This window comes from Oncorhynchus masou, chromosome 31 (genome assembly GCF_036934945.1).
Source record: "Oncorhynchus masou masou isolate Uvic2021 chromosome 31, UVic_Omas_1.1, whole genome shotgun sequence".
Taxonomy (NCBI): Eukaryota; Metazoa; Chordata; class Actinopteri; order Salmoniformes; family Salmonidae; genus Oncorhynchus; species Oncorhynchus masou.
In genome coordinates, this window is record NC_088242.1 from 65,177,441 (window position 1) to 65,321,619 (window position 144,179).

The 144,179-nt window shown below is 42.8% G+C and overlaps 2 protein-coding genes across 2 annotated transcripts in view; both read left to right on the plus strand.

Moving 5' to 3' along the window:
- Positions 1-13,355: 13,355 nt before the first annotated feature.
- pdhx (pyruvate dehydrogenase complex component X) lies at positions 13,356-82,902 on the plus strand. Its single transcript, XM_064951674.1, has 11 exons — positions 13,356-13,515; positions 21,149-21,232; positions 41,109-41,209; positions 48,089-48,267; positions 49,610-49,708; positions 60,103-60,274; positions 63,040-63,187; positions 71,461-71,519; positions 75,118-75,276; positions 78,420-78,484; positions 81,780-82,902. The coding sequence occupies exons 1-11, from the start codon at positions 13,380-13,382 to the stop codon at positions 82,033-82,035; spliced, it is 1,458 nt and encodes a 485-aa protein (XP_064807746.1). The 5' UTR covers positions 13,356-13,379; the 3' UTR covers positions 82,036-82,902.
- Positions 82,903-123,164: 40,262 nt separating this feature from the next.
- Positions 123,165-144,179, plus strand: part of LOC135524275 (CD44 antigen-like) — a 35,695-nt gene continuing 14,680 nt past the window's right edge. Inside the window, exon 1 of the mRNA XM_064951675.1 lies at positions 123,165-123,503. Within this exon, the coding sequence (XP_064807747.1) occupies positions 123,437-123,503 (67 nt within the window). The 5' untranslated portion in view covers positions 123,165-123,436. The remainder of the gene's footprint in view (positions 123,504-144,179) is intronic.

Here is a 144,179-nt window from a genome sequence, read left to right on the forward strand (position 1 = left end):
ACTCATGACGTTACTATCATGCATGAATCTGCAGGTGTCTAACCAACCAGGTCAATGTTAGCTATTTAACATTAGGCTATAGCCAGCAAAGCAAATTACTCTGAGATATGAAAAATAAGTCATACACGTAATGTTAGCTAGTGAGCTAGCGAGCTAGGTAAACAATGGATCATAATCACAAATCTTGACATTACTACCCTGCATGCATCTAAAGGTACCTAACCAACCAGGTTCAATGTTAGCTAGCTAACATTAGTCTATAGCTAGCCAAGCAAATGGCTCTTTCTGTCAAAATGTGAGACGTGTAAAATCTGAAAATGTAGCTAGCTAGACTATCTTACCCGTATGTATACATCATTCATGGTTAGACACATCTCCTGTCGGATGCCATGGTTGCCCTTAGTTTGAAGATGTAATCCGTCTCCATCTCCATCTCATTAGCTACCAGACTCGAATTCCACTGATTTCAAAACTCAGTCCTCCAGAAAGTGGAGAGCAACACAGTTTTAATACCCAATACATAAAAAAACTGCATTAGACAGGATTACCTAGACATACTGACCAGCACAAATAAACAGAAGCATGCTTTGTGGCGGACCAATCCAAACTCATCTCTTGGCATGTTCAGTACACTCATTATCTCAGCCAATCATGGTTGCTGTCTTTGGCTAAACAATCTAGACTTGTAATTTAACTTCTTATGGCTGGGGGCAGTATTGAGTAGCTTGGATGAATAAGGTGCCCAGAGTAAACTGCCGGCTACTCAGGCCCAGTTGCTAATATCCATATTATTAGTATATTTGGATAGAAAACACTCTGCAGTTTCTAAAACTGTTTGAGTGATGTCTGAGTATAACAGAACTCATATGGCAGGCAAAAATCTGAGAAGAAATCCAACCAGGAAGTGGGAAATCTGAGGTTTGTAGTTTTTCAAGTCGTTGCCTATCGAATATACTGTGTCATGGGGTCATATTGCACTCCCTAAGGCTTCCACTATATGTCAACGGTCCTTAGAACCCTGTTTGAGGCTTCTACTGTGAAGGAAGGGGGAATGAGAGCTGATTGAGTCAGGGGTCTGGCAGAGTGCCATGAGCTGATCACGTGCACTCACGTGAGAGTTAGTTGAATTCCATTGCATTTCTACAGACAAAGGAATTCTCTGGTTGAAACATTATTGAAGATTTATGATAAAAACATCCTACAGCTTCATTCTATACTTCGTTTGACATGTTTCTACGAACTGTAATATGAACTTCCGTTGGACTTGCCCGCGCCTCGTGAGTTTGGATTGTGTACTAAACGCGCAAACAAAAAGGATGTATTTGGACATAAATGATGGACATTATCGAACAAATCAAACATTTATTGTGGAACTGGGATTCCTGGGAGTGCATTCTGATGAAGATAAGTGAATATTTGTAATGCTATTTCTTTTGCTATGACTTCTGTTGACTCCACAACATGGCGGATATCTGTATGGCTTGTTTTGTTGTCTGAGTGTTATACTCAGATTATTGCATGGTGTGCTTTTTCGGTAAACCTTTTTTGAAATCTGATATAGCGATTGCATTAAGGAGATGTTTATCTAAAGTTCCTTGCATAACACTTGTATTTTCATCAACATTTATGATGAGTATCTTTGTAAATTGATGTGGCTCTGCAAAATCACTGGGTGTTTTGGAAGCAAAACATTACTGAACGTAACGCGCCAATGTAAACTGAGATTTTGGGATATAAATATGAACTTTATCGAACAAAACACACATGTATTGTGTAACATGAAGTCCTACGAGTGTCATCTGATGAAGATCATCAAAGGTTAGTGATTAATTTTCTCTATTTCTGATTTTTGTGACTCCTCTCTTTGGCTGGAAAAATGGCTGGGTTTTTCTGTGACTAGGTGCAGACCCAACATAATCGTTTGTTGTGCTTTCGTCGTAAAGCCTTTTTGAAATCGGAGACAGTGGTGGGATTAACAACAAGTTTATCTTTAAAATGGTGTGAAATGCTTGTATGTTTGAGTCATTTTCATTATAAGATTTGTTGTTTTTAATTTGGCGCCCTGCACTTTCACTGGATTTTGTCATATCGATCCCATTAGCGCGATCTGATCCATAAGAAGTTTAACAATTTTGTTCGTATTTACAGATTTTTACAAGTTATTCTTATTTCCGTATTTACAAGTTTGTTACTCACACTTACTTCCGGTATAGGTACCAACAACAGGAGACAGCCTACAGGGAGGTGAGGGCACTCGGAGTGTGGTGTCAAGAAAAAAAACTCACTCAACGTCAACAAAACTAGGAAGATGACTTCAGATGGACTTCAGGAAACAGCAGAGGGAGCACCCTCTCATCCACATTGAAGGGACAGCAGTGGAGAAGGTGGAAAGTTTTAAATTTCTCGGCATAGACATCACAGACAAACTGAAATGGTCCTTCCTGTGGTGAAGAAGGCGCAACAGCGCAACGCATCGCCGGGGGCAAACTACCTACCCTCCACAACACCTACAGCACCCGATGTCACAGGAAGGCCAAAAAGATCATCAAGGATATCAACCACCCGAGCCACTGCCTATTCACACCGCTACCATCCAGAAGGCGAGGTCAGTACTAGTGCATCAAAGCTGGAACCAAGAGACTATCTGAAGGCTTTCAGACTGCTAAACAGCAATCACTAACTCAGAGAAGCTGCTGCCTATATTGAGACACAATCACTGGCCACTTGAATAAGTCTAGTCATTTAAACTAGTAATTTAAACAATGCGTTAAATAATACCACTTTAATAATGTTTACATATCTTACATTACTCATGTCACATGTATATACTGTATTTTATACCATCTATTGCACCTTGCCTATGCCACTCGGCCATCCCTCATCCATATACTGTACTTACATGTACATATTCTCATTCACCCCTTTTGATGTGTATTAGGTAGTTGTTGGGGAATTGTTAGATATTACTGCACTTTCGGAACTAGAAGCACAAGCATTTCGCTACTCTCGCATTAACATCTGCTAATCATGTGTATGTGACAATTAACATTTGACTTGATTAGGAGTTTTTGGTTATATGGGCCGGGCGGCTGCTGCACCAGCATCCTCCTCCTGAATCCTCCTCACGATGGCTCAGAAGCTGGGATCCTTGGGATATGTTGCCTCCTCTGCATTTGAGGTCTTACCAATGCCTTGCCCAGCTCCTCATGAAAGAGCCTTCTCCTCTGGGCTTCCCTCTGTTCCCATCTGGGTTCAATACCATCCAGATAACAAAAGTGTTGTACGCCGAGATGTCCAAGATGTTGAAGAATATCACAAGTGGCCAGCGAAGGCTTCTTCTTTTGCAGCTGTAGCCAGTCACCAGTTTGTCGGAATTGTCCACCCCTCCAATTTTGTTTCATTGTAATCCATTATGATTTCTGTTTTTTGATGTTTCTGGCCACAGATTCTCCCATCCCTATGCAGTGTAGCACATTTTTGTCTTTCTTTGGCATGTAGGACACTAGGGATGTGTCGGCCATGAACACAACCTTAGAAATAATAGGCCTGTTCCATGTATTCAACAGCTGAGGTGGGAGCTCTGGCTTGTTTTTTCGTACTGTTCCTACCATCGTCAACTTCCTCTTAAGGAGCTCGTGTTCCAGCTTGTGTGAAGTAAAAAAGTAATTGCTTGTGATGCTGTGGTCACAGAGTCCCTGTGTCATGTCCAGGACAAATCTGGCTTCCCCTTATACACTTGCAAGTTCCACGCATATGATGGAAAACAGCATCACAGGCAGCCCAGATCTTGATTCAACTTTTTGCGGGTATAGACGGCACGTACTGTCTGAAGTGGCAGCAGCCCCTAAATGGCATAAGCTGCTAATCAACAGAAATCTTGGGCCCAGGGTTATAAAACAGGGGAACGTGGTCCACCCACTTGTCCCACACTGACATGATTGCAGCAAACTTATCTCTCTGCCACCGAGCTGGTCTGGTGTCACGGTTAATGTAGGAGATAATCCTTGAAATAATGTGACAGTTACACAGAAATGTTCTGACAGTTTCTGCATCCCACAGGGATGGAGTGGATTCCCCATTTGATCTGAAAACACCAGCAATGACAAGAACCCCAAAGTATACATGTAAATGAGTTTGGTCTATCTCCTTCCATCTCTTACCAAAAACATGCCTTCCCTCCTAATTAGTGCAGTCCACAATTATTTTCTGGATGTTGTTTGGGATGAATAGTTAAAAATAATACTTTATGTCCTGCTTATGAGTAACCGCAATCCGCGTCGGCCCTGGTTGCATCCTTATCACATTGGCCGCCATGCTGGGTGGCTCATTCCTTGGGCAAGAAGACCATTCAATTTCACTTTTTTTTACATCCATATCTCTTCCTGCAGGCTGCTGATGAGCTGGTTGCTGACGGGCTGGTCCTGGGGCTGGCTGCTGACGGGCTGGTCCTGGGGCTGGCTGAGGGTCAATCTCATCCTCTTTTTCCAACTCACTGTCAGACTCGAAATTGACAGAGGCATTGACAGATCCTCATATACGGACAATTCTTCATCTTCCAAAGTGGAAGATGCTCCTTCCACACAAGCTTTTCTCTCTGCAAAAATGATTTGAGCAGAGATTATTTTTGTATACTGATTGATTTTGGTAAGGAGCCCCATACAAAGCTATTTATTTGTTTTGTTCCTCCTCCAATTTGCACCTGGCTGGGGTAGAGTTGGGGAAAATACTGAATTTTTAGCAACACATCAAAATAATTTATCGAAATAATGTATTTAAATAACATTGTGCAGGTTCCCGCAAGACATTGTGTAGTTTCACACACTACAAAGGGTAAAGAGATTACGAGAAAAGCAGGACACAGGCAGACAGGCAGGGAGACAGGCAGGTTCTTGGTGCTATGTTGAAAGAGCAGACCCAGGGAGGAGGAAGACAGAGTGAAGGCATTCCGCATACCTTTGTTAAATCTTCACTTGTTTTCACTTCCACACACACTCTTCCACACTTGTATTACCCTCGGGTCCAGTCAACCCGAACACCACATATTTAATACAAATTATGTGTAGGGGGGTGCACAGTGTGCAGTGTCCCTAATGAAAATGTGTTATTTTACATGTTCCCCACAGAAAATGAGCCAAGGCAATTGAGTCTGAGGTTGAAAAAATAATTTATTATAAAAAATGTATTTTAGTAAACATTGAAAATGGGTCCCACAGATCTGAACACCACTCCACCATACCAAGGGTTAAACTGGAAGGTAGCCTAGTGGTTAGAGCGTTGGACTAGTAACTGAAATGTTTCAAGATTGAATCCCCAAGCTGACAAGGTCAAAATCTGTTGTTCTGCACCTGAACAAGGCAGTTAGCCCAATGTTCCTAGGCCCTCATTGAAAATAAGAATATGTTTAACTGACTTGCCTAGATAAATAAATAAAGGTAAACAATACCCCCCTTTATTTATGTTGCTGTAGGCAATCTGCTGCCGCGTGCACGTGTAGAGCGCAAAGGAACAATGCTTATTTGTGGAAAATGTTATATTTTGAACTAAAGCTTAACTATTAATAAATTTGATATTTGGCAAAGGTGGGTGTTTTGGAAACCTCACCTCTTTCTGATACAATGTAGTAATGTCGCGCAGCGGTCTAATGCACTGCATCACAGTGTTACGGTGTCACCACAGCTTGGGGTTCGAGCCCAGGCTGTGTCACAACCGGCCATGACCGGGAGTCCCATAGGGGCGGTGCACAGCCGGCCCAGCGTCGTCCGGGTTAGGGGAGGGTTAGACAGAGGCGGCTTTACTTGGATCCAGCAACTCCTTGTGCCAGGCTGGGTGCCTGAAGGCTGACATCAGTCGTCAGTTGAACTGTGTTTCCTCCGACACATTTGTGCGGCTAGATTCCGGGTTAAGTGAGCGGGTGTTAAGAAGCGTGGCTTGACAGGTCATGTTTCGTATGATGCATGACTCGACCTTTGCCTCTCCAGAGCCCGTTGGGGAGTTGCAGCGGTGAGACAAGATCGTAGTTGGATATCAAGAAAAAGTGGGTAAAATTTATTTTTTAATTCTAACATCGTGTGTGTGTCAAACTGACTTCCTCGGCACTTCTACCGTTAAGTAGTAATTCAAACCATTTTTAGTAAGACCCATGTGTTATTCAGAAAGTGTCTGGTTTCTGCTAGTTTGTGTACTTAAAGAGATCATTTTCACTGTCTCATGAATGGTATGTTGAAACACCTTCTCATGTGATGGTGTTCAGGATCTGGTTTTCAAACAAACACATTTGTATTGATGAAACTGTTACAGGGATACTTTGTTTTAATCCAATGTTGAATAACTTTTAGCATATCTGGTTAGATTGACTAGATGGATACCCTATCCACATTATTTCATTGGAGGCCAGGAATCTCTGACAAAAGGGTACAGTATGCATAACCCATGCAATCACTTATCTGGCTCCTCGTATCCTTTGTCACATTGGAAAGATTAGATCCCAATTTGAATGAGCCGTGCTGGATATTTTTTTATTTCAAAGCGAAGACATTTATGCAATCAGATAGACTGCGGAGGAAGAATAAGGAAGTGATGACAGAACCACAGGCATAAAGACAAACCAGCAATCAGCAAACTGACACTTTTGTATAGTATATCCTTTGGGGATATATCATACCATCCCAAAAAACGCACTGATAATAAGTAGCCTATGACTCCATCTGGAAAGGAGCAATGTGTGTTTGGAAACACTGTCTCCTCTACCGGAAGATACACTTTAACTTTTTGTTACCACAGAAACAAGTGAGAGGTTCCTTTGGATAGCCAGAGTGATAGAATACGTAAGCAACTTTTAACATGTCTGACTATCTTCCTAAGACACCATCCAGAGAGGGAAAAACTAAATATAGCTAGCAAGCTTGACAACTTCAGCCAGTTAGCTTAGGTGTTTGACTGCCAGTGAGGGATTTGATAAATACCCCGGGCGAATCAGATTAGCGTTGATTGCATTCATTTTGGAACCAGGCCGTCTCCCAGGTTTGGGCCAGGTGTCCTGTTTTGGCCGATGAAGAAGTCGGATCAAAACAGAAGTGACGTAGGTTAAGCAAGTGGCATAATGAGTAGGATTCTTTCACATGCAAAAGTAATTGCTTTAAAAAGTATATCTATAAAAGACTTTATCTGCCTTAAAATATATTGAAAAGAGATGTGTGTTTCCAAACGATGCATGTTGCTAGCTTGTGGACAACATGATCGAGCGGCACAGATTACTGTTTGATTTGAGAAAGGCTTCATCCTCATCGCTTTTGCCCATTCATGTTTCCCTGTTCAGCCCAGTACACTTAATCAAATTTTCTTATTGTGAGATCAGATAAGTTAGCTGGACAGCTGGTGTCCGCTCAGAGTGGTTTGAGAGATACTTTATAAGCTAACACCCCATGTTAGTGGGCATTACTTGAAATCAAACCCCACCCAATCAAACCCCACCCAGCTAACAACAAACATTCTCACAACTTTAGAGAACATTCACTTAAGAGTCTCATTTGGTAATTTCCTAACATTTCCTTAGGAATGTTCCAGTGACATGCAAGGTCTGTTTCCAAGATGCCATTCCCTTAATGTCAAACGGAACATAGAAGATTATTCCGTCAACTTCCCACCAAACTTACACAGAACATGGTTGCCATGTTCTCAGAATATAAGATACTAATGTTCTAGACATATTTCATAGGAATGTTGCAAGAACATTCCTGTGTCCAGTTTTCTGAAGGTTAGGAGAATATTCCAGCCCACTGATCCCACTTACACAGAGCTACCTTACGCCTTGACCTCTTGCTCCCCTCTCTGTTCAGATGAAATCCTGCGACTAGTCATGTCCAGCCGCCCAACAACCTGCCCACTTGAACCCATCCCCTCCTCCCTTATCTAGACCATCTCTGGAGACCTCCCATTCCTCATCAACTCATCCCTGACCACTGGCTGACTTCAAGAGAACCCAAGCCTTTACTCCTATGATGTCAACTACAGACCGGTATCCTTTCTTTCTTTCTTTCTTTTCTTTTCAAAACACTTGAGCAGCTGTCTAACCAACTCTCTTAAAATGATCTTCTTGACCCTAACCAGTCAAGATTCAAGGCGGCTCACTCAACTGACATTGCGCTCCTCTGTCACAGAGGCTCTCTGCTCTGCCAAAGCAGACTCTCTCTCTTCTGTCCTCATCCTCCTAGGTCTATCCACTGCCTTTAACAATGTGAACCATCAGATCCTCCTCTCCAACCTTTCAGGGTTGGGCATCTCAGGCTCTGCACACGTCTTGATTGCATCCAACCTAGCAGGTCGCTCCTGAATTGACTAATTGTAAGTTGCTTTGGATAAGAGTGTTTGCTAAATGACCAACATGTAAAAAAAGTAAAGGTATTGGAGTGGCCATCACAAAGGCCTGACCTCAATCCAATAGAAAATGTGTGGGAAGAAATGAAAAAGCGTGTGCGAGCAAGGAGGCCTACAAACCTGACTCAGTTACACCATCTCTGTCAGAGGAATGGGTCAAAATGCATCCAACTTACTGTGGGAAGCTTGTGGAAGGCTACCTGAAACATTTGACCTAGGTTAAGCAATTTAAAGGCAATGCTACCAAATCCTAATTGAGTGTATGTAAACTTCTGACCCATTGGGAATGAGATGAAAGAAAGAAAAGCTGAAATAAACACTTCTCTACTATTATTCTGACATTTCACATTCTTAAAATAAAGTGGTGATCCTAACTGACCTAAGACATGGAATTTTTACTCTGATTAAATGTCAGGAATTGTGAAAAACTGAGTTTAAATGTAGTTGGCTAAGGTGTGTAAGCTTCCAACTTTAATTGTATATACAAATTATATGACAAATCAAAAACAGGTTTAGAAATTTTTGCAAATGTATAAAAAAATAAAATATCAAATTTACATAAGTTGTGACCCTTTCCTCAGTAATTTGTTGAAGCTCCTTTGGCTGCGATTACAGCTTCGATAATTCTTGGGTATGACACTACAAGCTTGGCACACCTGTATTTGGGGAGTTTCTCCCATTCTTCTCTGCAGATCCTTTCAAACTCTGTCAGGTTAGATGGGGAGCGTTGCTGCACAGCTATTTTCAGGTCTCTCGAGAGATGTTCGATCGGGTTCAAGTCCGGGCTTTGGCTTGGCCACTCAACAACATTTAGAGACTTGTCCCGAAGCCACCACTGTGTTGTCTTGGCTGTGTGCTTAGGGATGTTGTACTGTTGGAAGGTGAACCTTAGCCCCAGTTTGAGGTCATGATCTCTCTGGAGCAGGTTTTCATCAAGGATCCCCCTGTACTTTGCTGCATTCATATTTTCCTTGATCTTGACTTGTCTCTCAGTCCCTGCCACTGAAAAACATCCCGACAGCATGATGCTGCCACCTCCATGCTTCACCGTAGGGATGGTGCCAGGTTTCCTCCAGACGTGACGCTTAGCATTCAGGCCAAAGACTTCAATCTTGATTTCATCAGACCAGAGAAACTTCTTTCTCATGGTCTGAGAGTCTTTAGGTGTATTTTGGCAAACTCCAAGCGGTCTGTCATGTGCCTTTTACTGAGGAGTGGCTTCCGTCTGGCCACTCTACCATGAAGGCCTAATTGGTGGGGTGCTGCAGAGATGTTTGTATGTCTGGAAGGTTCTGACATCTCCGCACAGGAACCAGGCAGGAACCATCAGGTTCTTTCTTGGTCTCCTCCCTGACCAAGGCCCTTCTCCCCCGATTGTTCAGTTTGTTCGACTAGCTGTAGGAAGAGTCTTGGTGGTTCAAAACGACATTTAAGAATGATGGAGGCCATTGTGTTGCAGAAATCTTTTGCTACCCTTCCCCAGATCTGTGCCTCGACACAATCCTGTCTCGGAGCTCTACAGAAAAATCCTTCGAACTCATGTCTTGGTTTTTGCTCTGACATGCACTGTCTACAATGGGCCTTTCCAAATCATGTCCAATCAATTGAATTTACCACAGATGGCCTCCAATCAAGTTGTAAACATTTCTCAAGTATTATCAATGGAAACAAGATGCATCAGAGCTCAGATCTGTCTCATACTAATGAGTCTGAAAACTTGATATTAAAACATATATTTATATATATTTTTTTTGTTTTATATACATTTGCTAATTAAAAGAAAACTGTTTTCACTTCGTCATTATGGGATATTGTGTAGATTGATGTATGTATTTAATCAATTTTAGAATAATGCTGTAATGTAACAAAATGTAGAAACATTCAAGTGGTCTGAATACTTTCAAAAGGCACTGTACCAGTCAAAGTTTGGACAACACCTACTCATTCAAGGGTTTTTCATTTTTTTTTTTTTTACAATTTTCTACATTGTAATATGATAGCGAAGTCATCAAAACTATGAAATAACACATAATGAAGGATTAGTGGAATCTGTGTGGGTAGCTGGACAGGTCGGATGATTGACAGTGAATGTGAACAGGTGGTCACGTGTCAGGTGACTGTGGAATGGATGAGACTGAGGCAGGAATTCCTTTAACCAAAAAGGGGTATATTTACTGAGTAGTCTGTGCTGCATCACAAAGGAAACAAATAACATGTATCCGATCAAATTCGTCATCCCTAAGATCATATCATAAAAATCATTCATGATTAACATAATTAGGGAAGTCAACAATCCAGTTCATTGAGAAGTCAATAGTAATCACCCGTGAGTCATTTAAGCTCGTAACTATTTATCATAAATCATGAAAGAATACAAACAGTGAATTCAATCTATAATCTCCATTAGTTTGGTATCAAAGTCGATCAGTTAACAAACAACGACGTTTCTCATTTCACCCTTTCAATTGTCTTCATGTGTACATATAATTAATTTCATGACATATTAACCATATCGATTGCATAATTGGCCTATGAGGATCCATGGGGCCATGATCATTGACAATTCACATTACACTATATGTTTGAAGCGTGCGCTCCAAGCCGCGCTCCGCGGTAATAACGATAAGCAATAACTGATGGCCCACACCCCCGATCGCCACAGATAGTTCAGATGAAAGGTAACAGAGTCGGTGGACGTGGATTCATGGACGCACAGAACTTCTGGATCAGACGGAGGGCGTTGGCAATTTCTTTCTTTTATGGAGTTGATCTGTCGGACATTTCCACCTGACCTAATTAAAGCGCCCCTGGCCCAGCTGAGTAAGTGGCAATTATTCCACCAACTCCATGGGCCTTTTCTACACATATGGAATCATGTATCAACCAAAAACGTGTTAAACAAAGCTAAATATATTTTATATTTGAGATTCTTCAAAGTAGCTACCTTTTGCCTTGATGACAGCTTTGCACACTCTTGGCATTCCTTCAACTCGCTCCATGAGATAGTCACCTGGAATGCATTTCAATTAACAGGTGTGCCTTGTTAAAAGTTCATTTGTGGAATTTCTTTCCTTCTGAATGCGTTAATGCTACAAGGTAGGGGTGTTATACCCTATTAGGGAAAAGACCAAGTCCATATTATGCCAAGAATAGTTCAAATACGCAAAGAGAAACGACAGTCCGTCATTACCTTAAGACTTGAAGATCAGTCAATTCAGAAATGCTCAAGAACTTTGAACGTTTTTTCAAGTGCAGTTGCAAAAAAACACCAAGAGCTATGAAACTGGCTCTCATGAGGACCGCCACAGGAAAGAAAGACCCAGAGTTACCTCTGCTTCAAAGGATAAGTTCATTGGAGTTACCAGCCTCAGAAATTTCAGCCCAAATAAATACTACACAGAGTTCAAGTAACAGACACATCTCAACATCAACTGTTCAGAGGCGACTGCGTGAATCAGGACTTCGTGGTCCAACTGCTGCAAAGAAACAACTACTAAAGGACACAAAGAAGAGAAGAGACTTGCTTGGGACAAGAAACACAAGCAATGGACATTAGACCGGTGGAAATCTGTCCTTTGGTCGAACGAGTCCAAATTTGAGATTTTTGGTTCCAACCGCTGTGTCGTTGAGATGCAGAGTAGGTAAATGGAGGGTCTCTGCATGTGTGGTTCCCACCATGAAGCATGGAGGAGGAGGTGTGATGGTGCTTTGCCGGTGACACTGTCAGTGAGTTATTTAGAATTCAAGGCACACTTAAACAGCATGACTACCACAGCATTCTGCAGCGATACGCTATCCCATCTGGTTTGCACTTAGTGGGACTATCATTTGTTTTTCAACAGGACAATGACCCAACACACCTCCAGGTGGGTAAGGGCTATTTGACCAAGAAGGACAGATGACCTGGCCTCCACAATCACCCAACCTCAACCCAATTGAGGTTTGCGATGAGTTGGACCACAGAGTGAAGGAAAAGCAGTGAACAAGTGCTCAGAATTTGTGGGAACTCCTCCAAGACAGTTGGAAAAGCATTCCAGGTGAAGCTGGTTGAGAGAATGCCAAGTGTGTGCAAAGCTGACATCAAGGCAAAGGGTGGCGACTTTGAAGAATCTCAAATATAAACTATATATCTTGATTTATTTGGTTACTACATGATTCTATATATGTTATTTCATAGTCTGTACAATTAGTCTACAATGTAGAAAATAGTAAAAAAAAAATGAAAAACCCTCGAATGAGTAGGTGTGTCCAAACCTTTGACTGGTACTGTGTATATATATGAATATATATATTTCCAAAATGTGTATATATATGGCGGATTGGAAATGATGCAAAGAATTACATTGCAATATATTTGCAAAATTAAAGCTGATCTTTTTAAATCAAAGATGTGTTTTGTGCTGCATGAGACAAATGGTTGTCACGCCCCTACATTCTCTAGTATCCTGACCACCATATATGTGACCAACAGATACATATCTGTATTCCCAGTCATGTGAAATATGTAGATTAGGGTCAAATTATATTATTTAAAATGACAGATTTTCTTATATTAAACTGTAACTCAGAATAATCTTTGAAATTGTTGCATGTTGCATTTATATTTTTGTTCAGTATATAATACATCGTTAAATATAAAACAAGTATAAGAAGGAATATATATATTTCAATTGTGCTGTGCTAGCCCTTTAACTGTGAAAAAATACTTGAATTGACATGTTCATCAGGTTGCAGCTGAACTACAAGTTCATGACAGAGGAAGACTACAAAGAAGGACCTCAAAGCTCCAAGAAGGGCGTCTTTGGCATTTCGTTTTATAGGAGAGTTGCAGTCAAATCTTAATCTTGATGAATGTATATCTGTCTAGTCACATGGCTCATTTTACACCGTCTATAAACTATTCCACGTAATGGCTTTGTGTTGTACCACTTTACAGTTTATTTTCTTTACTCATATCACCTGTCAGGCATAAACTTGGGCAGCTCTTACCGACTGAGGACGAAAACATGGCGGCCTCCTTGCGTTTGGGTCGTCAAGGAATTCTATTTGGCCTGAGATTTGCAAAGCTTAAAAAGAAATCATGGACTTCATATTCGTTTCAGGACAATGTCAGGCAGTTCTTTCAATCGCCATATTTCTTTGGTAAGCGTTGACACTTCATTTATTGTACTAACGTTCGTTGCGGATGACGGCCGCTAGCAAACTTGCTAGCTAACCTCTTATTTTTTACATCACCCTCTTCTAATGAAAAATACGTTTCAGCCGAATGTCACTGCATCTATGGGTTTTATTGAAGTAATATGGGTTTTATGTTTCCTTGGCTTTGCTGAACATTATCAGACGCTCGCTATCCGTTAGCTCTTCTCGTAGATGTTACAGCCGAGCTGTCAAGGTTGCGCAGATTAGGTAGCTAGCCAGTTAGCTAACGCTACTCATAACAAGTCTTGTTTTTTATTTTTCTAGCTAGCCAGTTGGGTCATTCCTACGATTTGCCATAGTTTTGGACCTCAAACATTTATAAATGTTTTTATTATATATTGTTTTGTATTTCATCAGAAAAGGACGTTTGACTTTCAGGAAAACATTTGTTAACCTCAAGCACTTTCATTTTTTTTCTTCAACCTGTTAGTTGCAGGTTGGAAATGTGGAGCCTAAATTTGTTATAGCTCTGTGAGTGAGCAAAATTGAGCTACCATAATGGTGAAGACTTGAACAGGATTTTATCTTCTCTATCAAACATATTTAACATTTATAACTGTGCTTAATTTTCTCTAGAATTAACCTAATAGGGTGGACATTTATGGGTGGGACATAGACTAACAAGGTAAAATAGATTAAACTGAGTGTTTGTTTATTTATTTAGCTTTGTTTCTCACCGAAGACATTACACTTCCTGAATTTGTTATTTTCTGAAATTGATAATTACAACAAACAGGGTTTGTGAATGTGATTTTAATAAAATAATCATTAAAAATACATTATTGATGAGAGAAAGTTGAACTAGGCCCTGATTTGACCAACCTGAAAATCATGTTGGTTTTTCTGTATGCTGCTCAGTGTCTCTCTACATAGCTCACTCTGTCTTCCTGCTAAAGCTGACAAAACATAGTAGCTATGTTGTAACTAAGTCAGTGATACACTGACGTAAGGTTGATCAGTTACTCTATTTTAACCAATTCACTCATTCTACCTGGACCTTGTGCTAGGTCAGTTGAGTCATGGACATGGGGCCAGCTTTTACAAATGTGGGGTAATTAGATTTAAAGTAATTTGTGTTAAATTCTGCTCCCCACTTCAGATTGTGGCTGTCTTTTGCTGGATCATTGCCATCGCTGCTCATAAAAATGCCCCCTGCCCAACGATTTGTCAATTCACAAAGGTTTCCAGCAGAGGGCAGCATTGTACCATTTGTGTGTGTGTGCAGTACCAGTCAAGTTCGGACACACCTACTCATTCCATGGTTTCTTTATTTTTATTATTTTCTACATTGTAGAATAAGAGTGATGACATCAACAATGAAGTAACACATTTGGAATCATGTAGTGGTGCAGCGGTCTAAGGAACTCCATCTCAGTGCTAGCAGTGTCACTACAGACCCTGGTTCAATTCCAAGCTGTATCACAACCAGCTGTGATTGGGAGTCCCATAGGGTGGCTCACAATTGGCCCAGCATCGTCCGGGCTAGGTTTTGGCTGGGGTAGGCTGTCCATAGTAAAAAATTATTGGATCTTAATCAAAATAGTAACCAACAAAGTGTAAAACAAATCAAAATATATTTCATATTTAAGTTTCTTCAAAGTAGCCACCCTTTGCCTTGATGACAGCTTTGCACACTCTTGACATTCTCTCAACCAGCTTCACCTGGAATGCTTTCCCAACATATGCTGAGCACTTGTTGGCTGATTTTCCTTAACTCTGTGGTCCAATTCATCCCAAACCATTTCAATTGGGTTGAGGTCGGGTGATTGTGGAAGCCAGGTCATCTGATGGAGTACTCCATCACTCTCCTTCTTTGCCAAATAGCCCTTACACCGCCTGAAGGTGTGTTGGGTTGTTGTCCTGTTGAAAAACTAATTATAGTCGATAGGATGTGTATCGCTGCAGAATGCTGCAGTAGCCATGCTGGTTAAGTGTGCCTTGAATAGTAAATAAATCATTGTCACCAGCAAAGCAATGCTTCACAGTAGGGTTGGTGCCATGTTTCCTCCAGACGTGACGCTTGGCATTCAGGCCAATGAGTTTAATCTTGTTTTCATCAGACCAGAGAATCTTGTTTCTCATCATCTGATAGTCTTTAGGTGCCTTTTTGCAAATTCCATGCAGGCTCTCATGTGCCTTTAACTTCTGTCTGACCACTCTACTGTAAAGGCCTGATTGGTGGAGTGCTGCAGAGATGGTTGTCCTTCTGGAAGGTTATCCCATCTCTACAAACTCTGGAGCTCTCTAAGAGTAGCCATCAGGTTCTTGGTCACCTCCTTGACCAAGGCCCTTCTCCTGATTACCAAAAAATTTCTGCATTGTTGAAGGTTCCCAAGATCACAGTGGCCTCCATCATTCTTAAATGTAAGAAGTTTGGAACCACCGAGATTCTTCCTAGATCTGGCCAAACTGCTCCATCGGGGGAGAGGGGCCTTGGTCAGGGAGCGGACCAAGAACCCGATGAGCTCTGTAAGAGTGACCCAGAGTTCCTCTGTAGAGATTGGGTAACATTCCAGAAGGACAACCATCTCATAAAAGGCACATGACATTGCGCTTGGAGTTTGCATTAAAGGTACATAAAGGACCGTGAGAGACAAGATTCTCTGGTCTGATGAAACCAAAATGGAGCTCTTTGGCTTGAATGCTAAGTGTCATGTCTGGAGGAAACCTGGCACCATCCCTACGGTGAAGCATGGTTGTGGCAGCATCATGCTGTGGGGATTTTTCTGCGGCAGGGGCTGGGAGACGAGTCAGGATCGAGGGGGAAAAATGAACAGAGCAATTGTACAGAGGTCCTTGATGAAACCCTGCTCCAGAGCTAACATGACCTCAGACTGTGGCAAAGGTTCACCTACCAACAGGACAATGACCCTAAGCACAGCCAAGACAATGCAGGTATGGCTTCGGGACAAGTCTGAATGTCCGTGAGTGGCCCAGCCTAAGCCCAGGAGAGACCCGAAAATAGTTGTGCAGCGATGCTCCCCATCCAACCTGACCGAGTTTGAGAGGATCTGCAGAGAAGAATGGGAGAAACTCCCAAAATAACAGGTTTGCCAAGCTTGAAGCATTATTCTCAAGAAGACTCGAGGCTGTAATCGCTGCCAAAGGTGCTTCAACAAAGTACTGAGTAAAGGGTCTGAATACTTATGTAAATGTAGTATTTCATTTTTTTAATACATTTGCTAAAATGTATTAACCTGTTTTTGCTTTGTCATTTTGTGGCATTGTGTATTGATTGAGGGGGAAAACTATACATTTTAGAATAAGGCTGTAACTACAAAATGTAGAAATAATTCAAGGGGTCTGAATACTTTCTGAATGCACTTATATATGTGTATGTATATACTGTATGAGGAAATCAAGTCACTGTCAAGTTTTTCATTTACTCAATCTTATCTCTACTAACCTCCTTTACAAAGCGCATTGGATGAGAAGATCCATGTGATTCAATGCGTTTTGAGAACGAGGAATGGAATGAATAAAGAGCCACTGTTCCTGCCTTCCTGGGTGATTTGACCTGCTAAGATTGAATCAGTGTAGACCTATTTGCAGACCTTAATTGGAACTGCCTAATCAGCTGGTTTGTTGCCATGGTCAATTTGAAGTCACAGATACCATCATCTTTGCTCTCAGCTAATGAGTAGTTCAGTGATGTATTTCTATGTTGGGGCCTATTTCATCTGATTTTTTTTTAATGAAAATGAGACTTACATAGCCTACACCTAGCCTACTGAATGGGAAACATTGAGGCCTACTGGCTGCTAGGCTCTGCATGCCTCAGTTTTCTCAATGAATTAAGAGAGCAGACTGTTAGCAGTCCTCAGGTCAGTGGTGAGTCAGATGCATGACCCAAAGCATTCTGTAATGGTGAGCATGATGGGGCCTTGGGCTTCAGTCGTGCATGCTGCCCTGAAAATGCTTGACGTAAGAAAGTATTGCATGTAGTTCATTACCTCTCCTCCTCAGGTCTTTGACAGTTTAAATCGGGGTCAGAATACAGAGAGGATGACCAAAAATGGTCTCGAGAAAGATGCCCCGGAAATGAGGATGATGTGACCTGTGTGTCTTGATGGGCCCTTCTGGACATGCGTCCTCTGTCACCTCTGATCCAATACCCTCGCTAACATTACCCCGTCAAAGAAGAAAATCCCCCCCCAAATAAGAAACAAACAGCCTATGCCAGGGGACTCCATCCCTGTTCTTTGAGTGCTAACCCTCCTGTAGGTTTTCGCCTCAACCCAAGTTGTTCTTCTATGATAAAATGGAGCTCTGCAATCAAATTAATGGTGGATGCCGCCACCTACTGTGCTGGAGTGTGGTCTATCGCGCTTTACAACGTTAGCTCCACATTTCTAAATCCTCCTACCTAATTCAGTAATTCCGAGAAGAAAATTAACCCTTCTAACTTCTAATATACCCTCCTCCATCCCTCAAATTCCTTCCTGACATCCGTCTAACCTCAACGACCCCACACTGCAATATTTCCCTCTCTTCAACATGCTTACAACAATATAACACATTCTCCACCAGTTCATCCACCATACCCTCCAGACACAAACGATTCACATGGTTACCAACCAGATGTAGTGACAAGTAGCGCAATTGAACAAACACCACTCTTCCTTCTTAATCTGGTCTTTGAATCTTGGTCCACTGACCTTTTCTTTGGAGGGCATATAAATGTAATCGCTGCCAAAGGGCTCAGTCCCATCTCATCTGCCACACATCTATCAAAATGGCTCTTCTCTTACATTTGGCCTCACCTGTACCCAGTGCAACAATAATATTTAAGTATATCTAGTTTGCAAGCTCTTTTGGCTCTGGTCTACAATTTCATTCCCCTCCACACCTCAATAGGCTGGGGTTATTCAGTCTCTCAATTCTCAATAGGAACATTTACAACCCCAGTTGTAACTATTTTTTTTATTTTATAAATTGAACCTTTATTTATCTAGGCAAGTCCGTTTTAAGAACAAATTGTTATTTACAATAAAGGCCAAACACGGACGACGCTTGGCCAATTGTGCGCTGCCCTATGGGACTCCCAATCAAGGCCGGATGTGATACAGCCTGGAACGAACATGGTTTAGCTTATCAACCAGCTAATTATTAGAGTCAGGTGTGCTAGATAAGTGTTGGAGTGAACCTACAGGACGGTACAGGAACAAGGTTGGAGAGCCCTAGCCTAAGCCTAGCCAAAATGAAAAAAGAAGCCAGACAAATTGGCTTATAATTAAGGTTAATTTGAACTAGTGATCTTTCTGCTGTGGATCTGATTATGATACTAGGTTTTTTGTAAGGCTGGGATAAAAATCGAGCCTGTGATGAAAAATTACTTCAGTTGACGACGACAGGCGTGGCAGAGCAATGTTTTACAGACAGGAATTGGTCTGCAAGCTCCTGTCATGGCGGTCACGGCCCTTACATTCTCTCTCTCTGCCTCTCTCTCTCTCTGTGTGTCTCAACAAACGCACACACTCAATTGCACATTGGCTTCCCCTGCCTGTTCGGATTAAGAGAGCGAGGGTTATGAATGGGAGGTTTCAGCGGGTGTGCTTTCAGGGCATTGTTGTGCAGATATGTGCTCATCCAGGCCTGAGTTCTTCACACATGACATGCAGAGCAGAAGGAGACCTTCGTACATGAACGGCAAAAACAACACATGAACAACAACGCGAGCACCAGAACATGAGGTTCCCTCTGTTCACACACAGCCATGGCTCATCACCATGTATCATTCAGGCCTTGCAAGCCATTTTTAATCCGCTAGTTCTATCTAAAGGTCTGTATTCTAGCATTTGTCATTCTAAGGCAGCATAACATTGTAATACTCAGTATTACAAGGAGGTGACTTTGTTGGGCATTAGCATGGCCAGCCCAATGCCTACATGATCCTGAGCCAGCTGAACTGTTGCCTTCTGAGTGGCTCTAGCTGCTGTGGATGGCTAGGTCCCAGGCTGTGGTGGCCCAGTGGGTGACAGGGCTACCGGCCCGAGGCAAGTATGTCAGCCACCATCGCAGCCTACTGTTGATCTGCCTGCACTGCTCTCTCTTCTGTCGCCAGTGTGCTGTCCACTTCTTGTGGCCTGATGGCTTTCATATCTCCCTGTCAGTGGATGAGTGTTGAGGCACGAGCCCCACAGCTCTCACCCCCTCTCCTATTGCCTCTTACTGTACCACTTCTTTCTTCTTCGTAAGCACCTATGCATTTCTAGGCTCCTAACTTTCTGCTCCTCTTCCATCTCAAAAGACTGACTGAATATAGCCTAGCTTGCCTTTTTAATGGACTTATTTCATGTCACACAGACCCAATCAGAATAGGATATACACTACGTGACCAACAGTATGTGGACACTTGCTCTTAGAACACCCCCACCCTCCCTTTTGCTGTTACAACAGCCTCCACTCCTTTCCACTAGATGTTGGAACATTGCTGCAGGGACTTGCTTCCATTCAGCTACGAGCAATAGTGAGGTTGGGCACTGATGCTCGGCGAATAGGCCTGGCTCACAGTCGGCATTCCAATTAATCTCATGGGGTTGAGGTCAGGGCTCTATGCAGGCCAGTCAAGTTCTTCCACTCCGATCTTGACAAACCATCTCCGCATGGACCTTGCTTTGTGCACAGGGTATTGTCATGCTGAAACTCATTGTATGCTGTAGCGTTAAGATTTCCCTTCACTGGAACTAAGGGCCCTAGCCCGAACCATGTAAAACAGCCCCAGACCATTATTCCTCCCCCACCAAACTTTACAGTTGGCACTATGCATTGGGCCAGGTAGTGTTCTCCTGGCATCCGCCAAATCCAGATTTGTCTGTCGGACTGCCAGATGATGTAGTGTGATTCTTCACTCCAGAGAACGTGTTTCCAGTGCTCCAGAGTTCAATGGCGGCGAGCTTTACACCACTCCAACCGAGGCTTGGCATTGCGCATGATGAGATTAGGCTTGTGTGTGGCTGCTCGGCCATGGAAACCCATTTTCATGAAGCTCACGACGAACAGTTATTGTGCTGATGTTGCTTCCAGAGGCAGTTTGGAACTCTGTATTGTGTGTGTTAAGACCGAGGATATACTTTTATTACTCTGGGGGTCCCGTTCTGTGAGCTTGTGTGGCCTGCCACTTCGCAACTGAGCCGTTGTTGTTCCTAGACGTTTCCACTTCACAATAACAGCACTTACAGTTCACGGGAAGCTCTAGCAGGCCCGAAATTTGACTTACTGACTTGTTGGGAAGGTGGCATCCCATGACGGTGACTTGTTGAAAGTCACTAAGCTCTTCAGTAAGGCCATTCTACTGCAAATGTTTGTCTTTGGAGATTGCATGGCTGTTTGCTTGATTTAAAAAAAAATATATCTGTCAGCAACGGGTGTGGCTGAAATAGCCAAATCCACTAATTTGAAGACGTGTCCACATACTTTTGTGTATATATGGTGTTGCATAGGCCTATTAATGCATTTATGTTCAATAGACTTCTAGTTATGTAGACTAGGGTGAAAATGTCCCTCCTGTTTATAGATGAGCATGTATTGCTACTTGTGATCTGACTGGTGTTGATGTGTTCTCTCTTTCCTCTAGGTGCTGCACCAGTCAAAGTGGAGATGCCTGCTCTCTCTCCCACCATGGAGGAGGGAAACATCGTCAAATGGTTGAAGAAAGAAGGTAAGAGAGCCGTGCCTCCATTTGCCAATGTTCACAACATACTCAGCTTTTCTTTTGCATGCAGACTACAATGCTACATAATATAATCGAGCCTACAAAACAAATCCAATATGGTTGATTTTAATTTTACATCTCCATCCATATACCTTCATAAAGACACATCACCCTACACACATTCTACATTTTGAGATGTTAATAATGACTGGATATTCCATGGTGCAGTTTAGTGTTTGTCAGATTAGCCAGCTCTCCTAATTTATTGAGGAGGAGAAAAGCAGTGCCCTGTTTCTCCCTTTCTCAAATCAAATCAAATGTATTTATAAGCCCTTCGTACATCAGCTGATATCTCAAAGTGCTGTACAGAAACCCAGCCTAAAACCCCAAACAGCAAGCAATGCCGGTGTAGAAGCACGGAGTGATAGGGGTCCATTGTTAATGTTTGACCATGTGACATCACATCCTTCTACACAGCAGTCAGAGCCCAGGCATGCGGAGAAAGTAAGGCACCTGAGGACTGCTGCCAGTTAATTGGCCCAGAGAAAGTTGGCGCTGTCTATGTCATCGGGTTGCAACGCTGTTTTCCCCTCGCCGCCATAGCCACATAGCCTTGGGTCTTTGGCCTGGTTTTCTATCTAACTCTCCGAGTGCAGTGTATAAAGCAACTGCCTGTCACCACAGGCATATCCCACAGCTCGATCCTAGGCCCCACCCTCTTAGGCCTCATCCCCCCCCCTATCTGAGATCTACTGCAGCCCTCAACCTCCAAATACAACACCTGTTCTGCCAGTCACATTCTGTTAAAGGTCCCCAAAGCACACACATCCCTGGGTCGTTCCTCTTTTCAGTTCACTGCAGCTAGTGACTGGAACGAGCTGCATCAAACACTCAAACGGGACAGTTTTATCTCAATCTCTTCATTCAAAGACTCAATCATAGACACTTACTGACAGTTGTTGCTGCTTTGTGTGGTGTATTCTTGTTTCTACCTTCTTGCCCTTTGTGCTGTTGTCTGTGCCCATGTGTTTTGCTGCTGCCATGTTGTGTTGCTACCATGCTGTGTTGTCGTCTTAAGTCTCTCTTTATGTAGTGTTGTGGTAAGTGATGCACCAATATTACATTTTTGGCCGATACCGATATCCAATATTTTCCTTCCCAAAAAAAACGAACATACCGATATTTAACATTTTAGCGGCCTTTTAAGCATTCTAGTACAGTTAAATAGTTAACACACACACATGGACGCAGCGGTCTAAGTTAGAGGTCGACCAATTAATCGGCATGGCCTATTAATTAGGGCCGATTTCAAGTTTTCATAACAATCGGTAATCTGCATTTTTGGACACTGATTTTGGTCGATTACATTGCATTCCACGAGGAAACTGCATGGCAGGCTGACCACCTGTTACGCGAGTGCAGCAAGGAGCCAAGGTATGTTGCTAGCTAGCATTAAATGTGATTGTTTTTTATAAAGATAATCTTCACATAACCTAGTAATATTGTCAACCATGTGTAGTTAACTAGCTTGACCTGCATATTTAGTTAAAAGTATTAAAAATATCATGTTCGGCAATATTAACTAGAGAAATTGTGTCACTTCTCTTGCATTCATTGCACGCAGAGTCAGGGTATATGCAACAGTTTGGGCCTCCTGGCTCGTTGCAAACTCATTTTCCAGAATTTGACATAATTATGACATAACATTGAAGGTTCTGCAATATAACAGCAATATTTAGACTTAGGGTTGCCACCCGTTCGATAAAATACAGAATGGTTCTGTATTTCGCTGAAAGAATAAACATTTTGTTTTCGAAATGATAGTTTCTGGATTTTACCATATTAATGACCAAAGGCTCCTATTTCTGTGTTTTATTATAATTAAGTCTATGATTTGATAGACTGCTCTAACTGAGCAGTGGTAGGCCGCAGCAGGCTCGTAAGCATTAATTCAAACTTTAACTTGTTTTCCAGCAGCTCTCAGCAATGTTTGAAGCACAGCGCCGTTTATGACTTCAAGTTGATCAACTCCTGAGATTAGGCTGGCAATACTAAAGTGCCTATTAGAACATCCAATAGTCAAAGTTATATGAAATACAAATAGTATAGAGAGAAATAGTCGATGTGTCATAGTTCCTATAATAACTACAACCTAAAACTTCTTAACTGGGAATATTGAAGAACTGGAATATTGAACTTTCATATGTCCTCAGCAATGAACTTAAACATGAGCTTTTTTACATGGCACATATTGTACTTTTACTTTCTTCTCTAACTGTGTTTTTGCATTATTTAAACCAAATTTGCATGTTTCATTATTTATTTGAGGCTAAATAAAAAAAAAAAAATTTTTAAATGAAAGTGTTCATTGTTCATTCAGTATTTATGAACAATGATCGGTATCAGTGTTTTTTGGTCCTCCAATTATCGGTATCGGCGTTGAAAAAATCATCATCGGTCGACCTCTAGTCTAAGGCACATCATCTCAGTGGAAGAGGCATCACTACAGTCCCTGGTTCGAATCCAGGCTGTATCACATTCGGCCGTGATTGGGAGTCCCATAGGGCGGAGCACAATTGGCCCAGTGTCGTCCGGGTGTGGCTGGGGTAGGCCGTCATTGTAAATAGAATTTGTTCTTAACTGACTTGCCTAGGTAAATAAAGGTTACACACACACTACACTGACCAAAAAGTTATTTTGTTGGCATTTATGTATGTCCCCATTTCCAGTAAAACATAATCAAAACCAATTTATTTCACTTATTTGCTGTGCTGTTTCGTTGTTCATTTGTTCAGTCTCAACCAGGATTTCATCATACATGTCAAGCAGTGAAGTTTCAGCTGTCTGTGGCCTCTTCCTCGGTGTGCACTGTCACTGTGTCCGTTTCTGTCTTGTCCAGCTGTGTAGGTAAAATGCACTTAAACCCTGTTTCTTGTCTGCATCGAAGTAGCGGTCCTTGTACCAAGCATCAAGCATGGTGGCGACACAGTAGAGAATGCCACCAAATTGCTTCTTCACAACCTCTAGTAGAAATTTTTGTTGAGCAGGTGTTTCAATGCAATGACGTATCATGTCTGCTGCAGATGCAGTTGAGATTATTTCTCGAGTAAGTTGTTCGAATGGAGCTAGGGGTGTTCATGTGCAGTGACGCCCATAGTAAGTGTCTGTGCGTTTCAACAATACTGTGTAACTCTGGTAGGGAAACATCAGAAAAATAGCACCTACTTGGTAATGTGTTACGTACCAGTGCTCGACCAGTCGCTCGATTGGATTCCGCCGTTGCGTTGTCTCACTGAAATGTTCTTACTCTTAAAAATGACTGCTCGACTTGTTGACTGCTCGATCCACACAGCAGACATTGTGGGCTAGGTTAGGAATGCTGTGTTGACGTGTCGCGCTATTTTTTTCGTGGCATTATTGCGTCATCTACCTACGTTTTATATAGGTATGCACGTCAGCTTTGATATCGTTTTTGCACATCGCCGTTAAACTACACATCGGGCCGATGCTAATATCCGATAAGCTTACCTATATTGTGCATCACTATTTGTGTAACAATTTTTGCTGTTGAAAATCACAATGAAAGTGCCCATTTGAGGCCCTTAGACCTATACATGCCCCCTGTAAGACCCAATTATCAATGATACAGGCAACATCTTGGTGTCATTATACTCCATAGTGTGCTCTAAAATATTTAGTATTGCTACTTTCTGAAATACAATTTTACAGAAATGTATTTGACATTTAAAACTATTAATATCTCAAGTCCCCTTTTTGTATTTTTTTTTTTACATTGTTTGAAGTAATATACTCTACAAGTCCAGTAAATATCCAGAGTGGGCTCTCTGCTGCTGTTATATTTTATGAACACCACCAACACATTCAGTGGGGAAATTAATTCAAAGTGAACTCTCTGCTGGTGATTTGATGAATATGTAATCCTACAGAAGGGCTATGATTGGTTAAAGACCTATAATGTCAATTTCCACTCTGGATATTTGATGTTTGAATAGTATATTCTTCCAAACAATATATGAGTAATTCCACACGAAGGTCATCCTGAGCATCCCAAATTAAATTAATAATTTCCTATGGAAAACATGTTTCTTACTATTCTGAAGGTCTATATTTTGGAGGACACTGTATGAATTCTGACTGTAGATGACCAAGTCTCTAAGGCATTTCAGTCAATCATATTTCATGGCTTTTAGAAAGGGCTCATAGAGCTTGTTTTTCCACTCACAGCTGTTCCCCAGTGTTAGAAATGAAGATGAGATGTTAAAAGGAATACAGACTAAATTTTAAAGTGTTTTGAGTTTTGTTTGTGTGTTCTTCAGTCTTGTACAGCTGGGGGTGCGCAAAGTTTTTGTGGAACCATGCAACAGGCAAAGCATCAATACAAGATTGAATCCTACTACACCGCCTCGGATGCTCGGATGTGGCAGGGCTTGCAAACTATCACGGATTACAAAGGGAAACCCAACCACAAGCCGCAAAATGACATGATCCTACTAGATGAGCTAAATGACTTCTTCGCTCGCGTCGAGGGACGCAACAATGAACCATGCATGAGAGCACCAGCTAATGGAAAAAGCAAAAACAGGTTTTTAGAAATGTTGTCCAATCAATTTAATTTACCACAGGTGGATTCCAATCAAGTTGTAGAAACATCTAAATGATGATCAATGGAAACAGAATGTACCTGAGGTCAATTTCGAGTCTCATAGCAAATGTCAAGGTATTTCTGCTTTTCATTTTTAGTAAATTTGCAAAAAATTCAAAACCTTTTTTTTTTTTTTTTGCTTTGTCATGGGGTAGATTGAGGATAAATGTATTTAGTACATTTTAGAACAAGGCTGTAATGTAACACTGTGGAGTAAGTCAAGTGGTCTGGATACTTTCTGAATGCACTGTACATGTTTCAAGCAGACCACCATAGTCCCTTTGCACAAGAACCTAAGGTAACATCTTGAAATGACTATCGTGCCTGCTTAATCCCCTCCTGTGCTCCCTATTTCACCGACAACTGCGTGGCAACACACACAACTCCGATACCATCATTAGGTTTGCTGACGACACAACAGTGGTAGGCCTGATCCCAGATTACGATGAGACAGCCTATAGGGAGGAGCTTCACAGACCTGGCAGTGGTGCCCGGACAACAACCTTTCCCTCAGTTAAACAAAGTAGTGGAATAAGAGAGCCAAGCACACCCACATTCACATCGTCGGGGCTGTAGTGGAGCTGGTCGAGAACTTCAACTTCCTCGACGTCAAAATCTATCGTGGTCCAGACACACCGTCACAGTCGTGAAGAGGGCACAATAATGTCTCTTCCCCCTCAGGAGGCTGAAAAGAATTGTCATGGGCCAGCATATTCTCAAAGTTTTACAGCTGCACCATCGAGAGCAACTTGACTGGCTGCGTCACCGCCTGGTATGGTAACTTCTTGGCATCTACAAAGCGCTACTGAGGGTAGAGCATACGACCCAGTACATCACTGGGGCCAAGCTCCCTGCCATCCAGAACCCCCAAAAATTGTCAGACTCAAACTAACCTAGCAACGGACTGTTCTCTCTGCTACTGCACAGCAAGCGGTACAAAAGTCTGGAACCAACAGGACACTTGAACAGCTTCTTCCCCTAAACCATAAGACTTCTAAACAAGACTGCTAAATAGCTAATCAAATGGCCATCTGCATTGACCTATTTTTGCACTAACTCTCGACACCATCACAGTACTCAATACCAAAACTATACCCAAATGATTCCATGGCAACAAAAAAGGCAGATTAGCTAGTCAAAGTCATAGAATGCTCTGTTCAATTGTTGGACATCTTTTTAGTTCAACATACATTAGCTTTTTTCCAGAGATCCATGTATGCAGTAATGAATCAATTGCACAATCATACAATCAATTTGACTTTGGAAAAAAAAGATCTATCTACATAATGAGTATCATTTATTCAATGGTAAATCTTTATTGATAAACTGGTAAATCAAGTTGTAGCTTAGGCCTATCCATAATACAGGTGAATGCGTTTTCAATAGGAGTGTGTGCATGCATTTAGTTATTGAGCTTGTTTTTGTTTATACCCTCCTTCTCCCTTAAACCCGCAAGGTAGAGACAATGCATTCGTTTTACCTACATTTTCAGTCCTAGTTTAACCAAAAACCTATACATTTCATACCACAACATTATAATATTAAAATTAATGGTTCTAATTTAAATGTATACATAATTAATCATTTCAACTATAATTTCCTCCAACAGTTACTAATGACAATCTGTTTCCCATTCCATTTGGGACTTATGTTTTATTATGCTGATGAACAACATTTGCATAGAAGTAGTGTCTTTTATGAAAATGTGTGCTGTCTATTTAACCGGTAATGACGTCATTCACGAGAGAGTTCTCTAAGGCAGTAGATCATCTTTGTGAGAGAGATCGAATAAGTGAATGATTAAAGTTTTTGTTGCAATCGGCTTTGAAATCAGCATTTTGCATTTTTAAGGTTTTCATATCACAAACAAAGTACTAAGGTGGTACATTTATGTTAGCTTTAGCTGTCAGCTAGCAAGGAATGTTGGCCTACAAAGCTGAAAGCTACCGGAATCATCTTCCATTGTAAAGTGTTCTAGAAGGTATGGATATTGTTTTGCAATATTGTATTATTCAACTGTTATCATCTGTGCTTCAGCGTGAGTGGGAAACTTACAGAATGTGTTCCGGATTGCCTCTGAGAATAACATTGACGAATACACGGATGCGGTGACTGAGTTTATCAGGAAGTGTATGGATGTTGTACCCACTGTGACTTAAAACCTACCCTAACCAGAAACTGTGGATAGATGGTAGCATTCGGACAAAACTGAAATCACGAAACCCTGCATTTAACCATGGCAAGGTGACTCGGAATATGTCAGAATACAAACAGTGTAGTTATTCACTCCGTAAGGCAATCACGGGCAAAATGTCAATATAGAGATTAAGTGGAGTCGCAATTCAAAGTTTCAGACACGAGACTCGTGGCAGGGTTTACAGGCAATCATGGACAACAGGGAAAACCAGCCACAATGCTGACACCGGCATCTTGCTTCCAGACATGCTAAACACCTTCTTCGTCTGCTTTGAGAATAACACAGTGCCACTGATGCGATCCGCTTCCAAGGACTGTGGGCTCTCCGTGGCTGACGTAAGTAAGACATTTAAGAGGGTTAACCCTCGCAAGGCTGTCGGCCCAGATGGCATCCCTAACCGCGTCAGAGCATGCGCAGACCAGCTGGCTGGAGTGTTTACGTACATATTCAATCTCTCCCTATCCCAGTCTTCTGTCCCCACTTGTTTCAAGATATCCACTATTGTTCCTGTAACCAAGAAAGCAAAGGTAACTGAACTAAAGGATTATCGCCTCGTAGCACTCACTTCTGTCGTCAGTGCTTTGAGAGGCTAGTTAAGGATCATATCACCTCTTCCTTACCTCTCACTCTTCAATTTGCTTAGCACCCCAATAGATGCACAGAAAATGCCATCGCACTGCCCTATCCCATCTGGATAAGAGGAATACCTATGTAAGAATGCTGTTCATTGACGATAGCTCAGCGTTCAACACCGTAGTACCATCCAAGCTCATCATTAAGCTCGGAGCCCTGGACCCCTCCCTGTTCAACTGGGTCCTGGATTTCCTGACGGGCCACCCCCCCCCCAGATGGTGAAGGTAGGAAACAACACCTCCACTTGGCTGATCCTCATCACAGGGGTCCCACAACGGTGTGTGCTCAGCCCCCTCCTGTTCACCCATGACTGCGTGGCCACGCACGCCGCCGCCTCAAATCAAATTTGATTTGCCACATACACATGTTTAGCGGATGTTAATGCGAGTGTAGCGAAATGCAGTAATATCTAACAAGTAATCTTTCACAACTACCTTATACACTCAAGTGTAAAGGAATGAATAATAATAATATGTACATACAAATATATGGAGAGGTGTGAGGGTGTGTAATGAATGTGTGTATATATATATTACACTCAATCATCAAGTTTGCAGACGACACAACAGTAGTAGGCCTGATTACCAACAATGACGAGAGAGCCTACGGTGAGGGCCCTGGGAGTGTGGTGCCAGGAAAGTAACCTCACACTCAATGTCAACAAAACAAAGGAGATGATCATGGACTTCAGGAAACAGAAGACGGAGCACCCCCCCTATCCACATCAACGGGACCGCAGAGGAGCAGGTGGAAAGCATCATGTTCCTCGGCGTACACATCACTGACGTTCTGAAATGGTCCACCCACACAGCCTGTGTGGTGAAGAAGGCGCAAAAGCGCCTCTAACATCAGGAGGCTGAATAAATTTGGCTTGTCACCTAAAACCCTCACAAATTTGTATCTCACCACCTGGTACGGCAACTGCACCGCCCGCAACCGCAGGGCTCTCCAGAGGGTGGTGCGGTCTGCCCAACGCATCACCAGGGGCAGACTACCTGCCCTCCAGGACACCTACAGCACCTGATGTCACAGGAAGGCCAAAATAGATCAGCAAGGACTACAAACACCTGAGCCACTGCCTGTTCACCCCGCTATCATCCAGAAGGCAAGGTCAGCACAGGTGCATCAAAGCTGACCAAGAGACTGAAAAACAGCGTCGATCTCAAGGCCATCGGACTGTGAAATAGCCATCAATAAGCGGCTTCCTTCCGGTTATGTAACCCTGCACCTTAGAGGCTGCTGCCCCATATACAGTGCCTTGCGAAAGTATTCGGCCCCCTTGAACTTTGCAGCAAACTCTCTCCAGAAGTTCAGTGAGGATCTCTGAATGATCCAATGTTGACCTAAATGACTAATGATGATAAATACAATCCACCTGTGTGTAATCAAGTTTCTGTATAAATGCACCTGCACTGTGATAGTCTCAGAGGTCCGTTAAGCGCAGAGAGCATCATGAAGAACAAGGAACACACCAGGCAGGTCCGAGATACTGTTGTGAAGAAGTTTAAAGCCGGATTTGGATACAAAAATATTTCCCAAGCTTTAAACATCCCAAGGAGCACTGTGCAAGCGATAATATTGAAATGGAAGGAATATCAGACCACTGCAAATCTACCAAGACCTGGCCGTCCCGCTAAACTTTCAGCTCATACAAGGAGAAGACTGATCAGAGATGCAGCCAAGAGGCCCATGATCACTCTGGATGAACTGCAGAGATCTACAGCTGAGGTGGGAGACTCTGTCCATAGGACAACAATCAGTCGTATATTGCACAAATCTGGCCTTTATGGAAGAGTGGCAAGAAGAAAGCCATTTCTTAAAGATATCCATAAAAAGTGTCGTTTAAAGTTTGCCACAAGCCACCTGGGAGACACACCAAACATGTGGAAGAAGGTGCTCTGGTCAGATTAAACCAAAATTGAACTATTTGGCAACAATGCAAAACGTTATGTTTGGTGTAAAAGCAACACAGCTCATCACCCTGAACATACCATCCCCACTGTCAAACATGGCGGTGGCAGCATCATGGTTTGGGCCTGCTTTTCTTCAGCAGGGACAGGGAAGATGGTTAAAATTGATGGGAAGATGGATGGAGCCAAATACAGGACCATTCTGGAAGAGAACCTGATGGAGTCTGCAAAAGACCTGAGACTGGGACGGAGATTTGTCTTCCAACAAGACAATGATCCAAAACAGAAAGCAAAATCTACAATGGAATGGTTCAAAAATAAACATATCCAGGTGTTAGAATGGCCAAGTCAAAGTCCAGACCTGAATCCAATCGAGAATCTGTGGAAAGAACTGAAAACTGCTGTTCACAAATGCTCTCCATCCAACCTCACTGAGCTCGAGCTGTTTTGCAAAGAGGAATGGGAAACAATTTCAGTCTCTTGATGTGCAAAACTGATAGAGACATACCCCAAGAGACTTACAGCTGTAATCGCAGCAAAAGGTGGCGCTACAAAGTATTAACTTAAGGGGGCTGAATAATTTTGCACGCCCAATTTTTCAGTTTTTGATTTGTTAAAAAAGTTTGAAATATCCAATAAATGTCGTTCCACTTCATGATTGTGTCCCACTTGTTGTTGATTCTTCACAAAAAAATACAGTTTTATATCTTTATGTTTGAAGCTTGAAATGTGGCAAAAGGTCGCAAAGTTCAAGGGGGCCGAATACTTTCGCAAGGCACTGTACATAGACTTTAAATCACTGGCCACTTTAATTTTGGAACACTAGTCACTCTGTTTGCATATTTATGCTTTACTCATCTCGTGTGTGTGTATTTATAGAGTATTATATTCTACTGTATAATTTAATTTATTAATTCCATTATTTTACTTTTAGGTTGTGTGTATTGTTGTGAATTGTCAGATTACTGCAATGTTGAAGCTAGAAACACAAGCATTTCACTACACCCGCAATATCTGCTAAACATGTATATGAATAACATTTGATTTTGATTTGAAGCAGCCCAGACTTCCAGTGCAGGCTAGCATTAAGTAGAGCAGGTACGGTGCATACTATAATAAGGGGTGAGCTGCGCTGATAGACAGCCTTGATCCGTGAGAGACATTTGACAGAAGTATCGAAAGTAACAAATTCTAGTAACGAACCGTTCTAGTATCAAGAAAGTATGGGACTTCCGGTATACCATGCAACACTAATATTCACACACTACAAAAGCCCCCCACACACACACACACACACACACACACAACATGCACACGTGCATACTGACCGTACACACATACTGATGCCACACACACTTTCACACTCTCACACCACCCTCTGCTGCTACTGTATCCTGTTACCTAGTCACTTTACCCATACCTATATGTACAGTACATAGACTCCTCAATTACCACTTACCCCTGCGCATCGACTCAGGACAGGTATCTCCATGTACACTATATAGGTATGCTATTTTTAAGAGTTATTCTGTGTACGTGTCACTATTTTGTGTGTGTGTGTATATATCTGTTGGAAATGCACTGTAAGTAAGCATTTCACTGTTGGAAGCACAGAATCGTCGACAAAGTCATTGCATTCCCAGACCATTATTCCTCTTACACCAAACTTTACAGTTGACACTATGCAAGGTAGCATTCTCCATGCACCACACTCCTTCTTGGTCAAGTAGCCCTTAAACAGCCTGAAGGTGTTTTGGATAATTTTCCTGTTGAAAAACAAATGATAGTCCCATTAACACAAATCAGATGAGATGGTGTATTACTGCAGAATGCTGTGCTAGCCATGCTGGTTAAGTGTGCCTTGAATTCTAAATAAATTGCTGACAGTGTCACCAGCAAAGCACTGTCACCCCATCACCTCCATGCTTCATGGTGGGAACTACACATGCAGAGATCATCCATTCACCTACTCGGCGTCTCACAAAGACACGGCGGTTGGAACCAATAATCAAAAATATGGACTCATCAGACAAAAGGACAGAATTCCACTAGTGTTTCTTGGCCCAAGCAAGTCTCTTCTTATTGGTGTCCATTTAGTAGTGGTTTCTTTGCAGCAATTCGACCATAAAGGCCTGATTCACGTCGTCTCCTCTGAACTGTTGATGTTGAGATGTCTGTTACTTGAGCATTTATTTGGGCTGCAATTTCTGAGGTTGTAACTCTGGGTCTTCCTTTCCTGTGGCAGTCCTCGTGAGAGACAGTTTCATAATTGCGCTTGATGGTTTTTGCGACTGCACTTAAACATAAAAAAATGTGTTTTTGACTTTCTGAGTTGACTGAGCTTCATATCTGAAAGTAATGATGGACTGTCTTTTCTCTCTTACTTATTTGAGCTGTTCTTGCTATCTTACAACACAACTGATTGGCTCAAACACATTAAGAAGGAAAGAAATTCCACAAATTAACTTTTAACAAGGCACACCTGTTAATTGAAATGCATTCCATGTGACTACTTCATGAATCTGGTTGAGAGAATGCCAAGAGTGTGCAAAGCTGTCAAGGCAAAGGGTGGCTACTGAAGTATCTCAAATATAAAATATATTTTTATTTGTTTAGCACCTTTTTGGTTACTACATGATTCTGTATGTTATTTCATAGTTTTGATGTCTTCACTATTATTCTAAAACTTAGAAAATAGTAAAAACGTAGAAAATCCCTTGAATGAGTAGGTGTGTCGAATTTTGACTGGTACTGTTTATTTTTGAATGGTGGAATTGCATTTGATATGATTGCATTTAGGAACCCAATCCCCCGTTGCCGCAAGATGTAATAGTTTTTACCACGCTCCACTGCTATGATTGGTGCAGCTAGAAATCATAATGTCTATCCTATTCTGAAAAGGCACCCGCAAAATTAAATTCCACAAAGTTGTTTATCCATTTTGTGCTGTTTAGATTTGTATTTGGTTTCTTGTCCAATGCCCTCAGGATGTTGTTAGATATTATAGGGCCCTATTAAAAACTGAATCCAGACATTAAAACGGAATTCAACAATATTGAATTGTATTGAATATAGTATTAAATCTACTCATTATACTGAATTTAGTATTAAATCAACTTATTGTATTGAACTTATTATAACATTAATATGGCCAAGATTATCCAGCAGCCTACCAAAGGTTGCACCGTGTCCATTACAATGTAGATAAATGTGTCTAGTCCAAACTTCCGATAGTTTGGCTATCCGTATTACCAGAGCTTCATTTTATTATTTTTATTTTTCTATGGCGGATTCACAATATTTTTATTTTTTTAATAGATTTTCACCTAAAATGACATACCCAAATCTAACACCCTGTAGCTCAACCTATAGCAAGGGTATGCATGTTCTTCATACCATTTGAAAGGAAACACTTTGACGTTTGTGGAAATGTGAAATTAATGTAGGAGAATATAACACATGAGATCTGGTAAAGGATAATACAAAGAAAAAGCATGTGTTTAAAAAAAGTTGTACCATTTATTTTTAAATGCAAGAGAGAGGCCAAAATGTATTATTCTCGCCCAGGTGCAATTTAGATTTTGGCCACTAGATGGTAGCAGTGTATGCAAAGTTTTAGACTGATCCAAATAACCATTGGATATCTGTCATTAAAATGTATTAAGACTGCCCAAATGTGCCTAATTTGGGTTTTTAATAAATGTTCAAGTTCGCAATTGTGCACTCTCAAACAATAGCATGGTATACTTTCACTGTAATAGCTACTGTAAATTGGACAGTGCAGTTAGATTAACAAGAAATTAAGCTTCCTGCCCATATGAGATATGTCTATGTCCTGGGAAGTGTTAGTGTTACTTACAACCTCATGCTAATCACCTTAGCCTACGTTAGCTCAACCGTCCCGCGGGTGGACACCGATCCCGTAGAGGTTGTTCTTAACTGACTTGCCTAGTTAAATAAGAAATCTTGCTACACTTAACCTTTTTGGGCTAGGGGGCAGTTTTTTTATGTCCGGATGAAAAGAGTGCCCAAAGTAAACTGCCTGTTAGCCTCTCTAGGGTAGGTGAGATGGTAGCGTCCCACCTCTTCAACAGGAAGTGAAACTGCAGGGCGCAAAATTCAAAACAACAGAAATCCCATGTTAGGATTCCCATTTTAAAATGTATTTTACACCATTTTAAATATATACTTTTAGTTGCACTTCTCCTTAATTCAACTGCTGTGTCAGATTTCAAAAAAGCTTCACGGAAAAAGCAAACCATGCAATAATCTGAGTTAGTGCTCAGAGCCCAATCAAGACACACATATATCCGCCATATTATGCAGTCAACAAAAGTCATAAATAGCATTATAAATCTTCACTTATCTTTGCTGATCTTCGTCAGAATGCACTCCCAGGACTAGAGATCGACCGATTATGATTTTACAACACCGATGCCGATTTATTGGAGGACCAAAAAAAGCCGATACCGATTTAATCGGCTTTTATTTATTTATTTATTTTTTTTCATTTATTTGTAATAATGACAATTACTACAATACTGAATGGACACATATTTTAACTTTAATTTAATACATCAATAAAATCAATTTAGCCTCAAGTAAATAATGAAACATGTTCAATTTGGTTTAAATAATGCAAAAACAAAGTGTGAAGAAATTAAAAGTGCAATATGTGCTATGTAAGAAAGCTAACGTTTCAGTTCCTTGCTCAGAACATGAGAACATATGAAAGCTGGTGGTTCCTTTTAACATGAGTCTTCAATATTACCAGGTACGAAGTTTTAGGTTGTAGTTATTATAGGAATTATCTGACTATTTCTCTCTACCATTTTGTATTGCATTAACCTTGATTATTGGATGTTCTTATAGGCACTTTAGTATTGCCAGTGTAACAGTAAGGCTTCCGTCCCTCTCCTCGCTCCTCCCTGGGCTCGAACCAGGAACACATCGACAACAGCCACCCTTGAAGCCGCATTACCCATGCAGAGCAAGAGCAAGGCTCAGAGCGAGTGACGTTTGAAACGCTATTAGCGCGCTAACTAGCTAGCCATTTCACTTCGGTTACACCAGCCTCATCTCGGGAGTTGATAGGCTTGAAGGCATAAACAGCGCAATGCTTGACGCACAACGAAGAGCTGCTGGCAAAACGCACAAAAGTGCTGTTTGAATTAATGTTTACGCGCCTGCTTCTGCTTTTGCCTACCACCGCTCCGTCAGATACTTGTAGATACTTGTATGCTCAGTCAGATTATATGCAACACAGGACACGCTAGATAATATCTAGTAATATCATCAACCATGTGTAGTTAACTAGTGATTATGATTGATTGTTTTTTATAAGAGAAGTTCAATGCTAGCTAGCAACTTACCTTGGCTTACTGCATTCGCGTAACAGGCAGTCTCCTTTGTGGAGTGCAACGAGAGAGATGCAGGTCGTTATTGCGTTGGACTAGTTAACCTTAAAACCTCTTGGAACTCCCCATCCCGGATCCGGGATCGTGACTAAAGCCTCAGGCTCATTAGCATAACGCAACGTTAACGATTTCTGAAAATCGCAAATAAAATGAAAATAATGCGTCTGCTCTCAAGCTTAGCCTTTTCTTAACAACACTGTCATCTCAGATTTTCAAAATATGCTTTTGAACCATAGAAATTGACTAATTTGTGTAAGAGTATGCAAAGCTAGCATAGCATTTTGAGTAGCATTTAGCACGCAACATTTTCACAAAAACCAGATAACCAAATAAATAAAATAATTTACCTTTGAAGAGCTTCTGATGTTTTCAATGAGGAGACTCCCAGCCACATACCAGATGCGCAGTGTTTCCTGAAAGCGTCTGTGTGTAGGAGAAATCGTTCCGTTTTCTACATTGCGTCTGGCTACCGAAACGAACCGAAAATTCAGTCACCTACAACGTAAAACTTTTTCCGAATTAACTACATAATATCGACCGAAACATGGCAAACGTTGTTTGGAATCAATCCTCAAGGTGTTTTTTCACATCTCTTCATTGATATGCAGTTCGTGGAAGCTTGCTTTCCTCTCTGTATCCCATGGAAAAATACTGGCAGCTGCCTTTTGCGCACCAATTTCGGCGCAGGACACCGGGCGGACACCTGGGAAATGTGGTCTCTTATGGTCAATCTTCCAATGATCTGCCTACAAATACGTCACAATGCTGCAGACACCTTGGGGAAACGACAGAAAGGGCAGGCTCATTCCTCTCGCATTCACAGCCATATAAGGAGACAATGGAAAACAGAGCCTCAAAAATCCTGCTCATTTCCTGGATGCCGTCTCATCTTGGTTTTGCCTGAAGCTCACGTTCTAGGGCACGCACAGAAAATATCTTGGTAGTTCTGGACACGTCAGAGTGTTTTCTTTCGAAAGCTATCAATTATATGCATAGTCGAGCATCTTTTTGTGACAAAATATCTTGTTTAAAACGGGAACGTTTTTCATCCAAAAATGAAATAGCGCCCCCAGAGCATCATCAGGTTAAGGTTGCAAGATTGGATCCCCCGAGCTGACAAGGTGAAAATCTGTCGTTAACCCACCGTTCCTAGGCCATCATTGAAAATAAGAATTGTTCTTAACTGACTTGCCTAGTTAAATAAAGGTGTAATAAAGGTGTCCAAATCGGCATCCGAAAATACCAATTTCCGATTGTTATGAAAACTTGAAATCGGCCCTAATTAATCGGCCATTCCGATTAATCAGTCGACCTCTACATGGTACAGACAACATCTTGGTGTCATTATACTACATTATGTTCTAAAATATGGAGTACCTCTGTCGGTATCGGCGTTGAAAAATCATTATCGGTCGACCTCTAGTTCACGGATCAAAGGGTCTCATTTTCACTTGCAAATCAGTTTCATGGGAATATGCTTTAAGATCTTGAATTAGTGCTTTGTGAGTGAATTAAAGCAGATGGTGTTAACAAACTGGCCTTTCTCGTCGACCTATTTTGTTTTAATCAAAGCATACAGTGTGTTCCTTGACTTTTTGCACATTTTGTTACGTTACAGCCTTATTCTAAAATTGATTAAATAAATAAAAATCCTCATCAATCTACAAGCAATACCCCATAATGACAAAACAGAACGTTTACATTTTTTTTAGCAAATTTATACAAATAGTAAAAACTATTACATTTACATAAGTATTCAGACCCTTTACTCAGTACTTTGTTGAAGCACCTTTTGGCAATTACAGCCTCGTCGTCTTGAGTATGACGCTACAACCTTGGCACACCTGTATTTGGAGTTTCTAACATTTTTCTCTGCAGATCCTCAAGTGTCAAAGCCCCTCCTGCTTTGTCTTTTGCTGTGTGCTATGGTTGTTGTCTTGTTGAAAGGTGAACCTTTGCCACAGTCTGAGGTCCTTAAGGATTGCTCTGTACATTGCGCCGTTCATCTTTCACTCGATCCTGACTCGTCTCCCAGTCCCTGCTGCTGAAAAACATTCCCAAAGCATGATGCTGCCACCATGGTTTACCTTCGGGATGGTGCCAGTTTTCCTCCAAACGTGATGCTTGCATTCAGGCCAAAGAGTTCAATCTTGGTTTCATCAGGCCAGAGAATATTTTTTCTCATGGTCTTGAGTCCTTTAGGGGCCTTTTTGGCACACACCAAGCGGCTATAATGTGCCTTTTACAGAGGAGTGGCTTCTGCCTGGCCACTCTACCATAAAGGCCTGATTGGTGGAGTGCTGCAGAGATGGTTGTCCTTCTGGTAGGTTCTCCCGTCTCCACAGAGGAACTCTGGAGCTCTGACAGTGACCATCAGTTTCTTGGGAACCTACCTTACCATGGCCCTTCCCCGATTGCTCAGTTTGGCCAGCTCTAGGAAGAGTCTTGGTGGTTCCAAAACTCTTCCATTTGACAATGATTCTTGAGAATCTTCTCTCTCGGGACCCTTTCCCAGATCTGTGCCTCAACACAATCCAGTCTGAGCTCTCCAGACAATTCCTTACACCTCATGGCTTGATTTTTGCTCTGACATGCACTGTCAACTGTGGGATCTTTTTATATAGACAGGTGCCTTTCCAAATCATGTCCAATCAATTTAATTTACCACAGGTGGACTCCAAGTTGTAGAAATATCTCAAGGATGACCAATGGAAGCAGGATGCATCTCAGCTCAATTTCAAGTCTCATAGCAAAAGGTCTGAATATTTATGTAAATAAGGTATTTGTTTTTTATTTGTAATAAATTAGCTAAAATAATAACCTGTTTTTTGCTTTCTCATTATGGGGTGTTGTGCGTAGATGGTTGAGTATTTTATCTATTGTGGAATAAGGCTGTAAAGTAACAACATTTGGAAAATGTCATAGGGTCTAAATACTTTCCGAAGCCATATTTTCCTATTCAGCTTTGAATATTAAATAACTAAGTTGTTTTTGGTGTGACATATTATAGGCCTACTATGCTATAGGATATGCTATTAAATTCCAATCAATGTTTAAGTGATCTTGCGAGACATTGATTAAGCTTTGATCTAAATTCACTAAATGAGCTCCATGGTGAGAAGTGATTATCTTCTATTTGTATAGTACTTCTATAGTACTGATTAGGCAACCGATCTTGATGAGGGCTATTTTAAGCGTTTTGAAGGCCCTTCGTATCGTTTTGCTGAAAGGACAGCACTATAAACGTAAGTGGCCACACATCGTTCTGTGTTCCACTGCGCAAGAGCGGGTCCAAGGCAGGCGTGGTGAATTTGGATCCTAGATCTCATCGGTGTGTTAAGGTTCATGTGGTGGATCAGTTTGTCTGCATACGCAATCTAGGTGGTACGTTTCTGTAAGCTAAGCACTCGGACAGTAGGTCGAGTTCAGGTGCGTTGTACATGAGCCCTTAGTCCATAACAAACTGGAGGACAGCCGTTTCAGCAACTCCTGGTAAAGTTTTATGTCTGTTCATGTCACGTCAGATTTGGCCCGCTCAAAGTGGTCAAGCCTCCGCCGACGGGCCTCTGCACACACGCCAACAGTTATTCATTATTCACACGACTGCCAGAAAGAGAGAAGACGGGGAAGAAACCATAATTTACCTTACCTACCTATAAGCTTTAGCGTACATATTTGTTTAGTTTTTCATTCTAATGTTTTTATGGAATGTTAGTGGTCATTTAAATCAAATTGATTTAGAACAACTTTTCCATAAATATTTTTGCCAGCTCTGTGTATTCTCAAATTGAAAAAAGTGAGGGAGCCTGCTCACCTGAGGAACAGCAGCACTACATCCCTGCCCATCCCCTTGTATTGTACGTTTGTGTCACCGTGTAGCTTAATCCTATTGCCATTCCAGCGGAGAAGAGTTGAAAGGGGCAGGTGGTTGACTGTTTAACTTTTAATATCGCTCATCACTGGCTAACCCCTTGGGTCATCTGTTGTTAAAACCACACACACATCCAATCTCGTCCTCCCTTCTCCCGGCTCTCTGGAGCTTCTGAGGTCAATACTCACTCCCACCCCTGCCCACTTCTTCCCTCACATCCTCGAGGATCCTCCCACTACCCTCTCTCCCACAATTCTCCCTTTCGCTCATCATCTTTTACTAGGCAGGATATTGGAGCTGAGGATGGTGTTTTCCTGTATGGATGTGTACCTTCTCTCTCCCTGTGTTATTGTGCTGGCCTGAAGTGACCTTCCTGCCCTAGGATCACCTGTTGAAAATAAAGACTGACTTAATGTGACCCCTGCCCAATAGGCCCCAGCATCAATCTTCCTCTTCTGCCTCGTCTTCACTCAATAACAAATGGCCTCTTTTTAATAAAACATATTGAATCACCCCTCTCCTGTTTTAGACTTGCTTCCCTAGCCCCATAGGGAAATGTAGATGCATGAGAAATATTATGAAGAACATATAAATCCACCAGAACCCCTTCCTTTACACCCAGTACTGCTACTGTTTAAATTGAAGGGCAGTCCATAAGCGCAGATGAAGGATATCAAGGATATGAAAAGATTCTGTATGGAGGAATGACCTTCTCCGATCTCATAAAACATTTGAGAAAAAGCCTATGTCGTTATCCTTGCAAGGGCAGGGTGCTGGAGAACTGAAAACGGGTGCCAATAATTTTGACCCATATCTTTTTGAGATTTTGTTTTTATTACTTTTTAAACTAAATCTATTTTCTCTGAGCAGTTGTATTAGTATATACTGTATAATAATAATAAATTGTCCCACTTTTTTTTCTCATACAGTATACAGTAGCTCAGTTGTATTATTGTACACTATTTTTTTGCTCATCTTTATCAAGGGTGACTTTATGTACCCCACTGTATAGCCTAATGATCAGAGTGTTGCCACCATAGCAAAATAGCAGTTCTATATCTATGGTTTCATCATCCCTTAGAAATGGACTTTCTACACTCTCGACAAAAAAAATTTCATGTCACTTTTTCCTTTTCCCAATTATTGGTCTTTGACATTCTAAGCGGTCTGACTGTTGCTGGTGTCCTGCAGGTGATGCGGTAGCGGCTGGCGATGCGCTCTGTGAGATTGAGACGGACAAGGCCGTGGTTACCCTGGAGTCCAGTGACGACGGCGTCCTGGCCAAGATACTGGTGAGTGAACTGTTGTGTGTGTCAGTTCTTAGGACTTCCCTCTTCTCCTTAATTGGCGGAACATCAGTGATGAGGTGTGCTTTGTGACCTCTGTCTCTGTGTGTGTTGTGTGAATATTAATGACTCTGCCAAAGACAGACTGATCACTTGTCTTTCATCAACGCTGCACCACATGTTTGTCCCTCAGAACAGAGGGATGAAAGCAGTTTATCCTCCGCTGTCAGATCGATCTGGCAATGGGAGAAAGCCTCCAATTACGTCCTAACGAGAGAGAGTGAGAGGATATTGATGGAAACTCTGTGGTACAGCTTTGCCTGTAAACCATCCTTTCCTCCGTTAATTATCAGAGGTAAATGATCCAGCAGTCATAATGACATACTTTTGTATATATTGTGTATGTGGACACACCTTCAAATTAGTGGATTCGGCTATTTCAGCCACACCCGTTGCTGGCAGGTGTATAAAATTGAGCACAGAGCCATGCAATCTCCATAGGATAACATTGACAATAGAATGGCCTTACTGAAGAGCTCAGTGACTTAATGTGGCACTGTCATAGTCAGTTCATCAACTTTTTGCCCTGCTAGAGCTTCCTCGGTCAACTGTAAGTGCTCTTATTGTGAGGTGGAAACATCTAGGAGCAACAACGGCTCAGCTGTGAAGTGGTAGCCTAGGCCACACAAGCTCACAGAACGGGACCACTGAAGCACGTAGCGTGTAAAAATATTCTGTCCTCAGTTGCAATACTCACTACCGAGTTCAAAACTGCCTCTGGAAGCAACGTCAGCACAATAACTGTTCGTTGGGAGCTTCATGAAATGGATTTCCATGGCCGAGCAGCCACACACAAGCCTAAGATCACCATGCGCATTGCCAAGCGTCGGCTGGAGTGGTGTACAGCTCGCCGCCATTGAACTCTGGAAACACGTTCTCTGGAGTGATGAATCACGCTTCACCATCTGGCAGTCAGACAGTCGAATCTGGTTTTGGTGGATGCCAGTAGAACACTACCTGCCTGAATGCGTAGTGCCAACTGTGAAGTTTGGTGGAGGAGGAATAATGGTCTGGGGCTGTTTTTTTTCATGGTTCGTGCTTGTCCCCTTAATTCCAGTGAAAGGAAATCTTAACGCTACAGCATACAATGACATTCTAGATGATTCTGTGCTTCCAACTTTGTGGCAACAGTTTGGGGAAAACTATTTTCATATTTCAGCATGACATGACAGCACACAGTGAGGTCCATACAGAAATGGTTTGTCGAAATCGGTGTGGAAGAACTTGACTGACCTGCTCCGAGCCCTGACCTCAACCCCATCGAACATCTTTGGGGTGAATTGAAAGTGCCCGACCTCGCTAATGTTCTCGTGGCTGAATGGAAGCAAGTCCCCGCAGCAATGGTACAACATCGAGCGGAAAGCCTTCCCAGAAGAGTAGAGGCTGTTATAGCAGCAAAGGTGGAACCAACTCTATATTAATGCCCATGATTCTGGATTGTGTCCACATACTTCCGGTCATGTAATGTGTTTTTTTTTTTGTATTTTCAACCCAACATTCATTAACTAGCTAAGTGACACACACACACACACACACACACACACACACACACACACACACACAGACCCTGTCCCACAGCTGATGCCATGGTTCCCTCAAGTCTGTCATCCGATCAGTGAGTGTCACATCGTTCAGAACAGTGTCCTAGTGGCAATTAGCCGTGTAAACCAGGCCACATAGCATAGTTCAGCGAAGCATACCCATGTTGTTCTAGTGCTGTGGTTCAGGTGGTGTCTGAGTGTACCCTGAATAAAGAGCTGATATGGAGTAATTACTTAGACAGATAGCAACACGTGTGCATAAACAAGAGTGTTGCTCTGGAAATATAACATTTCTATGAGATCACTATCAGCAGGCGAAGTGTCTCTCTCATTGTTGTGTGTTTTCAATTATTATAATTTCTCTCTGCCTTTTTTAGCCCTTGCTCCATTCTCATTCTCTTCTTCATGTTTTCTTTCTCTTTTACTTTCTCTTCCCTCTCCCTCCTTCCGATCCATGTCTCGGCTGCCATGGGGATAAGGTAGTTTCCATGGCAACGGCTCAGGGGTTGGAGGAAGGGGCTTAGGAAGGCTTGGAGCTGGCAGAAAGAGGGAGAGCGATAATCCCCCCCCCAGGTTCAGCTAGCATCCAGACCAACACTCCCACCCCTGAATACCCCATACCCAGTCTCTACTGGGGGTATTAGAGAGGAAGCGTGCCAGTCTCTGTGTGGATGTGTGTCTGCGTCCTGGTGTGTATCGTGTGTGTGGTGTTACTAGTATGAGCGATGTTTTTCCTGGCTGTGTGTGGAAGGAGCTTGATGGCGTCTGCTCTCTGTAGATCACAGCACAGATTAGCATGTACCCACTAGGATTCTAGTTTAGCAGCCAGTGTTACATCCGTGAACACACAAAAGGCTGATATTTTATTATTATTATTCTTTTTTTTTCCACCTTTATTTAACCAGGTAGGCAAGTTGAGAACAAGTTCTCATTTACAATTGCGACCTGGCCAAGATAAAGCAAAGCAGTTCGACACATACAACGACACAGAGTTACACATGGAGTAAAACAAACATACAGTCAATAATACAGTAGAAACAAGTCTATATACGATGTGAGCAAATGAGGTGAGATAAGGGAGGTAAAGGCAAGATATGGCATATGTAGAGATCCCCTACACATTGAGGGATCGGTGGGTTTGCAGGGATTTTTGAGATGGATTGATACGGTGGACAGAATGTATGTCAACATTTAACGGTCGAGATGATAACTAGTGGCAAGATGGATGGATGTTTAGATGGATGGAAGAAGGAAAGGCTAGATGAAGATGGTCTGACATGGTCCACAGTGCTAACCTGAGAGCATTTATTATGTAATTTATCACTCTGCTTCCCTCCCTCCATTCCTACATACTTTCTCATCAGGATGCTGTCATTTTAAGATAGATGAATCATCCAAGGGGGAGTTTGTTGGCTGGTCTCTGCTCAACTGACATCTTCCCTGCACTACAACTAGCCAAACCATGACTGTAAAAATAATGGACAAAGCCATCCATCACGTGACATCATTAATTTCTATGTGAAGCCTAATGAAGTGAGTTAAGATGGCGTCTCATGGAGGCATAACGTGTAGTTAGAGCTACTCGAGGAAGTGACGTTACAGGCCAGCTCGGTGCTGCCCCCTCAAATTCAGTAATGCTGCGTTTACCTGGTACGAGGTAGACGTCATTCCGGATGTCATTGTTGTCAATGAGAGCTCAACAGTAAATGCTGTTGAAGCTGGCAGTGAATGCCATCAGCCACCATGAAAGATGGAACGTGCCGCCAGAGTTCAAATATTTAAACTTTTGCTGTCTGCCGAATCATTGTTTTCTACCGGATGTTGATTTGCTCTGAAATCACCATAGCAATGCATCCTGGCTTGCTTTTGCCATCTTTCTTGCTTTCTTTCCCGCAATGTCGACCGGTATGCCAGTGTTTGCATCCCTTGTCTAAACGCAGCATAACTCAAGTTGATGGCCGGCCGGAATACTGCATGCTGCCATTAGCAACTCAATTAGCAACTCAACTTCTCTGTACAATTTTAAAATGATTGGTTCAAGGACATACATCTGGTGTATCAGAAGCAATTATTGGTACCATGATTGTCTTCGAAAGTGTTTATTTACATGAAGATTGACCATGAAGATTGCCATTTCCCCATTCACTATAATGGAGGATCATGCTTTCTGCCAATAATACCTGCAGGAGCGGTGGGCCTTCTGTGGCATTAATGAGAAGGGCCAGTCGTTCTCCCCTGGGCCGGAAGCCTTATGAAGAGAAGAACAGAAAGGCCCGCACGTTGAATATGCTCCCAATTCACCACCTTTTATAGGCAACGTTTCAATCCAACACAGATCTTTGTCTGGTCTTTGAAATTATACAAAATGCAAAGGTTAACCTCATAAATGGTGTTTCGTTTTATATAATTTATGAACTAGTTGATATATTCAGGATAGACCCCATAGGAACACTATACTCACTGATCTCCCTCGTGTGCTTTAATTTATCAGATTGAGAATGCAGATGAATCAAAAGCCCTGGGAGAGAGAGGGCTGCTGTGGAAAATCCCTCCTCTGGACTCTAATTAGACTAGTCCGCCCAGTAACAAGTTGCAGGATATAGGATTCAATCATATCGCCTCAAATCCCTCTTTCTGTCTCTCTCTCCTGGCAGATCAATACACTCACACGGAGGCACATACACCAAATCAATACAGTATATTTTTATTCTAAGAGTCTCCAAATAAGCCAACCTCTTCCCCACCGCTTCCTTTCTCTTTGATCTGGAGGCGAGGGACTACTTGTGTACTGTTTACAAGTCACAGGTGTCAAGCCTATCCTTGTTGAGGGTGCAAGTCTGGGTGTGTGAGTCTTGAATTGTGTCAGAGATCACAAGAGTATCTAATCAATGGTAATTTTCTGTAATCCGTGCATAGCCCGCTAAAAATGGTGTCGTCCTCATCCACCTCTTGACTTATTGTTCTTTACTGAAACCAGCCAGGTCTTCTCATGCATGTGAGTCAGATTGAACCTGTTCCATTTCACTGTCTGCTGAGGTCGGAGGTGCTGCTCAGGTATTTGGCTAAGTGCCTGTGTTTGCTATGATGTGGCGGAATGGTTCAGGACCGGCACTCTCCTTTTGCAACCAGATGGCAGTGTTGAGCCCCACACTAGCAGTGTGTTACACTCTTCTCCCTTTTCTCTCTCTGTGTGCCTATGTGCTCTTGCTTCTTTGATGGAGACATTCACATAAGACGGCACCCCATCTGTGAATAAGTGGAAAGAAAGGGACGATGATGATGTGTGTGCGTGCGTGTGTAAAGGCTGTGAATGACACAGCCCCCAGCTGCAGCTTCTTCGAGAGCTGTGTTAAACGTCTATAAATACTTGCTTGTCTAACTGGTGTTTATAGAGAGCCTAATGGTAGGGAGAGAGCATCGCTGGTCACTCACTCACTCACTCTCACACACACCAGTTACATGCATTGTGTGGCACAGTATTGTGCAAGACTGTGGTTGTATGTTTTCTTGTTCATTGCAGCCCCACAGTCACATTGGAATTTAATGGGTTTGTTTTGTAGCACAATAGAGTTGTGTGCCTATTGGGATGGTGGTTGTCAGAGGCAGTTTGAAATACTGCAGTGTCGCACTGGTCCAATCAAATGAAGATATGTGGATTATGATGGGGATATACTAACCTGTCATGCCCTTCAGACAGCTGTATGACCCGGCTAGGGTCAGGGGTCACAGCCAGGGCTGAAGTTCAGTGTCATGTCACATCCAACTGTTCTGGTAATCCTGTCATTTCTCATTGTGGTGAATGTAACCAACATAGCCACATAGTCCTACTGTATGTGGTAATGGCATTTCTAAAGCAATGAGGCCCTGCCATTTATTGATCACCTCACACTGGGCCAGAGGGCCATGGAGAGACACACACACACACACACACACACACACACACACACACACACACACACACTACCTGTAGCACCTAGCACATGGACAGGAAGCCACATATATATATATATATATATATATATATATATATTTCACACAACAAACAGACCGGGTAGTCTTGGTAGTTTAATGCGTCAGGGATGTTGTGCCACTAGCTATTTTGCAGTAAACAAAACTGTTTTTTTCCTTCTTCTCACTGCCAAAGCAGTCACATCCTCCCTAGCTACCTACTATCCAATGGACAATAGAAATTAGCCTACCTTTTTGCTTTTAGGAATCCCTTGCCTTTACTCAGTGAGACATGGTAGTAAAGTGTTTTTGACTGTTGTACTGAGGGGAATATCCTGGGTGAAACTGGAGCTGTGGCTGGCTGGCTGGCCTGGTCAGCCTGGGAGCGCAGGTGGTCTTATCCTGCTGTTGTTTCTGGTTAGGTGGAGTCCGTGGTCTTATTGGAGCACATCTATTGTTTAGATGCCACTGGGGAGAAGGTGACTGGGTGAACTGCTTGATTCAAAGCCAGTTACAAGGGCTTGTGTTCTGATCTAATGCAGAAACCAATTGCCTGATCAATTTTATTGTCGCCATGATTGAATGGGACTGCTTTCCCTGTCGGCAACAGCGGGTGTTATTTGTGTTGTTTTTCTCTTCTTTTCTGGCGAGCGGAGCTACGCCCTTTAGAAGGAATGACAGCTCCGTAAGTGGATACCATTTGGAAATAGATGGAGTGTTACAGCCCTGCCTCATCCATTGTGCCTGGCCTTTCATTTAGAACTAATCAATATTGACCGGGGAAAAACGCCTTTCTGACTATGAGGGGGTGAAGACATCCACGCTGTGCCTTAATGACGCTGTTAGAGACCGAGATGAAGAGAAAGATGGATATTGAGAGCGAATCGATGTGCGACCGGGGGGGGAACAGTGAAGGAACAGTAAGCATTCATTCCTGCCTCCATTAGAGTCCTTGGCGTTGTGTGTTTTGTCGGAACAGAGGTGAGGGGAAATGAAGTGAATTGAGTAGGCAGTGTGGACAGACACACAGTGGATGGAAAGGTCTGCCTATAGTCCCTCTGGTAGCAGTAACATATTATGTCAAGAGGTAATGATCTTTTGAAAATCCTCCTCCTGGTGGTTCTTTACATTCTTCCTATCATGTGTTCTCTCCCTCTCTAGTTGCTCTCTTCTTCTCCCTTCCTTCTTCCCCCAAATGCTCTTTCTTTCTCGTTCTTATGTGCTTTCTTCCCCTCTCTATTTCTCCACCTCTCCTCAGTCTTTTTGCGCATTCTGAGTCAAATTCAAATGCAGCTTGATAGTGACTATTATTATAAGTGTCTCTGCGTGTCCTCAGATGGAGGAGGGCAGTCGTGCCGTGCGTCTGGGGACTCTCATTGCCCTCATGGTGGAGGAAGGGGAGGACTGGAAGACAGTGGAGATCCCGCCACCTGTGGCAGCCACCCAAGCAACTCCTGCTCCGGCAGCCCCCACTGCACCCCCACCACATCCCCCCAGAGCAGCCTCCACAGGACCGTGAGTCTCACCTCTCTCCTCTTCTTCCTCTCTCCCACTTACATCACTCTACTGTCATGCTCTACTCTGCCATTTTAATCAACTAATCATTAAATTAATCAGTAAATCAATTGGTATTTGTGTAGTGCTTTTCACAAATACACAAACATTTGTCAAAAGTGCTTGATAACAACCTTGGCATGACCCTGTAAAGAGCAAATAGATGCTTCAGTGGTAAGGAAGAAACTCCCAAGGAAGGAAGAAACCTTGAGAGGAACTAGACTACAGCTGAAGCCCATCCTCTTTTGCCTGGCCAGATAAACATTCAGAGTACATACAATGAAATACAAATGGTATAGAGGGAAATAGTCCTATAATTCCTATAATAACTACAACCTAAAACTTTGTACCTGGGAATATTGAAGACTCATGTTAAAAGGAACCACCAGCTTTCATATGTTCTCATGTTCTGAGCAAGGAACTAAAATGGCACATATTACACTTTTACTTTCTTCTCCAACACTTTGTTTTTGCATTATTTAAATCAAATTGAACATGTTTCATTATTTACTTGAGGCTAAATTGATTTTATTGATGTATTATATTAAGTTACAACAATACTGAATGAACACTTATTTTAATTGTCATTATTACAAATATATATATTTTTTAAATCAGCCGATTAATCGGTATCGGCTTTTTTGGTCCTCCAATAATCGGTATCGATATCGGCGTTGAAAAATCATAATCGGTCGACCTCTAAAATGGACTCTGAAAGTCACTTGACTTCAATAAGTGTTTGCTAATTTGAGCAGTACCACTGTCATTATCCTCAGTCTAAATTGAAAAAGCTTAAGAGCAGTGTCATGTCAATGTTTTTAGGATTGAAGTGGGTGTTAAGGCCCAACGGCAGAGACATTAAATCGGTCCTTTAGAACAGTTTAATTGCTCCTCTATTAAAATGTCACAGGTCGAAGCATTTACGCTCATAGCTGCTTTTTTTTTAGCCTTTTTAGGTGAAAGTGAATCTAATCAAATAAAATTGTATTTGTCACATACTTCGTAAAACAACTAGTTCAAACAAACAGTGAAATGCTTACTTACGGTAGTGAATGGTAATGCAGGTGCATGTTCTGAACTGTCTAGAATGTACACAAGCTGAGTGCATTGACAGCTTAATGGGCTGAAGCCTGGTCTACATAAGCCGAAAAATAACACATTCTGAAAAAATATTTGTTTACATTTAATGTTGACTATTCATGTTCTCTGACCAATCAGGACATGCTTATGGTCAGATTAATTTTGTGTCTGTGTGTCTCTCTGTCCCTGTCTCTGTGTGTCCTGTCCTTTCCTCTCCCCCCAGGTTGCGGTTGAGCCCGGCAGCCAGACACATCCTGGACACACACGGTCTGGACCCCCAGCTGGCCACCCCCACCGGACACAGGGGCATCATCACCAAGGAGTGAGTTCACGCACGAGATGTGTTCAGCATGGTGAAGTGTAATGAATAGAGCGGACATGATTCCCCTCTTCTAATCTAGCTATAGACTGTCAAGTGTTTTGTGACTTTAGACTCAGAGTGTGGGTACTAGGTGGTTTATGTGTGTTATACACTACTGAGCATGTTAAAATAGTGCAAATCTCTCTGAGGAAGAAATGACAATCTAACTGACAAAAACTAGTGCGAGAGATGTTGTGAATGAAAGGGGAGAGAGGAGAGTACGGTGTAAAGTGACAGAAATTCACTGAGTGAAAAAGTTATCAAGTTGCCAGGTGCTTTAACCCTGGTATGCGGGTGTGCTCACACCAGAGGAAGCTGTGAAACTGTGAGCGCAAACAACACACACACACACACACACACACACACACAACTTTAATGGCCACCTGCTGTCACGCAAGGTTTGATGGAACGTTCTAGTTACCCAACTCGCACCCTGCTGGGGAATCTCATTAAGACACAGCTGTCTCCATGGCAACCCAGTCTCCAGGGCCGACTGGTGGCCATAGAAACACAGGCCATATGTTTTAGGAGACGTATCTGTCGATGTTGCTGTGTGTCTGTTTGTTATTCACACGAGTTTGTGCACGTGTATGTCTGTTAAAGAGCGAGTGTAAGGGGACGTAAGGAACCACACTCGACACGGGAAGATCACCTAAAGGCCTTCCCACACTGTACGTTGGATTCAGTCTTTTGCGATCATTATATGTCACATTGTGTGATGTTACCAAATTTAAATCTTAATATCAACATGGTCAGATTGTATGATTTGCTTCAGTTCTGTCGTCACATTCTGCGATTGTCTTGTGAGGCTTCGTCAGCCGATGTAGGGTATTTCAACTGCAGTGGTGTATTTGGTCTGTGCATGTTCCAGCAGCGCAAGCCTTCCTCTATACTATAGTAAAGGAAGTATGGAAGAACTGAAAGTATGCATCTTAGAAATAGTTTTCACCTGCTTTTCGTCATGTGGTGTACAAGGTTATATGTGGACACCTGCTCATCGAAAATCATGGGCATTAATATGGAGTTTGACCCCCCCCCCCCCTTGCTGCTATCACAGCCTTTCCTCTTCTGGGAATGCTTTCCACTTGATGTTGGCGCATTGCTGAGGGGACTTGCATTCGTGAGGTTGGGCGATTTAGACCTTGATCGCAGTCGGTGTTCCAATTCATCCCAAAGGTGTTAGATGGAATTGAGGTCAGGGCTCTGTGCAGGCCAGGCAAATTCTTCCACACTGAACTTGACAAACCATTTCTGTATGGACCTTGCTTTTTGTACAGGGGCATTGTCATTCTGAAACAGGAAAGGGCCTTCCCCAAACTGTTGCCACAGTTGGAAGCACAGAATCGTCTAGAATGCTGTAGTTCCAGTGAATGGAAATCTTAATGCTAAGGGGCCTTAACCATGCAAAACAGCCCCAGACCATTATTCCTCCTCCACCAAACTCTACAGTTGGCACTATGCTTTGGGGCAGGTATCGTTCTCCTGGCATCCGCCAAACCCAGATTTGTCTGTCGGACTGTCACATGTGGAAGCGTGATTCATCACAGAGGCAGGTTGGAACATGGTCGTTGTGGTAAAACAATGCACAGAAAGTGGTAGGCGATTTTTTTAAGGATTTTTCAAAATCCCATCAGGTAGCCTGATTTCAGATGTCATGTAAACACGATTATTAGGGAAGTCGTTCTTCTTCCAAAGCATGAACATGTTTAAATTGAACTATTATATTAATCTGACTATTCACAATAATAATTTGACCCTATTGTGTGCATGCTCAGTTCCGGCCGTGTTCCTGTTAGTCATTGGGATCTGCTCGTAACACCAGCCACACTACACAATAAAGGCTCCAGATTTCTGACACTGCCAGAACTTTGTTGGAGTCTACGATCGCACGAAGTGGTACTTAATCGGCAGACTTAGACCTGAACGAGGCAAGGCGTCTGGCAATTGTTTACTACCTGAAGATTTGCCCATGGCCATGAGGTGTACATTCTGTCTGGGATGACAAAATTGTGGCATAAGAAGGCTAAAATTGTACAGTCTGTGCGGACCTTACTGTAGACATTGCAGAAAAGTATGTACACTTCTTTGGTGAGGGTAGATTGCCAGCAATGTTTCCCCTATATGCATTTTACTGCAGCGCACTCAGATAGCATAAGAACGAGGCTTAAGCTACGTAAACATGTGTAGAATTGTAGGAAACTAGCTTTAAAACTAACATTTTCTCTCTGCCCTGGCGCACAATGAGTAGAATTGCAGAAAATGTGCTTTAAAACAGCAACATTTTGTCTCTTCCGGCCAAGAGAAGTGGCCTCCTGTGTGGGTCCACTATAGAACAACAACACAGACAACAAAACAACAAAACATATAGCCCATTGATGAGACCATAGTGGTAACGCAAATCCACAGGAAGGGTTCATTTAGTAGTGGAAGGGGATGAGGATGTTGGGTTTTTCTATCACTAGTTATTCAATGCTTGATTTATCATGCCAATATCCCTCATACACAATGGCGCATGGAAGTTGAAAAAAAATTGAGGCCACTCCCACTTTAGTGTAGCCAACTGCTCATCTATTTTCTGGTGCATCAGTGAGTTTCCTAACTAATGTAAACGCATGTTACGTGGTGCGGTGATATGACAGCTCTGACACCAAAACAAACTAACTCCACTGTCTCTCAAATCATTAGTCTTTATCTCTCTCTCTCTTCCTCTATTCATTGGCTGTTGATGTTGAAAAGGAGGCCCTGTGTTTCTGGAGAACATTGTGTACTGTTAACTCTACAGAGGAGTGAATTGGGGGATATGGGGGATTCAACACAGTGTCAAATAACAATGGCAGGCATGTGGCTGTCCTCTTTCCTTCTCTGTCTCTAAGGCCTACAGCTACAGCATGTACAGAGAACACACATGACTGGCTAGCTACAGATAGATAATGCACCACTACCTATCTCTACCATGCTTCACTTCACCTCAATGGCTTAGAAAACACTTTCTCATTTGCTGGATGTGTTCCAACAAAATATATGGTTAATTGAATGGATTTATACAATTATCATGCATGCCTTGTAAGGATCTGACGGCGAGTGGGTAATCTGTCTCAACCATCAGTCAACGTATAATCATTGGATAACAAAATAGACGAGCTACGATCACGAATATCCTACCAACGGGACATTAAAAAACTGTAATATCTCATGTTTCACCAAGTCGTGGCTAAACAAAGACACAGATAACATACAGCTGGCGGGGTTCACGCTGCATCGGCAAGACAGAACAGCTGCCTCCGGTAAGACAAGGGCTGGTGGTCTGTGTATGTTTATAAACAATAGCTGGTGCACAAAATCTAATATTAAGGAAGTCTCAAGGTTTTGCTCGCCTGAGGTAGAGTACACTATTTACCAAGAGTTTATATTTTTCATAGCAGTCTATTTACCAAGACCGCACTCAATGAGCTGTAAGCCATAAGCAAACAGGAAAACGCTCATCCAGAGGCAGAGCTCCTAGTGGCCGGGGACTTTAATGCAGGGAAACTTAAATCCACTTTACCTCATTTCTACCAGCATGTTAAATGCTGTACTCCCTCCTGTACTCTCTGTTCACCCATGATTGCATGGCCAGGCACGATTCCAACACCATCATTAAGTTTACAAAGAAACACAGACAGGAGGAAGGGGAGTGAAAAAAGATGGCTAATTAAAATCATACTTTATTTTTATAATATCTGTAGTAATGCCTATTTCCCAAAGTCTGTGATTAGATAATTGGGCATTTACCCTCTGTCAGGACATGTCTTATATAAGCTTCCAGTAATTGAACAAAGTTACAGGAATCTTCAGTAATTTTGGTAATGAACTTAATCAATGGCAATCTATCGTAGCTCTGGTAATTTATACTTAAATAACTTCTAATACATTAAGACTATATATTAATATATTTTATCTGTGTCCATGAGTTTCTAGTAGAGGGGAAAAGGGATACCTACTCAGTTGCACAATTTAATGCAATCAACCAAAATGTGTCTTCCGCAATTAACCCAAAACGTCTGAATAAGAGCAGGGCTGCCTTAATTGAACATCGCCTGGGGAGCAGTTGTTGTTGGGAGATAACTGCCTTGCTCAGACCATATGGTTCAAGAGGAAAATGGTATAATAATGAAAAAAATAATCTAATCAAACAATGGCATTATTTTCAATTAACTCTGCAACTCTTCCAGCTATTGACTTTTTTTCACAACTGCCACCAGTTTGGCGACAAAACATTTTCAACAAATGCATATTGACATAGCAAAATAAATATGTTCGTAAAAAAAAAAAAGATTTTTAATGCTGAAACCCTCATTAAACACCAATGGTATGCATTTATTAAGTTGGTTTATATTTAGGATGTTTTACAGCTTTGTCCTTAAATATATTTTAAAATTATCGTATACCATTCTTTCATGTGTTGTACATGTGATAAGGCCATGCAGAGGGCCAGAGATTATTAGTCTCCTGTGAGAATCTGAAAGTACCCAAAAGGGCCACTAGAATTCTGGTGATAAATGTCATAAAATTCTTAAGTTTCCAGTGATAAACCCTCCTTTGGCAACCCTAATAAGAATGAAGTGGGCTTTGGCTTAAAATAAACTAACATTTACATTAAGTCTGCCTCAGAGAGACGTGTGTCTAAGCCAGCCATATTGTCTCCATACGAAGGGCTATTATCGTCAAGTACATCCCCTGTTGTTAACATCAATACCATTTTAAAGGCACTTCCACCATTTCAGTGTGCTGCATGTTTGTCTGCCGGAGGAGAGAGGAATGGAGTAGAGTTTTTTTTTTTTTTGTACTTCGGGCTGATTGTGTTTTTATGGGAAGGGTTGTTTCAGAAATGTAACATTTGTCAAGGAAGTCTGTGGTCGTGACTTATTTCAAGGTACACTGTACGTTTATTTTTGGTGGACGTTAGGGTTATGCAAAACATGTCCGCAGCATTAATTTTCTAGATTTCTTATCGCCCTCTGACAAGCGATCTGAAAAGCCTGCCTCAGTTTGACCCAGTGACTTTAGATATTATCCTTATCATCATTACTGATAATAGTAGAATTACAGTATCATTATATCGTATCATTACTTTATAAGGCAGTGGTTCCCAACCTTTATTGGTTACTGTACCACCAAGTATATTTTTCTCTGCCCAGATTATCATTGGAAGTAACCCATCTGCATTTTACCAGTAGGCCTATGGGCTCATGAGTTTTCTCAAGTACCCCGTGTGGATAGGCCATGTACCTCCAGGGGTCCTTCTACCTCTGGTTGGGTAACACTGGTTTACGGTATACCTTCACAGTATTCTTTAATAGCTAGAAACTGCAAGAGATCAGGACAAAAATCGAACCCAGCTGCACCAGGTTTCTGGACTTGTATTTTATGTTGAGAGACTCAGATCTTTCCCTCTGTGGCAATATAAGGCTTTTCTCCACTGGAGTGAAGGGGTTTTCATGACCATCATTCCCTCTGTCGTGTCCCAGATGGCAGTGTAGAGTCTGGGTTTCACTCAGACAGTCAGGGGGAGGTGTGTGTGTCTGTTTTATCTGTGGTGTTTGTGTCTGTGTCTGTGGTGTGTATGCATCTTTAATATTCCAGTCACCTCTTCACAGGCTTTGAGGCTCTTTGGCCTTGTCTGTCAGTGGGTGTAAATGACCTGTGTGAAAAGCAGATGTCTTGTGTGAGGAAGGATCAGCCAGCCAGGGAGCCAGCTAGCAGCACATGCAGTAGCCTATTCGTGAGTGATGTCATCGCCACACACTGGGGGCTCTGGGCTGACGATGTATGAGCTAAATTGATGTGCTCTTCATCGTATAGAAAGGACACTCTTCATGTTGCATTGGGATTCATGGATAATGTGTAACACACTCCATCATACAAAGAAATAGGATGAATTTTGTACATGGTATATATATATATATATATATATATATATATATATATATATATATATATATATATATATATATATATATTATGTGTGTATATATATATATATATATATGTGTGTGTATATATTATGTGTGTATATATATATATATATATTATGTGTGTGTGTATATATGTGTGTGTATATATGTGTATATGTATGTATATATGTATATATGTATATATGTATGTATATATGTATATATATGTATGTATATATGTATATATAAGTATATATAAGTATGTATATGTATGTATATGTATATATATGTATATATATATATATATATATATATATATATATATGTATGTATGTATATTATGTGTATGTATGTGTGTGTGTGTATATATATATATATATATATATATATTATGTGTGTGTGTGTATATATATATATATATATATATATTGTGTGTGTGTGTGTATATATATATATATATATATATTGTGGTGTTGTAATGAGAAGCTCTACATGCAGCCCCCCATCCCTTTTGAAAGAAACTGACAGGGAGGTAATGACATCGTCAATGTTTAATCTAAATCTCACATCCTCCTCTTGTTCACTGGCTGGGCTCTCTTTGTTCTCTTAGCAGGAGTAGGAGCAGTCATGCAAATTCAGATGCACATGTACAGTTGAAGTCGGATGTTGACATACACCTTAGCCAAATACATTTAAACTCAGTTTTTCACAATTCCTGACATTTAATCCAAGTAAAAAATTCCCTGTTTTAGGTCAGTTAGGATCACCACTCTTATTTTAAGAATGTGAAATGTCAGAATAATAGTGTAGTCAGTGATTTATTTCAGCTTTTATTTCTTTTATCACATTCCCAGTGGGTTAGAAGTGTATATACACTCAATTAGTATTTGGTAACTTTGCTTTTAAAATGTTTAACTTGGGTCAAAAGTTTTGGTTAGCCTTCCACAAGCTTCCCACAATAAGTTGGATGAATTTTGGCCCATTCCTCCTGAGAGAGCTGGTGTAACTGAGTCAGGTTTGTAAGCCTCCTTGCTCGCGCACACTTTTTCAGTTCTGCCCTCAAATGTTCTATATGATTGAGGTCAGGGCTTTGTGATGGCCACTCCGATACCTTTACTTTGTTGCCATTTTGCCACAACTTTGGAAGTATGCTTGGGGTCATTGTCCATTTGGAAGACCCAATTGTAAACAAGCTTTAACTTCCTGACTGATGTCTTAAGATGTTACTTCAATATTTCCAGATAATTTTCCTTTCCTCATGATGCCATCTATTTTGTGAAGTGCACCATTCCCTCCTGCAGCAAAGCACCCCCACAACATGATGCTGCCACCTCCGTGTTTCACGGTTGGGATGCTGTTCTTCAGCTTGCAAGCCTCCCCCTTTTTCCTCCTCACATAACGTTTGTCATTATTGCCAAACAGTTCTATTTTTGTTTCATCAGACCATAGGACATTTCTCCAAAAGTACGATCTTTGTCCCCATGTGCAGTTGCAAACCGGTCTGGCTTTTTTATGGCGGTTTTGGAGCGTCGGCTTCTTCCTTTCTGAGCGGCCTTTCAGGTTGTCGACATAGGACTCGTTTTACTGTGGATATAGATACTTTTATGCATGTTTCCTCCAGCATCTTCACAAGGTCCATTGCTGTTCTGGGATTGATTTGCACTTTTTGTACCGAAGTAAGTTAATCTCTAGGAGACAGAATGCGTCTCTTTCCTGAGCGGTATGACAGCTGCATGGTCCCATGGTCTTTATACCTGCGTACTATTGTTTGTATAGATGAACGTGGTACCTTTAGGCGTTTGGAAATTGCTCCCAAGGATGAACCAGACTTGTGGAGGTCTTTGCTGATTTTATTTAGATTTTCCCATGATGTCGAGCAAAGAGGCACTGAGTTTGAAGGTAGGACTTGAAATACATCCAAAGGTACACCTCCAATTGACTCAAATTATGCTTCTAAAGCCATGACATCATTTTCTGGCATTTTTCATGCTCTTTAAAGGCACAGTGAACTTCTGACCCCCTGGAATTGTGATACAGTGAATTATAATTGAAATAATCTATCTGTAAACGATTGTTGGAAAAATGACTTGTCATGCACTAAGTAGATGTCCTAACCGACTTGCCAAAACTATAGTTTGTTAACAAGACATTTGTGGAGTGGTTGAAAAATGAGTTTTAATGACTCCAACCTGTGTATGTAAACTTCAGACTTCAACTGTATCAGCAGAATGGGTAGGAAAAATGGAGTAGCAGGTAGTGATTGGGCCACCCATGCAAAGTGGCTCAGGTCTTTCAGAGGGCATGTAGCTTCCTGTCGCTAAACTAACCTGGAGGAACCTGCCTCTACTGCCTGCATGCCTGCCTACCTACACTGCTCTTCAATTATATATGTGTGTGTGCCTGCAAATTGGTTTGTGTGGGTGGGGAATTCCAACCTGCCAAGGACCCCAAAAACAACAACCAAGAACAATGAGAGAAAGGAAGTGAGGGATTGCGAGAGAGACATCATGGAAATGGAAGACGAGAGTCAGGGACCCAGCCGTGTCCCTGTTGTATTGACGAGGGTAGCAGGAGTAGCTGGTTCAGACAAAGATGTGGGGTAGGAAGGCCTCAGTGCACTGTTGAGGAACCAGGGTGCTGGAGCAGATACCCAAAAAGGTAATACCAGTCGCCTTAAATTATTTTAACTCAATGTACTAACACTTACTGTAGATTGCAGCTGCCAATAATGTAAGCCGTGAGAAAAGTGTCTTCAGTGTGAAGCGGAAGCAACGTACAACAATGTTTCATGACTAACGACAAAGCCATGCAGGTGTTAATATTTATACCGAAAGAACATGTCTGATCCTTATATCTGCCTGTGCTCTGGGCTGGAGAAAGGGCAAGGCTGTTACCTGAAAGCACTTTACTGCTCTGTTCTGTTTGATAAGCAGAGAATTCAGCCCTCATCAAAGATGGCTGCCACCTTTGAACTGCCGATCCAGGTGCCTGCCTGACAAACCACATTAATTACGCTTCAGGGACACTTGATGAAACTAATGATAATCAGTCAGGTTTTTTTGTTTTCCTAGGCAGTTATCATATAGATAATGATTTGTAGAGCGATGTTTAGTTGATGTGATTTATTGCTCATAGTAGTTTTGTTGGCCTTTTAGTTCCCTGCATCTCCTGACTTGTTCAGCCTGCCCAGTGTGCCCATGCGATATGCATGCTCTGTTTGTCCGATGAGAGAGTGAATGCATCTGACACCTGATCCTGGCTTCCATTGTGGCGAGGTATTTGTTTGTGAATGGTGAGCGCTTCTCTTCTCACATCACCGTCCCTGTGCTAGCCCTGGAATGATTTAATAAGAGTTAGCTCTCTCTCTCTTGCTCTCTCGCTCGCTTGATCACTGTCTTTCTCCCCTTGTCCTCTTTCTATACCTGGCCCTCCACTTTTTGTTCTCTCACACTCTCTGTCTCTCTGCCTGTGACATTACACACGAAATGAGCAATGGGGTCATTTTCAGACAGTCTCCTCCAGCCTTGGGTCACACAGTGGAAAGTGTGGTGGAAGTCGTAGTGCTTGACCTGACTACACCAAGCCCTCTCCTGGATGGGGCAAACTTCTCCAGCTAGATAGACATTCTATTCCTGTCTGCCTGCCTGGGAATTTCCATTGAAAAGCTTTCAGCTAAACAAACGCTCTCCTCTGAAGATGGTGAGAGGATTCATTTGCTTGCATAAATGTTTATGCGAGTAGTGAGTACTAGGCCAGCCTCTACCTAACCTGGGTTTTGAAAGCATGTTGCTTATCCCTGGGAAATATTTACATTCCCCAGGTGTTGGTGCCATTTTTTTTCTCAAATGTTTATTTTTGATCATATTGGGCAACGTTGGAGTAGGGGATGTGTCGACTCCGGTTGAGACGATGAGTGCTTTTCCTCTCCGAACCAAGCAGGGTCAATATTAATAGGCCCATTCACTGACAGAAGGCCAGAAATTGGATGTTTGCGCTTGGATCGAAAGTACATTATGTATGCTTTCCTCAGGCTTTCAATAACATGACGATAAATGGCTTCCTAGTGCCTCGCTACCTACCTACACACTGGTGTTCCCGTATCTGCTGCAATACTCCGTACAGGTGTGTGTAAAAGCAGTTTTTATTTGCATTATTAGTTTGTTTGCCCATATTCATGTTGGGACGGTCAAGGAGTCAGAGGCCCAGTGTTAAGTATTTTCATACGGTTTCAAAGCCCTGGTCTCAGATCCACCCTCCCTGAGTCATACTGTAGGCATAGTGTACATTTGCTTGGTCTTGTTGAAATCGTAGGCTACTTGTTTGTATTGATCTGTGTAATAGTGGTGGGGATTGTCCTTTTTTACATCCTGCTTTTTGCTTAATCTATTCTCAACCACCTTGTGCCATTATTTTCCTCTACAGAGATGCCCTTAATCTCCTGAAGAAGTTCCCTGATTCCAAGACAACTCCAGTTACAGCAGCCCCAGTGGCAGCAGCCCCCAGTCCAGTCGGCACCCCAGCAGCTGCCCCACTTCCCCCAGGCAGCAGGCCCATGTACCCCCCTCAATCCATACCTGGCAAGCCTGGAGCTCCGGTGAGTACACACACACACACTCTATCAGTAAACACATTAAAATGTCCAAATCGAGATCAACACCAAGTGCTCAAGGGGCTTGAAGCATTTTCAGAAAGTATATGGCTTAATGACTTATGCACCTCAACACAGTGGATTATATCATAAGGAAAGCAAGTCGTGGTTAGGGAAGTATAATTTTAAGGCTCTTCAAGGCTCACTGGTGTGTGAAGAGATGGAGGGAGGCAGGGACCACCTCGACGTTGGTATGAGTCACTATGGCTGCCACCTACCCTCCCCCACTTTCTATACAGACTCACACTCTCGTTCTCTCTCTACCTCACCTTCTCTCAGTGCTGTTATTCACTAAAGGTGATGGGCACAACACACAATTTATCAAGATCTATAAATAGTGGAGTTGAGGGCACGTTTTCACGGATTTAATTTTCTCATGACTTCACATGAATAATTTGCCTGTAAGTGTTGGAGCTTTCGTTCTAGCCTTATGTAACATCTTATAACATTATAAAGGGGAGGAACAGCATTTTCCAGTAGATAATTCCCTCATTCAGAAAGCCAAGTTTATGCTAATATATACTACTACTATCAGTAGTTGAATGGTGTGACTTTCATGTCCTTCATTTCCTCCTGTTTGTTCCTGTTGTGCAGATCGGTGATTGGACACAGTTAGCTTGATTTCCAGCAGGGTTTGGAAGAACTTCTGAGAAAGTATTGAAACAACACTGCTCCAAAGCGTATGAAAAGCGTCTAAGCAGACATTAGCAGTATCTTAATAGTCTCTGGAGGCCCCCATGCTATGGAACAGATCCCGATCGTTGTTTGCACACAGCCCCTATGCTCCCATGCAAAATGAGCATGACGACATATCATCTTACTCCCTCTCCCGCACAGATTGAGCCATCAAACAGACAGAGGCCTGGGGTTGTGCAGGGGGTAACCAGACTTTATCATCTGGTCAGTGGAAACCCTGGAGAGAGCTGAGGACGTGGGTCTTGACTTGACAGTTAATGCAGTTTTTGTATTATGATCATGGAATTCCGAGCACATCATGTGTGTACACTTACATTTCAATGTGTCCAGATTCCCTTTGTCTGCGCTATATTCAAATGCCTAAATGCATTCTATAAACGGTAAAATAGACTAAATGTGATAACACAACAAAAACTTGGTGGTAGTGGCTATCTTCTGTAGCTAACTAGCAAGCTAGCAAGCAAAGCTAAAGTGATTGCAAATGAGCTACCATAACTAAATATTAGCTAGCTGGCTAGCATTTATAAGGTCAGCAAGCATTTCCTCACATGCTAGGAATGTATTTCCTCCAAAGTTATAATGAAAAGTTGCCTCTCGCTCCCATAACACATGTTTTTTGGAGACTTGTAGGTGGAGTGCTGATGACTTTGCCCACTGTATTTACTTTTGGTAGCCTGATTGTGTCCAGACTGAGGAGAAATTAGCACACAGTGTATCGCTGACCACCTCCTGATGTGGTCAGCCAGATCTGAACACAATGTGACTTTTGTCTTTTCAATGTGATCTTCGTATTCTCACAGCAAAGTTGCACGTAAGTGTAGACACAGCCACTTTCTCTCTCTGAAAACACCCCTGCTGATCAGTGACTACTGGGACTCCAAATGAGACCTCAGTATCACCTCTGTTTCCCCTGACAGACGACTGGTGGGGAGGCATGTAAGGCTCCTGGGTCTCTTGAGGAGTTACGGTAATTGTGTCAGGGCGCCGAGCATCGTTCTGCGGAACAAAAGGCCACCTCCAGTGACAACACTTTATCCTATTTCTTAGTAGTGAGGTGATTTGTTTGCTGTATTCTGATATGAGGGAATAGCATTCTGTGGTATGATGACACACACACTACTCTGGCTTTTCAGTCTGTAACGACCAAAAAAAACAGCACCTTGACTTTCTCTTACGTTTTATATGATCACAGTCATTGCTGTTTTTTGATGTGTTTTGTACTTTTTATTTGATAGCTTTTTTCTTTTATTTTAGCTTGACTTGATGCCCTTGTAAAGAGTATTGTGTTTATTGGACAACTCTATACTATGGGTTGAATAGAAGGCTCCTCCTGTCCTGAGATAGAGCCCAGACCCTGGTCAAGCTTTAGAGCCAGGCCTGTCCAAACACTCCAAACAGCAGCCTCGTAAAGACGACCCAGACTGGTTGGGGTAGTCTGCTTTCCATCCCTGCCTCTTTTTCACTGTAATGGGGATTTAAAGAGAACCTGTTGAGTTTTGACTGTTGAATACTAATTGTAGCATTACTGCAGAAGTGTTTACAGCAATTAAGATCTACACAAGAGGTTACTATTCTTTATATATTTGTGTGTGTGTGTGTGTGTTAGGCATGGTGGATTTAGTTGTAATGGCAAAAATGTCATATCTTGTTTGCCATAATGGAGTTTATTGGGTTTGAACTACCTAGTATAGTGTCTAGCATGTCAAGTGCTAATTGTATTTTCAAGACGATTACGTCGCCTGGTCACAATAAATGACCCAATATACCACCTTAAGAGTTGGTCCTATTTTTAGTTGAACAAAATCGATCCCAATCAATCTTTTGTAACGAGCTTGCCAACAGCATTGCCATGGGTTCTGTAGCCTCATCAAAGCCTCTAACTTTAGGTGAAAGGGAATACGTCTGCAATGGCGTTATTGATGGGAGCAGAGTCATAAAGTCGTCCAGAAATATAAATCTGCACAGTGACTGACCGTTCTCTGTTCTGTCCTCTCTTTCTTCCTGTCCTGTTTCAGGGCACCTACACAGAGGTCCCGGCCTCTAATGTGCGGCGTGTTATCGCCCAGAGGCTGACGCAGTCCAAGACCTCCATCCCTCACGCCTACGCCACCATCGACTGTGACCTGGGCGCTGTCATGCAGCTCCGCAAGGAGATGGCCAAAGGTGAGGCCACATCACATCAGAACATAACAGGTCACAACACATCACATCAGAACTAGAGGTCGACTGATTATGATTTTAATGCCAATACCGATTTATTGGAGGACCAAAAAAGCCGATACCGATTTAATCGGCAGATTTTTTAAAATTATTTTTTTATTTGTAATTGTGACAATTACAACAATACTGAATGAACACTTATTTTAACTTAATATAATACATCAATAAAAATCGATTTAGCCTCAAATAAATAATGAAACATGTTCAATTTGGTTTAAATAATGCAAAAACAAAGTGTTGGAGAAGAAAGTTAAAGTGCAATATGTGCCATGTAAAAAAAAAAAGCTCAAGTTTAAGTTCCTTGCTCAGAACATGAGAACATATGAACATATGGTGGTTCCTTTTTAATGAGACTTCAATATTCCAAGGCAAGAGGTTTTAGGTTGTAGTTAATATAGTATTTATCTGACTATTTCTCTCTCTACCATTTGTATTCTATATTCCTTTGACTATTGGATGTTCTTATAGGCACTTTAGTATTGCCAGTGTAACAGTATAGCTTCCGTCCCTCTCCTCGCTCCTCCCTGGGCTTGAACCAGGAGCACATCGACAACAGCCACACTCGAAGCAGCATTACCCATGCAGAGCAAGAGCAAGTCTCAGAGCTAGTGACGTTTGAAACGCTGTTAGCGCGCACCCCGCTAACTAGCTAGCCATTTCACTTCGGTGACACCAGCCTAATCTTGGTAGTTGATAGGCTTGAAGTCATAAACAGCGCAATGCTTGAAGCACAACGAAGAGCTGCTGGCAAAACGCACGAAAGTGCTGTTTGAATGAATGCTTATGAGTCTGCTGCTGCCTACCATCACTCATTCAGACTGCTAAATAAAATATCAAATCATAGACTTTAAATTTTAATAATAACACAAAGAAATACGAGCCTTTGGTCATTAATATGGTCGAATTCAGAAACTATAATTTAGAACACAAAACATTTATTATTATCGTGTATACCCTGACTCTGCATGCAATGAACGCAAGAGAAGTGACACAATTTCACCTGGTTAATATTGCCTGCTAACCTGGATTTCTTTTAGCCAAATATGCAGGTTTAAAAATATATACTTCTGTGTATGGATTTTAAGAAAGGCATTGATGTTTATGGTTAGGTACACGTTGGAGCAACGACGGTCCTTTTTCCGCGAATGCGCACTGTATCGCTTGTATGCAACGCAGGAAACGCTAGATAAACTAGTAATATCATCAACCATGTGTAGTTAACTAGTGATTATGATGAATTTTTATTATAAGATACGTTTAATGCGAGCTAGCAACTTACCTTGGCTTCTTACTGCATTCGTGTAACAAGTAGGCTCCTCGTGGAGTGCAATGAGAGGCAGGTGGTTAGAGCGTTGGACTAGTTAACTGTAAGGTTGCAAGATTGAATCACGAGTTACAAGTTAAAAATCTGTCGTTCTGCCCCTGAACAAGGCAGTTAACCCACGGTTCCTAGGCCGTCATTGAAAATAAGAACGTGCTCTTAACTGACTTGCCTAGTTAAATAAAGATATATAAAAAAATATATATATTTTTAACCGATTTCAAATTGTTATGAGAACTTAAAATCGGCCCTAATTAATCAGCCATTCCGATTTAATCGGTCGACCTCTAATCAGAACACAACATAACAGGGAACAACACATCAGAACACAACATAACATGCACAGCACAACACAAAGCTGGTCAAGATGAAGGCTGTTTGTGTTCAAGTAAATAGTAGCGCAACATCACACAACCCAGCTGAACACTGAGGGATATAGGTAGCCTAGCCTCCTTATCGCTAAACATTGCATCATTATTGCTAAGCAGGGAGCTGAGTGACATGAGCCTTCAACGGTTTCTCACCTTATCAGTACTGCCACATGTGATCGTGTTCCCTGCACTCAGCCCCTCCACAGCTTCATTATGGCACCCCTCATGTCTCTTTTGTAACTGTTCTTATACTTCTGAGTATAACAATGTTCAAAGTTTCACCCAGAATTCAACACCTTCGTATGTATTTGGACAGTGAAGCTGCATTTGTTTTATTCGGCTCTATACTCCAGCATTTTAGATTTGAGAGATGTTTCATATTAGACGACAGTACAGAATGACAGCTTTTGTTTGAGGGTGTTTTCATACCAATCTGTTATACCATTTAGAAAGAAACGTGTGTTGAATTATGATGAGTGAGAAGGTCACAGAGGCACAGATACCATACCCCCCCCCCCCCCCCAAAAAAAAAAAAACTCCCGGTATGGTATTAATGAGTGGGAAGCATGTTTTTTGTAGGCATCTCAATCATCATTATTCACGATTCATTCATGATTTTTCTTATTATTGGCATTATCAGGATTAATTTAGAAGTGCTCAGAAACATCTTATCTACTCACTTAGAAAGAAAATTACTCCAGTCATCATTCACCATTCAGTTACTATTGTGCAGAACATAACCCAAAGCAAACAGCAAATGCATCCGAGTTTGTAGTCACAAGCTTGATGTAGTCTTTGCGTGCAAGGAATATGAGACCAAATACTACACTTTTGACTACTTTAAAACCCCCCAATGTCCACGCCCCTGTGGAAATGTAATTAGCATAATAAAGAAATCTGCTTAAAAAAAACAACAATTTAATTGGATGCCGCCGATGTCGCACTTCCGCATCTGCGGTGAAAGGTGACAGCTAGAACGGTGTTTGTCAGACCATGAGACAAATGTCTAAAAACATTTGTCATTATGGGGTGTTGTGTGTAGATTGATTAGGAAAAAACGATTTAATCCATTTTAGAATATGGCTGTAATGTAACAAAATGTGAATGGGTCTAAATACTTCCGAATGCACTGTATGTACTGTGTACCCTGCATGGCATTGTCATGTCATTTACACAAAGTCCCATGGGGGGGGGTATTCGGTGGTCATTTCCTTTTTAAATTAGGGTAAGATGCATATATTGTTGGGTGTCTTCATTTGAAGTGTTCCACAGGCAAAGGAGAGACTTTTATTTGCAGGACACTCTGAACTCAAACATCTCCAGTCAGCCAGGATAATCATGTATTCCGGGTTCAAAGCATGTCACATTGATGTGCCCTGTGATTATATCACCGCAGCAGGGAAAAGGTGTCTGCTGAACGCCTAAGGGAGTGATGGGGGAGAGATGGAGAGAAGAAAAGGAGGAGGGTGAAGGAAAGGGGGAGGGGGAGGGGGAGAGAGAGAAACTGAAGGGATATGGAGAGAGGGGAGAGCTGGTGTTTCTTTAGTGATATGATATGAAGTGATTATGCAGGGCTGGCAGTGCCTAACCCATTCAGTCCTGCAGGGGATTCCTTGCATGTTCTCCTTTCACTCCCTCACCTCTTCTCTCATCCCATTTCTCTCCACCAATCAAATTAGCCAAGGCATTGTGCACAACATATGTTCCATGTTTCTTCTGCTTCATGGCTTCTCAGTTAAGGGAGGTACAGGTAGACTACTCTACAAGAAGAGAGAACATTGTTTACACGTGTCATATCTACCACCCAATGGTGTTTTTTATTTTTTATACTTGGACCCGAGCCCGTCCAGAAACTCCATACTGTTTTGGTGGGGTGGCACCACGGCCCAGAGTTGTTCCTTCTCATTTTACATGGTCAGGAAATACTCCTGGTTCAGCTCATTATTCCTTTTAAGAGATGAGAGATTAATGCAATGCAACGCTGCCTTATTAAATCTAAACCTGACAGTTAAGCCCAACTTTATTTATATGCTCTTCAAGATGACTGTGACAATACATGTAATACATTTCCATTTCCAAGGAATGAAATAATGATTCCTATAATTTTATAAACGCGGAGTGAGTGGCCATTCCAGGCTTATTAGCTTCAGTGTTGTGTGTGTTGAGGTACTCTCTATCCTCTGTCCGTACGGTTGTTTTCCCTTGTTCTCTTTGTTCAGGAGCACAGCGAATTTCACAGTTAGATCATTAGTGATACTGCTAACAGCATTCATAACAGTCTGCCACTAATGGGCACTCTTAAACAGCCCAGCACTAACGCCAGGCCCTGCCCACTCCACCCCGGGTACTATATTGAGGACAGGAGAGACAGTGAGGTATATAGGTGAAAGGGAAAGCGAGACAGAGGAAACCTGGAGGACAGAGAATGAGACAGATGGTAAAGGCAGGACAGAAGTTCAGGGATGTATAAAACATTTGCCTGTTGTTGCTAGAACATTATAATGGTTCCCAGAATGTTTAAATAAGTTGTGGGAACAGTCTAGTGCAAACATTGTGGGGACATCACAATAGATATGTTCGAAAAAACACAAGCTGTCCAGTTGTGCGGATTATTATACAATGTTTATTTTAGGGTGCAAAATTAATTAATTTGATGCTACAAGAATGTTCCCAGAACGCATTTTTTATGTTGACACTAAAGCTGTCAAATTGTGCTGACATTCAGATAATGTATGTATTAGGGTGCACAAAACATTCCTTTGATGTTGCAAGAATTTTGACATAACAGCCTTTGAGTTTTGTAAAGGTTCCCAGAACATTTAATGTGTTTGTGGGAACAGTGTGGATACAGTGCCTTGCGAAAGTATTCGGCCCCCTTGAACTTTGCGACCTTTTGCCACATTTCAGGCTTCAAACATAAAGATATTAAACTGTATTTTTTTGAAGAATCAACAACAAGTGGGACACAATCATGAAGTGGAACGACATTTATTGGATATTTCAAACTTTTTTAACAAATCAAAAACTGAAAAATTGGGCGTGCAAAATTATTCAGCCCCCTTAAGTTAATACTTTGTAGCGCCACCTTTTGCTGCGATTACAGCTGTAAGTCGCTTGGGGTATGTCTCTATCAGTTTTGCACATCGAGAGACTGAAATGTTTTCCCATTCCTCCATTCCTCCAAAACAGCTCGAGCTCAGTGAGGTTGGATGGAGAGCATTTGTGAACAGCAGTTTTCAGTTCTTTCCACAGATTCTCGATTGTCCTACCTGACAGGTCGCTCCTACCAGGTGGCGTGGCGAGAATCTGTCTCCTCGCCACGCGCTCTCACCACTGGTGTCCCCCAGGGCTCTGTTCTAGGCCCTCTCCTATTCTCGCTATACACCAAGTCACTTGGCTCTGTCATAACCTCACATGGTCTCTCCTATCATTGCTATGCAGACGACACACAATTAATCTTCTCCTTTCCCCCTTCTGATGACCAGGTGGCGAATCGCATCTCTGCATGTCTGGCAGACATATCAGTGTGGATGACGGATCACCACCTCAAGCTGAACCTCGGCAAGACGGAGCTGCTCTTCCTCCCGGGGAAGGACTGCCGTTCCATGATCTCGCCATCACGGTTGACAACTCCATTGTGTCCTCCTCCCAGAGCGCTAAGAACCTTGGCGTGATCCTGGACAACACCCTGTCGTTCTCAACCAACATCATGGCGGTGGCCCGTTCCTGTAGGTTCATGCTCTACAACATCCGCAGAGTCGACCCTGCCTCACACAGGAAGCGGCGCAGGTCCTAATCCAGGCACTTGTCATCTCCCGTCTGCATTACTGCAACTCGCTGTTGGCTGGGCTCCCTGCCTGTGCCATTAAACCTCTACAACTCATCCAGAACGCCGCAGCCCGTCTGGTGTTCAACCTTCCCAAGTTCTCTCATCACCCCGCTCCTCCGCTCTCTCCACTGGCTTCCAGTTGAAGCTCGCATCCACTACAAGACCATGGTGCTTGCCTACGGAGCTGTGAGGGGAACGGCACCGCAGTACCTCCAGGCTCTGATCAGGCCCTACACCCAAACAAGGGCACTGCGTTCATCCACCTCTGGCCTGCTCGCCTCCCTACCACTGAGGAAGTACAGTTCCCGCTGAGCCCAGTCAAAACTGTTCGCTGCTCTGGCCCCCAATGGTGGAACAAACTCCCTCACGACGCCAGGACAGCGGAGTCAATCACCACCTTCCGGAGACACCTGAAACCCCACCTCTTCAAGGAATACCTAGGATAGGATAAGTAATCCTTCTCACCCCCCTTAAATGATTTAGATGCACTATTGTAAAGTGGCTGTTCCACTGGATGTCAGAAGGTGAATTCACCAATTTGTAAGTCGCTCTGGATAAGAGCATCTGCTAAATGACTTAAATGTAAATGTAAATGATTGGATTCAGGTCTGGACTTTGACTTGGCCATTCTAACACCTGGATATATTTATTTTTGAACCATTCCATTGTAGATTTTGCTTTATGTTTTGGATCATTGTCTTGTTGGAAGACAAATCTCCGTCCCAGTCTCAGGTCTTTTGCAGACTCCATCAGGTTTTCTTCCAGAATGGTCCTGTATTTGGCTCCATCCATCTTCCCATCAATTTTAACCATCTTCCCTGTCCCTGCTGAAGAAAAGCAGGCCCAAACCATGATGCTGCCACCACCATGTTTGACAGTGGGTATGGTGTGTTCAGGGTGATGAGCTGTGTTGCTTTTACGCCAAACATAACGTTTTGCATTGTTGCCAAAATGTTCAATTTTGGTTTCATCTGACCAGAGCACCTTCTTTCACATGTTTGGTGTGTCTCCCAGGTGGCTTGTGGCAAACTTTAAACGACACTTTTTATGGATATCTTTAAGAAATGGCTTTTTTCTTGCCACTCTTCCATAAAGTCCAGATTTGTGCAATATACGACTGATTGTTGTCCTATGGACAGAGTCTCCCACCTCAGCTGTAGATCTCTGCAGTTCATCCAGAGTGATCATGGGCCTCTTGGCTGCATCTCTGATCAGTCTTCTCCTTGTATGAGCTGAAAGTTTAGAGGGACGGCCAGGTCTTGGTAGATTTGCAGTGGTCTGATACTCCTTCCATTTCAATATTATCGCTTGCACAGTGCTCCTTGGGATGTTTAAAGCTTGGGAAATCTTTTTGTATCCAAGTCCGGATTTAAACTTCTTCACAACAGTATCTCGGACCTGCCTGGTGTGTTCCTTGTTCTTCATGATGCTCTCTGCGCTTTTAACGGACCTCTGAGACTATCACAGTGCAGGTGCATTTATACAGAGACTTGATTACACACAGGTGGATTGTATTTCTCATCATTAGTCATTTAGGTCAACATTGGATCATTCAAAGATCCTCACTGAACTTCTGGAGAGTTTGCTGCACTGAAAGTAAAGGGGCTGAATAATTTTGCACGCCCAATTTTTCAGTTTTTGATTTGTTAAAAAAGTTTGAAATATTCAATAAATGTCATTCCACTTCATCATTGTGTCCCACTTGTTGTTGATTCTTCACAAAAAAATACAGTTTTATATCTTTATGTTTGAAGCCTGAAATGTGGCAAAAGGTTGCAAAGTTCAAGGGGGCCGAATACTTTCGCCAGGCACTGTACATCACAAGAGAGGTTCCCAGAACACAAAATATGCTCAATTGTGATAACATTGAAGTTAGGTAGCACAGGACATCCCTTTAATGTTGCAAGAATGTTGACAGAGCACTTGGTCTAAGTTCTTTATTAAAGGTTCCCAGAACATTGAATTAAGTTATAGCAGTTGTCTGGGATGTTGCAAGAATATTCTTGTGATATTCACATAGGTTAGAACATTCCCACAATGTTCCATTATTTCCCAAAAAACAGTGTTTTTATGACGTTCATAACATATTTGTTTTAGGTTTAACATATTTCATTCTGGGAACCTTTTAAAGAACAGACAATGTGTTCTAGGAATGTTCTTGTTACATCAGGGGAATGTCTTTTCACCCTAAAATAAACATTGTAGAATAAATTGCTCATCTGGACAGTTTTTGTTTTTTGGGAACATATATTTTGGGACGTCCCCACAATGTTCTCACCAGACTGTTCCCACAGCCTAATCATACATTCTTGGAACCTTTTTAAAGGGCGGTTTAATCTTGTTCTAGGAACGTTCAACATCTGGAAAATGTTTTATAATGTACAAACACTCTATAATCATCATCACGACCGGACATTTTGTGTTATGAGAATATTTGCCGCGACCTTACGAATGTTCTGGTAACTTTAGCTGAACCAATTTTTTGTTTGCTGGGAGGCCTCTATTTGTCCTAAACACACATGATTAATAAGTCTGATTCTTCACATCATCCTATAGCTTGCATACCAGATGTCACCTGCCATGGTCTTTGGAGCAGTTGGTATTTGGATAATTAACTTACCTGACTCGCAGCTCTTGAATTATAGATCTGGAGTGTTTGACAACTGTTGTCTTTTTTTTCTCTTTTCTTTTTCAGCGGAAATCAAAGTGTCCGTCAATGATTTTATCATCAAGGCCGCTGCTGCTACGCTTAGAGTAAGTACCACGACTGTTTCAGTCATTCTGTCAATGTTAATTTCCATATAAATGTTTTTGATATATCAACAGTGCCCATAGAAAGTGCACAGCCCTTTGCAAAATGTGTGTTGCTTCACACCCTGGAATTTATTTGGTTTTAGTTTACTGAGCAACAAAGCCACGTCACTTTCACCATTGCAGATCCCCTGAAGCCATTCCTCCCCATCTGTCCCTAGTTCAGACATCCCCCTTTATATTTATCGACTGACTGGTGGTAGGCTAAGGCAGGCACAGAGCTTACTATTGTCTGGATGATGGGCAGACTTATAAATAGACACCAATGCCCAGTTAATTCTAGCATGTCTTTCGGCCAGTTGATGGGAATTCTGAGAGGTGAATACTCCTTTTTGGAAAGTTTTTCTAAATTAATTTAGTACATTTTTCATGGCAAGGAAAGAGAGAGAAGGAAAACATTTCTGTATTAGGGAAAATGTCTAGATTTTGCATTTCCTGCGCTCTGTCTGAAGACTGGGCATGTAATCAGCAAACAAAATCTGTAGGATTCAGCTGGGTGCCTTAGCTAGTACAATTTGTGGAGAGGGTAAGCTTTGATTTTCATAATGTGCATTTTGAATATGAATATAGCTCCTTTGTGTGACTGACTGTATCCATGGAGACAGGGACAGAGGTGAATAAAAGATGAGAACGTGGCTCACCACTTTGTTAGGACCTGCGGCCGTGCCTTTTGTCTGAGCGGTGAATCTACTATCACACTGGCCCATTCACCTTTCACCCTGGCCCATCCCTACTGCTGTGGAAACATCTTATTGTATCTTATCAATCGTGGTGATAGGACAGGGTATAGTTTCAAGTTTTATTGTCACATGCAAAGGATATGGCAGGTGTAGAACAGTACAGTGAAATGCTTAACCTATCATTTATCTGCATGTCCAGCCCTTATACGCAGAGTGTACAAAACATTGAGAAAACATTCCACACTCAATTTGTTGGGGCATGAGCTCTACAAGGTGTTGAAAGTGCTCAACAGGGATGCTGGCCCATGTTGACTCCAATGCTTCCCACAGTTGTGTCAAGTTGTCTGAATGTCCTTTGAGTGGTGGATCATTCTTGATACACAGAGTAAACTGTTGAGCATAGAAAACCCAGCAGCGTTGCCGTTCTTGACACAAACCGGTGCGCCTGGCAGCTACTACCATACCCGGTTCAAAGTCACTTAAATCTTTTGTCTTTCCCATTCACCCTCTGAATGGCACTCATACACAATCCATGTCTCAATTGTCTTAAAGCTTAAACATCCTTCTTTAAACTGTCTCATCCCCTTCATCTACACTGATTTTGAAGTGGATTTATCTGTGGTCACTAAAGATCCCATGGTATTTATTGTAAGAGTAGAGGTCTTAAACCTGGTGTCCTGTCTACATTTCCAATCTGGCCCTTATACCATCATGGCCACCTAATCATCCCCAACTTCCAATTGACTCATTCACCCCCCCCTTCTCCCATGTAACTATTCGCCAGGTCATTGCTGTAAATAAGAATGCCGTCTCAGTTAAATTACTTGGTAAAGTAAGGGTTAAAAAATGTCGTGCCAAGAGCTGTTAATGTTTCATTGTATTTTGCCCCACAATTGAGTGTGTTCAAATTTTCCTATTCATGACAACGAGACAAAATTGACAAACCGTTGCATTCATGTGATATGTCAATAAAATAAACCTGATACAAACTAATTTATGTGAGTGCTGTAAGTACATAAATTGTTAGCTCAGTGGGAAATTAATATCCAACTAGTCAGTGACAACTGTTTTGGAGTTTGTGAAAGCACCAATGTAAGCTTATTACGGCACCCCCACAACATGATGCTGCCAACCTCGTTCTTTACAGTTGGGATGGTGTTTCTCCAAGAAGTGGGATCTTTTTCCCCATCTGCAGTTGCAAACCGGAGGCTAGCTTTTTTATGGTGGTTTTGGAGCAGTGGCTTCTTCCTTGCTGAGCGGCCTTTCAGGTTATGTTGATATAGGACTTGTTTTACCTTGGATATAGATAGTTTTGTTCCTGTTTTCTCCAGCACCTTCACAAGGTCCTTTGCTGTTGTTCTGGGATTGATTTGCACCAAAGTACGTTCATCTCCAGGAGGAAGAACACATCTCCTTCCTGAGCGGTATGACAGTCCCATGGCGTTTATGCTGGCGTACTATTGTTTGTACAGATGAACGTGGTACCTTCAGGCATTTGGAAATTGCTTCCAAGGATGAACCAGACTTGTGGAGGTCTTGACTGATTAATTTCGATTTTCCCATTATGTCAAGCGAGTTTGAAGGTAGGCCTTGAAATACATCCACGGGTACACCTCCAATTGACTCAAATTATGTCAATTAGCCTATCAGAAGCTTCTAAACATCATTCATGACATCATTTTCTGGAATTTTCCAAGCGGTTTAAAGGCACCGTCAAGTTAGTGTATGCGAACTTCTGACCCCCTGGAGTTGTGGTACAGTGAATTATAAGTGAAATCTATCTGTAAACAATTGTTGGAAAAATGACGTGTCATGCACTCAGATGTCCTAACTGGCTTGCCAAAGCTATAGTTTGTTAACAAGAAATTTATGGAGTGGTTGAAAAACGAGTTTTAATGACTCCAACATCCGAATACAACTGTTATGTAAGTAAAGTATTTCATTTTTTTCGCTTTGTCATTATGGGGTAATGTGTGTAGATTGAGGATTTTTTAAATATATAATATATATATATAATCCATTTTAGAATAAAGTTGTAACGTATCAAAATGTTGATAAGTCAAGGGGTCTGAATACTTTCCGAATGCAGTGGGAAACCCTTTGGGTAAGGGGGAAATATCCTCATTGGCAACCTGGCTGTTATCAAATGTTGAAATCCGATGTCAATTATGTATATGGAGGCTTTTACATTTACATTTTTGTCATTTAGAAGATCTTATTCATTTCCTTCAGCAAAGTCAGTGCTAGCAGAAAATAGTTCTTTCACAGTGCAGTTGTGATTTCACCTCCAGAAAAGGGCCTTCAGAGCTCTAGGAATAGTACATATATTCATTTTCTGAGGAAGTTTGTAAAGATAGTCAGAATAAAATCGATAGAATTATTAGATCAATATGTCTATGCAAAAGCATGTACATCATGAGCACACACTCACATAGGATAAAATGGAAGAATGGTGTCGCATACCTCCTATAGAGTACCAGACACTTGTAGCGTCTCTGCCAAGGTGCATTGAAACTGTGGCCCTATTGTTGGCGTTTCCTTTATTTTGTCAGGTACCTGTATTTTCCCACTGTAATCAGCCTATACTCCAGAGTTTTATGTTTACTGTTCTGTTATTGTATATTCTGTATGATGTCTATGTGGACTGTGCATTTTGTTTGGATATTGTCCATTGCTGGCAGCACCGTCTCACTATGGCAAGTTGTGGGTATGTGTAAATGTAGGCGATTCTGAGAGTCATTGAGTCGGTCTTCCTTTATCCCCTTCTCTTCCACCCTTCCACTATCTCTCCCCCTCAGTCCTCTTCTCGTCCTCAGTGTCTAATCTCCTCTGACAAAATCTGACCTGACCTTTGCCTTCAGGAGCTGCCGGAGGTCAACGTGACCTGGTCGGGGGAGGGGCCTCAGGCGCTGGACTCCATTAGCATCTCCATCGCTGTGGCGACCCCAAAGGGCCTCATCACCCCCATCATCACGAACGCTGCTGACAAGGGGGTGCAGGAGATCTCAGCTAATGCCAAGGTAGGGTTGAACACCGCTCTACCGATACCCGGGCACTGTTGAGCTCACAGTTCAGAATGGTGGCCTTATGTACTGTTGGAGAGATACATGCCAGTGAGCTGCTAACTATCCCGGCCGGAGGGGATTACAATCATTAAATGTTACAGTATCTGAAATGGAATTAGCTGAATTAGCTGTCTCCATTATTTAATAGTAGTTACTAAACACTCAAATTAAAGTTCCACTAAAATTAGTGTAGGACTGTACTATCACCAGCAGCCCTTTGCTCTGAAACTGACTGAGACTGCATTCCTCAGGAGCTTTCTTTAGAAAGGTCAGGCTGGGTAATGACTTGTAGTGTGGAGGCTCGTTCTGAATCACTCTCTAGGTAAACACATTAGCAGGGTTGGTGGCATTTACCTTCTTGGACATGGACCAGGGAGTATTGCAGATCTGGGTTCAAATACATGTCTTACCGGAGGCAGCTGGTTTATCTTGTCGATGCAGCATAAACCCCGCCAGCTGTATGTTATCCATGTTGTCGTTCAGCCACGACTCGGTGAAACATAAGATATTACAGTTTTGAATGTCCTGTTGATAGGATAGTCTTGATTGGGGCTCATCCAGTTTTTATTATCCAATGATTGCACGTTGACTAATAGGACGGATGGTAGAGGCAGGTTACCCACTCGCTGTCGGATTCTTATAATGCACCCTCAACCTACGGCCCCTATATCTCCCCCTCTTCTTCATGCGAATTACAGGGATTAGGGCCTTGTCCAGTGTCTGAAGTAAAACCTTTGCGTCCGATTAATCTTTGTGCAAGATTTAAGAACTGCAAAGAATAATGCAGATAATGCTGTGGTAGAGGCCTGAAGTACAACCCTCCAGACCTGGGTTCACCTGTTTTATTTATTTTTTACTTCAGTTTATTTTAGTAAATACTTCCTTAACACATATTTTTCTTCACTGCATTGTTGATAAGACTTTCACTGTAAGGTCTACCTACACCTGTTGTATTTGGCGCATGTGACAAATAAAATGTGATTTTTGATTTGTCTTGAGTTATTGGACATTTTTAAGACTCAAGTTCCCTCCATCTCCATTTCAGCATCCAGCTATCAACTGAACGTGCCATAATTATACCTAAATATACATACAGATATGATGAGAAAAGATCACCATGCTAGATCAGTAGAAGGTATATAAAGAGGTTTATAGTGGGGGTAGGTTTACATAGGCCTCAGCTGCCATAGGCCACTAATGGAGTCTACAGAACCACGAGTCAGTCCTTACCCTCAGGTGACTGCCTGCAGCTGGGGAGAGCGGGAGGGAGAGCTCAAACCCATTTGTACATGCACATTCATTCTTGCTCGCTCTCACACACACACACAACACACCGGTGTGCCAGCTTAAGAAATAGACTTCTGTCTCAAGAGGCTAGTGATTAGGCTGTGTGGCCAGCAGCGACAATGTAAATCCCTTCAAATGATGCGGTGGACATGTGCTCCCGATTTTTGTGGCCCGCCACAACTCATTACTGTTCTCTAATATTGACTCTCCCCAGAGTGCACACAATCGCTAACAAGACACACACACAACCATGTATATACACTCAGACAGTTCTCTTTCTCATGCACATTTACTACACATGACATGTGAGTCAGAAGCCTGGTTTGAGTTAGGGCAGAATGTAAACCCCTTATCAGCAGCTAATTGAATACAACATGTGGTCTGGAAAATGCACAGAGCGCTCACTGGCTACCATGCCTGAATCCACTGAAAACATGATTGCTTCTCCTTTCAGTGCTTTTATCGCAAATGGATCCCTGTGTGTTCTATTGCGCCTCTGGGTCTTTTGACATAGTGTTTTAGATAAAAGCAGCTTCACTGCAATATCTATAAAGCATATTTCCATTTGAATGAGCATGACGTACATGAGAGCTGTATGTAGGATTATGATGCGTCATATTGATTTTTTTTACTTTTGATTGAAGAAGGGAATGTGTGTTTTCATGTTATTGTTTGTAAAGCACCATTACATTAGAGAACTGCTCTTCTGTCTTCTCTGCTCACTTAGTCATGTCAACTCCCTTACTCAGTCTAGTCGATTCAGGTCAATAGGGAGGATGACGCACTTAATACATTTGGTGAAGCAGCAACTTGGGCTCTCACTCCACTGTAGCCAATAAAGGGAAAATGTATAGTATACAAAAGTACTACTGTGTTTGAAGTTTACCCATGACTTGTAATCAACAATGGTGTCAACTGATTGTTTACACACAACGTTCATTTACCAATGTTAATTTAGCAGAATATTGTTGTCATTAGTCTAGTGCCGTCACATTTCACCCCAGATGACCTGCTTAGGCTCCTTCCAAAGACTAATAGCTGATTTATGCTCGATCCTGCAATGCTGTCCCGAGGCGCCGTATGGAGGGTGTGACGCAATTGCGGCGCCTGCGGAGGCCAAATCGATCTCCATGTGGCTATGCCATGCACCTCCTAATTTGGTTTAACAATGCAGAGATCCGCAAAGCATAAGTAGTATGAATGACTTGACTACAGAGGCCGTATCGCAGTAAATGCTGTATGGCCACTGCAAATGACAGATTGACCTTGCAGAGCCTTTAACTCTAAATTAGTGGGATTTTTCATTAAAAGCAATAGCCTGCAGTGTTTCCTCCCGCTCAGCCAATTTAGCTCTCATTGTGTTAATGAAAAAGCAATGTGTTGACTTCGATGGGGTTCAACAGAGTAGTATTGGACAGCGCTCTGTGTGTGTTGATGCCTAGGTTTATCTAAGTGATGCTAACAGAAGCTCTGGTGTGAAGCCCTTTTAGTAAAGCAGTTGGGGTGTTGAAAGTATGAACTCTGTGTGAGGATTGCCTTTAGAATGTTAACCATGTCATGTTGGAGGGAGGTTGTCAGCATTTCAACATTACAGTATGGACTTCATGGTTCAACGATATCACTGGAACTGCTTGAAACCTGATTTGATAGATATGGTTGAACCAGCATCACCTCTAGACAGTAGATCATTGATTTGAGTTAGGGCAGAATGTAAACCAGTTTATCCCTGACAATCTCATTTTAGAGTAAGTCCCCAGAGGTTCATCTGACTACATTAGATGACTGACTAAATGCTGATCTCTTCTCTCCAGGCACTGGCCCAGAAGGCTCGAAATGGGAAGCTGCTTCCTCATGAGTACCAGGGAGGTTCCTTCAGGTAAACACAACAAGCCCTTGCTATTGGGCTAGGAATTGCCAGGGGCATCACGATACGATGATATCGTGATATTTAGGTGCCAATACGAAATGTATTGCGATTCTCACGAATCTATATGTATTGCGATGGGATACTGTGATTTTTATAGTGACTTGACATTCCAAACATATTGCTCACAATACATTGCCTTCATAAAGTATTCATACCCCTTGCTTAGTCCACATTTTGTTGTTGCAGCCTTAATTCAAAATGGATTAAGTATTTTTTTCTTCTTCAACCATTTACACACACAATGCCCCATAATGAAAACATGTTTTTAGACCTGTTTGCAAATGTATTGAAAGTGAAATACAGATATCTAATTTACCACCAAGACTCTTTCTAGAGCTGGCCGGGGGAGAAGGGCCTTCGTCAGGGAGATGACCAAGAACCCAATGGTCACTCTGACAGAGCTCCAGAGTTCCTCTGTGGAGATGGTTGTCCTTCTGGACAGACGGAAGCCACTCTTCAGTAAAAGGCACATGACAGCCTGCTTATAGTTACCAAAAAAGTCACCTAAGGGACTGGGACCATGAGAAACAAATTTCTCTGGCCTGATAAACCACAATTGAACTCTTTGGCCTGAATGCCTTGCATCATGTTAGTAGGAAACCTGGCACCATCCCTACGATGAAGCATGTTGGTGGCATCATCATGCTGTGGGGATGTTATCCAGCGGCAGAGACTGGGAGAGGCCTCAGCTGCTATAGGCCACTAATACAACCCTACAGACCTGGGTTCACATGTTTTATTTATTTTTTACTTCAGTTTATTTTCGTAAATACTGTCTTAGCACACTAGTCAGGATATAGGGAAAGATGAGTGGAGCAAAGTACAGAGAGATACTTGATGGAAACCTGCTCAGGACCTCAGACTGGGGCGACGCTTCACCTTCCAACAGGACAACTCTAAGCAAACAGCCAAGGCAATGCAGGAGTGGCTTCAGGACAGGTCTCTGAATGTCCTTGAGTGGCCCAGCCAGAGCCCGGACTTGAACCCGATTGAACATCTATGGAGTTACCTGAAAGTAGCTGCACAGCGACGCTCCATCCAACCTGACAGAGCTTGAGAGGATCTGCAGAGAAGAATGGAGCGAAACTCCCCAAATACGGGTGTGCCAAGCTTGTAGCGTCATACCCAAGAAGACTTGAGACTGTAATCGCTGCCAAAGGTGCTTCAACAAAGTACTGAGTAATGGGTCTGAATACTTATGTAAATGTGATACTTCAGGGTATTCTTCTCACTATGTCATTATGAGGTGTAGATTGATTAAAATATATGTGTGTGTGTGTGTGTGTGTGTGTGTGTTTCATCCATTTTAGAATAAGGCTTTAACAAAATGTAGAACAAGTCAAGGGGTTTGAACTCTTTCCGAATGCAATTCATAAGCACTTTATTTCTCTCCTGAACTTATTTACACTTGCCATAACAAAAGGGTTGAATATTTATTGACTGAAGAAATCTTTTCGTATTTTGTTAATTTTAAAAACATAATTCCACTTTGACATTATAGGGTATAATGTCTAGGCCAGTGACGCATCTGAATTTAATACATTTTTAAGTCAGGCGGTTACATAACAAAATGTGGAAAAAGTCAGGGGGTGTGAATTCTTTCTGAAGGCACTACGTCTGCTGCAGAGGAACAAGAGAGCCATGACAAAAAAAGTTCTGAGCAGTCATGTAAATATAAGTGCTGGCTCCATATTTCAAAAGTTGGAAAACAAGCTATGAAGGAAGTTTTGGTGCAGGTACAGCCAACAAGCACAAATATAATATTGCGATTCAGTGCCCTAGACCACTGCGCCACCCGGGAGGCCCCCGAGGTGTACAGTTTTAACTTGTTTGTATAGCGAGTTAAATTAACAAATATGGATTGTCAATCAAAATTGGCAAACGCAAAAAATCTCACCTCACATCAACCCTCAGCACTTTGACGCACAGTCTGGGTATTTATATGCTGACCTCGAGCATCTTGTTATTGGTCAATACTCCTGGCCACCGTTGATTGGCAGATGTGAAGTCAATTTGAGATGTTTTTCGAGATGGAGGGAGAGACTTCCGCACGATCTCAGTCATCCACATAAAGGGTTGCACGTGCAATTATTGAACTGGGAACATTTTCACGCAGGGAGACATTTTACAGCATGATGTCACAATTCAAATGATTGGGAACTATTTCACGGGGGAAGATTTGTACATTGCACAAGGCATGATGTAATAATTCATGTATCGTTCAGTGGTCTGCTGATAGGGAAGCAGTCCTAAATGTCCTGCTATTAGTTATAACCCAGACCCATAAAATAGCTAGTCCATATATTATGCATATTCTACATTATCACATGCAGGCATGAAGAGAATGTGGCCAGACGACAAGAGCCATCAATTACATGGCCATCCATTCCAGTGGAGGGAGGGCGGGCTGTTTTAATGCATTCAAATTAATGGGGTCTTTTAGACATAAATGGGGGTTTTGTCTCGGAGAGGAGTATAATTAATTCCTATAGAGGATGTGAGCTCTTTCTATCTCTCCTTGAAGATATACTCAGCAAATAAAGAAACGTCCCTTTTTCAGGACCCTGTCTTTCAAAGATAATTCGAAAAATCCAATTAACTTCACATTAACCAGCACCTGTGGAACTGTCGTTAAGACACCAACTTTATCCATTCGTCCATCCATCCCCAAGGCCTGTATGTCATTAAGCCACACAGCAAATTGCCTATGGATGTTATTGCTCACCAGACACAGAGATAGGATGGTCTCTCTCGGTGTTCACCTCTGTTGTTACAAGTGGCACATTGTCTTTGTCTGTTGAGGAAATGTTCCCTCTGGTGTCCTCTTGTATTCAGTTTTAATTCACCTATATTCACCTATATATATTCCACTGCTCGGGTGTATTCAGTTTTAATTCACCTCTCACCCTTCTTTACGATGTGAGTGTATGTTTTTATTGAATTTATTAGTAACAGGGAATCGGTAGTAAAAAAGGCCCCGCTATCTCTGACTGTAATCTCCCCTTGGTTAATTGTCTGCATGTTTTCCCTGGCTGAGCCATACTTATAATGGGATATCCATTGTCTCCTATCTCTCTCATTTCCCTCCCTTCTCTCACCACCCTTCTTTCTTTCTCACACTCCTTCATACCTCCCCCTCATTCTCCTATCTCTCCTTCCCCTATTTATTCCTCCCGATTCCTCACAAACCAAATGAGCTTTATTGGCATGAAGGATTAAATCTCTCTCTCGCTCTCTCTCACAGTATTTCTAACCTGGGAATGTTTGGCATCAGTGAGTTCAGTGCGGTGATCAACCCTCCCCAGGCGTGTATCCTGGCTGTGGGAACATCAAGGGCTGTGCTGCATCTGACCGAAGAGACCGGTGCCCTGAGCACCCAGCAGCTGATGACCGTCACGCTGTCCAGCGATGGGCGCCTTGTGGACGACGAGCTGGCATCACGCTTCCTGGACAAGTTCCGTGCCAACCTGGAGCGGCCACAGCGCATGACACTGAACTGAGAGGGGGAGGAAGAGGAAGTGAAAGAGAGCAAGGGAAACAATTCCATCTTGAAGCCTATTTCATGCGTGTAAGAGAAGAGGTCAGACAGTTAATTTAAGTAAATTTGAACTAAATGACCATTGTCAATGCACATTTCAATGTTAGGTGTGCTATTGGCCTGTACATAGTATATAGTCGTTTTGACTGTTTATGACCTATGCTATGTCCGGATCATCACTCCTAAGGCTTTGGAGGTGTGTAAGTGTACTATTGCTGCAGAGGGTTATGTTCTGTAGTGGAGCCCCAGATAAATGTTACCATAACAGGGTACGTCTCAGTTAACCTGAGGGAGGTGGGAGCTGCATGGGAGCTATTCTAACACACCATGTTGGTATCTAAAGTGGCTATTCCAGTCCCATATATCAAGTCCCAATGCAACGACCCATGTCACAATTAGTTCTCATTCTTTCACCTGGATAATTCTAACATGTTTTTGTACTTTTCTTTCGTGTTTATTATGGGCCATCAAAGCACTGCATTTCTTCTGTGCAACTCATTCTACCCCTGACGGAGTGAGTGGCACTTTGAAATTCCTCTGAACATTCTGACTGTTGTGATTTTTGGGTCTCCTGATAGGTTGAGGAAAGCAAAGAAGTCCACTGATATCTCTCACGATTGTGTGTATGAAAGGTTTTAACTTATTTAAATACAAATGTAGTCTATCATAACCATCCCCAAAACAGATATATATATATATATAGACAAAGCAAACCAATAAATTGCATTCAACTCACAAAAGGCCTACTGTTCTGTGTTTTATTTACCAATGTCTCCTTCATCCTGTCTTATATAATCCTCTCCAGTGTAAATACAGATGTGTCTGGGTCTGTGTGTGCTTAATTGGAATCTGAAGCCAGAGATTTGCATCATGGCTATTGCATAGAAACCAATTAGAATAATTTGCTGGCTAGAAAGGGGTGTTAAGCCTCCGGCGGCAGATGGATTTGCGCTCTTAAGTATGTTTAGAACAGCTGTTTACATGTGTGTGTCAGCATTGGTGGGGCACTGTATCTTCCATAAACACACAGACACTGTATAACATTTCCAGTGTGTCCAATGACATCAGTATCCCACTCCCTTTACCCCGACAGAGCTCATCTTTGTTAAATCAGAGGTGCTCAATATAAGTTTGATTTGGAGATCTGAGGCGTTCCCGGCTTCATCTTATCCCCCTTGTGAGAGATCACATGGCCTGGAGGATGACCCTGGGACCTGCTCCGTTGACACACAATGTGAGAAGCGCTTTTAAACAGGTCGTACATACGTGCACTTGTCCAATGAGAATCAAATGTATTTATATAGCCCTTCGAACATCAGCTGATATCTCAAAGTGCTGTACAGAAACCCAGCCTAAAACCCCAAACAGCAAGCAATGCAGGTGTAGAAGCACGGTGGCTAGGAAAATCTCCCTAGAAAGGCCAAGGCCTGGTTCCTCTCTAGGTTTCTTCCTAGGTTATGTTTGGTGGCCAGTCCTCTTCTGGCTGTGCCGGGTGGAGATTGTAACAGAACATGGCCAAGATGTTCAAATGTTCATAAATGACCAGCATGGTTAAATAATCACAGGCAGAACAGTTGAAACTGGAGCAGCAGCACGACCAGGTGGACTGGGGACAGCAAGGAGTCATCATGTCAGGTAGTCCTGAGGCATGGTCCTTGGGCTCAGGTCCTCCAAGAGAGAGAAAGAAAGAGAATTAGAGAGAGTATACTTAAATTCACACAGGACACCGGATAGGACAGGAGAAGTACTCCAAATATAACAAACTGAACCTAGCCCCCCGACACAAACTACTGCAGCATAAATACTGGAGGCTGAGACGGGAGGGGTCAGGAGACACTGTGGCTCCATCCAAGGACACCCCCGGACAGGGCCAAACAGGAAGGATACAACCCCACCCACTTTGCCAAAGCACAGCCCCCACACCACTAGAGGGATATCTTCAACCACCAACTTACCATCCTGAGACAAGGCCGAGTATAGCCCACAAAGTTCTCCGCCACGGCACAACCCAAGGGGGGGCGCCAACCCACTTTTATTATTATTATTTATTATACACTTTTCGTTACAGCACCCATACTCTCAAACATTCCTTTACACGCTATCTATCCCTAAACACGCTACCTATCAATCACATTGATTTATAAAGGCCTTTTTACATCAGCATATGTAATGTACATTTTATTTTGCCGTCTGAACAGCCTTAATGCATTGGGGAATGGACTCTACAAGGTGTCGGAAGCGGTTCACAGGGTTGCTGGCCCGTGTTGACTCCAATGCTTCCCACAGTTGTCAAGTTGGCTGGATGTCCTTTGGGTGGTGGACCATTCTTGATACACACGGGAAACTGTTGAGCGTGACAAATGCACTCAAATCGTGTGCCTGGCACATACTACCATAACCTGTTCAAAGGCACTTAAATATTTTGACTTGCCCTTAAATATTTTGACTTGCCCTTAAATATTTTGTCTTCTCTCTGAATGGCACACTTAATCCATTTCTCATGGCTTAAAAATCATTTAACTTGTCTCCTCCCCTTCATCTTCACTGATTTGATGTGGATTTAACAAGTAATATCAGTAAGGGATCATAGTTTTCACCTGGATTCACCTATGTCATGGAAAGAGCAGGTTTGTAATGTGTGTGTACTCAGTGTATATGTCATTGTCTTTCAGGAAATTGCTGATTCTATCTACTGTAGGCACAGAAAATTCAAACACTTGCTATATTCAGAAGGGCTATAGTATTCCATGTGTTTCAAAGGAGAAATGAACACACCAATGAAACATGAAATCCACTAAAATTATACTGGTTACCATTACCAGGACCCAATTAAGAGTCCCCTCGTAAAAGGCAACACCAATGCATAACCCAGGGTCCTTCGCACTATTTCACCGGTGACAGTGCTGTTTCCATCGCTCACACTGCATACAACCACACTACAATGACCGTGGTAAGAGAACATTTTGTTCTTCCTTTGAGGTTGGCAGGAGCCGTTGCTTTGGAAGCAGGGAAAGATGTGTGCATTCTGTGTTGAGGGGAGGGGGAGTGGGGGAGATAGACAAGCGGGGGTTCAGGGGCAATTGGCACCACACAGCTGCTTTCTACAGTGTGCCCACTGTTCTTCCACCCATTTCCACACACACCCAGCCACTGTCTCCTAGTTACCACGGTGATGGAAGGTGCGCTAAAGAAAGAGAAAAGAACAAACACCTCTGAACATTTCAGCTGGAGTTATAACAACCTCGCTACAATATAGGGAATATACTCCTGTTATAGAATCTATTCTGTTCCCACTGTCCCTATCTCACACACAACCTTGAAAGGCCAGCTTAATATTTTGTGGTGTTCAGCTATTGTTTTTGACAGTGCCGTACCATATGATATTTTACGTATACAGAATATGTGCAAGACGTTCTATGTGGTATAGCTTTGCTTTTTACACGGGATGAAATATGCTATTACCCTAAATCCCCCAATAGCCGCACCAGCCAAGATAATCTCCATCCTCATCTCTGCCAATTGTAAATTGAATCCATGAATTCCATAGTAATGGTCTCATATCCCCTCCATTGTGCAGGCTGCTGCATAGTATATATGGATGCAGGGGAGGCAGGAGCTGTTGCATGCATGTACAGTAGGTTTGAGTCCACCTATGACAACCATTGGCCCATAGATTAGATTTGGTCAAAGGTCTGATTCGACAACCAGGGGAGCGGCTATGGAGGGGGTCCATCAAAGACTCAGTGTCATACCAGGGACATTCACAGGATGGAGAGGGGGTGGTCATTGCTCCTAAATTATGAGTTTATACATCCTTTCACAACCATTGTTTGGATGCCATATGAGGAAGGCACCTACCACAGAACCTTGGCACTAGACAGGTGGGAGTGTTGGTAACGTGGATACATTCACATTGCCATTAGGAACTAATGTAGCAACAGTATACTAATCACAACCTTAATAGGTCTATTGACAAACAGCGGGGCTGTCTTTTATTGGGAAGTCAAGAAGTGTTCCGGAATGGTGTTGGACATTTCATCCACAGGCACAAAGTCTATATCATAAACATTCATGAAAACAAAAATGTGCTCTTTGGTCTTAATTTTAGGTTAGGGTTAGGCATCATGTTAGCAGTGTGGGTAAGATTAGGGTTAGGTTTAAATCTAATTTCAAGAAGATAAATAGGCAAGGTTTATGACTTTGTGACTGTGGTAACTACCCAGCTAGCACATTTAGTTCCTTGGAAGTTGTGGGAACATACATTTTTGGTTTCCCATTGGTTCTGGGTTTGAACCCATCAATTTCCATTCTCAGAACAGATGGGAAATGTCACTTGTTCTGGGAACATACATTTTTAGGTTGCAGGAGGTTTCTGAGAACATTTTAAGGTTATTTTGAGTTATATCCTGAAATCTTTCAATAAGATTTCCAGCTTATTTTGGGTTAACTGTTTTGAACACCAAGCACAGATAAGACAGACACATGGACATTAATTTGCTTAGGCATTAATTACATTTTACTCATTTATCAGACACTCTTGTCCAGAGTGGCTTACTGTAGTGATTGCATACATTGTCATACTTTTTTTTACTGTACTCGTCCCCCATGGAAATTGAACCCACAACCCTGGCGTTGCAAGCGCCATGCTCTACCAACTGAGCCACACAGGACTATTAACCATGCTAACAGATACATTTTTATTGTGGCACAACATCAGTGAGATTCAACCCTGTCATCTTCTGTTCTCTAGCCATGGAATTAGTCCACTACGCCACCAAGATAAAGCAAGCATGCTATGTATTTTATTTTATTCCTCGTACAAGCTGTTCATTTTAGGCTATTCAAACAGACCCCATTTCAAAGGAATCAAACCTTCATCAAGATCAGGTGTGGCCAATTATTGATCTCAGCCAACACACTTTAACGTCATGGGGCAGTGGTTCTCAATCCTGTTCCTAGGCCCCAAATTGGTGCGCATTTTTGTTTTTTCCCTAGCCCTAGCACTATACACCTGTATATAGACTCATTTTTTCTACTGTGTTATTGACTTGTTAATTGTTTACTCCATGTAACCAGGTAGGCTAGTTGAGAACAATATTATTTAAAACATATACATCCTTTGTCAACAACAAAAATCTCTAGTTCCTCTATCTCATTGTTGTTTTTGCCCTAGCACTACACACCTGATCTGTGTTGTCTGTTCACACTGCTATGCTTTATCTTGGCCAAGTCGCAGTTGCAAATGAGAACTTGTTCTCAACTAGCCAACCTGGTTAAATAAAGGTGAAAAATAATAATAATAATAATAATAAAAGTCTGATGGTGAGTTGATGATTTGGCTCAGGTGTGTAGTGCTAGGGCAAAAACAAAAATGAGATAGAGGAACTAGAGATTTTTGTTGTTGACAACAGATGTATATGTTTTAAATAACATTCTTAGAACATTCTTTGAATGTTACTAATGTCGTCTTGTGGTTTATGTGCTGAAGTACTGAAATTCCCATTAGAAATTATGTTTCTGAACGTTCTGAGAACATGCCTTTAAATAGAAGCATGAAGAAACCTGTAGAAAAAAACCCATAGACAATGCTGAAGTACTGAAATTCCCACAGAGGAACATTGTTTCTTTACATTCTCTGAACTATTTCATAACATTCCCAATGCCAAATCAGTTGGAGAATTTTCCTAGAACATTACCAAAATTGAAATTAAATGTAACCACGTTTGAACTTGTAGGAAACATTCTGTTAAAGTAACCGAGAAAACAATGCTTTTTTTGTAAAGTTTGCTTAAATGTGCTGAGAATGTTCCAAAGCCAAGTAAACATCCTTCCCCAGTAAGTAGTGGGAAGGTTGGATGCAAAATAACCATAAGACAACCATGCTATAAGAAACATATGGCTCTTAGAACATTATGGGCTCGCTGGGCAGTTATGACAAAAGGATTTTGACATTTTGCCAGCCTTCTACCACAGTGACATTTCTTTCCCTGAGCAGAGGCTGCCTGCCTCTGTCATTACATTGTTGTGGATGCTCTTATCCAGAGCAACTTACAGTAGTGAGTGCTTACATTTTCATACTGGCACCCCCATGGGAATCAAACCCACAACCCTGGCATTGCAAGCACAATGCTCTACCAACTGAGCTACATGGAGCATACAGCCCAATACCCAGAACATCTGAAGTCAGGCACCGCTCGCTGTAGAGGAACACGTCCAATTGGCTGTTTTGGAAGATACATGGTTTTGATGAAATGAGGGCTGGGTCTTAAGGAAGGAGAGCATGGTGTAGTGTCTGGAGTGTAGGGCTGGAGGTCAGACTTACAAACACACAGCATGGCGAGTCACATGACATCAGTAATACCACGGACAGTTGCCATGGAGACAGAAGAGGGCCAATACTGTCATGAAGAGGGCCAATACCGTCATGGTGTGATGGTTTGGCTATTATACTAGTGTCCAGATGTCCTTCAGATCCAACTTATGATGGGTGTGTGCACATATGTACGTGCGTACATGTGACCATGAGAGTTTTGGAGCTTTGGTTAAAGGGATCTGACATAATGGAGATGTTTGATTACAGACCCAATGGGGAACATGCAGGTCAGGCAGACAGCCTGCTGCTCATTGTGATGTGGGGGAAGTTGGGGGGGGGCTTCATTCAACATTGGGAGAGAGAGACGGAGACAGACAGAGGGATGAACTCCACCACTCTACACCGCCCCACGCCCCTCTCTCTCCCTCGGCTCTACCACTCCAACCCTCTCTCTCTCCTTCCACCTTACCCCTCCCTGTTCCCCCACCCACTGAGCTTCATCAAAGCAGTGAACCATACATTCATGTCTTAACAGGTCCAGGCATTCAGAAGAGGTCTATATTTTTCATATTTGCCCATAAGCAAACAAAAAATTCTCATCCAGTGGTGACGCTCCTAGTGGCTGGTGATTTTAATGCAGGAAAACTGAAACCCATCATCTCATTTCTACCAGCATGTCACGTGTGGAACTAAATGGTTGAGCTAGTAATAGGAATTGGGAAGCTTTTTCTATTTTGTGGTTGACACTGTGCTTCTGTTTTGTCTGGTTTGGTGTACTCAATTGGGGCGAGAGCAGGTTGTTATTTGTCCATAATTGGTTGACTGTTTGACTATGGCTAACATTGAGGAATTCTTCCAAGTCCCGAGGGAGGAGTTGCGTATCATTGAGATTGATGATAAACGTCTGACTAGACGGTTAAGTCCATACTAACGGCCAACTTGATCGAATCCAGCATTCTAATGGGGTAATTTTCTTCTGGTTTTGCTACATTTCGGTCCACAGCAAATGCCCCTAATCCTGTCTTATCTTTTGAACAGCAAAAGGAAATCTTGCTACAACTAGAGCATGATAGGTCAGAGATGGTAAGCTCTCTGACATGTCTCTTAATGACAGATGATGATTTCTCCAGAGGTCGTGCTCAGCTTTCCTTCGACGTAGCTGGAAACTTGAGGATCCTGCCGAAATTCAGTGGAAAGCAACCTGAGATTTCTTTTACTGTTTGAAAGGGTACCTGTTTCCATAAATTGGCCTGACACCGACCGTACACTGATGTTGCAATGTGTGCTAAATGGGAAAGCACAAGAGGCCTGTTGGCTCTTAACGTTGCTGACAGCCAGAACTATGGAAGAGTTGAAGCTGCTGTGTTGCACACCTATGAGTTAGTTCCTGAAGCGTATCACCAGCGGTTTAGAACCTGGATAAAAGCTGACAGACTTATGTTGAGTTCACACGGGATTTGCACATCCAGTTTAACCGATGGTTCATTTTGTTGGATGGTACAACCTATGAGCAGTTGTGCAGCTTAGTTGTGCTGGAGCAGTTCTGTCTCTGACCGCCTTGCCACATACATAAATGAGCATAATGTACAGACCTCCTCTGAGGCTGACATGTTGTGCTGATGCATGTGCTGACACAAAGATTACTTTGGGGAACCCTGTCTTCGCAATTATGGTCGCAGGAAGAGTTTTGTGGCAAAAAATATTTCCTACTGGGCCTCATCTTGTCTCAAGGAGTTGACTGTGGTTCCGATGTGAAATCAGATCATGTCAAAATCTGCAATTACTACCATGGTAAAGGTCATTGGAAAAATGAATGCCCTGTCCTTAAGAGTTAAAGCTAGGCCTTCTGGGATTAATGCACCCGCAAAGCCTACGGCATTAGCAGCACTTGCTTTTAAGGTAAGGGATTCAATTGTTCCACCTCAGGACCAGTTAAAAGAACCATTGGGTATGGTTGACAGTGCACCCATCTATTCACCCTTTGTTAGAGGGTTACGTATCGCTGATAGGTAACCAAGAGTGGGTCCCATTTAAAGTCCTGCGAGACACTGGTGCTTCAGTCTTTCATTCTGTAGTCAGTGCTCCATTATTATCCAGAGACGGACACAGGACACCGTGTCTTGCTCCGAAGGATAGGTTTGTATATTTTGTCTGTGCCTTTACACAAACGTGTGCACTCAACAGATCTGGTACAAGGTGAGGTCATCATAAGAGTGCGTCCCACATTGCCTGTCGAAGGAGTGGTGATGATTCTAGGAAATTACCTTGCCAGTGTGTGGGTCTGGCAAGGTGGATTACCACCTCCCATAGTTTCCATGCCTTCGGCCCATCTCAGAGGTGCCAGATGAAAGTGCTCAGAGTTTCTCCAAAGTGTTTACTGCTTGTGCCGCGACTCTTGCAATGAGCCGCTCTGAGTCCATGTCTGAGTCTGGTGTAGAGGCCAGCGAGGTGGCGGACTATTCTGTAACTTTTATGCCTGACCTTCCTTCCTTTGTCTGCTCCTCCCAAAATGTATACAGCCATATACAGTGGTACGTCAGGGTTCGGCGTTGAACTATGTGGTTGCAAATCTACAAAGGACAAAGGCTACACAGCTCTGTCGTGTGAATTTGTTGAAGCCTTACTATGCAGAGTCCGAAACAGAGGCTGATGCGGTGTTGTCTGTACCTTCAAGCTTTTCCCCTCGAGATTCGTCATTAAGGGGGAGGACAATGTTTTGGTGGATGCTTTGTCCCGTCTGCCCTCTCCTTAGCTGTTCTGTTTAATACTGAATGTTCTATGACAATTTAGTCTCCTCTCTCTTGGTCTCTCTCTTCCTCTCCTTTTCTAAATTTGCATCCAGCTGGAGGTGTGGGTTGAGTTAAGTGGTGGACCAGGGTGGTTGGATGTCCAGGGAGTGTGCAAGTATATTTGTATTGTCTATTGCTTGTACATACACGTGATTTTAAAAGGTTTGTATATTTTGGTTTGGCCCATCGCAGGTTATCTGTACTTCCATACCCTCTTCTTGTTCTATTTTGCCTGACCTTCGGCTTGCAAGTTATGTTGTTGTCAAGACATCCGCCGAAGTCGACTCCTCCCCTTGTTCGGGCGGCGGTCGATGTCACCGGTCTTCTAGCCATCGCCGCTCCACTTTTCATTGTTCCCTGGTTAGCTCGTCATGACCCCACTATTTCATGGCAACAGAGGGCTCTCACGGGGTGGTCGCAAGAGTGCTCGGGGAGGTGTGTAGGGGTTTCCATTGGTGCTACCACGGTGGAAAGTCCAGACCAGGTCACCACCATGTGCATCCCCAACGAGTATGCCGATTTGGCTCTCGCCTCCAAAAAGAAGGCGACTCATTAACACCCCATCGACACGGGGATTGTGCGATAAATCTCCTGGTAGACGCCGCACTTCCGAGGAGTCATGTGTATCCCCTGACACAAGCGGAGATGGCGGCTATGGAGACATATGTCTCTGAATCCCTGCGTCAGGGGTGCATTCGGTCCTCCACTTCACCCACGTCCTCGAGTTTCTTTTTTGTAAAGAAGAAGGAGGGAGGTCTGTGCCCGTGTATTGACTATCGAGGTCTAAATCAAATCACAGTGAGGTACAGTTACCTGCTACCTCTCATCTCCACGGTGAGTCAATGCACTGGGCGTGCTTCTTCACTAAACTGGATCTCAGGAGTGCTTACAACCTGGTGCGTATCCTGGAGGGAGACGAGTGGAAGACGGCGTTCAGTACCACCTCAGGGCATTATGAGTACCTCGTCATGCCGTACAGGTTGATGAATGCTCCATCATTCTTCCAATCCTTTGTAGACAAGATTTTCAGGGCCTTGCCCGGGCAGGGTGTAGTGGTGTATATCGATAACGTTCTGATATACTCCGCTATACGCGCCGAGCATGTGTCCCTGGTGCGCATGGTGCTTGGACGACTGCTGGAGCATGACCTGTACGTCAAGGCTGAGAAATGCCTGTTCTTTCAGCAGAACGTCTCCTTCCTAGGGTATCGCATTTCCACCTCAGGGGTGGAGATGGAGAGTGACCGCATTTCAGCCGTGCGTAATTGGCCGACTCCCACCACGGTAAAGGAGGTGCAGCGGTTTTTAGGGTTTGCCAATTACTACCGGATTTATCTGGGGTTTTGGACGGGTGGTGGCTCCCATTACGTCACTGCTGAAGGGGGATCCTGTATGTTTGCAGTGGTCGGCAAAGGCGGACAGGGCTTTTGGGCACCTAAGGGCTCTGTTTACCTCGGCTCCCATGCTGGCTCATCCGGATCCCTCTTTGGCATTCATAGTGGAGGTGGACAATTCCGAGGCTGGGATAGGAGCCGTGCTCTCTCTGCACTCGGGCATGCCACCGAAGCTCCGTCCCTGTGCTTTCTTCTCGAAAAAGGTCAGCCCGGGGGAGCGGAACTATGATGTGGGGGACTGGGAGCTGTTGGCTGTGGTTAAGGATTTGAAGGCATGGAGACATTGGCTTGAGGGGGCTAAACACCCTTTTCTCATCTGGACTGACCACCGCAACCTGGAGTACATCCGGGCAGCGAGGAGACTATTACTAGCCCACTCAGGCAAGGTGGGCCATGTTTTTTACCCATTTTGTGTTCACCCTGTCCTACAGACCAGGTTCTCAAAATGTGAAGGCAGACGCACTGTCCCGGCTGTATGACACGGAGGAGGCCCATGGATCAGACTCCCATACTCCCGGCCTCCTTCCTAGTAGTGCCGGTCGTGTTGAGCAGGCATTATGTACAGAGCCCGCTCCGCTCCAGTGTCCCGCTCCCCTCCCTCACAGGGAAACACCACTATCCTGGTTGTTGTGGGTCGTTTCTCTAAGTCCTGTTGTCTCCTCCCTCTGCCCGGTCTTCCTACGGCCTGCGGAGGCCTTGTTTACACACGTCTTCCGCCACTATGGGGTGCCTGAGGATATAGTGTCTGATCGAGGTCCCCAGTTCCCTTCGGGAGTCTGGAGAGCATTCATGGAACGTCTGGGAGTCTCGATCAGCCTTACCTCAGGTTTTCACTCCGAGAGTAATGGGCAGGTGGAAAGAGTGAACCTGGACGTGGGCAGGTTTCTGCGGTCTTATTGCAGGACTGGCCTGGGGGAATGGGCGGCTTCCGTGCCCTGGGCAGAGATGGGGCAGAACTCGATCCGCCACTCCTTCACTAACCTTTCCCCCTTCAAGTGCGTATTGGGGTACCAGCTGGTTCTGGCGCCGTGGCATCAAAGTCAGACCGAGGCATCTGCGGTGGACAACTGGTTCCGGCGTGCGGAGGAGACATGGGAAGCCGCCCATGTTCTCCTCCAGCGGGCCGCACTGCGCCAAAAAAACAGTGAGGACTGTCACCCCGGTGAGGCCCCGGACTGGGTCTGGCTCTCGACCCTAAACCCGCCCCTCCGTCTACCCTGCCAGAAGCTGAGTCCGCGGTTTGTGGGGCCATTTAAAGTCCTGAGGAGAGTGAACGAGGTGTGTTACAGGTTACAGCTTCCCCCCGATTACCGAATTAACCCCTCGTTCCATGTGTCTCTCCTCAGGCCAGTGGTGGTTGGTCCGCTCCAGGAGTCTGAGGTACGGGGATCTTCCTCCGCCCCCTCTGCCCCCTCTGGACATCGAGGGGGGCCCGGCGTACTCCGTTCGGTCCATCCTGGATTTGAGACGTTGGGCGAGGGGCCTTCAATACCTCGTGGAGTGGGAGGGGTACGGTGCGGAGGAGAGGTGCTGAGTTCCGGTGGAGGACCTGTTGGACCCTTCAACGCTGCCGGAGTTCCTCCATCTCCAGCCAGATCGCCCCGGCGCCTCGCCCTCCGGGTCGTCCCGAGGCCGGTGTCGGCATGCTGCTGGAGCCACGCGCAAAGGCAGGGTACTGTCATGACTACCGCCAAAGTCGGCTCCTCTCCTTGTTCTGGCAGCGTTCGGCAGTCGACGGTCGAAGTCACCGGTCTTCTAGCCATCGCCTCTCCACTTTTCATTGTTCCATTTGTTTTGTCTTGTTTCCCCGCACACCTGGTTTACATTCCCTAATCACACTACATATATATTCCCTCTGTTACCCCCCATGTCTTTGTGTGGAATTGTTTTGTTACGTGTTTTGTGTGACATGCCAAGCTAGTTTTTCCCCGGTACCGTGTTTAACCCGAAGTGTGATAAATTGTTTAACTTTTGCGTTATTACAAAACCAAGTAATGTTACACAATGTGCTGTTATGCAACCATACGTTTTGTTACAATGTGGACAATATAAAGATTTATGTTAACAAGTTTCACCGAGCTCGCTAACTAGGGTACCTATTGTAACTTGTGAGTACTTGGGACAGTGTTTGAGTGAGTTTCTATGTGCTCGAACAGGTGCCTGAGAGCTGTGACTGCATTTGACTTGTATTGTAGGGTGTGCTGTTGTGCACTGAATGTGTGCACGCAGCACCTGATATTTCTTTTTGGCGCTCTCTTTTGCCTGACCTTCGGCATTGCAAGGTGCCTGAGAGCTGTGACTGTGCCAAGGGCTAAAATATTGTGTGTTGTCTCTTCGTGTGCAGGGCAAATAAAAATAATCCAACCAGCAGACCTTCAGCTGTGGCAGTGTCCTAATTAAAAGTACACAACGCAGAATGAACCACGCTACAAACTGGTGCCGCGACCTGTCGACTGGTCAGCTCAAGCCGACCACCAGAGCTGTGCATGTGAATGAGGTGCGCGATCTGCGCATGCACACTTGTTGATGGTTCGCTATAAATTAATATATACTGTAAATACAGAAGGTGAATGTAGCATATTCACTAGTTAAGGGTATTTGTGTTTATTTGCATGTTTTGAAGGAATTTGTTTTATTATTATTGCAACAACAACAATTGAGCCATGGAAGACTCTCAAGTCCATAAAATGAGTTATGCTGGGGATTTTAGTGTGGGTAGAGGGAGGGGTATCCTTGCATTTACACCAATTGTACAGTCAGCTCCTGGGAGTAGAGTATTTGCAGGTCCTGAGTTTACAAGCACTGAGAGGGGTAGGCTGTTTACTCCACCTGACCAGGGTATCCCACCTCTGTCTTTTGATGGACCATCATCCCCAGTCCTCAGTAATAATGGGACACCTCCGAGTCAGTTTAGTGACCTGATTAAGCAGATTGTTTCAGAGATAGGAGAATCTAGCAGAGCGAGTTTACTGCAGCCTGGGGCTTCAAGTCTTTCTCCTGCCCATTCCCCTCACCAACCCCAGCGGTTTCCCCTGCCTGAGCAATGTGGGTCAAATTTTATTGATTGAGGGGTAACACTGGGTCGGAGCATGTTGGGGAGGTGATGTCTAGGCTCATGGGGAGGGCACGGGATGTGACCGAAGTCTGGATGCGTAACAACCCTGTTGTCACAGATGTTAAGGCAGTGTTCAGTGTTCTCACGCAACACTTTGGGGATACTGTTTTCTCAGGTATGCAAATTAACTGATTCCTACTCAATCAAACCATACGTTAATGAGGGTCCATTAGATTTCTGGATTAGGCTTAACAAAGCTGCAGAGGCAACTGAACAGTACCTTGTAAGTGAGGGTAGAACCTTGCCCAATCAATGCTCAGATTTGGCGGTCATGTTTGTACGCAACTGTCCTGATAAAGAGTTGGCCCAAGTGTTCAAATGCAAACCCCTTCGTGACTGGACAGCCAGTGAGGTACAGGATTGTTTGGTAGAACTGTTAAGGGAGCGTTAAGCATGTAGAACACAACTTTCACAGCAGGTGGCTGCTGTCTTTGAAGTGGATCCTGTGAGTAGACCTAATGTGTCATCTTTTTCTCAATGTGGCCGGGAACCAGAACAGGCCCCATCTGTATCTGAAAGTGGGACATTAGAGAAAGTTTTTAATATGTTAGAGAAGGCTCTTGTCAGCAATACTCAGTCTGTGATCAGAAGGCCCCGTAAAAAGTTTCCCAAACGTCAGCGTGAGTGCACTGTCTGTGGAAGCACTAATCACTGGACCAAAGCTCAATGTCAAATGCCCAGCACGTCTCATTGTGTGAATCAACACATATTAGTAGGGAGAGTAGTTATGCCTCTGTGAGGGGATGGATGGCTCCCTGTGAAGATTGTTGTTAAGGGATTTTTTATCAATAATGACTAATTATGTATACATTTCAATCAGGACTGACTAATCAGAATACTATTATGTTATTGTATATGTATGGATTTTCTTTTAATCCTTTACACACTGAATATAATGTGTGTAAATATAATCAAGAATTAAAACAATGACTGTCTGTTCCTTGGTAGAAAGGAATGAACTTATCGCTAGACTGGCTAGAATGCTTATCTACACAGACAGACCTTGGCTCGGATCATAAATTATCTAAATTAGGAGAGACGATGCGGGAAGGCTTGAGAACTTTACAGCCTTTGTACCAGGGTGAAGAAGAGACGGGACAGTTCGAAAACTAATGACATCATTTTCAGTTTATAACCTGTGGTAAACTGTATCATGTTCAGTACTCTCGAGAATAAACGCTACTGATTGATTTTGAGACTGGTCTCTGTCCATTTTATGCAAATAAGAGTCTTACAAATTCTTAGGAATTGATAGTGTTTAATTTTAATTGGGTATTAAAACATATAGAAATGTAATTCCTGTAACAATTGTGAATCCAACAACTTCACCAGTTACCCTGAGACGGAATGCTAAAGTGGTGGATGTGTACCATTGCATTGCATTGGAGGATTTTGATGATGGCAAGCAGCAAGCAGCTTACCAGAATGTGGAAAAAGTACAATTTGACAGCTCACATGGCAGTCTGACAGCTAAGAGTTCAGTTGGTGGCAATGTAGTTAATGGCAACAGGACATTGAGCACTCTTGGACTTCAAGGCCTGTCTGTTGAGGAGTGTCCAGTTCCACAGTTCTGGAAAGACAAACTTGTCGGTTTAATTGAGAAGTATGACACAGTGTTCTCTAGACATAGCCTGGATTGTGGCGAGGCAGAAGAGTTCTGCTACTGCATACCGCTGACTGATGACCGCCCATTTCAATTACCTTATCGTAGGCTTTCTCCAGCTCATTACCAAAAACTCAGGGAAACACTGGATGATATGGAGGAAAAGGAAATCATCAGAAAATCCAGCAGCGAGTATACCTCACCATTGGTGCTGGTATGGAACAAGAATAGGGACTTACGTCTATGTACTGACTTTAGGTGGTTAAATGCCCACACAGTAAAGGATGCTCATCCCCTGCCTTATCAGGCTGATGTACTGGCTGCGCTGGGAGGTAAAGGACTTCTTCAGCACAATGGACTTGACGTCAGGGTACTACAATGTGCCACTGCATGAAGAGGATAAGAAATACACTGCCTTTTCGTCTGCTTTAGGTCTGCACGAGTACAATCGTTTACCTCAAGTCCTTTGCAACAGCCCAGCTACTTTTATAAGAATGATGCTGACCGTCTTTGGTGACCAAAACTTTCTAAGTCTCCTTTGCTATTTGGATGATCTGATGGTTTTTGCTAAAACGGAGGAAGAGAGTCTGCAGAGACTTGAGATGGTTTTTCAGCGGTTGCAGGAGCACAATTTTAAACTGTCTCCGTCTAAGTGCAAGTTTTTGAGGTCTGTTAAGTTTTTGGGCCACATCATTTCTCAGGAGGGTGTAGCCACCGACCCTGCTCAGGTTCAAACCAATTTAAATGTGACTGAGAGTGGGATGATGGAAGCTGATGGTGTCACTCCATCTCCTAGCAATATCCGTTATTTCCTTGGCATGGTAGTATACTATCAACACTACATTGAGAATTGTTCCATGGTTGCTAGGCCATTGTTTCAGCTGACTACAGGTCAGAAGAAGCCCAGGAGAGGCAAGGGCAGAAAGAAGCCTGGTCCCTCTCGCAGGCTCACTGTTGCAGACTGGACTGCCGAATGTCAACTCACTTTTGAAGCTTTGAAAGCAGCACTAGTTGACCAGGCTCTGCTGGTTCATCCAGATTTTTCTTAGCCATTTTTACTTTCTGTTGATGCATCTACTAGTGGTTTGGGAGTTGTACTATCCCAAGTGCAAGATGGGAAGGCCATAGCCATGCCAATAGCTTTTGTTTGTAAATCTCTTAATAATCATGCACAATCCAAGTATCCTTCTCACCGGCTGGAATTTCTAGCCATGAAAGGGGCATAAGTTTACTGTGTGGACCGACAACAATCCACTCAAATATATTCTTACATTACAAAGCCGAGACTTGATGCATGCGAGCAGAAATGGGTTGCAAAGCTGGCATCCTTTGATTTTGATATCCAGTACATACCAGGGCCCAAGAATGTCGTTGCTGATGCTTTGAGCAGAGAGCCATTTGTTCTCTCAAATTCTGCACCGACTGACAAGAATTCCATATGATGTCCTGCTGGAGGAAGCCAGAGGTCGTTGAGTGGATGATTGTACAAGACATGTTCCGCCTTCCCTGTGAGCAGCCCGAGGCTGGCTGTAGAACGTCTATGGCTCCTGGGAGTGAGTTAAGTAGAGCTGGAGACAATGTCAGTGGGTTGGAGGTGTCTGCTGTCCTCCATGCTCACCACTGATAGGATGATGGTGCCACAGTGAGGGCTGTTTCACATGTGCAGCACCTTGAGAAGTTGATGTCCATGGGTCAGAGCCCATTACCTGTCCTTACACACAAGGAGCTGTATAATAACCCGTCACTGGATCCAATCATCAGCAGAGTCATGTTCTTTGTACATAGAGGCCGGCGCCCATCTAGGAGAGAACGAGTCCTTGAAGCTAAATAAACAGTTCATAGTCTAAGACAGTGGGGAAAACTCACCACCTGGTTAGGGATTCTGTATCGTGTTTCAAAACACCCAGTGAGTAAGAAGAAAATATTCCAGTATGTCGTACCTGTGTCTTTAAGAGGCCTTGTTTTGAAGGGAGTTCATGATGATGCTGGTCATCAGGGTCAGCAGTGAACATTGTGAGGATTTGATTAGATTCTGAGTTTGAGAAAAGAACATAGTTTAGGAGACAAAGCTGAACGATAAATTATGCCAATGCTGTCTGGCTATGTGTGTCTTTGCTATAAAGGATCTCAGTTGCAATGTGTAAGGAACTCTCAGAGAATTCACTGTTAGACACTGAATTGATCTGAGAGTTACAGGGTTGTGATGGAGCTCATATAATTAAAGATGGACTATGTGATAAACTCTGACTTGTGTGTGGTTTGCTCTCATGATTTGGTAAATACAGGAAATTTCCACGACATTTACGACATGAGTAAAGCACCTGAGCCTGAAGCAAGAGCTCCACTTGTCTCCATTGTGACAACGGTACCGTTAGAACTAGTGTGTATTGATTTCTGTACTGCAGAAGATTCGAACAAGTCTATTGATGTGTTAGTAGTGACAGATCACTATACTAAGCTGGCCTGTGTGTATCCATGTCCAAACCAGTCTGCTAAGACTGTTGCTCGTGTTCTCTGGAATAATTTATTTTGCATTTATGGGTTCGCTGATTGTATCCATTCTGACAGGGGTGCTAACTTTGAGAGTTCTCTTATTGAGGAATTACTTTAGTTATCTGGTGTTGAAAAGTCCCACACCACACCTTATCATCTCATGGGTAACGGTCAAGCAGAACTTCTGAATCACACACTGGGTGGGATGATTACACGCTGGGTCCTGTGTGGCTCAGTCGGTAGAGCATGGCGCTTGCAACACCAAGCGTCGTGGGTTCGATTCCCGCTGGGGCCACCCATATGTAAAAGTAGTGGCCCCAGCCGACTTGTAAGTCGCTTTGGACAAAAGCGTCTGCTAAATGGGATATATTATTATTATTATATTATTAGAGCTCTGCCAGCTAGGTCCAAGGCTAAATGGCTTTTGGGTTTTTGGGTGAGGGTGTTCGGACTAGACTAGGTAGACTTATTAAGCCAGTGGATAGGCTAATCCAAACTATGTATACACAGGAAATGAAACAGTTCTTGGTTTCTCAGTGACGGTAGGATATTGCCTACCTTTTCTTTTTTATATATATATGTAGTAATCTAAGCGTGTATTAGAATGATTTGTGGGTTTGTCTAATATATTTGACAATTCATGTAAGTTTGTGTGTCGTCCATCGGCATAAAATGTATATGGCATTTTTCGTATACGGTTGAATAAGGGATTAGCTACCCCTTATTTTTCCTATTCCTTCGCGGGATAGCTTTTCAGCTGATCGACCATTTATGGGTCTAGAATTAATGGACTACACTGGGTTACTCTGTCGCACTGTGGGTGTTAAATGTTTTTTTTTTCTTTCTTTGCTTTGTTACCTTCGAGGTAATGTGTTTTGTGCCTATAATCTAGTGTAAAACAGTGGGGGTGAATGTAGCAGTGTGATGTTGTTCCCCTACATTATGCACCAAGTTGCACACAAGGACCAATTCAAATAGGCCAGGTCAAGAGGGGATGTTAATAATTTGATAATAATAATAATTATTATTATTACAGTCATATTGCACTTCCTAAGGCTTTCACTAGATCTCAACAGTCTTTAGAACCTTTTTTGTTGCTTCTACTGTGAAGGAGGGGGGAATGGGAGCTGAATGAGTCAGAGGTCTGCCAGAGTAGCATGAGCTGATCACGCGCGCTCACGTGAGAGTTAGCAGTGTTCCATTACATTTCTACAGACAAAGGAATTCTCCGGTTGAAACATTATTGAAGATTTATGATAAAAACATTGATTCTATACTTCTTTTGACATGTTTCTACGAACTGTATTATGGCTTTTCATCTGAAATTTCGCCTGGATTTGCCCGCGCGTCGTGAGTTTTGGATTGTGTACTAAACGTGTGAACAACAAGAAGGAGTTTGGACATAAATGATGGACTTTATCAAACAAATCAAACATTTATTGTGGAACTGGGATTCATGTGAGTGCATTCTGATGAAGATCATCAAAGGTAAGTGAATATTTACAATGCTATTTCTGACTAATATTGACTCCACAACATGGCGGATATCTGTATGGCTTGTTTTGTTGTCTGAGAGCTTTACTCAGATTATTGCATGGTGTCCTTTTTACATAAAGATTTTAAAAAATCTGACACAGCAGTTGCATTAAGGAGAAATGAAAGAGATCTAAAATTCCATGCATAGCACTTGTATCATTTATCAATGTTTATTATTAAACATTAGTATTAAGGCATTAACCTCTCTCTTAGAGCCTTCATTGTACCAAAATCCAAATCTTTTTTTAAGCTACTAAGAGAGGCCCACCCTAAGTTTAAGAGTAGGCTATTTGCTTGTTTGAGGATAAAACACTACATTTTCAGTGGATTGACAATGGATTCCTTTTCAAATTAATGTATTTCATACTCCAGAAAAGGACAAATATAATATTCCACCAAATAATATGGGTAAACTCCAATATATTGATAAATACAAATTTGTTGTTTTTCTTTCAATCAAGAACGGTCTAATATTAATAAAGGACATTGTAAACAAGAACAGTAAAGTTGCCACACAAGCAACAGTGTATGCTCACTACAAAATTACAACCAACTCATTGTGGCTCTGACACAAAATTGGAGGCAATTAAACTAAAGCTTTAATTTCTTTTTCTGCCACACGAAAAATCATGACTAAAAATGTTTAGTAGAAATCAAAAAATGTATCAGTTTCACTTAAAGCAGCAATATGTAACTTTTTGGGTGACCTGACCAAATTCACGTTATAGATCTGTCATTCTCATTGAAAGCAAGTCTAAGAAGCGGAAGATCTGTTCTATGTTCGCCATTTCTATGCTTGCCGTTGTTAAGTTTTGTTTTTGCATCTTTTACTTTAGACTTTGTACACCAGCTTCAAACAGCTGAACATATATTTTCCATTGGGTGTGACTAGGGTGGGCATTCTAGTTTCTTTATTTCTATGTTTTCTGTTTCTATGTTTTGGCTGGGTATGGTTCTCAATCAGGGACAGCTGTCTATAATTGTCTCTGATTGAGAATCATACTTAGGGAGCCTGTTTTTCCACCTTAGTTGTGGGTAGTTGTCTTTGTTAGTGGCCTGTATAGCCGAAGTAAGCTTCACGGTCGTTTCCTCATTATTTGTTTTGTTGGCAATATTTATAAATAAAGAGAAATGTACACTCACCACCCTGCACCTTGGTCCGGTCATTTCAACGACGACGGCGATCGATCGTGACTGAACTATCCACCACAAACGGACCAAGCGGCGTGGCCGGGAGGAGCAGCGTTTTCTGGAGAAATGGACATGGGAGGAGATCTTGAATGGCAAGTGACGCTGGGCAAAGGCTGGAGAGTATCGGCGTCCAAGGGAGGAGATAGAGGCGGCAAAAGCAGAGCGGCGACAATATGAGGAGTTGGCACAGCGGAGCAGTCACGAGAGGCAGCCCCCAAAAATGTTTTGGGAGGGGGAACACGAGGAGATTGGCTGGGTCAGGTTGGAGACCTGAGCCAACTCCTCGTGCTTACCGTAGGGAGCGTGGTACTGGTCAGGCGCCGTGTTAAGCGGTGGAGTGCACGGTGTCTCCAGTGCGCGTTCACAGCCCGGTGCGCTACATTCCAGCTCCCCGCATTGGACGGGCTAAAGTAAGCATCCAGCCAGGACGGATGGTGCCGGTTCAGCGCACCTGGCCTCCAGTGCATCTCTTCGGCCCAGGATATCCTGCGCCGGCTCTGCGCACTGTGTCTCCGGTGCGTCTGCACAGCCCAGTGTGTCATGTGCCAGCGCCCCGCATTTTCCGGGCGAAGGTAACCATCCAGCCAGGACGGGTTATGCAGGCTCTACGCTCGAGACCTCCAGTGAGCCTTCACGGCCCAGTGTATCCGGTGCCTACTCCAAGAGTGAAGCCTCCAGTGATGATCCATGGCCCGAAGCCTCCAGTGATGATCCATGGCACGAAGCCTCCAGTGATGATCCATGTCACGAAAGCCTCCAGTGATGATCCATGGCCGGAGCCTGCAGTGAGGATCCATGGCACGAAGCCTCCAGTATTGATCCACGGTCCGGAGCCTGCAGCGAGTGTCCCCAGTCCGGGGCCTGCAGCGAGGGTCCGCAGTCCGAGGAAAGAATAAAAAGAAATGTACGCTCACCATGCTGCACCTTGGTCTGGTCATTTCCACGACGACGGCAATAGTGACATCCATAACCCAAAATATTGTAACAGCGGTTTCGAGAGTGCAATGATTCTCTACGCTTTACTTGCTTTGTCCAAATGTTTTATTTAACTTTTATATCATGACAGAAGGCGAGGCCCAGATGCTGACACAGGAGGCAGATGGTTGGGGTTTAAGATTTTTAATAAATCCAAAGGGAGTAGGCGAGAGAATGGTCATGGACAGTGAAAAGGTCAAAACCAGTTCAGAGTTTAGGAGGTACCAAAGGGAAGGCAGGCTCGAGGTCAGGGCAGGCAGAATGGTCAGGCAGGCGGGCATAGATTCCAGAAAACAAGTAAAGGTCAAAACCGGGAGGACTAACAAATGGAGAAAAGGAAAAGCAGGAAAACGGGAAAACCACTGGTAGGCTTTAACATACAAGATGAACTGGCACAGAGACACAGGAAACACAGGGATAAATACACTGGGGAAAACAAGCAACACCTGGAGGGGGAGGAGACAATAACAAGGACAGGTGAAACAGATCAAGGGGTGACACTTTATTCATTCAGGTAAGTCAGTTAAGAACAAATTCTTATTTGCAGTGATGCCACTCGGGAGCCCAAATAAACTGAAATTAGGCAAAATATTCTAATTTTAGCAACCAGGAAATGGCAGAGTGTTTTCTGCATAGTGCACATTTAAAGTCAGGTTTGACAGCAATACCATATCGTATAAAATTCAAGTCAGTTGGGAACACGTTTTTGATGTCTCAATATCTTGGCATCGTGTCTATGAACTGAACTGAATATGAATTGAAATATAAAACAACAATTAACACATCAATCAGTTTTGTTTCCATTTAAGCTATTATGTAAAATATTTGCCACAAAAGAATGCTCAATATATGGGGCATTGAACAGTCAGCCTTGTGCAGACTGCAGATTCAATATAACTTATTTTCTGGTTTGGTCCATTGGTGGCTTGCTTTTGGAGTCAGGTCCAGGAATGTCATATAATCAGGGTTCAGATGGACCTGCAACCTGTATTCTAGGGGATCTGAAGAAACACAATTAGTCAATGGTAAATATCATTATACTCTTGCAAAAAGTATTTATTTTTAGGGCAATATTAGTTGAAATGCTACAAATAGGGAGGGTCTGGATCCTCGTAAGACATCACAGTAAAATGTAAGGATGTATTACAAAAGGAAATAGCAAAATGGCATTATACTGCGAAAGATTAAAGATTAAAGGTTAATTTATGGATATCAGAGGGTTGGAGTTAAGATCAGAATAAATGGTGGATTGGCAGCTGTAGGTGAAATTACGAAGATATGTATTGTATAAATATTTAACTACAGGTATTGTAGATGTGAGCAAAATAGCAGTAGAATTATTCATGTCGATTAGTTTAGTTCAGTTAGGGTAAAGCCTAGGCATTGGTCCTGTGACTTCAGTGGGTATCTTTAAGGACGAGGTCAAGTGACCACACTCGTGTGATGAGTAACTTGTCTGAGGCCTGACAAGTTGCATTGTCTGGTGCACAGGAGACCTGGGTTAGAACAACATCAGTCAAACTTACACAGCTTCATCTCTCTGCCAAGGTTGCTCATCACATGGCCTGCCGCTACATGCGGTAATCAGTCTGGTAATTACGAGGCTATTTATCACATGGATGGATAACCACCTCTGTTGCATTCATTAAATACTGTGCACAGGTCCTTCTGCGTGTCACAGAAAGTGTTGTTGTTGTGCAGTAGGCCTGATTTTGAACCCAGGAAGTTATATTGGTGCCGTGATCTCTGAGTATGAGGTCAAAGAGGGGTGAAATGTAACCGAGGTGGTTTGATGAATCTTGCAAGAGACTTGAAGACGTGTGTTCGCTTCCTGAACTAATCCCTTTGGGCCTTATCTAAGTGAGCTAACACAGTCTTGTGACATGCAGGAGACCTGGTTCGTACCCAGTCAGTCACTTGAAAAAGATTAAATAGATAGCGGAAAGACTATCATTTGAAGGGCTATGACAGGGCTATTCAACTATTCTCATGGGGGCCAAATTGCGGCTTTTGTGACACTCCCTTCTAATGCGGCCTGTGATCATCCATGCTCCAGAGAGTCTTAGCTTTCATGAATGGGGTCATAATAGCTTATAGCCAAAGTGGTACAAACACTAGAGCCAAAATCATGGCAAGAAAATAAATTAAACATGCCACATTGGTTTCAGAAACCGCCAGAAGCTTCTGTTTACCACAGAGAGCGTTTGGTTCTATTTGTTCTACTCTATCTTTCCTGCCTGGCAAAGTACCGGAATGTTGTCTCTGGTTTTGAATCTGAATTCCGAGCACTAAATCTGACAGAATCTGAGAAGTTGAATATATGAAACTTTGATTAACTTGAAATTAAGGTTTATAAACTTGATACACTGACAATAAATGCAATATATATATATATATATATATATATATATATATATATATACACACACACTGGGGCAAAAAAAGTATTTAGTCAGCCACCAATTGTGCATGTTCTCCCACTTAAAAAGATGAGAGAGGCCTGTAATTTTCATCATAGGTACACTTCATCTGACAGACAAGATGATAATTTTTTTCTCCAGAAAATCACATTGTAGGATTTTTAATGAATTTTTTTGCAAATTATGCTGGAAAATAAGTATTTGGTCAATAACAAAAGTTTATCTCAATACTTTGTTATATACCCTTTGTTGGCAATGACAGAGGTCAAACGTTTTCTGTAAGTCTTCACAAGGTTTTCACACACTGTTGCTGGTATTTTGGCCCATTCCTCCATGCAGATCTCCTATAGAGCAGTGATGTTTTGGGGCTGTTGCTGGGCAACACAAACTTTTTACTCCCTCCAAAGATTTTCTATGGGTTGAGATCTGGAGCCTGGCTAGGCCACTCCAGGACCTTGAAATTCTTCTTACAAAGCCACTCCTTCGCTGCCCGGGCGGTGTGTTTGGGATCATTGTCATGCTGAAAGACCCAGCCACGTTTCATCTTCAATGCCTTTGCTGATGGAAGGAGGTTTTCACTCAAAATCTCACGATACATGGCCCCATTCATTCTTTCCTTTACACGATCAGTCGTCCTGGTCCCTTTGCAGAAAAACAGCCCAAAGCATGATGTTTCCACCCCCATGCTTCACAGTAGGTATGGTGTTCTTTGGATGCAACTCAGTATTCTTTGTCCTCCAAACACGACGAGTTGAGTTTTTACCAAAAAATTATATTTTGGTTTCATCTGACCATATGACATTCTCCCAATCTTCTTCTGGATCATCTAAATGCTCTCTAGCAAACGTCAGACGGGCCTGGACATGTACTGGCTTAAGTAGGGGGACACGTCTGGCGCTGCAGGATTTGAGTCCCTGGCAGCGTAGTGTGTTACTGATGGTAGGCTTTGTTACTTTGGTCCCAGCTCTCTGCAGGTCATTCACTAGGTCCCCCCGTGTGGCTCTGGGATTTTTGCTCACCGTTCTTGTGATCATTTTGACCCCACGGGGTGAGATCTTGCGTGGAGCCCCAGATCGAGGGAGATTATCAGTGGTCTTGTATGTCTTCCATTTCCTAATAATTTCTCCCACAGGTGATTTCTTCAAACCAAGCTGCTTACCTATTGCAGATTCAGTCTTCCCAGCCTGGTGCAGGTCTACAATTTTGGTGTCCTGGTGTCCTTTGACAGCTCTTTGGTCTTGGCCATAGTTCAAACAGGTGCCATTAATACAGGTAATGAGTGGTGGACAAAGGAGCCTCTTAAAGAAGAAGTTACAGGTCTGTGAGAGCCAGAAATCTTGCTTGTTTGTAGGTGACCAAATACTTATTTTCCACCATAATTTGCAAATAAATTCCTTAAAAATCCTACAATGTGATTTAATTTTTTTTTTCTCATTTTGTCTGTCATATTGAAGTGTACCTATGATGAAAAATACAGGCCTCTTTCATCTTTTTAAGTGGGAGAACTTGCACAATTGGTGGCTGACTAAATACTTTTTTGCCCCACTGTATAAACATGTAATGTCATGAGATGCGTGTGTCTGCCGCCCCACCCCAACCCACATGAAATAGCCTATTTGAGGCTGTCGAGGAGAGGGCGGGACCACATCAATGGCCAAAGTGAAATGGAGACAGTAGACACAGCTGGTCTGTTGTAATATAATAAAGACAGTAGATCTAGCTGGTCTGTCATAATATAATAGAGACAGTAGATCTAGCTGAAATGTCATAATATAAAAGAGACAGTAGATCTAGCAGGTAATAATAATATAATAATATATTCAACCTAATATATTCAACCTTCAGCCTTCAACTCTCTACATATATATATATATATCTGTTTATTATACCTGTTGATACAGGGCTCATATGTGAAACTATTCTAACTGAACATTTTCTTTCATAGTGACACTGACTCCGAACGGGAGTCTTATCCGGTGTCCTGTGTGAATTTAAGTATGCTCTCTAATTCTCTCTTTCTCTCTCTCGGAGGACCTGAGCCCTAGGACCATGCGTCGGGACTACCTGGCATGATGACTCCTTGCTATCCCCAGTCCACCTGGCCTTGCCGCTGTTCCAGTTTCAACTGTTCTGGCTTCGGCTATGGAACCCTAAACTGTTCAGTTTTACTCTTGAGGTGCTGTCCTGTTGCACCCTCTACAACCACTCTAATCTCCACCCGGCACAGCCAGAAGAGGATTGGCCACCCCTCACAGCCTGGTTCCTCTCTAGGTTTCTTCCTAGGTTTTTGCCTTTCTATGGAGTTTTTCCTAGCCACTGTGCTTCTACACCTGCATTGCTTGCTGATTGGGGTTTTAGGCTGGGGCTATATAAATAGATTTGATTTGATAGAGGACTGAGGGTCTTCCAAATATTGAAAGTGTGTAAATAGTTACCCATGTTATTTTGTAAATGTATATATATATTTTTTTTCATATATTTTTTAAATCAATAATTATTATTTTTTCCATTTTCTTTTCTTTTTTTTCTCTATTTTATGGGTGGGGGGTGTGTTAAAATACAATTTTGGTATTTTGTATATAGTTATTTGTTTCAAAATGTATACCTTCAACAATTTGGCAACATTTGGGCTACTTGTGTGGGACACCTGGGTGACTTCATGATAAATATCATGTGGCACACTCATTTTGGAAGTTATCATTCTGAAAGTACTGTTGCCCTCTTATATTTTTCACTGAAATTGTCCCCATCATCCTATCTGAATGTTTGTTTTATCTTGTTCATTTTAAAGATGATGTTACAAAAATAAAAAATAAAAACACATGTTTTTTCATTGTTTTATCTAAACCAGATCTATTGTGTGTTATTCTCCTACATTCAATTCACATTTACACAAACTTCAGAGTGTTTTCTTTCAAGTGGTACCAAGAATATGCATATCCTTGGTTCTGTGCCTGAGCTACAGGCTGTTAGATTTGGGTATGTCTTCAGGTGGAAATTGCACAAAGTAGGGGGGAGCTGCAAGAGGTAGAAGTTACAGGTCTGTGAGAGCCAGAAATCTTGTTTGTTTGTAGGTGACCAAATACTTATTTTCCACCATAATTTACAAATAAATTCATTAAAAATCATACAATGTGATTTTCTGGATTTGTTTTTCTCACTTTGTCTGTCATAGTTGAAGTGTACCTATGATGAAAATTACAGGCCTCTCTCATCTTTTTAAGTGGGAGAACTTGCACAATTGGTGGCTGACTAAATACTTTTTTGCCCCACTGTATATATATATATATATATATATATATATATATATATTATATATATATATAGTATTTTTTTAACCGTTATTTAACTAGGCAAGTCAGTTAGGAAAACATTCTTATTTTCAATGATGGACTAGGAACATATATACCATATCCAAAGTGAATTTATAAATATTTAATATTGAATTACATTGAAATTAACATTAATTTTGTAACCACTCCCTCTTCCAATTAGGGCTAATTGGAAAAGCTGTTCAAAAGAGGACATTGTATTCCCTTTTTTTGTACTCCCTGACAAAGGCCATGCAGCTGAAATGCGTCGGTTTAAAAAAAACAATGTTGTTTCTATTGAACATGCCATACTAATAAAGGCATTTTAATTAATTATATGAAGAGTGCCTTGGTCCTCCTTTCTTTTTCATTTCAATTTAGTTTCAAATCATTATATAAATGTTCAATTTGTTAATTCAATGATTCAATTTGTTCATTAACCATTCAAAAATATTACATTTAATATCCTAATACATTTCAAAATTATAAAATTCAAATAAAGTTTTTGTTTGCATTGAAATCGCTCCATACACCAAGCGTGTGTGCAAACACACTGTGAATGGGGTGAAGTGAGTGTGCAAAGCTGTCATCAATGCAAAGGGTAGCTACTTTGAAGAATCTCAAACATGAAATCTATTTTGATTTGTTTAACATTTTTTTGGTAACTACATGATTCCATTAGTGTTATTGAATAATTTTGATGTATTAATTATCATTATACAATGTAGAAAATTGTAAAAAAAAGAAAGAAAAACCCTTCAATGAGTAGGTGTGTCCTAACCTTTGAGGTGTGTCCTAACCTTTGACTGGTACTTTATATTTTATAAATATTGTTTGCTTAGACATCTCATGGCCAGCTTGCTCTGTCACACACACACACACACACACACACACACACACACACACACACACACACACACACACACACACACACACACACACACACACACACACACACACACACACACACACACACACACACACACACACACACACACACACACACACACACACACACACACACACACACACACACACACACACACACACACACACACACACACACTTCTCTGGGTGAGCAGGCTTTGTGAATGATCACCAGACTTGGTAAAAGGCCCATTCCCATCCACAATGTCTCACGCTCAAGTTTATTTAACCATTGTCGACCGGATTTCCTCTGCCCTCCCCTCGTCCCCTTCATACTACGGAATCACTAATTCTAACGGGGATGTACTGAAACTGTACGCTGAAAAAAACATTACAACTCTTTCCCTTTACTTTCTTCTGATCTTTCTATATTTGTGTGTACCTTTTTTTGTAATTTCTTTGAACAAGCATACAATTTAAATTTTTCATTGGTACTGGATGAGAGGTTTCTGGCGTGGTGGCACCAGATGCAGAGTGGCATTTTTGCGCTATATTACTGCACCTGTGTGCTTTCAGGTCATGACTTACTGTAAGGGAAACCCCATTTCAACTACAACAATTCTGTGGAGATTCCACTTACACCTAGTTGTGAGTATGACTGCATGTGACACTGACGAACGCACATTGTGCCCAAATATTGATCAGATTGGTTCACCTGCAGTACCAGTCAAAGTTTGGACACATACTCATTCAACAAGACAATGATCCAAAACACACCTCCAGGCTGTGTACGGGCTATTTGACCAAGAAGGAGCGTGATGGAGTGCTGCATCAGATGACCTGGCCTCCACAAACACCCGACCTCAACACAATTGAGATGGTTTGGGATGAGTTGGACCACAGAGCGAATAAAAAGCAGCCAACAAGTGCTCAATACTGTTAGAAAAGCATTCCAGGTGACTACCTCATGAAGGTGGTTGAGAGAGGTTGAGAGAATGCCAAGAGTGTGCAAAGCTGTCATCAAGGCAAAGGGGGGCTACTTTGAAAAATATAAAATATATTTGTATTTGTTTACCACTTTTTTTGGATACTGCATGATTCCATGTGTTATTTCATAGTTTTGATGTCTTCACTATTATTCTACAATGTAGAAATAGTTTTAAATAATAAAGAAAAACCCTGGAATGAGTAGGTGTCCAAACATTTGACTTGTACTGTATATACATCAAATAGGGGTGAATGAGGTTCTCTTTGTTTTCCTCTGACTAAATCTTGTATGACCCAGAGATGAATGAAAAATGGGAATTCCTGCTGGACATACAGTAGACTCTCACACCGTCACTATCCAAACACCTGGCTGCCTGAACCATCTCGTCACCCGAACACCAACCAAGCCCCTCGCTCTCTCTGTTATTGTAGAGCAAAGCCAGTCCTTTTGAAGCAGCCCAGTCATGCTCCCATGATGCCTGGCCCAGCCGAGACTGGCTGGTTCATTCAGGCTCTGACGCTGCTGCGTCAACTGAGCAGGGGTGAGGTAGGGCTGACCCGTCCGATTCTCTTAACACACACAGAGGTACACACACACACCACACACACACACACACACACACACACACACACACACACACACACACACACACACACACACACACACACACACACACACACACACACCATTCTGGCTCAGGGTGTTTGGTGGTTGCAGAGAAATGTTAACCAAACCCCACAGGAAACTGCACCACTGCAACCACCATGGTTCCATTTCTTCACTAATGTCCTTAGAGCTCACATCTTTACCAGAAAGATAAATACAGATTGATCAGATGATAAGGACAGCACAATGTTTGACAGTTATAGGTTTCATGGTTTTTAGGCATCACAGAACCAGAGCTCTTCATGGTATCTTCAAGAGTTGAGCCCATTGAGGCTTGGCTATATCATCCTTCCTTATTCCCACCAATTCCCACCAATTCAACTGATAAATGTTTAATCAATATCCTGGTAATGAACAGCCTGTTTCATTCACCACTATGGGTAATATCAACTGTCTATCCACTACTGACAGTGTGACAGAGGTATAGTCCACTAGTCCAACTAACTTACATTTCATCTTCACTAGAGTCTTTGCACTCATACTTTAATGTTTAGTGGAACCAGCTTTCTCACCGGTCTGTTCATATATGGACATCTTGTGATCACGTCTAGCCACATTCTTCTCAATGGTCTGCTACCAGGCAAAAAAAGGCACGGAGTGTGAGAGGAATGCTGAGGAAGTTCCATTAGTCAGCCAAGCCGTCACCACAAGCAGAACCGACCACGGATCTAGCTGCGTGTGTGTCTGTGTACGTGTGCCATACTGAGTAAACGCATGAGAGCAGAGGAAACTCTTACTGGTTGTGTATCTGTAATTTTGGGATTAGGCTTGCCTGCCACACACCAATTAACCTCCTGTGTTCCTGTTCTACTCACACTTATGTCTTCTGGAGAGCACAGAACACAGACAGAACCAAGTTGGATTTTTTGGGGCTTTTGGTACAAATTTTGAGAATGCTCATATTGCTCAGGACTTTCTTCTTTGTCTGTCTTTGTTTCTCTCTCTCTCCCCCCTCCTCTCCTCTCTCTCTCTAGTTCTTTTGACTGGCTAGCTATCTGTCAACGTGTCTCTCATTCTTCCTTAAGGGTTCGTACAAGAAAGGAAATTTGATCCATATCTTAATCCCAGACTCCAAAATTGACCCCTTTCAGAGAAATATGATACCTTCAGTCAAAGGCCATGTTCACACTAAAGCAAGTCCCTGGGTCCTTTTCCTGAGTTTGACTAAGGTAAACAGGTAAGCACAGGTGAAATGGTTTGGTGTTTGAGCAACTGGAGCATTCCATTGTGCTGCATCATTTTGGTTTTAGTCTGTTCTACATTTGGCCATACCAGTCGCTGTGTGCCTAAGTGCTTAAAAATACATTAGTCGAAAAAAGCAAATATGACACAAATGGTCCAGCGCACCCATTAAGGACTGGACCGTCTTTGCAGTGTGGGTCACTGTTGCCTTCCCACAGAGAGAAACGAGACAGCCATTGCTCTCTGGAGGGAAACTCAAATGGATACTCTTTCTCTTTTTCAGACATATTCAACATGACATGATAGTTTATACACATTCTAGATTTAATCTTTGTAATTATGTGTTAACCTCAGTGTCTTTCAATGTGTGTAAGTGCACTTTCATTACCTCCAGCTGTTTTGATGAGAACACAAATATGTATTTTATTTGGGCGTCTCGGTATTTGCCTTTGCTTTGTACCCTGTTATCACCACAGAGGAGAAAACAAAAAATATATGTTGCCATGCCAATGACTGAACAGTAAGCGACACGTTGAGGAAGTGTGAGGTAAAATATGATTCAGAGAGGGAGGATTCTTAAAGGCCCACACACACTGTATGATTTTAGCCTTCTTATGCCACAATTTTGCCGTCCCTGTCACGTCCTGATCCGTTTCACCTGCCTTTGATTGTCCCCACCCACTTCCAGGTGTCACCCATTTTCCCCATTAGTCCCTGGGTATTTATCCCAGTGTTCCCTGTTTGTCTGTTGCCAGTTTGTCTTGTCAAGTCAACCAGCGCTGTTTTCCATGCTCCTGCTTTTTCTTTTCTCTCTTTTGCTAGTCCTCTCGGTTTTGACCTTTGCCTGTCTTGACTCTGAACCCACCTGCCTGACCATACTGCCTGCCCTGACCTCGAGCCTGCCTGCCACTCCTGAACTCTGACCTTGTTTATGATCTTTTGCCTGTCCACAACCATTCTCTTGCCTGCCCCTTGGATTATAATAAATATCAGAGACTCAAACCATTTGCCTCCAGTGTCTGCATCAGGGTCTCGCCCTGTGCCCTTATATCCCAGACAATATGTTGTTGACAAATTCTTAGGTCGTAAACGATTGTCAGACATCTTGGCTCGCTCAATGTGACGGTCTAGGTTTTCCGATTAAATAACACTGCGTGCGGTCATAGTCTTGGAAACAGTTTTGCCAGTGTCAGAAATATTGAGCTTTTATCGTGTAGTGAGGCTGGTGTTACGAGCCGATCTCGGTGACTGACCAATAGGAACACAACCGGCACTGAGTATTGTTGTGGATATTCTAATCAAGTAAGGGAGAAGAGACTTTCAATTTCTTCAAACAATCAACCTTTAATATCGATACCTTTTTGCAATAATGGAGCTGGTCAACAAACACCTGTAACGGCGTTCTTCGTTTGTTGCAAGAGAGTCGGACCGAAATGCAGCGTGTTGGTTACTCATGTTGTTTAATGAAACAAATGATGAATACATGAAAATACTGAGACAAAATACAAAACAACAAAACGGAACGTGAAACCTAAGTACAGCCTATCTGGTGAAAGTACACAGAGACAGGAACAATCACCTACGAAATACAAAGTGAAACCCAGGCTACCTAAATACGGTTCCCAATCAGAGACAACGAGAATCACCTGACTCTGATTGAGAACCGCCTCAGGCAGTCAAACCTATGCAACACACACCCCTACTCAGCCGCAATCCCAATAACTAAAAAACCCCACTACGAAATACAACAACATAAACCCATGTCACACCCTGGCCTGACCAACTAATTAACGAAAAAACACAAAATACTAAGACCAAGGCGTGACACCACCCGTATTTTGTTAATAGCCCAATAATACAGAAAACGAAGAGAGGAACCATCCTTTCTCAGAAGCCCAGCATTGTTAGAATGGAAATGTCTTACTATTGTTAAGCATGTAATTGTTAACTAATAATATTCAACAAATGAGGTAAATTCATATTTTTTCTCTCACAGTATACCCACAATAATACAATAATTGTCAAATGTCACATTAATATAATAGTTTGATTTAAAAGAGTACATGCGTTGCAAAAAGAATGATTTCCATAATCTTGTTTACATGGACAAATCTGAAATCAGGCTACCTCAAAATAAACTTTCTACCACAGCGACCATGTTATTTTTGGGAAACCTATTAAATTCTGAGTTAAGACATATCAAATTTGTACGTGAAAACTATTTGCATACTTTCAGTTTTTTTTTCAAAACTCACTTCACTTGTGCATAAGCATATAGGGAGGATTACGCTTCTGGTGCTGGAACATGCACAGACCAAATACACTGCTGCCGTTGACACACCCTACATCGGCTGACGAAGCCTCACAAGACAATTGCAGAAAGTGACGACAGAACTGAAGCAAATCATACAATCTGGCCATGTTGATATTAAGATTTTAAATTGGTTACATCACACAATGTGACATGTAATAATCGCAAAAGACTGAATCCGACTTACAGTGTGGGAAGGAAGGCCTTTAGTCACTGTGGTTAATGCTTTGTCCTCTAGTTCCTACAGCCCAGTATGTCTCACTCAGGTTGATCCCATCATTATTCACACATGATTCACTCTCTCATCATCTTCTTGTGTATTACACAAGATTACAAAAATATTTTGCTGTAAAATACAATCCACAGCCTGAGGGGCAGTCTAGTTCACATTCATGCCTCACGTCAATTCAAGCTAATTCTGTCTTATCGGCAGTAAATATTTTGCCTTCCACTTATCCACAGATCCTCTGGTCCTCTTGACTCACTGGCCTCTTGTGAAACCAGCTGTCTTCATCTCATATATGGTTGTAAACCCCTGTACATTACTACGTTCCATTGACGGGGCTAAGGCAGGTTGAGGAATAGGAAGTGGACAGGTTCTCTGACAGTGACCTGTGGGGACTTCGTTGTTCCCAGTGTTTTCTACATTGTTACCAATTCCAGCATTTCAACTCACATTGTGTTTATGTACAGCGTTAGGTATTTCCTAATAAATTCTTGGGTTGGGAGGGATGATGAACGTGACTGTTTAGCCCCACACTAGATGTTTCCTTAATTTACAGCTGGCTGTGTTTCAGGAGCTAGCAGCAGTGTCAGCACTAGCAACAGGTCTCACAGCGTTTAATGAATGGCTCAGGGAGAGCCACAGGAGAGGGGAGACTATGCTAAGCATCATAATACTTCTTTAGCGGAGTTTACTGTATGTTTGCCTCACTGTGTTTTGTAGGGATACAGATGATTTCAGTCACAATACATGGGATTGGTCACGCAAATGAATCAAAAGGACATGAGCGGATATCCACAGTGTTTTATTGCAATATCATTGCTTTATGTGTTACACAAACCTGACTGTTTTCCTCTTAGTGTGAGATAAATTTGGCTTTTTAGACAGCAAACACCTAGATGACAACTTGCTGTTCATAACACTCCCACACTGTCACCTGTCACAGTCACGAGTCCAAATCTCTAGAGCTGTCATCGAGATGATAAGATCATCGCCGATGGTGGGATTTATACAGCAGTGGTTATCTTTACCATCACCTTTCATAGGCGTGATACAGATAAACTATAACAATGCTCTCTATATCTCTCCTGTGGTTAATGAATGGACACAGTGCTTTATGTCTCACGTTTGCTCTCGCTGTTGCCTGATGTAGATATACACAGATACAAAATGTGTATATTATATTGGCTTGTTGCATACAATGTACAGTACATCATATTAATGTAGAATCACATATTCAAGGTGTTTTACATAGACTACTTTAGATACACATGTTTAGTTTATCCTGAAAGGTGCCTGACAACTCAAACTGAATACCTCCGCTGCTCTTTACTGTCACCACGTACTTCAGTCTGAGAATGCAACCATTGAAGTTGTTCGTGGTGATGTGAAAATGAGGGGTGTTGTACAAAACAAAGTCATCGGCGATTGGATCATCTCTAACCAATCAGAGTATCAAAGCCAATGACCTATTTTCAAAACGTTGCTTCACCCACGTGTTCTGGCTTTGGCTCAACCCATCGGTTTCTGGGACCAATCAAAAGGTCTCGAACGTATTTTCATTGCAGAAATTGTCGGGGAGGTACTCAGTTCGAGACTCATACTCAGATCGAGACTAACTGCAGAGAAGAAAGTGATGTCCATGGGTGTGGCATAGCTTTTGGCCAGAGCAAGGAGTTTGGGTAGCCAAGCAAGTAGGGTGCCATGGGTTACTTGAAATTAGCATCTGGAAAATTACTGTCCAAAATGGCCGCTCTGAAATCTTATTCGACATCGATTAAAATGACTGTGTCCAGTGAAAGGGCCAAAAAGACTCAATTGGGGCCATTACCATATTATTTATTCATGTTTGGTAAAGGAGCAGAAAACAAGACAACTACAATACAGCATTCATATTGTTGACCTGTTGTAGGTACATGGAAATGTAGAAACATTTTGTCTGAGTTCTTTCCTTTAGACCTGAAAGGACCAGTTTTGTTTTAAGCTAGAAGCTCAATATGAATGTCATAGTGACGATATCACCCTCATGGAAATAGAAACGGTGTGGTTGATAACATTATTAAAAGCTTGCCTAATCTTCATATAGATGCCATCTAAAGGTAGCTGCCAAAATAAACAAAACACTTCAAATATATTTTAAACAGGTTCTTCCACACAGGTGTGGTTCCTAAATGAATTAAGCAATTAAAACATTCTATCATATTTAGGGTCATGTATTAAAATGCCTAGTTGACCATTATGTTGGTTACCGTGGCTAGAAGAAGAGTCATCAGTGACTTTTCAAGAGGGGTCTGAAAGGATAATAGGGGGTTTAAAGTTCAAAGCAAATGTTATTTGTCACATGATTCGTAAACACCAGGCTCACAGTGAAATGCTTATTTACGGGCCTTTCCCAACAATGCAGAGAGAAAAATATATTCCAAAAAAGAATAACACGAGGAATAAATAAACAATGAATAACGATAATTTGGCTATATACACACAAGATACAAGTACCGAGTCGATGTGCAGGTGTAAGAAGTAATTGAAGGAGATACAGTGCATTCAGAATGGATTCAGACCACTTGACTTTTTCCACAATTTGTTACGCCTTATTGTAAAATTGATTTAATAAAAAAAAATCCTCAGCAGTCTACACACAATGACAAAGTGAAAACAAGTTGTTTTTTGTTTGTTTTAAACATAAATACTATTTACATAAGCATTCAGACACTTCTATTTTTTTATTTTATATTTTAATAAAAAACTATTTTAACCTTTATTTTACTAGGCAAGTCAGTTAAGAAAAAATTCTTATTTTCAATGACGGCCTAGGAACAGTGGGTTAACTGCCTGTTCAGGGGCAGAAGGACAGATTTGTACCTTGTCAGCTCGGGAATTTGACTTTGCAACCTTTCGCTTACTAGTCCAACGCTCTAACTACTAGGCTACCCTGCCACCCCATGAGACTTGAAATTGAGCTTAGGTGCATCCTGTTTCCATTGATCAACCTTGAGATGTTTCTACAACTTCATTGGAGCCCACCTGTGGTGAATTCAATTGATTGGACATGATTTGGAAAGGAACACACTTGGCTTTTCAAGGTCCCACAGTTGACCAAGCCTTGAGGTTGAAGGAATTGTCTGTAGAGCTCAGAGACAGGATTGTGTCGAAGCACAGATCTGGGGAAGGGTACCCAAAATGTTATGCAGCATTGAAGGTCCCCAAGAGCGCAGTGGCCTCCATCATTATTAAATGGAAGAAGTTGGGATCCACCAAGACTCTTCCTAGAGCTGGCATCCCGGCCAGGTGAGGTGACCAAGAACCCGATGGTTACTCTGACAGAGCTCCAGACTTCCTCTGTGGAGAGACCAGAATCTACCAGAAGGAAAACCATCTCTGCAGCACTCTACCAATCAGGCCTTTATGGTAGAGTGGCCAGATGGAAGACACTCCTCAGAAAAAGGAAAATGGCGGCCCACTTGGAGTTTTCCAAAAGAAAGCTAAAGGACTGTCGGATCATGAGAAACAAGATTCTCTGGTCTTATGAAACCAAGGTTGAACTCTTTGGATTGAATGCCAAGCGTCATGTCTGGAGGAAACCTTTCTCCATCCCTACTGCGAAGCATGGTGTTGATAGCATTATGCTGTGGGGATATTTTTCAGTGGTAGAGACTGAGAGACTAGTCAGGATAGGGAAAATGAATGGAGAAAAGTACAGAGAAATCCTTTACGTATAACATCTTATTAATCATTACCTCTTATCAAATACTCAGTCAAATTATTGTAACATTCTTGGATTTGAAAATCTCCTTCTTTGATCAGCCTTGTGCATTATTCAGTTCTACACAAATTGGTATAATCATTTATTTACTAGCTAACTAAATAATAACACAGAATACCCACACACACCTACATGAAACAAGGTTCCTAGTGGACTGTCAAGACATGATGGCTTGTTACAACATAGATGGAGGGGGGGTAGAGAGAGAGAGAGAAAGAAAAAGGGACACTTTCTATAACTATTCTCCCATTAACCATATACTTTGCACATGAACCGCCGCCCGTTTGGAATAAAAAATCATGAATGTATTTACATGTGTCTTCGTCGTTTATCTCGGGCCTGATTGTCTGAAAGGGGTCTCCCCTTTCCCGTCCTCTACTGTTGTTCACTCTGGAAGATAACCAGCCATGTTGACGGTTCCCATTGGTGATGAGCGTTGTAGGATAGTCTCACTTAGATTCACTTTTCGCGATATTTGACTTAAGACAGCTAATCAGTTGTACCAGTGATTGTCTGAGGTGAGCTTCTCACCGCTTCCTCCTCGTGTTGGTATAGATTCTCTTATCCCTCCTAAAATCACATTCATATCTTAACAAAAATACGTCTATAATTGTTCATATTGTATTCACAACATATTGGATGAAAACTTGACAGATGAAGGGGGTATCCTTTCCAAGTTACAGTATTTGGCCAGTGGTGGGCCGTCAGGGCCAGCAAGGCCTTCTCTGCTGTCCTAAACATCATCAGAATATATATATTTTTTAAATATATTTTCCCACAAATATGTATTAAATTATTTCCCAGAGTAAGAGTTACACTCTTCATTTCACAGTGTTCCTCTTGGTTGCACTGCTTCCAGCCCCAGGTTGAGATTTGGAGGGCTGGTCTTTATGTTAGATCATTTATCCAATCATATTCAGCCATCATGTGTTGCCAGGGGTCTAAAATCTGCCCTCAGGCCTTCAGAATCAACAGTGCGGGCACTTGTAGCTTAAAGTGAATGGAAATTAAAATTTAGTGTCAACCAATCAGCTTGAGAGTTGGCTATTGTACGCCTCCTGGCTGGCTCCAGTGTTACACAGGAGCCAGCTAGCAGGCGTAGTGCGTGCACGTCTTTTGATTGGATTACCAATATTGAGAGGCAGGTCCTATATGGGCCGGTCTCAGAACTAGGAAACTGAAATTGATCAATGAATTAATGTGCGTACTACTAAGCTGTTTTTTCAACCCACAATGGCGGAAGGAGAAGATATCGATTTGGTCGAGGATATAATTATAACGCCATTCTCAAGACAAACTTTTCAAGAAAAGTTAGACATTGTCAGGAGAGGTAGACGCCGATGCTACAAAGCCTGTCACAGGCGGGAAAGGGGTTCGTTCGCCACTTTCAACTATGGGCACTATCAATGACTCACAGGCTCCGAGAAGCACTGCAAACTGTACTGCTGGGAATGCCTATTATTTGCAAGTGATTGATTTGGTGTTTGGAGCCACACTGGCTTTGCAAACCTGAGTTGTCTAACCAAGGCAGCAACGAGACACCAAAGTACGGCTGGGCACTTACAAGCAATGGTGCTTTTGAAAACTTTTGGGGACACCCGAGTGGATCTACAGCTCAACGAACAAGCGCGCAGGGCAACGAAGCTGCACAATGAAAAGGTATTGTACTCTTCCCCTGCAATTCTCGGAATAAAAATGTCAATTTCAAGGTGACGCAACGCCTGCTATACTGCGTTTCTGTCTAAATGTATAGTGTCTAGAGCCATGGCATCATAATGATGGTAATAAGAGGTGTATTAATTTGGGTGGGACAGTGTAGGACTTCACTGAAGGCCCAGGCCCCAGAACCACGGCACGCTACTGTATTTGGCCCATACAGTTTTTAATAACATCACAAAATGAAAAACAATATGACATTAGTGACCACTTCCCATATTGTGTTCCATTATCACTTTTTGGACATTAGAGTTTGGGTGGGAAAAAGTCTCTATTTTTGGCACTAAACAGTCTCCATATACTGTATACAGTACCAGTAAAAAGTTTGGACTCATTCAAGGGTTTTTCCTTATTTTTACTATTGTACATTGTAGAATAATAGTGAAGAGCAAGGAAAAACATGACTTAGAAAGAAACACACCTGTCTATATAAGGTCCCACAGTTGACAGTGAAAGTCAGAGCAGAAACTATACCATGAGGAAGATCTCCGAAATAGAATAGTGAAGGTTATAACACTATTTCTTGAGTGTTGAATGTTTCCAAGAGCACAGTGGTCTCCATCATTGGGAAATTAAAAAATTATGGAACAACCCAGACTCTGCCTAGAGCTGGCCGTCCAACCAAACTGAGAAGCCGAGCAAGAAGGACCTTGGTCAGGGAGGTGACCAAGATCCCAATGATCACTCTGACAGAACTACAGAGTTCATTGGCTGAGATTGGAGAACCTGACAGAAGGACAACAGTTTCTACAGCACTTCACCAATCTGGGCTTTTGGGAGAGTGGCCAGACGGGACACACTCCTGAGGAAGAAGCACCTAACAGCACGTTTGGAGTTTGCAAAAAAAGCATGTGAAAGACTGAGTGCATAAGGCAAACATATTCTGTGGTCTGTGAGAGAAAATGTTTACTCTTTGGGCTTGAATGCATAGCGCTATGTCTGGAGAAAACCAGGCACAGCTCATCACCCGTCTAACACCCTCACTACCGTGAAGCATGGTGTTGGCAGGATCATGCTATGGGGAGGCTTTTCAGTGGCAAGGACTGGGAGACTGGTAAGAATAGAAGGAACAATGAATGGAACCAAATACAGGCAAATCCCTGATGACAACCTGCTTCAGAGTGCAAACGGCCGACAGAACAATGACTCCAAGCATACAGCCAAAGCTATGAAAGAATGGCTTCAGAACAACAATGTGAAAGGCCTTGAGTGGCCCAGGCAAAGCCCGGACTTGAATCAAATTGAAAATCTGTGCAAAGACTGGAAGATTGCTGTTCACCGTCGCTCCCCAACTAACTTATTAACAGAGTTTGAGAAAATATTGGAGAAAATTCACGAATCCAGATGTGCAAAGCTGATACAGACATACCCAAGACGACTTAAAGATGTAATCGCTGCCAAAGGTGCTTTTACAAAGTATTGACTCAGGGGTGTGAATACTTATTTAAATTAGATATTTCTGTATTTAATTGATACATTTGAAAATTTTTCTAAAAAACATGTTTTCACTTTGTCATTAAGGGGTATTGTTTAGATGGGTGAGATTTTTTTCAAATTTAATCCATTTTGAATTGAGACTAACACAACAAAATGTGAAATAAATCACAGGGTATGAATCATTTCTGAAGGCAATGCATGTCCAGTCAGTGCATGGTTCTGTTTCATATAGGCTCACCTTGAATTTTCATTGGCCACTGATCTATAATATGAATATGGCCGAAATCTATCTAGTCGTTTAACCTATTAGTTACAATGGAAAAGAGGCTAGGATAGGGAAGGTCTTGAGAAAAAGCCCATGGTAAGAATAAAAGTTAGCTTTATTTCATGAAAGTGTCACTGTATCATGGCAGTTGTTGAGATTGGGAAGAAAAGGGGAGAGAGAGGGGGAGAGCGAGTGAGAGAGGTTTACTGGAGAAAAATTAGATTAAATGAAAGCAGAGCAAGGAATGTACAAAAGACCAGATGCACTCAGAAACTGTTGCTGTCAGAGACAGAATTTAAGAAAGGTAGAAGAGGGAAAGAAGGAGAGGGGATAGTCAGCAAAACACAAGAGAGGGGCACCTTCCAAGCTAATAAAAAATACAAAAATAACCGTGACAGGAAGGAGAAAAGAGAGAGAGTGTGAGAGAGAAAGAGAGAGAGGCTGCACAAGGTAGGGAAGGAGGGGGGGGGGCAAGAGAGGGAGAAGCAGAAGGGTGTGTACACACCAGCACCACCCTCTTCCCTTTCTGCCTGTGTGTCACTAAGCTCTGAAACCCTCTCTCTCACACAGAATATAAAAAAAGTTGGCCAAAGTCTGTCTCAGCTCCAATAGCTACCAGACACCCACAACAACCTCTCTCTCTTTTTATCGCTCTCTCTCTCTTTCTCGCTCTCTCTCTCTCACACACACACACACACCACCCCTCACTCCTGGCACAGAGAAGACAGGACCACTGGAGAGACCATACACACCTCCGCCTCCTCCTCCAGTCACTCACCCAGCCATCGCCAGACGCTAAGCCCAGGATGTGGACTTTGCTCTTGGGGGTCACCTTAGGATTACTGGCCTCCTCCAGGTCGGAACCGGCTCAAGGTGAGGGCACTGCACCCCTCTCTGCTCAGCGGATGCCTCTTTGTCTGGGGATTTTTTTCTCTGGTTTCAGCCTGGAAACACTCTCCTTTGTTGGTGGATTTTATGGCGACACAGTTGATGAGCATGTATAGTGTGTATATTTGTGTGTAAGGAGTGAGAACGATAGGCTGAGGCAGTGCCAAATGGATGTGTAGACGCTGGTAAAGCAACGTGCGCTAGGCTACACAAGCTTACATCTGGCAGTCTGAGACTCATGACAGCACAGACACAAAGGAGACAGTCGCTCGTGCTCTCTCACACACGCACACTCAGACACACACTTACCGGAGAGTGTGTTAGGGAAGAAAACGATGAGCCCATTTCGGGCAGCTGCTCTTTTCTCATGCATTCAGGCAGTTATCTTGGTATTGTTTTGCCACTGTAGCCTTCAGAAAGCATCTATCTGCTCTTCAATCAATGTGAGGGTACGAAAGAGATCTACTCATTGTCTGACCACAGCTTAGGGATATGTTGACGTGCTTTAATGCTAATTTTCTAACACAAAGGAGGAAGCTCATCAAATCCTCTGCCTCTCTCTTTAATTTTCTTTGGTTTTCGCTCCCTCATGCTTTCAGTGAGGGATCTTGATTGGATGTATGTCAAAGGGGCATCTTTTTGAGGAGGGGAAGTTGGTGCTGAATCAAACAGGTCTGGCTTAGTCTCCCTCTCTTTGACTTGGCTGGGTGGGGGGAGGGGACGGGACGGGTATCACTGTGCCTCCTCTCTGGCTCTGTGCCAAATCACAGTCAACATACAGCTATAAATATGAACGGTTTAAAGGAAAACAAGAGAGGAGGTGTAAGGTTTAGAAACAGAGGGGTGTGTGTTCACATTTCCCCCATGTGTTTCTACTGTATATTTGTTTGTAAGGAGCTGTTAGCTGTGTGTGCGTGTGTGTCTATGTGCGTGTGTGTGTGCGCGCACACGCGTATGTGTTAACAGTAATTGGGTGTCTGGCAAATGCAATCCAGGGGTTGTTACAGCTCGTCCTACCCTGGCCTTGTCTTTGAACCCTAAATGTGCTGCAGTCTTTCCTCCTAAAACACATCATTAACAGCAGGACTCATGGACATATGTTTCATCAAGACATCCATGTAAACCAAGATCCTATTAATGGAAGCTTTTTACAATGGCTCTCGCATTACTGTGGATCCAGTCCACATGTGGTTCTGTAATGTCCAAGGCAATAGAAGGTACCTTGAAATTTGACCTTCAGAAAATGTTTTGCCCCATTCTGGTTATTGACGCCTCCTATTGGATCCACTTCACTCGCAAACACACACAAAAAAACATTCATGCAACATCCATGCATGTCCATGTTATAGAAATATTATAATGGCTGTTCCCATCGCTAGGTTGTTTGCTCAGGGTGACTTGGTTAATGGCCAGCTTTACTCCGCTCCTCAGAACATGTTAGACAAGGCCTGATTGATCAGATCCTGGCTAAAGGTATGCACAGGGCCAGATCAGTCTGTGTCTTTCCAGGCTGGACACACACACACACACCCCCAGTCTGTGTACATGTATTTGCTCCCCTAGCGTAACTACCCCTCCCGTACCTGTGGGTATCACATTTCAAGTTGAGGGTCGGTGAGAGGCCCCTGTGGAGCAGGACTAGGGCCTCACAAAGAGGGCTTGTGCCCATGCAAGCTGGGATTACTGTCACCTGCCATCTGATCTGCATGGACACGTGCTTGACCCTTGTACTACCCTCCTCTAGCTTTCTCTACCAACCAACCACCCGTAGGTGTCACAGCCTGGCCATCACGAAATTGAGCAATTTCTTCTCTTCCTCTTTCATTGAGTTTCAGCCTCATCTCCAGTGCTTTTGGTGGCCCATTCTCTCAGTCAGAAGCTGCCCTGCATTTAAACTGTATTTCAGCCCTACTGTATCTCCCAGAGCGTTGTTAAACCTATTAATTACGCTGTAAAGCCTCTCTGCGAGTCTCAGGCTCGACGGTAGCAAGGCTGTATCCCCGGCCCTACCTTCTCTTCCCTGATCATATACACTGAAGTCTTTGTAGCCTAGGCAAAGCTGCTCCAAAGGCCTCTCTCTGTAATGTATACAGATCCTTAATGCATGAGGCAAGCCCAGCCATCTCTAACCCCACCCCCCAAATCACCAACCAGACTACATTTTGTAATTGGGACCAATACAGCGGCTGGAGCTAAGTGTATTTTTCTATGGCATTTCTGTGAGCTTTTACTGCAAGTCGGTAATCATGTAATAACTCAAATGTTTTCTCAATTTGGATGTAAGAGGTGGGAGCTGAAAGTCTTTGAAAGACATAATGGAGAAAATGAACGGGTCACTGAGATTTGAGAAGCAGAACTTCTTCATACCAAGCCTTCAAAAAAGTAAGAGAAGAAGAAAAAGGCGGAATAAGGGAGTCAGAGGGAGTCAGAGAAAGATTGAGGAGGGGGAAGAGAAAAAGAGAGTCGTTCAGGTGACTTTGCTTTGGTGAGTTTTGTGTGATCTCATGTTTCTCCTGTGCCACTGGTCTATTGGCTCTGTGGATCCTGTGACCAGCAGAGTGAGGGCGAGCCACAACATACATGCTGACAGCACCGTCTTCTACTGAGAGAGAGATTAACAGAAAGAACATGGTACACAAGATCAATGTCACACTGATATTGCCAGAGTCTGTGAGAAATGTACACTCTTAGAAAAAGGGTTCCAACAGGATTCTTTGCGGAAGGAACAATTTTCATTTGTAGAACCCTTTTTGGAAGACGAGGGTTCTTTGTAAGGCAAAGGGTTATACCTAGAACCTTTTTCATCGTAAGAACCATTTTTTTGTTTTTTGTAAGAAAGGGTTCTTTGATATTTTTTGGGAGGCCAGAATGATTATTTGGAAGGCAAGGAGGGATCTGCATAGAACCCTTCTGAATCTGAATAAGCTTTTTTATTGTAAATATTTTTCTTTCTTTTAAATAGTGCCTGAGCATTAGTCAGTGTTTAAACTTTACCATCAGGAGTTTGAATAATCTGATCCATTTAAAAAGATAGGTGTGAGAATGGTTTAAACTGTACCTACTATATACGAGAATATCTTTGCATTTATTTGGTATGTCCTTATTAAATTGTATATATACACAGTACTGACATAGTTGATATTTGAGAGAGAGAGATGCATCAGAGAAATTCAGACAGGTGGGAAAGAGCTGTTTGGCTTTCAAGTCTGATAAGACAGCTAGGAGAGCACAAACTGCAAATTGTCTAATGTGTGTGGTGGTGGTTGCCAGTGTACCGTGTTTACTAGAGTGTGTGGTGTAATATGCTGTGTATAGCTATAGGAGAGAGAGGAGCCTTTCTCTTCCAGTCAAAGCACCTGGAGGTTCTGGCATGCGCTAAAAGCTCCCTTTTCTCCTAGCTAGCAGCCTCTGTATATCCAGACCCTCTGTGGTCTCTGGCCCTTTCAACTCCATTAACTGACAATAGAGCTTTTCTAGAGTCACTGCCTTGGAATAGCAGGATCTTGGAGTGACAAAGCAGCACATGGCCACACTCCCTGCATGCTAATGGTAACACCTCTGAATCATGGGTTCCCTCTCTTTTCAGTCGTCCAAACGCTGTGTTCACTTTGATCCACCCTGGGCTGGTCTGTGATGCCAGGTCTGTGATGTTTTTCTCAAGTTTAGACACATTGTGGGGTGTGTGGGTATGTTTGTGTGGTTGGGGAGGGGTTTGTGGTTGTGGTTGTGAGTGTGTGTGTGTGTGTGCGTGTGTGTGTGTGTGTTTGGTGTGTGTGCATGTGTCTCAGTGCCCAACCGTCACTAATGGTAAACTTCCTGTTCAACTTCTGCCTCTGCTAGGACTCTAGTACACCAAAGAGCTGGGCCAGGCAGTTAAACATTTGTTCACTTTCAAAATGTGACATGTCATCAGTTAACGTATTAGGTTAATAAGGGAACTGCTGTGAGTGCATTGACTCTCCACAACTCTGTGCTGTGGGTGGCAAAGCAAACTGCAGTCAGACAGGTAGAAGATCTAAGTCAACTATTATACGCTCACCCATCCATCCACCCCAACCAACCACCCTACTTTAGTTTTTGCCTTAATTAACCATCTGTCTCATGTAACCATACTAAATGTAAGATATAATAATATACTGAACAAAATATAAATGCAGCATGTAACTGTTGTTCCCATGTTTAATGAGCTGAATTAAAAGATCCTAGACATTTTCCATATACACAAAAAGCTTAATTCTCTCAAATGTTGTGCACAATTTTGTTTACATCCCTGTTAGTGAGCATTTTTCCTTTGCCAAGATAATCCATCCAATTGACAGGTGTGGCATATCAAGAAGCTGATTAAACAGCATGATCATTACACAGGTGCACCTTGTTCTGGGGACAATAAAAGACCACTCTAAAATGTGCATTTTTGTCCCACAACACAATGCCACAGATGTTTTGAAGGAAGCACCCTGACTGCAGGAATGTCCACAAGAGCTGTTGCCAGAGAATTGAATTCCCTACCATGAGCCGCCTCCAACGTCGTTTTGTGGAATTTGACAGTACTTCCAACCGGCCTCACAACCGCAGACCATGTGTAACCATGCCAGCCCAGGACCTCTACATCCGGCTTCTTCACCTGCGGAATTGTCTGAGACCATCCACTCAGACAGCTGATAAAACTGTAGGTTTGCACAAGCTGTCAGAAACCGTCTCAGGGATTCTCAACTGCATACTCGTCGCCCTTGCCTTGACCTGACTGCAGTTCGATGACGTAACCGACTTCACTGGGCAAATGGTCACCTTGCTCTTCACAGGTGCTCTTCACGGATGAATCCCGGTTTCAACTGTACCGGGCAGATGGCAGACAGCATGTATGGCGTCGTGTGGGCAAGTGGTTGGCTGATGTCAACGTTGTGAAAAGAGTGCCCCAAGGTGGCGGTGGGGTTACGGTATGGGCAGGTATAAGCTACGGACAGTGTACCAATAGCATTTTATCGATGGTAATTTGAATGCACAGAGATAGCATGATGAGATCCTGAGGCCCATTGTTGTGCCATACATCCGCCTCCATCACCTCATGTTTCAACATAATAATAGACGGCCCCATGTCGCAAGGATCTGTACACAATTCCTGGAAGCTGAAAACATCGCAGTTCTTACATGGCTTGCATACTCACCAGACACCTCACCCATTGAGCATGTTTGGGATGCTCTCGATCAATGTGTATGACAGCGTGTTTCAGTTCCCGCCAATATCCAGCAACTTCGCACAGCCATTGAAAAGGAGTGGGAGAACATTCCACAGGCCACAATCAACAGCCTGATCAACTCTATGCAAAGGAGATCTGTTGCGCTGCATGAGGCAGCATGCATGATCCACACCCTTTCTTTTATTTCTTTTTTTTTACATATCTTTGACCAACAGATGCATATCCGTATTCCCAGTCATGTGAAATCCATAGATTAGGGCCAAATTAATTTATTTCAATTGACTGATTTCCTGTAACTCAGTAAAAACTTTTTGTAATTTGAGTGTACCGCATTTATGTATACTATGTTGTGTGTAGTCTATGAGACCAGGCTGAACTGTCAGACACACAAGTCAAATCATTGAGACATCAAAACAGACAGCTGTAAAACAATGCAGACAGCTAGGCTTCCATCCAATTGACAATATTTTTTTATCCACATAAAAACTATATGCAAATCTTGCCAGCATGTTTCCATAAAAATAACTTTTGCTGTTATATTCCCATTTACTGAATAAAACATACAAGTAAAATTGGTTTCCATCGCATTTTTAACTCTTCTGATCATTTTGTCACAAATATTTTGCTTTATATATTTTGAAATTGCCCACTCCGTTCTTGGCACGGGTGCTCTAGCCAACAGCTCGCAGGTACAGTTTGGGTAGGCTAACTACATGATGAGATTATTATAGTCAAAAGAGCAATATTATTTTCATTTGTGAAAAGGCAGCTAAGCTGTAACGGGTATGATACGAGTCGAGAAGTAAGTACAGGGAGTGAATTTAATAATAAATGAAACAAGGAACAAAACAAGAAACGCGAGTAGGGTACATATAACATAGGAACAGAATCAACAACAGCTGGAAAAAGAACCAAAGAGTGACAGATATAGGGGAGGTAATCAGAAAGGTGAGTCCAGGTGAGTCTCATGAGGCACAGGTGCACGTAACGATGGTGGCAGGAGTGCGTAATAATGAGTAAACTGGCACCAGAGAGGGAGAGCAGGAGTAGACATGACAGTACCCCCTCCCTGACACGCGGATCCAGCCACAGCTGAGGCGCGGGAAACGGTCGAGCCAGCTGAAGCGAGGGAACCTGTTGAGCCAGCTGATGCGGGGAACCTGTTGAACCAGGTGAGGTGTGGGAACCTGTTGAACCAGATGAGGTGTGGGAGCCTGACAAGCCGGCTGAGGCCTGATGAGCCGGCTGAGGCCTGGGGGCCTGATGAGCCAACCGAGGCTTGAGAACCTGTTTAGCGAGCTGAGGCATGGAAGCCTGTCGAGCTAGTTGAGGCATCTCCAGTAGCTTCGGCAATGGAAGCCTGACGAGCCAACCCAGGCTTGAGAACCTATTGAACAAGCTGAGGCATGGAAGCCTGACGAGCCAGCTGTTATTCTGTAACGGGTACGCTAGGAGTCGAGAAGCAAATACAGGGAGTGAATTTAATAATAAATTAAACATGGAACGAAACACAAGGAGCGTACTGACATAAAACACAGGAACAGAATCAATAACACCTGGGGAAAGAACCAAAGGGAGTGACATATAGGGGAGGTAATAAGGAAGGTGATGGAGTCCAGGTGAGTCTTATGAGGCACAGGTGCACGTAACGATGGTGACAGGTGTACGTAATAATGAGTAAACTGGCGACAATTAGCACCAGAGAGGGGGAGCGGGAGTAGACGTGACATAAGCATCAAGCTCATCACCATGCATTTTCATCAATACTTTCTCCTAATAAACTGCATGCTTTCATAGTGGGAGGTACACAAAACAAATAAATACATTAATAATATGTTTACTTAAATAAGTTTACTTCGATATGATGGCTATTATATCAACATTTGTTTATAAAGGTGTTTCCACCAGCATTTCTCGCACAATTCATTTGACAGACACAAAAAGATACCACCTTATCTAGCGTATTATGTAAAGTTTACCAGAAATGTACGGTTTCCATCAGGCCTGTAGTAAAAAACAAGTATTCTTCATGTACTTTAGTTACATACAAAGGTTGGGTGGAAAGGTTGGGTGGAAACGTGGTTACTGGGACGATTTTGCTCTGGTACAGTAATTTGTCAGTAATTTAACAACATCAACTCAGCTGATGTTTTATTTTTCTGTGTTATCATAGCAAAACAACAAAGCAAGGGCACATGAGAACACTGAACAAAACATGAGACTTCAGCAACTGGCCCTGTCCACAGAGGATCCTAAATAGTCATCCAGCATGTGATCCCAATAAGCCCAATCAGGGTCACCTGGATACTAGAAGTAACCCAGTGGCAACTTCAGGTAGTACACTCAAGGGAGAAAACCTGACCTGTAACAGGATGTGGAGGTGGGATGAACCCTCATGGACCGGGGAAGATGAAGACGATAGGCCACTGGATTGATGCACCGTAGAACCTTGAATGGCCCAACATACTGGGGAGCCAACTTCCTAGATTCCACACGTAGAGGCAGATCCCTACCAAAACCTCCAGACCATCTGGCCTGGACGCAGGAGGGGACTCGGACCTCAGGAGCCCTGACCAAGCCCTCTTCCAGATCCGGCGGCAATGAGAGATGAGGCATTGAGTGGAAGGAGTGGGGGGCTGGTAACTGTACACCTGGAATGGTGAAAGGCCAGTGGAGGAACACTGGAGAGTGTTGTGTGCAAACTCCACCCAGGGAAGGAGGCTGACTGCAAGTAATGGGGTTGGCAGACACACAGCACTGTGAGGCGGTCTCCTGAGCCTGGTTCACCTGCTCAGTTTGACCATTGGACTGAGCGTGATAACCCGAGGACAGACTAGCTGATGACCCCAGAAGAGTACAGAATGCCCTCCAAAATCTGGAGGCAAACTGGGTGCCACGGTCGGAGACAATGTCCAGAGGAAGTCTGTGAAGGCAGAAAACATGCTGAATGACTAGCTGAGCAGTCTCACGGGCAGATGGAAGCTTAGGCAGCAACATGAAATGTGCATATTGGAAAAGTGGTCCACAATGACCAGGATGACCGTATGTCCCTCGGGATGGAAGGCCTGTGATGAAATCAATAGAGAGATGGGACCAGGGTCAAGAAGGTGTTGGCAGCGGATGAAGAAGCCCCAGGGGTTGCTGATGAGGAGTCTTGTTCCCGGGCCCATGTCTGACAGGCAGCCAAAAAGTTCAGAGCGTCCGCCTCCGCCGAGGGCCACCAAAACATCCTCCTCAAATACTCTAGTGTTCTCTGCCCTCCCGGATGAGAGTGAGACTCGATGAGTGAGCCCACTGAAGTACCTTGGACTGTGCCCCAAGAGGAACAAAAGGTATGTTAGGTGGACAGGTGTCTGGAATCGCCTCCCTACCTTGTGCCTTCCTCACAACAGTCTCTATACCCCAGGAAACCCACGCAAGGATGAGTGACCTGGGGATGATGGATTCAAGCGGCCGATCCTCACTTAAGCTGGGGAACTGGCGGGAAAGGGCATCTGGCTTCACGTTTTTAGAGCCCTGATGGTAAGATAACGTGAATCTGAACCAAGGGAAGAAGAGAGCCCAATGAGCCTGTCGGGGGTTGAGCCGTTTAGCCTCCTGGATGTAGTCCAAGTTCTTATGGTCAGTCTAAACCGTAAAGGGATTGTCCGAGCCCTCCAACCAGTGATGCCACACCTCCAAAGCCGGTTTAACAGCAAAAAGCTCCCGATTGCCGACATCATAGTTGCTCTCCAATGGAGTGAGACGCCTGGAGAAGAAGGCACAGGGATGAAGCTTTTGGTCTTTTGTCGAGTGCTGAGACAGAACCGCCCCCACGCCAATGTCACAGGAATCCACCTCTACCACAAAGGGAAGAGAAGGATCCGCATGAACGAGAGTGGATGCAGAAAAAAAATGAAGTTTCAGGTCCTGGAACACCTTCTCAGCAGCAGGGTTCCAGCATACGTGCCCAGCCCAGTCCTTGGTGAGCCTTGTCAATGGCGCCACCACAGCACTAAAGTCTCTCACAAATCTCCGGTAGAAATAAGTGAAACCCAAAAAATGCTGAACTTGCTTGACCGTGCTGAGTCGCGGCCAGTTGACCACCTCTCCTATCTTTTGGGAGTCCATCAGTACACAGCCCTGAGATACGATGTACATACCCCAGGAAGGAGATCTGAGGAACGTGAAACTCACACTTTTCGGGCTTCTCTAACAAGTGAAGGGTGAGGAGTCTTTGAAGAATCTGGTGGACATGTTGGATGTGTTCAGCCATGGACTTGGAGAAGATGAGGATGTCATCCAGGTACACAAACTCAAACTGGTGAAGGAAGTCGCCTAGCACATCATTAACCGAACGGCATGACCCGGTACTCAATGTTCATTAGGAGTGTTGAATGCTGTCTCCCACTCATCTCCCTGTCTAATGCGCACCAGATTGTACGCGTTCCATCAATCCAATTTAGAGAAAACGGTAGCTCCCTGGAGTCTTTCAAAAGCTGATGACATAAGAGGAAGGGGGTAACGGTTATTGATGGTAATGTTATTTAAACCCCGGTAATCAATACAGGGACACAATCCTCCTTCCCAACAAAGAAAACCACCCCTCCTGCAGGTGAAGTGGACGGCCGAATAAAATCAGCCACCAGTGCCTCCTTAATATAACTGTTCATGACGGCAGTCTCTGAACCTGAGAGAGAATACAGCCTTCCTCTCAGAGGAGTGGTACTGGACAGGAAGTTGGTGGCACAATCATAGGGCCTGTGAGGAGGTAGTTTGCTGGCCCCTTGTTTGCTGAAGATCTGACCCAAATCCCAGTAATCCCAACGTACACGGGAAAGATCAGTCTTGTCAATCCCAGCCAGATGAACAGGAGGATAGGAAGTCTCCAGACGAGCAGGACTGGAAAGGTGTTGAGAGAGATGCTGGCAGGTGAACTGGCATGAAAGATTCCATCCCAGAACTCTTCCCGAAGGCCAGTCAATTTGAGGATTATGGGTGGAAAGCCACAAATGTCCAAGAACCAGGGGAAGCTCAGGAGAGTCCACCAGATATAACTGGATAAGCTCCACATGATCATCCAGAACTCATAGCTGAATAGGCATGGTGAGTTTCTTCACCTTCCCAGATCCTAGGCGTTGACCATCCAGCGCAGTGACCGACAACAGAGTGTCCAGCTTAGTGAGTGGCAGCCTCTGTTGGCGAGCTAATGTGCGATCCAGAAAACGGCCATTATCCCCAGAGTCTATGAAAGCAGGAATGTAGCAGGAATGTCCAACTCTCCATTGTCCAACCGCAGGTTGGCCGGAAGCAAGGTGCGTACCGTATCGGCCACAGGAAACTGTATCTGATTCTCCAGAGAGGAAAGTCTGGTGCCTCCCAATTGCATCAGCTCCTCTGAAGGATATGAAGGAGAACCATAGTTGAACTGAGAACCCGGATGGGTGATGACAAGGAGATGACATATGCCACTTTGGAATGCTCGGTGGAAATGATGATGCCTGCAACTCGAAGACCAGCGAATATTGGAGTAGGAACTCACTACACCTCCCAGGATGCTCCTCATGGCCTTTGGGAGGCTCCCGAGGCAAGGAGATGAAGACGATGAGCTGGTAGGAAGTGGAACCCACGCGGATGCTAGAAACTGCCACAGGTGCAGCAGCAGTTGCTTCCGTCTGTTCTGTCTGACAAATTCAGGCCTACATTTCCAAACCAACTATCAAAGTGGCCAAGGCTGCAGTCCAAACATGTTATTTCTACAACCTCAGCCCTCGAGCTAGCCACTTTCCCCAGGGAATCCCTGTCGAAACCGGATGCAGTTTGATTGTCATCTTAAGTGGAGGTCCAATTCACAAACGTTGCCCCCTCGGCCCTCGATTTAGATCGAGGGAACGAGTGAAGAACTTTGATCACTTCTGGGGTAGATACAGTATGAGCCACAATTCAATGCAAAATGTAGTCACTTGTCAAACTCTGCTTGTTGCGAAGGGTCAAATTCTATCACCAGGTCTGCATTTTGGGCACGTCAGACAAAATTATGATGATAGCCTGCTATAAAATATATATACAATACCATTCCAAAAGTTAGACATTTCCTTGTTTTTGAAAGAAAAGCACATTTTTTGTCCATTAAAATAACATCAAATTGATCAGAAATACAGTGTAGACGTTGTTAATGTTATAAATGTTTATTGTAGCTGGAAACTGCACATTTTTTATAGAATATCTACATAGTTATCAGCAACCATCACTCCTGTGTTCCAATGGCACGTTGTGTTAGCTAATCCAAGTTTATAATTTGAAAAGGCTAATTGATGATTAGAAAACCCTTTTGCAATTATGCTAGCACTGATGATCTTCTTGGCCTGCAACGACTGGTGTTGTAGGTGTCTTGGAGGGAAGGCAGTGTGCACCCAATCGTGTTTTCGGCTGAGCGTACCACCCTCTTTAGTGCCTTGCGGTCCGCGGCGGTGGTGTATCCGTACCAGGGTGTGATGCAGCCCGACAGTATGCTCTTGATGGTGCTCCTGTAGAACACTGTGAGGGCCCTCGGGGACAGACCACATTTCTTCAGCATCCTGAGTTTGAAGAGTCACTGTCATGCCTTCATCACTGTCTGTCACTGTCTGTCACTGTGTCTGTGTGATTTCACAATTTCAGCTCCTCAGAGATGTGCAAGCCAATAAACTTGTTGACCTTCTCCTCAGCGGCCCAGTTGATACGGATGGAATGCCCGACCTGGTTCCTCTTGAAGATCACAATCAGCTCCTTTGTTTTGCTGACGTTCAGGTTTTTTACCTGACACCACTTCATCAGAGTGCCTACCTCCTCCCTGTAAGGCCATCACATCACTGTTGGCATTTAGGCCTACTACTGTCATCAGCAAACTTGATGATAGAGTTGGAACTGTGTGAGGCCACACAGTCATGGGTATACTGGGAGTACAGGAGGGGACTGAGGATGCACCCTTGTGGTGCCCCTGTGTTGAGAATCAGTGTCGAGGAGTTAATGTTGCTTATCTTCACCACTTGGGAGGGGGCCCGTCAGGAAGTCCAGGACCAAGTTGCATAAGGAGCAGTTCAGTCCCAGGGCTGTGAGCTTTGTGGTGAGCTTAGAGGGCACTGTGGTATTGAAGGCCAAGCTGTAGTTGATGAAGAGCATTCTCACATATGCATTCCTTTTGTCCAGGTGGGTGAGGGAAGTGTGCAGTGCAATAGAGATTGTGTCATCTCTGGATCTGTCAGGGTGGTAGACGAATTGTAGCGCCAAACCCATGAGAAGAGAGAGAGATGGAGAGTGACAGGTTTGGACAGAGATAGATGTAGACAGGTTTTTAAGCGGGTGGCTCAGCACTAGGGGGACCCATTGCTTTCATGGTCCTTCTTATCCCTATACACTGATCGTCGTGACCTGTTGCTCTGCCAGTGCCCAACAGTCTGGAGACACAACACAATTCTTTCTCGCTCGCACCACACCTTTCGCAACTGATGTTTGTGCCTGTTGCCATTGGTAACCCTCTATCAACAAGTACCATGGAGATAAAATATATGGGGTGAGATATCCTGTGTGTGTGTGTGTGTGTGTGTGTGTGTGTGTGTGTATGTGTGCACATGATGTTCATGCTTTTGCAGTCTGTAGACAATAAGTCCTGACACTCTAAGAATATTGATGTTACAGTATGTGGAGGGAGAACAAACTTTAAACTGAATAACTCAATGTCCATTGATGATCAAAGCTGTGTATAGCCAAACCCATGAGAAGAGTGATAGATGGAGGGAGAGAGGGAGAGGTTCAGACAGAGATAGATGAAGACTGTATCTGATTCTCCAGAGAGGAAAGTCTGGTGCCTCCCAATTGCATCAGCTCCTCTGAAGGATATGAAGGAGAACCATAGTTGAACTGAGAACCCTGATGGTGTACAGGACAAGAATCGACTCCCTCAGCGGGGCCCAAAACACTGGAACCAACTCGGGACCCCTCTGTCCGCTTGTCAATCCGGATGGCCAGAACGATAAGCTCCTCCAGACTATCAGGGTTGTCCCAGGAAGCCAGTTCATCATTGAGAACCTCGCTGAGTACGTTCAGAAAGACTGAGTGAAGTGCCTCTATTTCAACTGCTCTCAGCGGCGAGTGTCCGAATGTCAATGGCGTAATCAGTTACACTCTGGCTGCCCTGCAGAAGCACAATGAGTCTTTGAGCAGCGTTACTGCCACTTATGGGGCGATCAAAACCAATCCTCATCTCCTTGGTAAAGATTTGCCAATTGAAACACATGTCTGATTGCTGCTCCCAGATGGCCTTGGCCCAGGCCAGAGCCGTCATGAGAGCAAGGAGATGACATATGCCACTTTGGAATGCTCGGTGGAAATGATGATGCCTGCAACTCGAAGACCAGCGAATATTGGAGTAGGAACCCACGACACCTCCCAGGATGCTCCTCATAACGGGAGGCTCCCGAGGGGAGGAAGACGATGAGCTGGTAGGAAGTGGAGAGTTAGAAACCGCCACAGGTGCAGCAGCAGTTGCTTCCGTCTGTCCTGTCTGACAAATTCAGGCCTACATTTCAAAACCAACTATCAAAGTGGCCAAGGCTGCAGTCCAAACATGTTATTTCTACAACCTCAGCCCTCGAGCTAGCCACTTTCCCCAGGGAATCCCTGTCGAAACCGGATGCAGTTTGATTGTCATCTTAAGTGGAGGTCCAATTCACAAACGTTGCCCCCTCGGCCCTCGATTTAGCTCGAGGGAACGAGTGAGCAGTCTGGAGACACAACACAATTCTCGCTTGCACCACACCTTTCGCAACTGATGTTTGTGCCTGTTGCCATTGGTAATCTTCTATCAACAAGTACCATGGAGATAAAATATCTGGGGTGAGATATCCTGTGTGTGTGTGTGTGTGTGTGTGTGTGTGTGTGTGTGTGTGTGTGTGTGTGTGTGTGTGTGTGTGTGTGTGTGTGTGTGTGTGTGTGTGTGTGTGTGTGTGTGTGTGTGTGTGTGTGCGCGCGTGTGTGTGAGTGTGCATATGATGTTCATGCCTTTGCAGTCTGTAGACAATAAGGCCTGACACTCTAAGAATATTGATGTTACAGTATGTGGAGGGAGAACAAACTTTAAACTGAATAACTCAATGTCCATTGATGATCAAAGCTGTGTATAGCCAAACCCATGAGAAGAGTGATAGATGGAGGGAGAGAGGGAGAGGTTCAGACAGAGATAGATGAAGACAGGCATTGAAGCGAGCGGCTCAGCCCTACGGACCTCGCTCTTGACGTCCCTCTTGTCCCTATACACTTATCCTCTTGGCCTGCTATTCTGACAGTGCCCAACACCCTGGAGACAAAAGACAAAACACAATGATTGCTTGAACCACATCTTTCGCAACTGATGTTTGTCTCTGTCGCTATGGTAATTATGTATCAGCAAGCACCATAGGATAGGATATCTGGGGTTGAGATTTCCTACGTGAGTGTGTGTGCGTGCTCATGATGTTCATGCTTTTGCAGTCTATAGACATATTGATCTAATATTTCTATCCATTTTATTCTGACTATCTTTATCAACGTCCTCAGAAGATGAATATATGTACTATTCCTAGAGCTCAGAAGGCCCTTTTCTGGAGGTGAAATCACAACTGCACTGTCAAATAACTCTTACACTCTTACACTTATTTTTTCTGCTAGCACTGACTTTGCTGATTCAAGAAAATGTATAAGAGCATGTGCTAAATGACAAAAATGTAAATGTAAAAAAAGCTTAGAAAATATCCTTGTTTTTGAAAGAAAAACACATTAAAATAACATCAAATGGATCAGAAATACAGTGTAGACATTGTTAATGTTGTAAATGACTATTGTTGCTGGAAATGGCAGATTTTCTATGAAACATCTACATAGCCGTACAGAGGGCAATTATCAGCAACCATCACTCCTGTGTTCCAATGGTACGTTGTGTTAGCTAATCCAAGATTATAATTTTAAAAGGCTAATTGATCATTAGAAAACCCTCTTGCAATTATGTTAGCACAGCTGAAAACTGTGTTCCTGATTAAAGAAGCAATTAAACTGGCCTTCTTTAGAGTAGTTGAGTATCTGGAGCACCAGCATTTATGAGATTGATTACAGGCTCAAAATGGCCAGAAACAAATAACTTTCTTCTGAAACTCATCAGTCTATTCTTGTTCTGAGAAATGAAGGTTATTCCATGCGAGAAAATGCCAAGAAACTGAAGATCTCGTACAATGCTGTGTACTACTCCCTTCACAGAACTGGGCAAACTGGCTCTAACCAGAATAGAAAGAGGAGTGGGAGGCCCCGGTGCACAACTGAGAAAGAGACAAGGTAGAGACACGGTAATTCCCACTCGGCTGCCCCAATACTGTAGTTCCCATTTCTTATTTTGGTATGTCACAAGACTGTATGATTGTGTCACAGAATAGATTCTCACCCAGATGCAAATGTGCTGTTCACCATTTTAGCAACTGACTGTGGAAAAGTGATCGGAAGCCTATACGATAGGCTTGATATGATAATGATTCTGTTTGTTGCTGTGTGTGCGTTTCTGTGTGTGTGCGCTTCTGTGTGTGGGCGCACCACATCCTGTTCATTTGCAGTTCAACCCGTTATTTTCTGCCAGAAGATAGTTCCGCAGAACTCTCCCTTTTATCCAATGAGATAGTGTTGTTGTACTATAAAATGAGGGGCACATCACAGAGAAATGTTAGCCATATTGTATTTAAACAATTGGTTACATAATGTCATCTAGTTAAGTGTGTTGTTGTAATTGCAGTTTTTATATTGTGTTTAGGGAAGTTTTAACTCTATGTTTGTGAGGTACAGGCCAAAGAACAGGGCATGCTTGCAAACGGAGTGAAGTAATGTTTAAATCCTTGACCTTTTATTCTCATGGAAATTGGCCTATATGGATAGGTGTAAGGGATTTCCTCGTCTTCTTCCAAAGAGGAGAGGCGAGAAGGATCAGAGGACCAACATGCGGCGTGGCAAGAGTCCATGGTTCTTTTAATAAGAAATACTACACATGAACACGACTGAAATACAAAAATAATAAACGTGGAACAAACGAAACCCAAAACAGTACCGTGTGGTGAAAAACACAGACACGGAAACAAACACCCACAAACAAACAGTGAAACCCAGGCTACCTAAGTATGATTCTCAATCAGAGACAACTAATGACACCTGCCTCTGATTGAGAACCATACTAGGCCGAACATAGAAATACCCCACCCCAATTCACGCTCTGACCATACTAAATAATGACAAAACAAAGGAAATAAAGGTCAGAACGTGACAATAGGGCTAAATTGAAATGTTTCTTAAAGAAAAATATTAAAAGTATATGCATAAGCATAGTAGAAATTTAAGGGGAACATTTTGGAGATTATGGGAAAATTATTACACCAAAGTTGAGGATACGACAGTTCACCTGACACCAGACTGACACCAGACTGAATCCAAACATTACACTGTTCGTCACATTTGTTGTTAATGAAATCTGAAAATACTCTGGATACATTCAGTAACATGATACAAAAAATATTACTGGAAAATCTGGGATAGATGCAAGTTGCAACAAAAAGAACCCCTCAACCTTCTAACGACTCTAGTGTAGCTTCTGAGCGTCATTGACCAAAAACCTTTACACGTGCGTGCCCGTTAGAGTCTCAGCTTTTCAATAGTTTGTAGCTCAAACCATTCTGACTCTACGACATTTTTGTAAAAAGAACCAGCCCCTGGCCTCTTCGGAATCCTCCATTGTCTCACAAACACCGATCTAGGTCAGCCCCCGTTAATCACACAGACAAATTGTACAACCCAGAAGTCTGTAGCTCAAACACACAACGTTTAAACAGGGTTAGAAGTCCTAAGTCACACTGGCGTAATAGTGGGACTAATATAACTTATGACATGAAAGCAGTATGCATTGTTTGGCTTGTATGATATCAAAGCGATATTTATAATAATCATCAACGTCTCATCTTTCAAAACACATTGAGTCCTCTTAATTTACACCATTTCCCTCCCCCAGACAACAAAAAATGTGCTACATTTGCCCAATTAGCGTGTTCTTCAACAAGGTACTGAGCAAAGTGTCTGAATACTTATGTAAATGTCATATATCCGTTTTTCATTTTTTACAAATTAGCAAACATTTCTTAAAACCTGTTTCTGCTTTGTCATTATGGGGTATTGTGTGTAGATTTATGAGGGGGAAAAAAGCTATTTAATCAATTTTAGAAGAAGGCTGTAACCCAAACAAAAAGTGTAAAAAGTCAAGGGGTTTAAATACATTTCGAAGGCACTGTATACTATAGTAATCACTGTAGTGTTTTTTTGTTTTGTTTTTTACATTACTGTAGTATTCACTGAAGTGTTTTTGCTGTCTGTATATACCTAAGTAATAATGCCCAAGGGGGTGTGGTATATGGAATATACATCCTGCCATGGCTAAGGGCTGTTCTTAAGCATGACACAACGTGGAATAGCCATATACCACAAACCCCCGAGGTGCCTTATTGCTATTATAAACCAACATAATTAGTAAAAATAAAAATGTAAAAATGAATGGTGTGTCAAAACTGTGGTATATGGTTTGGTATACCATGGCTGTCAGCCAATCACAGACAAACTGAAATGGTCCAACCACACAGATAGTATGGTGAAGAAGGCGCAACAGCTCCTCTTCAACCTCAGAAAGCTGAAGAAATGTGGCTTGTCACCAAAAACACAAAAACACCACAAACTTTTACATATGCATAATCGAGAGCATCCTGTCGGGCTGTATCACCGCCCGGTATGGCAACTGCTCTGCCCACAACCGTAAGGCTCTCCAGAGGGTAGTGAGGTCTGCACAACGCATCACCGGAGGCAAACTACCTGCCCTCCAGGACACCTACACCACCCGATGTCACAGAAAGGCCAAAAAGATCATCAAGGACATTCCATTCCATTGAAACATTAATAAAGTGCAGTATTTTCTCACATGTTGGTATTTTGAGTTAATCTCCATAATTATATTGTTTATATTTTTTAAAGTATTGTTTGTGCATTGCCAGCGGTGCCAGTAATTTTGGAGCCCACTATATATATACTGTACTCTATACCACCTACAGCATCCTGCCTTTGCCAGTCGGCCATCCCTCAACCATATGTACAAATTCTTATTCCTTCCTTTACACTTGTGTGTATAAGGTAGTTGTTGTGAAATTGTTAGATTACTTGTTCGATATTACTGCATGGTCAGAACTAGAAGCACAAGCATTTCACTACACTCGCATTAACATCTGCTAACCATGTGTATGTGACCAATAACATTTGATTTGATTCGATTTAAACTGCATTCAGTGCTTGATCCCTCAGTTTATAGTACACTACAAGCTCATCATTAAGCTGGAGGCCCTGGGTCTCAACCCCACCCTGTGTAAATTGGGTCCTGGACTTCCTGGTGGGCCAACCCCAGGCGGTGAAGGTAGGGAACAACATCTCCACATCGCTGATCTTCAACACTGGGGCCCCACAAAGGTGCGTGCTCAGCCCCCTCCTGTACTCGTTGTTCACCCCTGACTGTGTGGCCATGCACGCCTCCAACTCGATCATCAAGTTTGTAGACGACGGGCCTTCCGAGTGCAGTGGTCTAAGGCACTGCACCGCATCACAGTGCTAGCTGTGCCACTAGAGATTCTGGGTTCGAGTCCAGGCTCGGTCGCAGCCGGCCACGACCTGGAGACCCATGGGGCGGCACACAATTAGCCCAGCGTTGTCCGGTTTAGGGGTGGGTGGCAGGGATGTCCTTGTCCCATAGCACACTAGCTGTGTGGAGTCGCTAGTAACCTCATAATAATAATAACCTCATACTCAATGTCATCAAAACAAAGGAGATGATCGTGGACTTCAGGAAACAGTAGAGGGAGCACCCCCCTATCCACATCGATGGGACAGCAGTGGAGAAGGTGGAAAGATTTAAGATCCTCTGCATACATGTCACAGACAAACTGAAATGGTCCACCCACACAGACAGTGTGGCGAAGAAGGCACAAAGGGAACAGAGCCTTTCAAAGTCAGAAATGTGGCTTTTCACCTAAAACCCTCACAAACTTTTACAGATGCGCAATTGAGAGCATCCTGTCGTGCTGTATCACCGCCTGGTATGGCAACAGCACCACCCACAACCACAGGGCTCTCCAGGCGGTGGTGTATGCACAACGCATCACCGGGGGCAAACTATCTGCCCTCCAGGACAGCTACAGCACCCGATGTCACAGGAAGGCCAAAAAGATCATCAAGGACAAGAACCAACCGAGTCACTGCCTGTTCACCCCACTACCATCCAGAAGGTGAGGTCAGTACAGGTGCATCAAAGCTGGGACCGAGAGACTGACAAATAGCTTCATTCTCAAGGCCATCAGACTGCTAAACAGCCATCACTAAGACAGAGAGGCTGCTGCCTACAGTGGCTTGCGAAAGTATTCACCCCCTTGGCATTTTTCCTATTTTGTTGCCTTACAACCTGGAATTAAGATTCATTTTGGGGGGTTTGCATCATTTGATTTACAAAACATGCCTACCACTTTGAAGATATTTTTTATTGTGAAACAAACAATAAATAAGACAAAAAACAGAAAACTTGAGAGAGCGCACATTACTATTCACCCCTCAAAATCAATACTGTGTAGAGCCACCTTTTGCAGCAATTACAGCTGCAATGTCTCTTGGGGTATGTCTCTATAAGCTTGGCACATCTAGCCACTGGGATTTCTGCCCATTCTTCAAAGTAAGACTGCTCCAGCTCCTTCAAGTTTGTTGGGTTCCGCTGGTGTACAGCAATCTTTAAGTCGTACCACAGATTCTCAGTTGGATTGAGGTCTGGCCTTTGACTAGGCCATTCCAAGACATTTAAATGTTTCCCCTTAAACCACTCGAGTGTTGCTTTAGCAGTTTGTTCTTTTTTGGAACTAGAAGAACAAGCATATTTATATCCAAAAATCTCAGGTTACGTTTAGTAATGTGTTGCTTCCAAAACATCCAGTGATTTTGCAGAGAGCCACATCAACTTCCAGAAATACTCATAATAAACATTGATAAAAGATACATGTGTTATTCACAGAATTAAAGATAGACTTCTCCTTAATAATGCAACCGCTGTGTCAGATTTTTTTTTTAACTTTATGGAAAAAGCAAACCGTGCAATACTCTGAGTACGGCGCTCAGAGACCAAACCAGCAAAAAAATATCTGCCATGTTGGAGTCAACATTAGTCAGAAATTGCATTATAAATATTCACTTACTTTTGGTGATCTTCATCAGAATGCACTCCCAGGAATCCCAATTCCACAATAAATGTTTGATTTCTTCGATAAAGTTCATAATTTATGTCCAAATTCCTCCTTGTTGTTAGAGCTTTCAGCAAAGTAATCCATCTTCATGAGGCGCGAGCACTAGGTCCAGACAAAGTCCAAAGTTCCGT

Excerpts from the sequence above, each read along its gene's own strand:
- pdhx (XM_064951674.1), top strand. The coding sequence starts at position 13,380 with ATGGCGGCCTCCTTGCGTTTGGGTCGTCAAGGAATTCTATTTGGCCTG. Across the intron at positions 13,516-21,148 it reads TCAATCGCCATATTTCTTTG|GTGCTGCACCAGTCAAAGTG; the intron begins GTAAGCGTTGAC and ends TCTTTCCTCTAG. Across the intron at positions 21,233-41,108 it reads CAAATGGTTGAAGAAAGAAG|GTGATGCGGTAGCGGCTGGC; the intron begins GTAAGAGAGCCG and ends GGTGTCCTGCAG.